This window comes from Colias eurytheme, chromosome 14 (assembly GCF_061535395.1).
Source record: "Colias eurytheme isolate Ceu_HAF_F1 chromosome 14, ilColEury1 Martin Lab GWU primary, whole genome shotgun sequence".
NCBI classification, from domain to species: domain Eukaryota; kingdom Metazoa; phylum Arthropoda; class Insecta; order Lepidoptera; family Pieridae; genus Colias; species Colias eurytheme.
Window position 1 is genome coordinate 2,547,263 of NC_142993.1, and position 110,465 is coordinate 2,657,727.

The 110,465-nt window shown below is 35.2% G+C and overlaps 5 protein-coding genes across 5 annotated transcripts; 3 read left to right on the forward strand and 2 right to left on the reverse strand.

The window, feature by feature from the left end:
• Positions 1-6,322: 6,322 nt before the first annotated feature.
• On the forward strand, positions 6,323-12,114 carry LOC149902728 (uncharacterized). The gene is made up of 3 exons (XM_090109383.1): positions 6,323-7,282; positions 7,525-7,817; positions 11,892-12,114. The coding sequence occupies exons 1-3, from the start codon at positions 6,487-6,489 to the stop codon at positions 12,030-12,032; spliced, it is 1,230 nt and encodes a 409-aa protein (XP_089965509.1). The 5' UTR covers positions 6,323-6,486; the 3' UTR covers positions 12,033-12,114.
• Positions 12,115-12,822: 708 nt separating this feature from the next.
• On the reverse strand, positions 12,823-17,530 carry LOC149902729 (zip homologous protein 3-like). The gene is made up of 8 exons (XM_090109166.1): positions 17,294-17,530; positions 17,142-17,206; positions 16,947-17,066; positions 15,912-16,041; positions 15,345-15,454; positions 14,445-14,522; positions 14,026-14,120; positions 12,823-13,007 (listed from the first exon to the last, which is right to left on the reverse strand). The coding sequence occupies exons 1-7, from the start codon at positions 17,397-17,399 to the stop codon at positions 14,028-14,030; spliced, it is 702 nt and encodes a 233-aa protein (XP_089965292.1). The 5' UTR covers positions 17,400-17,530; the 3' UTR covers positions 12,823-13,007; positions 14,026-14,027.
• A 709-nt stretch (positions 17,531-18,239) lies between these two features.
• On the forward strand, positions 18,240-101,603 carry Tsf1 (Transferrin 1). The gene is made up of 15 exons (XM_090109190.1): positions 18,240-18,395; positions 18,714-18,816; positions 23,334-23,473; positions 36,134-36,252; positions 36,909-37,068; positions 38,013-38,170; positions 41,186-41,390; positions 42,139-42,301; positions 42,798-42,924; positions 43,248-43,432; positions 96,316-96,403; positions 96,481-96,556; positions 99,853-99,948; positions 100,233-100,492; positions 101,401-101,603. Exons 1-15 carry the CDS (start codon positions 18,305-18,307, stop codon positions 101,491-101,493), a joined length of 2,064 nt encoding a protein of 687 aa, XP_089965316.1. The 5' UTR covers positions 18,240-18,304; the 3' UTR covers positions 101,494-101,603.
• Positions 101,545-102,792, reverse strand: LOC149902731 (succinate dehydrogenase cytochrome b560 subunit, mitochondrial-like). The gene is made up of 3 exons (XM_090109192.1): positions 102,626-102,792; positions 102,317-102,549; positions 101,545-101,906 (listed from the first exon to the last, which is right to left on the reverse strand). Exons 1-3 carry the CDS (start codon positions 102,646-102,648, stop codon positions 101,620-101,622), a joined length of 543 nt encoding a protein of 180 aa, XP_089965318.1. The 5' UTR covers positions 102,649-102,792; the 3' UTR covers positions 101,545-101,619.
• Positions 102,793-105,469: 2,677 nt separating this feature from the next.
• Positions 105,470-109,533, forward strand: LOC149902732 (acylphosphatase-1-like). The gene is made up of 3 exons (XM_090109336.1): positions 105,470-105,707; positions 105,841-105,950; positions 109,270-109,533. Exons 1-3 carry the CDS (start codon positions 105,573-105,575, stop codon positions 109,388-109,390), a joined length of 366 nt encoding a protein of 121 aa, XP_089965462.1. The 5' UTR covers positions 105,470-105,572; the 3' UTR covers positions 109,391-109,533.
• The last annotated feature ends 932 nt before the right edge of the window (positions 109,534-110,465 follow it).

Below are 110,465 nucleotides of genomic sequence, written 5' to 3' on the forward strand. Positions count from 1 at the left end.
ATCTCTGTAAGTATTAGCAAACCAATTAAAACTACAGCTTTAATTATGGGTAGATACTTGCGAGTTTCGAAGTATTATAACTTTCAACAAATATAGTGAAGAATCGAACAAACATTAAAATTGCCTTTATTACGTATTTTAATTTTTAATCTTAAGAAGAAATCTATTCTAATGTTATTTACGACTGCACTACCTGTAAATCATTTTTTAGGTCAAAGTCATAGCTTTACTCTTTATTTTAACTTTTAAGATAGCAATGAAAGTCATAGTAAGATGATTAATTCTCTGAGGAAAGTGAAAGGTTACAAGGGCTTTATTATTGATGAAGATGTGAGCTATTTATAAGATATGGTGGGAAATTTTGTGAAACATACTACATTCTGGTAAATTTAAGTTAGGTAGGTATACCAAACACAGACACAAAATTCGACAGAGGCAGAAAATTTTTGGACACACAAGGTAAGTCTTTTTTAGAGCAACTTTTGGTATTCCTTGAGCAAAATATGATCGCTTACATTGTATAATATTATGAATATTTTAAATGTTGGTACATTAAAGCCACCCAGTTTTTATGTTCACAGCATTCTACCTACTATTCCTAGTTATTAAAAGAAATTTAAAACACGCAAATATAAAATGTACCTCGTAAGCTGTTACGATTCAACGCTTAACTACATTGCATAATCCATAGTGAAATATTTCAAAAATTTTATTCACTTTTATAACTTTAATATGCAAATCTCATTACTTCAGAAGGCGCCGTCGCAAGCTTTCATTACTGGTCTCTTAGGAAATCTAACCTTTAAGAAGTCTAGCATTAAACATTTTAAATTAATGTATCGCATAAAAGATTAACATATCCTTACAGCTAATTTCCTCGTCATATAAAACACTCTCCCACGAGTATAAGAACAGATAAGAATACGAGAAAGAGCATCGATTTTTCTTATCAAAACGTTAAGATCACATGAATTCATTGAATAATTTAATTAAGCAATACAAAAACTAACAAATAACGTTGTTTAGCAGGTTTTCAAGACTTCAAATAAATTTGGAATTAACTGAATACGTTAGTACAGTACTTTAAATTTTAAGAACCGACTTTACTCCAATATTGCTCTTAGAAAACTGATCACGTAGTAGCTTCTCATATCGTATTCTATTATGCCCCATATAATAATTCCTGGAGGGAAGTAATATCTGTAGTTCCTGTGAGAGCACATCTTCATAAATTACAAATACAGTTAGAACTGTATGCAATGTGAAATCTCTCAAAATAAGCATTTCACAATACCTTCTTTAACTATCCTAAAAATATCAGTCATACTTATGAAGAGTATAGCAAATATAGGCTGGAAAAAAACCTTTATTCTTTCTTATTATATTTCCTGCTATGGTTCAATCATATTGTTAACAGATTGGAGGCTGTCAGCAATACTACACATCATAAAACCGTTGAATCTACCTACAGAGAGAAGTTTCAGTCATTCTACGACGGCTTAACAATGGTTTTGCGTCTATCAATAAACGTACATAATATATTAAATCCCTGAAACCTCGCTTAATTAATGTCGATAGTTATGATTATGTTAATATGCCAACACCACTACATACCTGATCGCTATAAAGTTAAATGGATAATTTTGTGTAAATTTATGATAATCGTGTTCGCCCGACGTGGGAATTCAGGCTGGCGCTCGGCGTTCCTCTAATACCTCAACATTTTACCTAAGCATAGCTGCCTTTATAATATGTATGATGTAATAATATATTCGTAGATCTTGAATTGCTTTAGCTCTGAAAGGATATCATTTTGGAATTTAGAGTATCTACGTATGTACAGCTTTTGATTTTAGTTGATTCGCAATTCAAAAAGTCGACACGACATTACCACACATTACAATATCAGCCCTAGAGAACAATTTTTCAATTTTTTTTCTTATCAATAATTTTATTAGACTATGAAAACCGCGGTAGAAGTCATAATATTATATCTACATACCTATAAGTAGACTGAAATAATTGTATCCCTTGACTTGTAACTTCTTTACTTGTAACAATAATTATTATAAGTATCGATAGATCGACCTTCAAAACCAATTAATATATATATATAAGTACTTTCTGTTGTTAAATCAAACAATCATCTTCCATTTTGCTAAATAGCAAAAAGTATACTACTTCGACTTTCTGAAAAAACGTCGTGATTTCTATCTAGTCATAACTAATCTAACTATTGACCAACAATAAGAATGGCTTCAAAACCCACTTTTATGCAAAACGCCGAGGCATTTGAAACAAAACAAGAGAATGCATTGAAAAACTTTTGTGTATCTTGTAAGGGCTTTTGTATACGTACGATTCGTGTTCATAATGTTTATCTTGGTATATTAATTCACAAGGAAACGATGGCTACTTATAACATTTTTATTTGATAGAGCAGTATAAAGCAGATTTCATTTAGACTAATGTATGTAGGATAGGTCACGTAGGTATAGTTCAATTGTTATATTATATTCTACATAATATTTATATTTATCTAATATAATAAAGAACTAAAATTATAATTAATTTACTGGCCGGGCGGCTATAGTAAAGTTATATAAAGAAAATAAATAAAATTTAAATATATTTCACACGCACACATCTAAACTCAAATTCTGCAACTAATAAAGCTTTTATAAAATTGTTTAGAAATTAAAATACTGTGTGGCTAAAAAAAACTTTCATTTCAGTATTGATTTTATTTCAATCGATGAATGAAATATTTACCGCTAGTGCATTGTCTGCCTAACAATTGTTAATAAAACAGAGAAAGTGGTTTATCATTACTATTTTTTGGCAACTTCTAATACAATACGAATGGATAGAAAGTGATAATTTTATGATGAATGCACCAAAAAGTTTATTTTACATTTCTTACTATTTGCCTTGAATCTTTGTTGAATTTTATTTAATTTTAATTAATAGATAATTATTTCAGACGGCTTATTGATTCATCAATTTTTTTTTCCCTCTGTGTTTGATAATAAAATATTAAAATGATATTTAGTGTAAGTACCTACTTATAAAGTAAGTAGGAAGGTATTTTTTCTTTCTTATTTTATTCGTTGCACATTTTTATTCACGTCTTAGATAAAAATAGGTTTCATTCTACGAAATACTTAGGGATTATCCCACAAGAAATATATATCAGTTGGAAGAGTTGAACTCTTTTCAGACCCTCACATTTCTAAGAAGACGACTTGAGACAGACTTTAATCCAGGTTAAAATAAAAACGAATGGTAGTAAAAGCTACTCACCAAATTGGAAAACGTGCACTCTGAATACTTATCAAAGAAATGTAAAAATGTACATATTTACTATTTCAGATAGGTATTTATCTCTAGGTATCTATACCTACCTAGAGATAAATACCTATCTGAAATAGTACATATATAAAAAAATCCCTATTTCCCTTATTATCCCGATTTCGATAATTATTTTTTTAGAATATTCTTTAAAAGACGAGGATGGTTCTTATGGAGAAAAAACGTAAACATGTACCACGGGTGAAGGACCGTCAGTAACGATATATGTATGTATCTATGTATAATAATATTTTAAAGAAAATTAATGTTATTTTGTACCATTGACTAGAAATGACATTGACTACAAATCTTGATTATAGACTTTTTACATATAGAAATTTATTTACTCTGTTTATTCATAAAAAGGAGAGAAAGGAACGATTTCCGCAATTAACAGGGGCACATAAAATATAATTGCTTAATAAGCAGCGCCTGTTGGAATAAATTACTTATTGTGTAAGTAACTCTTTGCCGTGTATTTTGCAGCAGGCGCGAGCTAATAAAGTATTCAGAACTCTGTTGCTCCGTATTCTCGTTATTGTTGTTTAATATTTTACTATCCAATTATACTGAGAAACCTCTGGGTATATTTTTAGATTTACTTATAAATCCCCGCGGGCTATAAGCGGGTAATTAATTTAATATATTATGCCTTACAAAGTTAATGAAATACATTGTATTCTCATTTGGTTTATGTTTGCGTCAAATATTAAATTGATAAAGCTCTACAAACATCGAGTGAAAATTATAATAAAATTAATAGTTTTTTTGTTCCTATACTTATAATTTTACACAAACATGGAATCGAAATATAACTTCGCCTCATACTTTATTCCATAACTATGCCTTGCTATTTTATCAATGTAGCTCTATTTAATGCTCTACGACTAACTGATTCTGATTTCTAGAGTCTAGGTAATTATCGCATGATTAAATATCTGTTTGTTGACTAATTACTCAGTGACATAGACAGTGCTATAACCTTAACTTGAGCCCTCGACATATATTCAACCGTAAAAATTCACGTGAAATCGGTTTTTGAAGAAGGTCGCAATTTGAGACAACTTTAACAAGAATATAACAATAAAGCAGTCATAAGGTCTTCTTAATAAAAAGTTTATTCAATCATTCCGAAAAAAATACGTTCAATAGCATCACTATGTAATAAAAATAAATTTATTGCTTGATGGTATTTAATCTCTACTTATCTAGGTTTCATCTGGTTCTACTGCATTAAATTTAAAATAAAAACCTTTATAAATTACCATATTTATCTCTAAATAATTAATATCATAACACTCAAAATATTTATAGACTGGGGTAGAAGCCTTTGAAAATAATGAAAAGATAAAAAAAATCGCAGTCGGATGAAACCCATTAGAAGAGGAGGGGAATATGATAAAAATGTAAGGAAAAATAAATTACGGTCAATCCGAGTTCGGGAAGCGGGAGGGGGGAGCTTTTAAGAGAAAAAAATGGTTTCTCTCGATTTCCGACAAAACTACAAGTCCTATAGAAAAAAGTTCAATGACAAAGTTGTAGGTAATTAAAAGTTCTACAACTTTTGTATTCACAATTTTTTCACATAACCTAAAAATTTAGGTGAAAAATTCAAAAAACCAAGTTTTTGGTCTTTTATTTCTATCTACTTCAAAATTTATTTTTTTTCTACGAAATTTGGTGGAAACTTACTTTATTATGTCCCAAATACACTGTAATTTATTTGATTGAAAATATTTATTTTTTCGCCTTATTTTGAATTAATACCAAAAAAACAACCTAATTTTCAATCGAAAAGTCACCCGTCAAAATATCAGCTTTTTTCAAAAACTTGGGGTGCCTTTTATTCATTGAAATCTCTACTTTCATATGGTGTAAAAAAAATAAACACCACCATAGTAAATGTTCTCAGGAAATGCATACAAACAGTCTGAAAATTAGCTTTTACTAAATCAGGCACACTTCTCGAACTACCTGAAATGTTTTTATCGACATCATTTTGCTTTTGAATATGCTGTAAAATATTAAACTTAGAACAGATAATTATTTTTCTTTTGAAATATTACCGAAAAGCCGATACAAGAGAAGATATAGAGTTCAAGAAGTGTGCCTGATTTAGTAAAAACTCATTATCACACTGTTTGTATGCATTTCCTGAGAACATTTACTATAGTGGTGTTTATTTTTTTTACACCATATGAAAGTAGAGATTTCAATGAATAAAAGGGACCCCAAGTTTTTGAAAAAAGATGATATTTTGACGGGTGACTTTTCGATTGAAAATTAGGTTGTTTTTTTGGTATTAATTCAAAATAAGGCGAAAAAATAAATATTTTCAATCAAATAAATTACAGTGTATTTGGGACATAATAAAGTAAGTTTCCACCAAATTTCGTAGAAAAAAAATAAATTTTGAAGTAGATAGAAATAAAAGACCAAAAACTTGGTTTTTTGAATTTTTCACCTAAATTTTTAGGTTATGTGAAAAAATTGTGAATACAAAAGTTGTAGAACTTTTAATTACCTACAACTTTGCCATTGAACTTTTTTCTATAGGACTTGTAGTTTTGTCGGAAATCGAGAGAAACCATTTTTTTCTCTTAAAAGCTCCCCCCTCCCGCTTCCCGAACTCGGATTGACCGTAATTTATTTTCCCTTACATTTTTATCATATTCCCCTCCTTTTCTAATGGGTTTCATCCGACTGCGATTTTTTTTTGTTTCAAAAATTATCTACTCTAGTCTATTATTAATATTTCTAAAAGAACATGAATATAGACAAATTTCACATATTAGAAGTTAGAACTGATACGATAATAGGAACGGTAAAATTTCATACAGACATTCGAGAAAACGTAAAACTTTACGTTGCGTAAATCGGCCCACTGCCACCTCCAATGAACTGGAAAGCAAGGTCGAAGCTAAGTCATTGTATTTTTAACAGTAACGTTCTCATTAAGATTAGTTAAGACAATAACACAGGAAGGAAACCACCAAGACCCGAACGATCGCGTGAAAACTATCACGCCAACAATAAAACGGCTTCGTTCCACCAAATTTAACATCACTATAAATAAACACAGCATTTACGAAATGACATCAGTAGTGGCACGTTGATAACGACGCAATCAATAAGATGTCGTCAGCATTTTTTATTATACCTCTTCTTTCCATAATCGGGACGCAGGCGGTGAAAGTGGAACTAGCAGAAGAAAAAACGCCATATGATTATGTAAAGGAAAAACTAGATTCAATGTTGGTGGACGCGAGGAGTGGAATGCCCATATCAAGTTCATACGAAGTTGAAGAAAGTGAAGACTATCCTGAAAATTTAAACGGAGCGGCATCCACAATACACAACGCTGTATCTGGTATTGGTTATGGTCAAGGAATTGGTCTTGGAGGTTTAGGTGGACTAGGACTTGGTCAAGGATTAGGAATCGGTTTGGGAGGATTCGGGGGCGTTGGTGGTTTGGGAATCGGTGGGATCGGTAACGGGATCGGATTAGGAGGTGCTGGTGCTGTTGGTCTTGGTGGGGTAAACGGAGCCGCAATTGGAAACGGAATTGGAAATGGAATTGGAGTCGCGAATGGATTGATTCACCCTGGTCTAGGAGGCATCGGTGTTGGCGGAATCGGCTATGGAAATGGGTTGCTTTACCACCCGGTGTTAGGCGGACAAGTTCAAGGTGGATATGTCGACAAGAATGCCTATGACGCTGCTCAGAAGAAGGGTGCCGATCATAACGTAGAAAAGCTGGAAAAGAAAGCTGAAGAAGAAGTAAAGCATGGACAAGAAGGATTCCAACAAGGTGCCGCAGCAGCTAAAGCTGAAAAGGGAGAATCGAGCTTCTTTAAAGATGAAGAAGCAAAAAAGAAAGCTGCCGGAGATGAAAAGTTCTATGAAGGTGGACAGAAGGTTAATAAACAAGGTACATGATCATTTTCATTTGATATTTATTATTTTAGTTATTGTTATGATGAATGACGTTTAAAATAAAAATAACAGTATTTAAATTAGTAACATTAAATTTTAAAAATTTGAATAAATAATTCATGGGTAGCTGAGCGGTCTGGTATCGCAATGATACGACGAAAAGATGCAGGTTAAAAACCCACATAATGAGCAATATTTATTTTATTTTCAATAAACTAACTAAATATATTATAACAGGAGCAAACGAAGAGCAAGTGAAAAAGGCAAAAAGCCACAAAAAGGGTCACGTGAGCAAAGGATTTAAGTCATCAAGCAGCAAGAATGAAGAGGAAAAGTCTGAGAGCTTCTACGACGAGGCCCACGACGAGGCTGACCACAAGCTGGCCGGACAGAACGCTGGTTCTTTCGGCGAGAACTCCCAGCAAGGCTTCAAAGGCGCTCACGAAGAAAAGATCCTCGACGCCAATGCCCAAGGCAAGGAAGGACATCACTTCACAGAACAAAAGATTGACGACGCCAAGGCAAATAAGGTAATAAAAGTTTTCTTTCAATATCCAGTTTTACCTGAACTTATATTTTTTTTCCATATTAGTTTTCCCAACGTTTTAACGCGTGTTGTGAGAGTAAATATTTGAACTCTGCTAATATTTTATGAAGCTTTCTTACTTTACTGATATAATATGTACATACATTTTGTGTATTAATGTTGAATAATTGATATTGTACATTTGCTTGTCACTTGTTTATTGAAAATATTATTGATGTAGTGGAAATATTGTGTATTTAAGGCTGCAGTCTAGCAAAATTGCGTTTTCAACAAGTTATTTGACAATTTTTTCCCGGCTAATGAAATGATAAACTGAATTTTTTTTTCTTGTTTATCAATTAGTGTTATATACGCAATGCGCGTGAATTTTTTCACATTTATAAAGTTACTTTATGTTACCTTAATCAGGCCTTCAAGATAAGTCTCTTTCTCCCAAAGACATTTCGAGCTAAGTTTGTGCACTCACTACGTTGCAACCGATTACAATTTACACAATCTGATCAGCACATTATTATCCTTATATAGTCGTTATTAAAAACTGCTGAATACAATTGCCGAAAAACTTATGATTTTCTTAATTAGAACGTTATAAATTCATTAAATTTCCCATTTTTTGCCTTACAAAATCTATTGATAAATACTGCTAAAAGTTATTTTTTCCATTAATTTATTCGAGTTGGTTGAAGACCAATGAGTATTAATCCTTTAAAAATTTTTTTTTTTGAATTTTGATAATTCTTTAAATATTAAAATATATTTAAAATAATTAGGAAAAATCCTAGCGAATTTCTTTAGTCGCGCTCCTTGGGCCGGAGCGTTCTGACGTGTGCTCTACGCTCGATTTTCCTTCATACCGAAGTGAAAGTTGCTCTACTTCATTAAATTTAATATTTTTGTTAATTGATTATTATTATCTTAGTTTTGTGCAAATATTCGTATTTTTAAACATTTGATTTCGATATGGAAAATAAACGAAAAAAATACGCGTGTAACTACTAGAAAAAAAATTATCTTCGAACATAAAGTTAATGAAACCAAATATGTAGATTGCAAAGGTGATTGGCAACAATTTCTTTATTTTACGGGGTGTCAGTAAAGGGATGTATATTTCTTTAAAAGTAAAGTAAGCTCATAAATTTTCTTATAATATAATTTTTTTGAAGTTCCAAAAATGTTTATTTTTCGTTTGAGAAATACGAAATATAATATAAACTTGTATTGAGAACTTGAACTTCCCAAGTTCATCCGGGGAAATCTCCATACGGGGAAAATGATTTGTTTACTCCAAAATTGATCCGAGGTGTTTTAATTTTTTCTTCTAGTCATTTTCAACGTAGCGGCATGTTGTTTGATTATTAATTTTGTAACTTAAATACAGGATGTTGGTTTTATATTCTGATCTTACAGACGCGCTGACAAATTTAGTCCGCCATTTCTAGTTTAGTCTACCAACTCTAAGTACCAATATTAAAACGAATGGATTATCATCACATCATCAAAACTCAGATGTAATGGAAGATCACAATAACATAGAAAATTCAGTGGGTGTTGAGAACTAAACAAACAGAAGTAACAGAGACGCGAAGAATAAAAAAAGAGGACGAAAACGATAATTCGTTGATGCTTTCCCTTTTCGACGTATTGTTAGGGTACATCACCAATCTGCAAAAAACAAAACTGATGATTCCCAATTGCTGATTAAAAATGAAAAACAAATAATCGACAACAGTGGTGAAAATTTGCTGATCACAATGAAACATCCTTCAGTGGTAGCAGATTTACTCATTTAAAATGTATCGGTGAACAGCGTAAAGGAGAGGAGGACAGGAAAACATTATGAATGTGGATGGTGGATTGTATACAGGGTGTAATCGATAAGTATGTGCAGGCGATTATGACGTTATTATTGCAGGTATCAAAAAACTTAAAACTGATATCGAAATTACTTTACCTAATGAGCAAAATGACAATAATAACTTTTTAAAAGTATAACGAGAAATATCTAAAAAATTTACTTTATACACTCCCATATCAAAAAGGGAAAATGGGACTATTAGAAGTTAAATGTCTAATTCCGGTAAAAGACATGAATGCGGAAGATGCGGTTAAAAAAAAATTTAATATTTGAAATACAATGCAAAAAATAACACTTTTGTCATAGATAAGAATCATGACTATTTTTTCCAAATTCAGAGACAACTAAACGTTGCAGAAGCAGAAGTCTGCTTATTTGCTGTTTGGACTGGAGTGAATCATTCGTTAAAAATAGAATATATAAAAAGTATGTAACGTTTAGGCAAAATAAAATGATGGACCATTATCAAGATTTTAAAAAAATTGCCTACTGTCAGAATTGATTGATTCGAGACTTCAGCATTCGATGCCATCAAGGACCCATCCTATATCATTCAAGCGATTGAAAAAAAAGAGATAAATCCAGTGCAACCGATAAAGCATCAGAATGCTAGCAAAAGATTTATTAGGTTTATAAATATAAATCTATATATTATACATAATATAATAAATCTGTAGAAGACGCGAAGACTGACATCCGCGCGGACGGAGTCGCGGGCGGAAGCTAGTCAGAAATAAATATCTTTTGTTTTCATTTGCGTATTTTTCTATTTTATAATTTTTTAACACAAACATTACATTTTTTTTTATTATATACAAAATTTGTTTATCCGTTTTATTAGTTAAACTGAAAAACTTTCACTAAGAAACTTAGGTCGAAAAAAATGTATAGAGTTATGCATTTTGTATGGAAAGCTTATTTTTTTTTATATTTCGTCCAAATTTCTTTGTAAAAGTTGATCAGTTATATAAACATGAAGTTGAAGATATCAATAGAAAGTATTCGCAAATCTTGTGTACTGATAAAAAAAATCACCCGGTGTAATTTTCACGAAAATTGTTTCAAATTGTCATTTTTGGTACTTATTACGAATATTAAATTGTACGAATGATTTAATTTTTAAAAATTAAGTGGAGCAACTTTCCCTTAGTACATTTGTATTATTTACATATAGGATGACAGGATGCATTTGTTTGCACTACTAGACCAAGCCCTTAACGACATACAGAACTTCTTATTTTAATTAACTACATGTATAATGATAATACGGGTCGTTCGCGATATATTAATTGTTATTGTTTTAAATAGAAGTCTAAAATTTACTAACCTCACTCACTTTTTATATTTTGGCAAATTCCCGGACATCATTAATTCTTATTTATACAACCATCTCCAAATTCGTTATAGAAATAAAGGCGCAGGCAACAGCTCTCACAATCCAATTATAAAATACCTGTTAAAATAATTAAATAAACCTACTAGCAATCATACCAGACATACTATTAGTTTTTATTTTAAAATGTCCTTAACCTCATCTCAGGGTATTCTATTACGAAGGACGTCCGCATAAAAGTGTTACGTTTGTGGTTTTTGTTTATACCGTGAAACTGTACTTAAATTGCGAACCGAAGTATATAATAGGAAATAGAAAAAGCACTTTGTATACGCTATTGAAAATTCTTTGTAGAACACAATGCTCCGCTGCATCTTTAGACTTTCTTTTGCATTTCAAGTTAACTGAAAAGTGACACGGGAATTGCAGCTTAGATTTTTTTATTCATAATCTCTTTGCGGGAATCTGAGTAATGTAAACCACTTTACTTTATTAAAGTGGGATGTATTTTTTCATAGAATAGGGTCTTAGCAATCTCTTCTAATCCGAGCGGATTGTATGATACTAAACGATTCATTGTTTCATGGATTTGCAGTTTGTTATCTGTATACCTACTCGTGTTATATTAACATTGGGTTCATTAAAAAATAATTCGCTTTCTCAACATCAAAACGTTATTAAAAATAAAAAGTGGAATCTTAGAACCATATTAAGATTTAGAGAGACAACTTTACTAAAAATATTATATAACATTGAGTTTAATAGGTCGGTGAAAACACTATTCCACTCTCCCATTTAATCCCAAAATTATAACAGTTAAAAGTGTGCCATATAAACCTACTTAATATACTTTTTTTATTACATTACAGGGTGAATTTCTACAAAAGGGTTACAAGGGAGGTGCAGAATTACTGGAGAAATTCAATAACCTCGGTGCGCAAGCCGTGCACGGTCACCAAGAAGCAAGCGGTGGTTATCAACAGAACAAAGGAATATTGCCTATACACTGAGAAATGTATGAACTGCACGATACACGAAGAAATTATTGCTTTTCATGTTTGAAATGGATTTGAAATATACGAATATGTTTTTTATGTGTGTTTTTATCGTGAAAGATGAATTTTAGAATTTATCACTTACTAGCTTTCTGCCCGCGGCTTCACCCACTTTGTCTAAAACTTAACAAATTACATATTAAAACTTAGGTACCTCTCGAGTCACTCTATCTATTTAAAAAACTCATCAAAATCTGTTACAAATTTTTGAAGATAGAAACTCAGAGACGGCAGAAAGCGACTTAGTTTTAAAATAGGTAGTGATAAGTCTGCCATGAAGTTAAATATGATCCATCGTCACAGACTAGTTTTATACCCTAAAAGTAAAGAACACAATAATTTCATACTTTCGACATTATCAATTCAATATGTAAGCATCTTAACATCAAACAGATCTGTATCTTAAATTTATATACAGAAACGAAGCTATGTCAATAAAGATTTGGAAGTGATTACCAGTTACCTAATTTATTTATAAGATGATTTACATTAAATCTCTTATCTTGATACCTATTTTAAAGAATTAACAAAATTCCATTAAACAAATCTAAGAAGACATGGTAATTATTGTTAGCATATTCATAAAGTCGCATTCTTATTTCGTAATAAACAAAGTTGCGAATACATTTCCAATCTATATTTTAATGCAAATAGTATCAACTTTCAGTATATAGACAGACGTCTGTTATTACTACTTTAAAGAACAACACGGGAAAATAAAACAACAATATCAATCAATTAATATTTATTCAGACAACATGCACATTGAACAAAAATTTTATTTTAAAATGTAATTACAAACAAAACAAAATGAGAAAACTTCTTGTTAAACGCAAATTTGCATCGCAATTGCTTCACAAAATACTCGGCGATTTCGTCCAAGGACTGTTGGATGAATAACCGGACTCGCTGCCTTGAGTCAAAATGCACCTTAAAATAACATATTTAAATATTAATGCATGGTATTCGTAGCCCGTATGATTAATTGCAGTATTTCACTAGTATTTGAAAACAGTTTTTTAGGGTTAGTTAAGCCAATGACCTATCAAAAACTATGGGGATGAACCTTAGATCATTAAGTAATCTAAGGGATGAACAGATTGTTTTAGAACATAGAAACGTGTATCTAAGAAACCATGTGTTTTTAGTAAAAAATTATAAGCATGTTAAAAGATAAAACGAAATGTATCTTATTGAACTGGTATGCAAGGTAAACCTATATATTATAGCCTATAGGTAGGTACATACAATATGCCTATATGCTATATGCTATATTATATACACACTGTTTTCATGTTTTACATTCACATATTAGCAAGAAAATATACTTTGGAAATAATTCAAACATTTTAAAGAAATATCATGTTGTTCCATATGGAATTAAGAATATTTCACTGGCTATTTCTGTAGGAATTTTTACTGAATGAATGATAAAAGCAAAAACAATATTACAAAAAATTATAGCTCAAAAATTCAAACAACTCGAGATCCAGTCAAATATGGATAAATAATGCGGCGCCAAGTAAATTTTATATCCATATTTGAGGTAATAAATATTGATAGCAATTTTAATAGCTTCACAGTAAGTAAAAAGCGATCCAACGAAATATGGAAGCAGTTGAAAGGTGTCCGGAGTTAATTATTAAAATGAAAGTCAATAATTTAAGAGCCAGCAAGCTTTTTGCTGTAAAAATATTGTTTATTTTGTAAGCTTTCTTTATTAAAGATAGCGTTTAAGGTTTTTTTAATAATTCAATAATAGGCGAGTATTTGGTACAGTTTCCTGTAAAAAAATCACATATTACATAACCTAGCTATTTCCGAACTCTATCATTTTATGAAGTAGGTCAAACTAGTGAAATAATGTAAAAATAAATCTAATACAAAACAAATTTTGCTAATACATATTTTCATTCGCATTGCGATTCTTCCCACATACAAATAATACCGTTAAAGATTCTTTAAAAAGTGGTTGTACCCGACCGACTCGGGGGTTGGCGGCGTGAACACGGTCGACGATATCTTATTAAATGTGTTTGACCTCTGTAAAGGAAAATGTATAAAATTGTATAGAATATATATATAATATAATATTTTATATCGATGCATGTAGATAAACTACGTGGTTTAAAAAAAATATGAAATGGACTGAATGGAATTACTATTTGATTTGGAGCTAACTGAAAAATAATGAATTAATGACCATCGCACTACTACAATAGTGTACATTAAATTTTAAGAGAATATGTAAATTAAGAGATTCAATTGCACTTCATAAAATGCAATATAACAGTTAAATAATAAATATCTAAAAAGTTCACATAAACATTAATTTTATCAAATACCATACAAGTAAAACAAACTTACCTGACTCTGGGAGCTAAAATTACTCGATCGTTGTTTGCTTATCCGCGTTGGGGTCACGAGGTTCGACTGATACGGTTGCTATCAAATAAACTACTATTAAATATAATTTAATATAATATATAAATATTATTGTATGTCAGGGAATACCCTAATACATATAGATAGTGATATTATTATATTTCTTGATATTAATAGATAAATTGATGCAATTGTAGTGTATTTCCCTGTTTATTTTTCCTCATAGCAATTATGAAAAAAATATAAGAATGATCGTATTCTTTTCAATTTAAAACAACAATAGATGATAAGCTTTGTAACCTCTTTATGTAGTGTTGACGTTAATTCTATCTATATTCTCTACAGATTACAGTAGTCGAAGTATAAAATAAATATTCTAGGCAATAACGATAGTTTTATATTGGGTTTTATCCTAAAGATGCCTGTGAGACCTAAACTTAGTGTCTGTAGTGAGGTAACAATCTAGATTTTAGGATAAAGTAAATTTTCGCTGACTTCGGTCGCGATCATTTCACGTTATCATGCATATACCATTTTCTTTTAAATTCTTATCACTTCTGTCATGTGGTGAAAAACATAGCAAAAAATGGTACATTAAAATGCATGAAAATTAATATCTAGAGTTGTGAAATGAAAAAGGATGAAAGGAACCTTCAGTGATTAACATAAATATGCTAGGTAGGTAATATTAGTAGAGATATACAACACAGAGCCACAAACCATAAAATAATATTTGGTACTTAGGTATATTATTGCAAATAAAGAATGGTTTTACATTCCTTATAATATGACAAAATCGTAACAAAATATAACATCAAACAAATAGAAAAATACCCAACATTCGTCTTAATATAATAAAGAGATTTTTCAAAGAATACTTACACTATACGGAGTGCTTTTTGCAGGCCGCTTATATGTGGGCGTTGCTTGTATGAAGCCGGGAGATATATTATTGCCTGGCGATATGGGCACACTGAAGGGTGATGTTTGTTCTAATAGAAACAAATTAGTTTTCAAATGAATAAAAAATAAAATACTTGAAAATGGAAGATTATTAAAGTGAGTTGATTAGGAGGACTCTACATCAGATGTGTCTTTTGCAACTCCCAAAAATATATAGATACAAAAATACGTAAGAAACACATAAATTAAAGAGGAATCACTTTATCTTTAACGAACCATTCATATTTAAGAAATTAATTGAAGAGAATGCAACAAAATTTAGAAGCTCCTTTAGGAGTATAACAATTTTTCGTATTTATATACTTTTCAATGAAGAAAACAGTGTTACTTGAAATTAAAGCATTAAAATACAAAAGTTTTCTATTACTGTAAATATCAAAAACGCCTCCATCCTTTCTCTTTACCAAAACACCAAAATAACAAACAATAATCATGACCTATTTTCATCAAAATGCCTATTGTAATTAATATCAAAGCGAAATTTACTAGACTGGCTCTCGAGTTGGCTCTGTAGCTTTTTTATAATCCTCTGGTATTCCTTCATTTGTTTATGTTGTTTCTGGCAAAGTTCTGTCACACGCTTGAGTTCGTTTCGTGCTGCGTAAAACTTCTTCGTCTGTGAAACGCTTTTGGTATTACCACAAAACAATTTAAACACAGTCTAACTTTAAACCAGGAATCTGTCAGTTTTTAACACAGCTAAACTCTCACTTTAAACCAGGGATCTATCACTTTTATAGTTGTCTATGTGAAATACGACACAACCAGATTAAAGAGAACCCGCGCTTAAAGTTAAACCCTGTCTAAAGTTTTTTGTGGTAAGACACATCTTTCTTTTACATCATGTTCAGGATTAAGGATAGATGATGTCGCAACTACTAAGAGGCAACAATCCAAAATATATTATGCAGATACAATGCGTTATTTTTTATCAAACAAAGATACGCGATTCCTTTCCTCTATTAATCGTTTTCATACATGTCATACAAAAACTTAAAAAATATTTAAATGAAAAGTTACTCTGTGCGTGTCTTTGATGTTCCAAAAATATCGCTTGTACCGATTTTCCTTTAAAGCTCAAATTAGAGCGGCGTTAGAAATTTCGCTTACAAAAAGGGTCTGTTAATTAGGTAAAGTTAATTAAGTTCTGAGTACGGGTTCTAAAAGCTTGCGGTAAGTGTCGTTTTGTTACCGTGAAAGATAAATAACCTTTGATACTAATAACTATTTGTGTACCTTTGACCCTAAAAGGAATTAATTTTGGGTGTCTCGAATGTGAGAGATATTTTACTAACTACAGGAAAAGGTTTGTGATATGGCTATAAATTCGTATTTAAATAATGTCTAAAAAGTGTATTGACAAATCATTTGGTTCGAGTAAAACAACCTATACATGTAAAGAAAAACAACCTAAAGTAGCTCTATTGAAATATCTTATTCATAATATTCAAACATCTACTACATAAACTATTTTGTATTTAAATTATTTATATTCTATACTTAATCCACTGGTTTGCTTACCGACTGTAATAAATACGATAAAAGTCTACGTCTGTGCTGTCGTTGAAATTGTATTACTTCACAACTCTTTTTTATTATTTCCTCTGGGTCGGTAAAATAGTCTTGAATGTCTGAGTTCATCTATAAATAGAGTTGAGGATTTACTTTGAATTATTTAACCGACATTAAATATTTAAATTATGTTGTTTTACTCACGTCAGGTACCAATTTCATCATTGAGCATGGTGCCCTGCATACTAAACATGTATTTTCTTTTGCGCCTATAATAATAAAATATGTTAACAATTATATTATCCACAAACACAACACACAATTTGCACCTGTATTTGAAAATAAACGATATTCACCATTGTTCAAGCAATTGTTGCAAAACATGTGACCACATGATGTTAGGTGTAAAGTTATTCCGGGTTCCAATTGAATAAAACAATTGTTACAATGTATCCAATCCATTCCTCGCGTAAAAAAATGACAGTTTATTCGATTTTCGATTTAAAACTATTAACAGCATTGTTTACTTTTGCTCATTGTATTTCGATTCGCGGTAATACGCGCCATTCTAAAATTCAAAATGGCGGACTATTTTTTTTTCTTAATCTTGACAACATAAAGTTTTAATCTAAATTAAAAATAAAAATAATTTTATTTTTAAGTATTTATATATAATTTCTACAATACGATTTTAATAACAATACAATTAGTATATAAATATCTGTTTGAGTGAAAAATAATGTCAGCAAGCTTCAGTACAAACCTGTAAAGAATGAAATTTTTAATAAAATACACGAGTGAAGAACGGCGTTCGTATATTGTTATTTAATCGCATGTACATTGTACATAATGAGCAATGAATAAAAAATTAATTCATCCTTAATATGAATTCCTGCAAGGTAGGTACTTATATAAACAAAATACTGGGTGAAACTAGTTTGACATACTTGGGTACAATAAAAGTACATATTACTAACCAGACTAGACGTTATTCTACGACGCGCCGACTATTGTCGAATAATTGACTATAGTCTAAGAACATAATAAATAATAATTAATAATAACAATATAAACCAAATCTCGCAAATAATCTGGAAAGGCAACATTGTCTCGATTAATTTCGAATAAATCATACCAGACGCGTTTGTAGAGCAAACTATGAACTAAATAGAGTACCTACTTGTAAGTTTAAGTTTCTGATAATTTATGAAGTTAATCAAATTATTAAAATATTTTTTTCTCATAAAACAATGTTAATTATTGTTTATCTACAACAAGATTGCAAAAAGAAGAATAATAATGTTGATAGCACATGAATATATAAAAGAACACAACGAAGCATCGTCCAGTCGTGTTTACATCCGCGCATGGTCAACTGCTTGACCATGACTTTGAAATATACGAGTATATTATTTTTGTTAGCCTTGACCTCGCTAAATGTCAACTGTAAATCCGCATGTATGTTTATTTACTTAAATATTTTTAAGAACTGGCTGCAAATTGCATCTAGCTGTATTAAATGGTGGCAACATTATTAAAAAAAATACGTTTTTGAATTTAGAACTTTTTGAAAAAAAAATTGCATTTGTTTTTTGAACTTTGGTTACGAAAGATTTATAAAATGTTTTTACTAAATAATAAAATTAGTAATTCAGTTTAATTTATATAGTTCCTAATATTTCTTAGTTATTTTGTTTATTTTCTTTCGGAAATAGTATACAGTGAAATAAAATTGTGTCATTGTGTTAATGTGTTTTTCACTGGCATGGGTTTTAGATAAAATATGTGTGCCTACGCAGCATTTGAAATCTTGTGAGGAGATGCTGGAAATCCCTACGAAGAGCAAAGCTTTATTAGAATGTGTTCCGGCAAGAGACAGGTAAGACAATAATCATATTACTATTCATTCAATTTATTCAATGTGCATAATTTTTAAACTTCATTTGTACTTCTCGTAACTTTTTTGGTCACGCAATATAATTAAGCGTGGTGACTCGTATTTTATATATTAAAGTTTGTCTGTGTTATTTAATTCAACTCATAGAATACACCCACACTTTAGTCCTACGCGTTGAGGTCGAGAAACGTCCCCAAGGAGTTATCCCGGCTTTAATAAGTTACGCTATTATAGCGTCGAATATAATATTATAGCTATAGGTATTGCAACTACTTATGATATGAAATAAAATAAAAACTGTTTAGGAATTATCAATACATTATGTGCTATAGTTTAATTCTGGTAATGTTTCCAATTAGCAAAATACTGAACAAAATGGTAGATATCATTTAGTACAAGCTAATAAAATGTATCAAATTCAACTGAAATAACACGAACAATTTAATTTTTTTTTAATTTTTATTTAAAATCGGTCCAGCCATTTAGGAAGAGTTCGGTGACAAACACACGCACAAAAATGGTAACACATGTAAAGATTTATTTAAAAATCTGCACGGCAACCTCATAAATGTATTTCTTGAATGGCAAATCGAAGTTTTGATTGTTTATAGTCTATCCGGTACCAACGTTGGACCGAACAGGAAAATACAAAGAATTCATTATTTTATTTTTATCCACAACGTGTACTGATTGCAAATTCTTATTATTCTTTTGAGACTTGTAAGAAGTTGGATATTTTAATCTCAAGCCAGCTTTATGTCTAGGGATATAGGTAATGTAAATAAATAAAAACGTTTTTATGAGCGAAGTAATAACGTTATGTATCCTACTGTTATAGTATAGCTCCTTCTTTGTAAGTAAATAGTCTAACAAAACATAATAAAGAATGCCAAGCCTTTATATAGCCAATATTATATTATTATGTACAATAATAATATCGTAAATTGTCATGTTTACAAAATACAAAACATATAATACAATATATATTACATGTTCATAAGTATATTATATATTTTTATTTGTAAACATTTAACGAAGAAGCACTCTAATTTAGGAATATAAGATATTTAATAACATAAAATGTTATAAATATACATTTTATAGTTGTACATAAATTAGTATAAAAATAACATTCCCTTTGTTTATAACTCAAAAATATTATCGCTGTGCTAAGACAATTATTTCATACCAATGCCATGACAAAATTTACCCACAAGACCTTTTCCTCGAATGGGATTCAATTGTCTTGAAGCAATTTTATCAAATTATATGACATTACTTGGTGATGTGGCTTGTTATCTAAAGTGATCAATTGAAACAACCAACCAAAAATAGGTACCTACGCTTATTCGTGGCCAATTTTCAGATTATATTGTTAAATACATAGGACGACGTTCACCGAGTTTAGCTTTGAATCGTGTTGTTTGAAAATTTGAAACATTGTCTATTTAAGATTGCTTAATAATTTAGGGACTGGATATTTCAATAACCATTGGGTTATTGAAACATCCAGTCCCTAAATTATTTTGATCAGCCCTATTGAGGATGTTTATATTTAATTATTATTCGTTTACAAATGAATGGATAAATATCAAAGACATCCCAAAATAATGTCAGCATCGCACACATCGCCTTTATTAAACAATAATTTAATCAATGCTACCATTGTTCATAACAAAAACTATTAACGATATAACACTGTATATTTATTTAATCTCAAAAGAATTATAGCGTTATGGTAACACAATTTTCCGAAGCTTTGTGGAACAACATCAAATGCAGTTTTCTTGAATTTTACGACTTCTGTTCTGTATCACTATGAAGATTTATTTTATGATTCCTCTGAGAATGCCACGTTATTTAAACTAAATAAGAATAATGATTTTTTATTTCAATACGTTTTCCTGTTCAATGAAGATTTGTATGATATTTACTCTTTTAGTGGTTAAATCAATATACACTTTGTCGGATGTGTTTGTTTACATTATTGTAGTTTAAATATGTAATGAAATGTTATTTTCACGGTCAAAAAATATACCTATGCAATACATTGGTATATAAGCGATATGTTTGATTAAGTGCAAACAGTCGGATCCACTTACTTCAGAAACAATATCAAACCCAATCAGAGTGATGATAAAACAAAAATATCAATTCCTAACATGAATAAATCAAAGAAAATCGCACATTACTATTTATTTAACAACAAAAAAATACGAGGACGTGATCTGTATCCACACGTTAAATGAACACCAATATCAGAATAATAATAACTATTTTAATTTACGATTCAACAGCCATACAAAATCCCAGATGTATTTAAGCACCAACCTGAACGTGTCTAGACTCCAATAAACAGTCGTACACATCTTGAATTACATATAAATCTCACTCTATCTATAAATTTATAAAGAATAGAAAAAATTCGATCACGAGGCGGGACTCGAACCCGCATCCTTCGCGCCATTCCGGGGCGGATGCCTGACCAACTCAGCCACTCGTGACCCGCCCGAGCAATCGAATTTATTCTATTCTTTCAGTTTTATGTGTCTGAAGGGACACACCGCGCGCCATCTATTGAGATGATTAACAACCATTTCAACCAATATGAAGCACTTTTCAGTGAATACAATATTGTAACGATGGAACACGACCTTTTTTGTTTAATTTATATTTTTGGTTTTATGGCATTCAAATGCTTTATAAATATAAATTTATAAAGAATAGAAAAAATTCGATCACGAGGCGGGACTCGAACCCGCATCCTTCGCGCCATTCCGGGGCGGATGCCTGACCAACTCAGCCACTCGTGACCCGCCCGAGCAATCGAATTTATTCTATTCTTTCAGTTTTATGTGTCTGAAGGGACACACCGCGTGCCATCTATTGAGATGATTAACAACCATTTCAACCAATATGAAGCACTTTTCAGTGAATACAATATTGTAACGATGGAACACGACCTTTTTTGTTTAATTTATATTTTTGGTTTTATGGCATTCAAATGCTTTATAAATATAAATTTATAAAGAATAGAAAAAATTCGATCACGAGGCGGGACTCGAACCCGCATCCTTCGCGCCATTCCGGGGCGGATGCCTGACCAACTCAGCCACTCGTGACCCGCCGTCACGGTCAAGGTCGTGTTCCATCGTTACAATATTGTATTCACTGAAAAGTGCTTCATATTGGTTGAAATGGTTGTTAATCATCTCAATAGATGGCGCGCGGTGTGTCCCTTCAGACACATAAAACTGAAAGAATAGAATAAATTCGATTGCTCGGGCGGGTCACGAGTGGCTGAGTTGGTCAGGCATCCGCCCCGGAATGGCGCGAAGGATGCGGGTTCGAGTCCCGCCTCGTGATCGAATTTTTTCTATTCTTTATAAATTTATATTTATAAAGCATTTGAATGCCATAAAACCAAAAATATAAATTAAACAAAAAAGGTCGTGTTCCATCGTTACAATATTGTATTCACTGAAAAGTGCTTCATATTGGTTGAAATGGTTGTTAATCATCTCAATAGATGGCGCGCGGTGTGTCCCTTCAGACACATAAAACTGAAAGAATAGAATAAATTCGATTGCTCGGGCGGGTCACGAGTGGCTGAGTTGGTCAGGCATCCGCCCCGGAATGGCGCGAAGGATGCGGGTTCGAGTCCCGCCTCGTGATCGAATTTTTTCTATTCTTTATAAATTTATATTTATAAAGCATTTGAATGCCATAAAACCAAAAATATAAATTAAACAAAAAAGGTCGTGTTCCATCGTTACAATATTGTATTCACTGAAAATTGCTTCATATTGGTTGAAATGGTTGTTAATCATCTCAATAGATGGCGCGCGGTGTGTCCCTTCAGACACATAAAACTGAAAGAATAGAATAAATTCGATTGCTCGGGCGGGTCACGAGTGGCTGAGTTGGTCAGGCATCCGCCCCGGAATGGCGCGAAGGATGCGGGTTCGAGTCCCGCCTCGTGATCGAATTTTTTCTATTCTTTATAAATTTATATTTATAAAGCATTTGAATGCCATAAAACCAAAAATATAAATCTCACTCTATCTTCCAATCTGTCCTCAGGGCTTTACTGGGACTAGATCATTAATCCACGTGAATTAGATCTTTTCTGAAGATTTGTAGCGGACCAACATTACAGGAGAAAATGTTTTATTTCCTTTTTCTAGTATTTATTGGCCAAATACGTTGTTTGATGTTTCATTAGGGTTTTCTAAAGCATGTAATGCTGAACTCAAACGTGGACGGTATGGAGTACTGGAAAGATACAATTGTTTTAAGAATGTCATTTTTTCATCTGCTTTTTTATCCAGCTAGTAGGTAAACGTATGGGTTCGTACAACAACGTTTACGTTATTTAAAAAAAAAACATACTTAGGAAAGAGCTCTTACAAATCCTAGAAATTACATATTTCCATTTCAAAAGCTATAAAAATGTACAAATGTAATTTAAACCATAAAATATAATATAATTGTTACAGAGTGGAATGCCTCACTCAGGTGCAGCAAAGACAGGCTGATTTAGTGCCCGTGGATCCAGAGGATATGTACGTCGCCTCTAAAATCCCGAATCAAGATTTCGTTGTATTCCAGGAATATAGAACTGACGAAGAACCGGATGGTAAGGAAATTGAATTATAGTGTATAAACGAAGAATGGAAAAAGTAGATATGCTTTATTTGTTGTTTCTACATATTTTATTTTCTCATTTAAATGTCCGTTCGTTGGTACCTACTGCTTGCAAACTATTGTAATGTAGCCTAAGAAGTAGATAAAACACAATATTGTTCGTGATATGAAATATCTGTAAGCTCGTAATACAACACTTATAATATTATCTATTAATCTTATAATAATGTTAAATACTATAAAAGTACGTATAGGGAAGATACAAGAAGATCCTTGACTTCCTTGAGGTAGTTTATTTACGACGATTAAAGTACGATACCACTGTATTACAATCCCTAAATATTGTAATACTGTGACGATACTTTGCTGCAAACTTAAACTTAAAAGCTGACCTTTTGACTTTAATTTGAAAACCGCAGGATGTGCGTGTACTCCGTCTTGCAATTTATCTTAGAATCTACCTCCATATACATATAAACATATTCCCTTATTACTTAATTACTCTAATGGATAGGTATTTTTATTGACAATTAAATTTATTTAGGAGAAATATTCCAAAATCGACACCAGTTAAGATCTGGTGTCGTATGTGACTAGACATTCTGATTGTTATTTGAAGTGTTTAAAATTTTTAAAATTAAAGTTTTTGCTCACCGCGCCCGTGTGGATTAGAACTCGGATTTCTAATTCGATAGTCCGACCCTACGACAGCGCAGCTATTTATGCTAAGAGACTCCGCGCGAAATACGTGAACGCTTATCTACGTACGTCGTATAAGATTTGTGTGGTGTCCCCAACCTTCGGTATGAATAATTGTAAGCGCTGCAATGAAAAAGTATCTGATGGTGCTCTTTGTTCGAGCTGCCGTCAGACTTACCACTTCCACTGTGCGAGTTTATTTGAAATTGGCTGGCGGAGACTTGGCACTGAACGACAAAACTCTTGGTGCTGCCCTGATTGTAGAAACTCTGCCTCATCCGGTGAGGCCGTTAAACCTAGCACTGAGCCTAATTCCTATCAGTCATCGTTGAATAGGATTGAGGAAATGCTATCGCCGCTCTCTACTTTGCCGGAAAAGGTTGAAAAGTTAAGGAGTGATTTGAACGAATTAACGAGCAAAATAAATGCAAATGTGATTGAAGATTTATACAAAAGACTGGAAGATATAGACTGCAAGTTATCCATAGTTGACAGACTAAACGAAGATATGAAGAAGTTAAAGTCTGATATGAAGGGATTTGGAGAACGTTTTCAAAGGTCTGAAGTTGAAGCAGCTAAGAGTCGTAACACTATAAATACTCTTCTAGCGAAAATATCTGCCCTGGAACTTGAACAAGGTCGCACAGAACAAAAGAATAGATTTTTAAATGTGGAAATTATCGGTGTGCCTGAAGAATCAAATGAAAATTTACAAAAAGTATTCCTTCGTCTAGCCTCTGCTATTAGCTGTAACCTCAACCAGGAAGATGTTGAATTCATTACAAGGGTTCAATCATTCAGAGACAAGAAGGACAGCCCACGTAAGATAATAGTCAAACTGAAAGACAAAGCCACAAAGGATACTTTGATCAATAACTTTAAAAAGTCTAACAAAGTAAAAGGCATAACATCACATGACCTTGGTTTCACGGGTAACTCCCTGAAGATATTTATTAATGAACATCTTACAATCGCTAATAAATTATTACTTAACAACTGCAAGCAACGTGCCAAAGAAAGAAACATTAAGTTCGTTTGGATCAGAAATTGCACCATATATTTACGCGCTAATGAGAAAGCGCCGGCGAAGGTCATAGCTTCGGATGAAGACCTGAAGAATTTTTTAGAAACCTGCCCTTAACCATTTATTTCAATAGCAATTTACTTCTTTTAGATATGTTATTAATTTTAAGTTTTGATCATGCCCTACATAATATTACATACGCTTTTATATCTTCAGTATCTACCACTTACAATTTTTTAACACACTTATACACTACACAATATAAATACCTTTTAATTTACATTATACGTGAGCTCTCAATAAATTATTTTACGTCAACTTCATATATAAATAATTATTATTACGACTTCATTATAAAAGGTTCCGCTCCCCTGTACTGCATTACTTTTTTCAGAACTGCCCGCAATGTTTTTAACAATTTTTGTCATGTTCCGATAGTTTTATTCTATAATTATCTTTATAATATTCATGTGAATAGTGTAATATTACTAAAAAAACTTAAGATAGGTATATGTATTGCCGCGATAATCTTATACAGGGTGTCCCAAAAAGTAGTGATGAACGGAAGCTGGGAGGTAGAGGACCTAGAGGGCTATCCGAATCACCCCCATATATGTTATGCGATTTTTCGTATTTTCGGAGTTATGACGTTTTTTTCAATTTTTCACCTATCGCCGAGTACGATGATATTTTCACTCATGGTGACGTCAATTATTGCAGAAGATGCGTGATTTTTTTTTGTGTGCTAAGCTGAAAGATAGGCCAGTTCAGTATGGCAACATTTACTATCGTTAGATCTTTGAATGGAATAAAAAAAAGAATTAAATGTCAAGGAAGATAAAATTACCCAGTATATTCACCACTTCAAGGGCCCGTAAAAAAATAAAATCACATAAAAAAGTTTTCCGTTTGGCTTTTAAAAACTTGCTCTATCTATCAGGTAGCTACCCTGAAAATTTGATTTTATTATTCAGAAGGCTTCAATCGAAAAATTGAAATCTAAATGTGGTAAGTGCAAAAATTTTATTAACATGATGATCATTAAAACGAAATTAAAACCAATAAATAGGTGTTTAATTATCAGATTTTTTTAAATTACCCCGCTGTTGCTCAATGCAAGTGCGACATCACCTTAAAAAGTTGTCTTTTAAATATCAGAATGCCCTTTTATCATTTTTAATGGTTTCTTCTGCTACTATGAATTTCCGGGTTATTTCGTCCAAATTGTGGCATTCTCTCAAGTAGCCGAGGTCTTTTTAGTATCCCCATTGAAACAAATTAATGGGGTTTAGGTCGAAGGACCGTGGAGGCCAGGCTTTAAGGCAGGCGTCACCGGCGCATGCGCAGGCTGCAACGACCAATCCATCTTTCAGGGTATCTTTGCCCTTTAGCCTGGCCTCCACGGTCCCCGGACATAAACCCTATTGATTTTTTTCCGTGGGGATACTACAAAGACGAGAGACTAACACAATTTGGACGAAATAACCCGGAAATTCATAGTAGCAGAAGAAACCATTAAAAATGATAAAAGGGCATTCTACTATTTAAAAGACAACTTTTAAGGTGATGTCGCACTTGCATTGAGCAACAGCGGGGTTATTTAAAAAAAAATCTGATAATTAAACACCTATTTATTGGTTTTAATTTCGTTTTAATGATCATCATGTTAATAAAATTTTTGCACTTACCACATTTAGATTTCAATTTTTCGATTGAAGCCTTCTGAATAATAAAATGAAATTTTTAGGGTAGCTACCTGATAGATAGAGCAAGTTTTTTAAAGACAAATGGAAAACTTTTTTATGTGATTTTATTTTTTTACGGGCCCTTGAAGTGGTGAACATACTGGGTAATTTTATCTTCCTTGACATTTAATTCTTTTTTTTATTCCATTCAAAGATCTAACGATAGTAAATGTTACTATACTGAATTGGCCTATCTTTCAGCTTAGCACACAAAAAAAATCAAGCATCTAGCGCAATAATTCACGTCACCATCAATAAAAATCTCATCGTACTCAGCGATAGATGAAGAATTGAAAAAAATGTCCATAACTCCGAAAATACGAAAAATCACATAACATACATGGGGGTGATTCGGATAGCCCTTTAGGTCCTCTACCTCCCAGCTTCCGTTCATCACTACTTTTTGGGACACCCTGTATAATATACACTACTACTATGAATTTCCGGGTTATTTCGTCCAAATTGTGGCAGTCTCTCGTCTTTGTAGTATCCCCAAGGAAAAAAATCAATAGGGTTTATGTCCGGGGACCGTGCAGGCCATGCTAAAGGGCAAAGATACCCTGAAAGATGGATTGGTCGTTGCAGCCTGCGCATGCGCCGGTGATGCCTGCCTTAAAGCCTGGCCTCCACGGTCCCTCGACCTAAACCCCATTGATTTGTTTCAATGGGAATACTAAAAAGACCTCGGCTACTTGAGAAAATGCCACAATTTGGACGAAATAACCCGGAAATTCATAGTAGCAGAAGAAACCATTAAAAATGATAAAAGGGCATTCAGACATTTAAAAGACAACTTTTTACGGTGATGTCGCACTTGCATTGAGCAACAGCGGGGTTATTTTAAAAAATTCTGGTAATTAAACACCTATTTATTGGTTTTAATGATCATCAAGTTAATTCAATTTTTGCACTTACCACATTTAGATTTAAATTTTTCGATTGAAGCCTTCTGAATAATTAAATGAAATTTTCAGGGTAGCTATCTGATAGATAGAGCAAGTTTTTAAAAGTCAAACGGAAAACTTTTTTTATGTGATTTTATTTTTTTACGGGCCCTTAAAGTGGTGAACATATTGGGTAATTTTATCTTTCTTGCCATTTAATTCTTTTTTTTATTCCATTCAAAGATCTAACGATAGTAAATGTTACCATACTGAATTGGCCTATCTTTCAGCTTAGCACACAAAAAAAATCAAGCATCTTCCGCAATCATTGACGTCAGCATGAGTGAAAATATCATCGTACTCGGCGATAGGTGAAAAATTGAAAAAAACGTCATAACTCCGAAAATACGAAAAATCGCATAACATACATGGGGGTGATTCGGATAGCCCTCTAGGTCCTCTACCTCTCAGCTTCCGTTCATCACTACTTTTTGGTACACCCTGTATATAAAAATGAATCGCAAAATGTGTTGGTAAGCGCATAACTCGAGAACGGCTGAACCGATTTCGATAATTCTTTTTTTATTATATTCCTTGAAGTACGAGGATGGTTTTTACGTAGAGAAAACGTAAATATGTACCACGGGCGAAGCCGGGGCGGACCGCTAGTACTTTATATAACTTGTAAGTTGATATTATTTCGATTTAATCGATTACTTCGCTATTGTACTTTACTTAATATTTAAATTGTTTTATACTTGTTCTCAATGACTTCCAAACGTAATTTTATTAACATTTATTACCAAAACACTCGCGGCTTGCGAACTAAATTACCGGAACTGCATAAAAATATCGTATTAAGCAATTATGATATTATTATCTTAACGGAAAGTTGGTTGTGTGATGGAATTCTTGACTCAGAGATTTGTGATTCTCGCTATGACGTTTTCAGATTTGATAGGAAACATAAAATGAAAGGCGGAGGCGTTGTTATATGCGTTAAAAAAGCGTTTTGTGGTTACTTAACTCAAAATATTGTGTGCGGTAACGTGGAAAGTGTCTGGCTAACTATACCTGGTAAGTCTTTTAATTGTCAATTTGGTAAAAGTCAAGGTGACCTTCACATTGTTGCTGTGTACTTGCCTCCTAATTCTGATTTGCCTGGTAATATAAGATCTTTAAACGCAGCGTTACTGTCCTTGTATGAATGTTACCCTAATAACAAATATTTGATAGTGGGCGATTTTAATTTGCCGTTTATTACTTGGTTGAAGGATCACTCTTTTATTATTACAGATCCCTGTACCAATGATCTTTTAGATGCCTCTCTGGACCTAATGAATTTAACAACCTTAATGGGGGCTAATCAATACAACCTTTCACCTAACTGTTGTGGTAATATTTTAGATCTCGTGTTCTCTAATTTATCTATTGATTGTAATGATATTATTTCCTCCGATTCCCTAGTCAATATTGATCGATACCATCAACCATTTGTAATTACAATAAAAGATGTTTATATACAACCGTTACGTTTCCATTTTTCAAAAATAAAAAAATTCTATAAGGCTGATTATACTGCAATAAATCGTGAAATTAGTAAAATAAATTGGACTGACGTTTTAAATTCCGCATCTATTAATATTTCCATCGATAAATTTTATAATGTTTTAAATTCTTTAATAGAGAAATACGTACCGTCTGTTAGGATTTCATCTCGTCGTCAATATCCGAAATGGTATACGCCTGCATTAATTAATTTAATAAAAGAAAAATATAAGTTTCACTTTCGTTGGAAGAAATACAAAAATCCAAACGATTACGCATCTTTTTCACTGCTTAGAACTAGAGTAAAAAAACTTCAGGACGAAGCGTACTTAAAATACATTTTACGTTGTCAAAAATCTATTAAAACCACGCCTAAAGAGTTCTGGACGTATATTAAAGACAAACGAAATAACTCTAGTTACCCATGCAGTATGATTTTCCGTGAACGCAACCTTACTGATGGTAACGACATTTGTTCAGCGTTTAGTGAATTTTTTTTATCCGTTTTTCAATCCGATGATAATACTGACCCAATTACTACTGTAGACGATTTTGAGCTTGCTGATAGCCTTTGCTCAATCACAATTAAAGATCAGGAGATTATTAAGCTATTTCGGGATTTGGACTATAGAAAGGGAGCCGGGGCCGATGGCATACCGGCTGTCTTCATTAAAAACTGTGGAACTAGTCTTAGAACACCTTTACGCATACTCTTCCAACGTTCCATAACCGAAGGTATTTTTCCAGACTTAAGGAAAAAGGCTTTAATTGTGCCCATACATAAAAAAGACTCGAAGAAAGATATAACTAACTATAGGGGCATATCACTACTTAATATATTTGCTAAAATGCTGGAAAAACTAGTATACCAAAAAATCTACACTCATACACTTAAGGCTTTGTCAGACAGGACGCGTACTTAGCGCGCGTCAGAGCGTTAAGTTGACGCCGCGATATGACGCTAAGATGTGTTCTACTACCATCGTAGAATACCGTCAAACAGAGCGCCGGCGCTAGCAGTACGCAACGCTCTGTCGCGGCGTTAGGACGCTTTAACGTCGGGTGTTGTATTTTTTTACAAATTTTATTTTAGCGTCGGAGTTAATAGGCGTAAAATAATAATAAAATACTGCATAATGACCGAAAAATTGATAGAATTGGTTAGAAAATATCCATGCTTATATAATACGAAGGATAGTTCATATAAACTATAAAGATATATCAATGAAGGCAAAATTGTGGGCACAAATCGGAGAAGAAATTAATGAAACTGGTAAGTAAAAAATTCTTCCGACTCCGGAGTTAATATCGCTGTACCTTGTTTTGTTCGTAAGTAATAATTATGTAAACAACATGCAGCTTTAATAATATCAATTGCTGTGTCCTAACGCGCCCTAAAGCGTTCTGTTTGACGAAGCCTCGCGCGACGTTAAAACAGGACGCTGCAGCGCTACTACGCAGCGCTAAAATACGCGTCCTATCTGACAAAGCCTTTAAATGTATTCCAACTAAACAACACGGTTTTATTAAATCACGGAACGTTACTACTAACTTATTAGACTTAACACATTACATAAATAACAACATGAGTGAAGGAGCACAGGTCGATGTAATTTACACAGATTTCGAGAAGGCATTTGATAGAGTAAGTCATAATGTTCTTATCCGTAAGCTTTATGCGGTGGGTATCAGGGGTGATCTTCTCAGATGGATAGAGTCTTATATCAGGAACCGCAGTCAATCGGTGATTCTAGGGGGGTTTAAATCAGATTTTGTTGATATTACTTCGGGCGTCCCGCAGGGATCGCATCTCGGTCCCTTATTGTATAACATTTACTTATTCGACATTGGTAACTGCTTTGTAAAGTCTAATTTCTTACTTTATGCTGATGATAAAAAAATATTCAGAAAAGTCACTTCCTCTTACGATTGTCAATGTCTTCAAGACGATCTTAATAGATTAAGTGACTATTATAAATTAAATAAAATATCAATTAATATAAAAAAATGCCAAAAAATAAGTTTTACCCGTAATAGAAATAATAATATTATTTGTTTTGATTATAAAATTAATAGTGAATCTATACCTGCTGTTACTTCAGTAAGGGACCTAGGTGTGATTCTGGACGTCAAACTTGCATATCGTACGCACGTGGATTTTATTGTTCATAAAGCCTACAAAAATCTAGGTTTCATCTTGCGACAAGCTGATCCATTTAACGACATTACTTGCTTGAAAGTTCTTTATTTTGCCTACGTACGTAGTGTTCTCGAATTTGCAAGTGTGATCTGGCGACCGCAATATAAATGTCACATTAAAAGATTGGAAGCGATACAAAAAATATTTGTGAACAAAATGAATTATAAAACAAAAAATTATTCGTTGAATTATGAACAGGCTTGCTCACATTATGGGTTAAATACTTTGGAGGATAGGAGAGATATAATAGACATTATGTTGTTATACGATATCGTGAACAACAAGTTTGACTATTCCACAGCGTTGGAAAATATAAAGTATCTTGTACCCACACAGCGTACTCGCCACACACGCCTATTTCACGTGCCGGCTACATCAACTAATTATCTAAAAATGTCACCGTTCCACAGGCTCCCGGACATTTATAATAAAAAATTTTCTTCTGTGGATCCCTTCTATTTATCACGTATTAGTTTCAAAAAGCAAATTTTACAATTAATTAATACTGAAGCTCAGCTCACATAATAATATAATACATTAGCTTTTTACACTCACACATTCTCATACACGCACTTTCACACACACACACACACACACACACACACACACAATCACATCCTACTTACCAGGTCTTACTTAATTTTACATTAAATTGGTTTTAATTTATTTGAATTCGAAGATATTTAAAACATTTCCTTACTTTATAAATACTTATTGGGCTTGATCAATGCTTACTTATACCTACAAAAAATTAAATCTTTTCTCTTATCATTTGTAAAATTCTTATACTAGTATTTGTTCACATACGTATATTATTTTTACTACCTATTGGTGTACCTTTTAATTGGCGTAGCTTAGTATTTATTCATCTCAAAAATTGTATCACTAGCTGTAAGGTACCTTATAATAAATAAATAAATAAATAAATAAATAAATAGCTCTACATTACTGACATCATTGTCGGACACATGCCTTTTCATCCACTCTAATTTAATTATTGTGCCCTATTGTGCCAATATTGCGCAACATAAAAGCTCTTTTAATTAGTACCGTGATGCATTCAATCAAACAAAATATTTTCAGAGAAACCTGTCAAAAAAAATATTACAGAAATAATATACAGGTAAATTTTTACTTATGAAGTCTAGTAAATTATTGTATGTTTGTTTCTTTATAACAAGACAAGTATTTTCCATGGCTATTTTCCATAGCCATAAATTTTTTGTTATTTTTTTCATAGCTATATATTTTACATAATTCTTTGCTCGTCATTAACAACTGCAACAAGTTGAATTCATAAATAACTTTCATAAAGAGTAAACGTATATGTCCCTTGGCTAACTCTGGTTATATTACAGAAAGTTCATTTCCCATGCAAACAAGATCTCGTAATATCCAAAGAGTTTCATAACATCCTAAACAAACATTCTCTAACTTAATGACCGCATGCAGGAACGCATTAGATAGGGAATTGATATTGTGCGGTATTATATGAGAGAACTTCGGAAGTTCGGAACCCGTTTGACTAATAGAATGGAATTAATTAAATGTGACGGCTAACCGAACCTATATTGAGGTACATTATCACTGTATTAGGTAATGCATTCCAACCATGTTTTAATAGATATATTCACAGTATTAATCTTAATAAATCATTCTTAAGAAATAATATTCAACGTTTTACTTTTTATAAAATTACTAGTTTAAGATTTCTTTATAATTTTGAAATCTTTATTTAAATTCATAACAAAATTAGATTTTGTTAAATCGAAAATGTTATCTGAAGCAAAACGTAACTTCTATTGCGGGTTTAAGATTAAAATTTTATTGCTGGAACAACGGGCCATAAACTTGAACATAAAGTAAAATTTGAAAACCTAAAGCCTGTGACATAAATTTAACCTGCGGCATTAACTTACACGAAAATTTAGATATTGTTTTATGGTTAAGAACGTAACCTTCCTTTATAATACAGTATTCCTCATTTTCTTTTATATGAAATATAAATCCATTTTCATTATTTTGTAGAGTATTTTAATCAAATTATTTCTGCAACCTTTTAATAATAAACGTCAACAATCTTACGCCTACTACCGAATATTTCGTAAATCGACAATTCCCTGTTTGTGCGCCATTTACAATTCCTATTTATTTAGATAGCTCTCAAATTCTCATCGGGGTCGTTTCCAATTCAAATATTCTGATCGCTCGATCCAATAATACTGATGGAAATATTTCGCTATTTCACTCAACACTTAGCTACATATAATATACCCACAATATACATTCTGAAATTTCGAATATTCTTGATTAAATTGAATACATTTACAGATCGAAGCTCTGAATGTTTCAATGCTGTGCATTTGTGGGCACTTCATTAATCAGGTATTTGCAGTTCCAATGAAATTGGGAAAGCGATATGCAAACGATCTACTGAAGCTCTATATAGTCAGTTATCCATTATAACTAGCATTTTCACAATAAAATACTTTAACTTTTTACGTCATCAATATTTAAAATGAGATAAAGTAAAATGTCCAATTAAGACAAATTTAACCCCGAAATAGTAGGGGAGCCCAGGATGCTAAATGTGGATTTACTCGAGCGTCACGGGAACCTATTAGAATTGGTAGATTAGACCATAGCGAGAAAAAAATGTTTTCACTTTTAGCGGTGGGGAAGGGTTTTTTGATTTTTTTTATTATATTGATATTTTGCATGCTCCAGGACGTCACTGAAAAAAAGTATACGTTAATCTGACGATTTAAGTGGCGATTTAATGAAGAAAGGGTAAAAAATTAAAGTAATATTATTCGAGCGCGTCAGATTAATATATGGGGGGGTTAATTACAATATAAGAAGTCCCCATTTCGCTAATCTGACGATTCGAGCTCAACCTTAGGGAATTATGGATTATTCAAATTTTCCAGCGGGGCCCCTGAGCGCACCCACCAACCATAACTGCTCATATTGACTAGAGGTACTAATGAATAGCTAAGGTACCGTCCCTTATAGTAATCTGACGCGCTCGAGTAAATCCCAAAATCCCCTCTTGGGCTCCCCTACTAAAATGTGAATGCGACACTTTTCACAGAGTTCTCCGAAATGAAATGAATGAGGAATGCTTCAGCCTTCAATTGCGAATAAAAAGTGCCTATGAAATCAGAGCACTGTTGGCTCACAAAGAGGAAAATTTCAATTCAACGCTGTGTAAACATACTTGACACTCGCTGAATGTTGATATCGACTGAATAGAGCAGACACAAAGCGTTGTTGCATTTCAGCAATACGTAAACTTGGATTTGTCTAAACGCACCAATCAGGTTTAAATTTTGTCGTATGGACAATTCCATGAGCAGAACATAACACAACCCATGATATCTCTATGTAACATTATACCTACACAAATGCAATTTTCTTTTCGTTCATACATTTATTATTGAGTATTGACATTGGATACACATCAATGTAATAAATAACCCACCGTCTGATAGATGTATAAAAAGTCTGTCAAATAACAGAATTTACGATCAGCTACTAAATCAATGAATGTGTAAAGCTAAAAAATTCAGGGAATTGTACGCAGCCTCGGGAGGCTAACCCAAATACCCTTAGACCAGCTATAAATCAGAACGATTCAGAAAAGATAGCCGTCTTTAATAAGGGTTCAAAAGACGTGAGCCTTATTCCTGAAATTTAGGTACAATTTACAAGGATAAATTCTTTTCCATGTCAAAGATTCTTTCATAAAAATTTTTCATACAATATTGAATCATTTCAATGAACGTTTTATCCCACGTAAAGTTTATTTTTTATTAAACGCAAATAGCAAATCAGAAGTTTATTTTCTATTTATTACAATATTATACGAAATAAGATTTTTACAGCTTTTGTATACCAATTTTAGATCATTGGTGACGTGTAGACATTATTTAATAATTTACTTTTCAATGATAAATCTAAAATATGCAAGACTAAAACCATTAGCGTTTTCTTTAATAATAATGAACGTAATACTGGCATACCGAATAATCCAAGCAGCAAAATTGCTAAGACGGACACGACCGGCAAACGCTGCATAATACTCGCAAATCTGCAGCTCTACATCGGATTACATCTAAGCTTTCCCAAAACAGACGGACTGCGCGTCCTAATGGAATTTCCGCAATTACAATTAATTTATTAAATAAACACGGAACTGGCGTTTAATTAAACGAAAGACCATTATGGTATCCCTCGAGGACAAAAGGCTATATTTGGTTGTTTTGCACAATACGAGATGATAATTAACGAATCACAAGTCCCGTGCGGTGTAAGCTTTAGAAAATTCTCTTTCATTCAGCCAGACTCGATTACGGAAGTTCTTTATCTCGTGCTTTCACTGAACTTAATTATATCTTTAATTCTCGAATAATTGGAAACCATAACTTTGTCGTGCTTACTTTTCATTGTCTGGAGTAACATTTATTTTATACTTGTAGGCTATAAATTCTTGACGATAAAGTGGGTGCCGAGAACGTTATACATAATTAAGCTTATAATTTATTTTTAGCGGAATTCCGTTATGAAGCAGTTATCGTGGTACATAAAGATCTAAACATAAATAGTTTGGATCAATTGAAAGGCCTGAAGTCCTGCCATACGGGTGTTAACAGGAATGTTGGTTACAAGGTAAGTTTACTTCCAGTCTATTTTAAAAGAATATGTAAATTTTCAAATAATAGATACACCTGCATTAAAGTAATACATGGTCAATACTTTCTATAATAAAAATATAGACTTATTTTAAAACGAACTACGAACTATGAAGATTATTGATGATTTTTATTTGAAACAAAAAAGTTAATCAAAGCTGGAATGCATATCATTGAAAGTCATGCAAAGGTTTTCAGGTATTGAAATATAAATCCAAGAAAAAATAATCAAATTTCTTTCTTTATATTGCTCAATTTAATCAGAGCAAAATTGCTTGGGAAGTCACATAAAAGAAGCGCCCTAGATATTGCGAAATTGATTTTGGTTAAAATAAATGTATATTGAAGTCTGATCTTTGAGTGTGCAGGTTAATATAAAAAGTTCTTTATATTGCGTGTAGGAAATTTATTTATATAATGAAAAGGGTACACGATAGATTCACGTATATTTTGTTTGGATGGAATTTCTGCCCTTGGGACAAGTTATTATGAATTCTTATAAGCTACGCACCGCAATTTAACTTATTTGTATATTGTAGAGATCGTTATTCCAACCATAGTCAATAATAAAATAACTTTTTAGCAACTTACATTGGCTCTCCATGTTGTTCCTATATTTATAATTTTTTTTAGATTCCTCTTACGATGCTAATGAAAAGAGAAATCTTCCCCAAAATGACGGATAGAAGTATTTCACCAAAAGAAAATGAACTGCGTGCATTATCGACATTCTTCAAGAAGTCTTGTATTGTTGGCACATGGTCGCCAGATCCAAAAACTAATTCTGCTTGGAGTAAGTTTTTTGATAATTACTTTATTTTTACCGTAATTGATGTCCCAAATTAAACAGTAGACCGTATAATTTATCATTTGTCTAAACAAAACAGAGTCGTAGGCTTTCTACGTGAAAATTAAACAATAGCCACCAACGTCAAAGAGAAGGTTTAATTTTGTTTACTTGCTAATAGCCATAATATTATTTCATTTGATTAAAATTGTTAATGGCACGACCTAAATAAACACATACATCGTCATACTATTTGTACATGTACTATAAGATTACATTTGTCTCTATAAGCGTTCTGATCCATTGTTTATATCTAATATTTTATGTACATAAGTAAAATTGGACACGAAAGTAATAGCAAACAAGGTTACAGCAACAAGTTGCTCTCCGGAAAAATAAAAGAAATTTTGATGTTGTTTGAGATCACTTGGAACTAAGAGGTTTCACACATCAAAGCGATGGAGGAGGCTCGAAACAGAACCTCTATATTTACACAAATAAGATGACAGACTGATTGATCAGTGTAACGATATTAACTTTCTCGACTTTCTTTTATCACGAACCTGTTTATTTAACCCATTTTTATAGCGTCTCGCATTTACGACTGTAAACATTCAATATAAATATTTTCGTAGACGCATTTGATGTTTCAGTATTCAAAGTTCAATCAGTGATTATTAAGAAATTAGATTTTTTAACATGAATTATTTCTATACGTCCAGTGAAACTATATTATTACAACTATGAATTTTCACTAAATCATTATATTTTTCTAACTACCTCTTTTTCTGTGTTTTTCTCAGTCTTATGTACTAACCTAATAAAATTTTACGATTTATAGGTATATATTTATTAAACGATTTTTTATGAATAATGCCGTATTTAAACCCTGCCGTAATTACTGGAATATTGTTTAACCCAGATTGCACATAGTTGAAATCCACTTTCAGAATCGCAATACAGCCAACTATGTGCAATGTGCGAACACCCGGACAAATGCGATTACCCGGACAACTTCAGTGGGTATGAGGGCGCTTTGAGATGCCTTGCACATAATGGGGGGGAGGTTGCATTTACCAAGGTTATATACGTGCGGAAGTTCTTTGGGGTACGTATTCTATTAGGGATTAATGATTGTATTATATTCGTTATATTATTTTGCATGGCTTCCAGGTGATCTAAGGGTCAGCTCACACCGAGACGCGACGCGGCGCGACGCTGCGCGCACATTTTTCATAGAGCGACTCAGAATATACTTTATTCACTACACGAAAAGATACACATTGCTACGCCGCGAGGCACCTCGAGGCGCAGCGCTGCGTGGTGCAACGTAATCTGAATTCTCACAATGTAATGTGCTTAGATTATAGATTGGTCTCCGCGCGCGCGCTACGACTAGATACCGCCGGCGTACTTGAAAAATGCGGCAACTTATAGTACGCCGAATTCGGCGTACCCAACTTAACCCAAGCCAGTCGTGTCACAAGCATTGTGTGGAGAGGGTGAACCGATAATTTATAAAGATTTTGAACAAAATCTGAAGTAAAATGCCTATTTGTGTCATAAAACTATTTAAAAATAATACATCAAAAAATAAGAAAGACACTGGGATCACGTACCATCACTAAGTATCGTATTATTCGAAATTTCTCCTTTACTTCGAAAAATTTTTCTACGAAAATACGACGCCATTCAGTGTTGCCGTATTGCATATCCAAAAAAATACACGTGGTTGAGGAAATATTTTAGCAATAATTTGAACTTTTTTTTTCAATACTATTACTAACACATGTATAAAAAAGTATAATACAATAATTTATTTCTGTTTAACCATGTTTAACTGACTCATATAATATGTATGTTTTTTTTTTATTTCCGCTTTTTTACTTTTAAACAACCTTTGTGACTATAGTATAGTAGCGTCGCAAGTGGATTTGAGTCACATGTTCATGGATTCGATTCCCGGCCAGGTCAGGATGAAAAAAATATTTTTCAAACTTCTTTTCAAGATGCCAGATTTCCCATTTATGAGGTAAAATTTATGTAGCTGGCAGCCCAATTCTTCACACACACTAGCGTCTTTACAAATTGCCTAACACACACTACAGAAAAGAGTTGCCGCACTCACAGAGCTATTGTTTTTAGGTGGGGCGGTATCTAGTCGTAGCGCGCGCGCGGAGACCAATCCTTAATCTAAGGTAATGTGTATCTTTTCGTGTAGTGAATAAAGTTTATTCTGAGTCGCTCTATGAAAAAAGTGCGCGCAGCGTCGCGCCGCGTCGCGTCTCGGTGTGAGCTGACCCTAAGTCCGGAAATTCTTTGGGATACGCATTTTATTAGGGTGTAATCATTTCATCATTTTCAATTGCGATATTTGTAATTTTATCATTTTCTTTGCTTGGCTTCGAATTTCGGAAATTAAATTTGTGTATAAATTGAATTTTGATTGGTGCGCCGGATGAAATTAATTGCAATTTCGCTGAAATGGTTTATTGATTGAGCCGTTTTTTGCTTATAAACCTATAGGTATATGTATAGTAGCAAACTTTAGCAGCTCCACTCAAAACACTTTATTTCGTGTTTGTACTCAGAATAATGGATATAGTAAGTAGTTTCAATTAAAAAAATCTCATCTATACGATGGCGAACGCGGACCGGCCCTACTAGCGGTTCAACTAAACTATTTGTACGTACTAACTACTATCACAAGTCACTAAGAGACCATCACAGGTAATGTTTCCTCTTAGCGCGTCGTAATTCTATTGAGATGGGTCGAAGTGATGGGATTTTCGATATCCGGATGAATGTCAGATCAATATCAGTCAGTGTCAATGCAATGTAAAACTCTGTGGTAAAACTATTGTGAAATACGAGTCTCGTACCGTGAAATCGGTAATCTAATGAATTAACGTTACATTGAAATCCTCTCTCCATTACCCGTTAAAATCTTTGATAAAAGTCTGCTTCCATATATGTACCTACAATCAGATTCTTTGAAAATATATTGTATGTAGTGAATTCAAGTCTACACTTTAACTTTGATATCATGTTTAAACAAATGTATAAAATGTGAATTAATTTTTCTAGAAGCATTGGTACAGTATCTAATTGTAGAGATAATCAGGGTAGATTTCAGAAAATTATAATTGATTATAAGTTCTATTATTCTAGAATCTAGTACCTATCGAATTTATAAAGTAGAAATCGTAGTACTTGTCTGATGTTGAACATAAGCCTAACAAAGATATATAATAAACAGAGGGATTTCTTTACTGCTGCTCTAATTACCATCTCGCTTCTTTATAAATTGCTTTGCTCATAACATGAACATTCGCGATATACGCAATCCTATTCACACAAAGAATATGTAGTTATCTAATAGTTATTCCTGGTATAGCTCCCAGTAGGCACGACTCCCGCCAGCCAATCATCAGAGAACCCCGATGACTTCGCGTATCTTTGTTCTGACGGCTCCAAAGTACCGGTTAGGGAGAAACCTTGCTCTTGGGCGGCCCGACCATTACAAATTAGAACTTTAATTTAGTTGCCTGATATATTATCCTATCATAATAATCCTAGCAAAGATATATAATATACCTAGAGTGGGTTTACTTGACTGCTGCCGCTCTTTCTAATTGATCTCGCTTCATTCCACAAATTGCTTTACTCATAAAAATAATTAACATTGGCTGATACGCGAGCCTAGTCTCGCAAAAATTAGAGCACATTATGTAGTTACCAAATAGTAATTTCTGGTATAGCTCCCAGTAGGCACGACCCCCGCCAGCCAATCATCAGAGAAGCCCGATGACTTCGCGTATCTTTGTTCTGACGGCTCCAAAGTACCGGTTAGGGAGAAACCTTGCTCTTGGGCGGCCCGACCATTGCAAATAAGAACTTTAATTTAGTTGTCTGATATATCCTATCATAATAATCCTAGCAAAGATATATAATATACCTACAGTGGGTTTACTTGACTGCTGCCGCTCTTTCTAATTGATCTCGCTTCATTCCACAAATTGCTTTAACTCATAAAAATAATTAACATTGGCTGATACGCGAGCCTAGTCTCGCAAAAATTAGAGCACATTATGTAGTTACCAAATAGTAATTTCTGGTATAGCTCCCAGTAGGAACAACCCCCGCCAGCCAATCTTCAGAGAACCCCGATGACTTCGCGTATCTTTGTTCTGACGGCTCCAAAGTACCGATTAGGGAGAAACCTTGCTCTTGGGCGGCCCGACCGTGGCAAGGATTGCTCGGCCATCACGATGTGCTCGCTAAATTGTCGCCGTTAAGAGAAAAGATTAAGCAATTAGCTGATGCTGGTAAGTACTGGTTTAATTTTATTGTAAATTGTTGTAATTTGCTCTGAGTTAGGTAGTGTAGTTATTGTAGATTGCTTTCGGGTAATTTGTTTTGATTGTTATGTTTAAATTTCCCTTTTATTAGTATCTATAGTTTCAGTTTTCGTTGTCTCAACTTAGTAGATAGTAGATAATTATAAGTAGAAAAAAATATAAATAAAACTAACTTCATGTCCCCATAATAAAATATTGTAAAACCATGGAGATAGCATAGAAGACTAAAGATTACCCTACTTACTAAAAATTACCGGCTATAAGAAACATAAAAGAAGTAATAAATAGTTCAAAAATATGTGGAAATAAATAAAAAAATGTTGCATTGAACATTGTTTTTAGAAATTAAAGGCTTCTTAAAGCCTTTCTGTTACTTTTTGACGTGACAACGTCTTATAATTCGATACATGTACTACGTAGTACATGTAGTACATATGTATCTCAATGCTGCACGCACGAAAAAACTTAAACATGACTCATGCGGCGTTACCTCGCTCTGAGGCGTTCCATGTAAGGCTTGAAGGGCAAGCGAGAGCGCGGAACGAGCGTCAAAGAAGCACAATCGGACGTTGTCACGTTCAACTATCGCCAGTAAATCGACTTTACAGACAACCAATTTTTTTTTAGTATATGTATTTATTGCCGCGTAAATCTTGAACGTTCCAAAAAAATCACAGCTCAGCTTTGTATTACTAATGTTTTTGTACTATCTTAGGTGCTAGTACCAAACCAGATTGGTTCACGAACGTATTAGGTCTCTCCGAAAAGATTCACCACGTAGCTGATAATATTCCGATCAGACCAGTCGATTACTTACAAAAGGCCAACTACACTGAAGTTATTGAGCGAGGCCATGGACCCCCAGAGCCTGTTGTTAGGTAAGATTGTGGAATTAATGTTTAAAAGCGTCGCTTAAATCTTAAAACATTATTCATGGATGTTTCTAGAAACGGGTTTGATTAATGGCAAGGATCATTTATTTGTACGTAGATTCTAGATGATTAATTAATTTATAATTAAAACAATACAGTACACAAACTATGGTTTGTAATATTCATATCACGAATCAAAAATGTTGATATTGATATTTTACTAGTAAAGTAGTAAAACCCATTCAAAAGAATTTTGAGGCTATTATCAAAAAAATGTACATTGCAAACTTCTCTATGTGATTGATAAATATATCATATTCCCACGAGAAAATCTCGATTTTTAAACTACCCACCTTCGCCAATCGCCAACACCCAAACCCAAATTTTTAATAATTTTTTACATTGTTCTCATAGAGATAATATGTAGTACGTAGTACATATTATCTCTATGATTGTTCTCATTCTTTATTTTTTTTTTTTAACTATTCACTCCAAAACCCAGGATGTGTGTAACATCAAACGTGGCGTTAGCGAAATGCCGCTCGATGTCCGTGTTCGCGTTCAGCAGAGACATTCGTCCCAAACTCGACTGCGTGCAAGAAGCTTCTGATGAAGATTGCTTGAAGAGCGTAAGTATAAAAATTAATAAAAAAAAGTAATTTTATATAGCATTAAAAATTTTATTCTTGTGTAAAAAATGGTAGGTATTAGGGAATAGAATTTTTGGGTTATTCTTAATTTATATAAGTAGGTTAGTCATAGAGAAAGGGTTGTTATAGATGTTATGAGGGATAGGTTGTATTTTTAAATTTGAATAATTTATCGGATTAAGAATCAAGTTTAGAATAATATTCTCTTTCTGATATTTGAGAGCAATCCATCGTGATTAAGATATATAAGATGAAGATTTTAAGTTGTAAAGCAATATTTTTTCTTTATTAAAAAACATCAGGTTCAAGACAATGGCTCAGATTTAGCATCCGTAGACGGTATGAAGGTAGCGTCAGCATCCAAAAAGTACAATCTGCATCCAGTTTTCCACGAAGTGTATGGAGCCTCTAAAATACCTAATTACGCTGTTGCTGTCGTCAAGAAGAGCACACCACACTCGAAAATTGAAGATCTTAGAGGAAAACGGTGAGTTAAATATAATATGGTTACAATTCTTATTTAAAAATTGTAGAAGAAATTAGAAATCGCAAAAATGTATTGACAATTTCAAGTTAGGTAGATAACGTAGACAGTAGTCCGACAAAAATACCTAATTAGGTAGGTATGCAAAATTTTAAAGTAAGGTTATTTTTAACTTCACTATCATTCATCATTTCATCATTATAATATGATATATTTAGTAGATAGTAATTGAGAATAATAAATATCTGCTTTCAAATATTTAAAATCAAACAAAGCTTGCACTTTTAACTACAAACTACACATTACAAAAGAAACAGCAAAAGCTTAGAAGGATTAATTGCAAAGCTACCATTGCGAAAGAGACAGACATTGATGACTTCATTCAACTCGCGTTCGAGATCCATCCATCTTAACATCAATTACATTGCCTCTACTTGCTTTGAGAGCAGTGGCGTAGCTATCATAGGGCCAGGTGGTGCAGTGCACCAGGGCCCCGGAGAACAGGGGGCCCTCAAACCTCAGCTTTGAAAAAAAAATTATTTTTTTTTTATTAAAAAAAAATCTTTTTATTTTATTTTTTTTTTTATTTTTTTTTCAAATCAACAATTATAGAACTCCTTATTCAACATTTCCAACACATGCGCCAAGCGTCCTCGATAGGCATGTGCTGTTTGTTATCGTTAGTTCGGTTATTTGGTAGTTTTGATGAGTACGCCCGTAGCACATTGGATCAGCGATAAGCCCACGTGCTTGACGGTAGTGAGACCAATTCGCCAATTCCACCCATCAACTTTTTAATGAAACTTTCATTCGCTCTTGCCTTGCATGAGTTCTCATTTATGATATTTGTGGCGATGTTTTCAACTTTCTGGGGTCTGGGACGTACTACAATAGTTGACGCTAGGTGCGTCGCTGACTGTTGTAATTCGTAATTCCCTACTACCAGCCTTATTTCATCAAGTATCACCACTAATGCTATGATTTTTATTCCGCACATCCATCCATCTGGCACCAAATTCTGCTAGAACTCATTTTCGCTAAAAAAATTTTCCGATGACAAAATATGTATGATACCGGTTGCAGCACAACGGTAACCGTATAATCTATGATAGCTCTCAACATGATCGACATGTGTATTTCTTTGTGAATTCATGCACAGCGTATTGAACAACATCAATTAAGTTTCCAAAGTTTTGCAAAAACGTGATATCGTTTTGGATGAAGCGAGTAAGGCTTTGGACGAAACAACGGATAAATTGAAAAAGTATAGAAATGACTTCGAGTCCTTCAAAGCCAATCCAAGGCCACCGAAACCGCGAGAAAATACGATATCGATCCTACCTTTCCAGAAAAGCGACGAAGAAAAACTAAAAAGCATTTCGATGAATTGGCTTCTGATCACCGATTCGAAAACCAGGAAGAAGTCTTTAGAGTAACTATTTTCAACAATGTACGGTCTACTCGACATAATAATCAATCAGTTAGATGCGCGTTTTATTGGTATGAGTGCAGTTTGTAAATCGTTCGACTTCCTGATGCCAAAAAACTTGCTTAGCTGGAATGAAACGATTTTACTCGAGAAATGTTCGCTGTTCGCTGTTCGCTGTTCGCTGTTCGCTGTTCGCTGTTCGTGTTCGTGTTCGTGTTCGTGTTCGTGTTCGTGTTCGTGTTCGTGTTCGTGTTCTTGGAATTAGAATTAGAATTTGAATTTGAATTTGAATTTGAATATGAATTTGAATTTGAATTTGATTTTGAATTTGAATTTGAATTTGAATTTGAATTTGAATTTGAATTTGAATATGAATTTGAATTTGAATTTGAATTTGAATTTGAATTTGAATTTGAATTTGAATATGAATATGAATTTGAATTTGAATTTGAATTTGAATTTGAATTTGAATTTGAATTTGAATTTGAATTTGAATTTGAATTTGAATTTGAATTTGAATATGAATTTGAAGTTGAATAAAAAATTGAATTTGAATTTGAATTTGAATTTGAATTTGAATTCGAATTCGAATTTGAATTTGAATATGAATTTGAATTTGAATTTGAATAAGGTACGTAAAGCTGGCGATGAAAAATTAGCGAAATTAAAAAAAAACAACACCAGAATTTGTTGCTTATTTGTTGCTAATTAGTTGCTATAATGACGATTTTGTTGCTCAACCCGTTCGCTGAAAATCAGCAACAATTCTAGCTTAACGTTAAGGTAGCGTGAAGAAATCGGAAAAAGGGATGGATCGTTGCAAAAATGCAGGTGAATTTGTTGCTAATTTGTTGCTGCATAAAAACAGTGAAAATTTTGAATTTTTTTCATTGGCGCCAAAAATAACACTGGCCACGTCAACTTAATTGTCGTTTATCGGTAGTGAAACATAAAAAAAAAATTGTTGTTCCTCACATCGTTCACTGACACAGTGTACAGAGCCAGCAACAAAATAGAAACCGGAAGTAGTTAATTTTGAAACCGGTTTGCTAGAAATTCGTCCACGCCAGCTTAACTGTCAATTTTCGGTAGTTACACATAAAAAAAAAATTTGTTGCTCCTCACATCGTTCACTGGCACAGTGTACAGAGCCAGCAACAAAATAGAAACCGGAAGTAGAGTTAATTTTGAAACCGGTTTGCTAGAAAATCGTCCACGCCAGCTTAACTGTCGATTTTCGGTAGTGAAACATAAAAAAAAATTTGTTGCTCCTCACATCGTTCACTGGCACAGTGTACAGAGCCAGCAACAAAATAGAAACCGGAAGTAGAGTTAATTTTGAAACCGGTTTGCTAGAAATTCGTCCACGCCAGCTTAACTGTCAATTTTCGGTAGTTAAACATAAAAAAAAATTGTTGCTCCTCACATCGTTCACTGGCACAGTGTACAGAGCCAGCAACAAAATAGAAACCGGAAGTAGAGTTAATTTTGAAACCGGTTGGCTAGAAATTCGTCCACGCCAGCTTAACTGTCAATTTTCGGTAGTTAAACATAAAAAAAAATTTGTTGCTCCTCACATCGTTCACTGGCACAGTGTACAGAGCCAGCAACAAAATAGAAACCGGAAGTAGAGTTAATTTTGAAACCGGTTTGCTAGAAATTCGTCAATTTATTAACTCTACTTCCGGTTTTTATTTTGTTGCTGGCTCTGTACACTGTGCCAGTGAACGATGTGAGGAGCAACAAATTTTTTTTTAAGTTTAACTACTGAAAATTGACAGTTAAGCTGGCGTGGACGAATTTCTAGCAAACCGGTTTCAAAATTAACTCTAATTCCGGTTTCTATTTTGTTGCTGGCTCTGTACACTGTGCCAGTGAACGATGTGAGGAGCAACAAATTTTTTTTTATGTTTAACTATCGAAAATTGACAGTTAAGCTGGCGTGGACGAATTTCTAGCAAACCGGTTTCAAATTTAACTCTACTTCCGGTTTCTATTTTGTTCCTGGCTCTGTACACTGTGCCAGTGAACGATGTGAGGAGCAACAAATTTTTTTTTATGTTTAACTACCGAAAATTGACAGTTAAGCTGGCGTGGACGAATTTCTATCAAACCGGTTTCAAAATTAACTCTACTTCCGGTTTCTATTTTGTTGCTGGCTCTGTACACTGTGCCAGTGAACGATGTGAGGAGCAACAATTTTTTTTTTATGTTTCACTACCGAAAATCGACAGTTAAGCTGGCGTGGACGATTTTCTAGCAAACCGGTTTCAAAATTAACTCTACTTCCGGTTTCTATTTTGTTGCTGGCTCTGTACACTGTGCCAGTGAACGATGTGAGGAGCAACAAATTTTTTTTTTAATGTTTAAATACCGAAAATTGACAGTTAAGCTGGCGTGGACGAATTTCTAGTAAACCGGTTTCAAAATTAACTCTACTTCCGGTTTCTATTTTGTTGCTGGCTCTGTACACTGTGCCAGTGAATGATGTGAGGAGCAACAAATTTTTTTTTATGTTTCACTACCGAAAATCGACAGTTAAGCTGGCGTGGACGATTTTCTAGCAAACCGGTTTCAAGATTAACTCTACTTCCGGTTTCTATTTTGTTGCTGGCTCTGTACACTGTGCCAGTGAACGATGTGAGGAGTAACAAATTTTTTTTTTATGTTTCACTACCGAAAATCGACAGTTAAGCTGGCGTGGACGATTTTCTAGCAAACCGGTTTCAAAATTAACTCTACTTCCGGTTTCTATTTTGTTGCTGGCTCTGCACACTGTGCCAGTGAACGATGTGAGGAGCAACAAATTTTTTTTATGTTTCACTACCGAAAATCGACAGTTAAGCTGACGTGGACGATTTTCTAGCAAACCGGTTTCAAAATTAACTCTACTTCCGGTTTCTATTTTGTTGCTGGCTCTGTACACTGTGCCAGTGAACGATGTGAGGAGCAACAAATTTTTTTTTATGTTTCACTACCGAAAATCGACAGTTAAGCTGGCGTGGACGATTTTCTAGCCAACCGGTTTCAAAATTAACTCTACTTCCGGTTTCTATTTTGTTGCTGGCTCTGTACACTGTGCCAGTGAATGATGTGAGGAGCAACAAATTTTTTTTTATGTTTCACTACCGAAAATCGACAGTTAAGCTGGCGTGGACGATTTTCTAGCCAACCGGTTTCAAAATTAACTCTACTTCCGGTTTCTATTTTGTTGCTGGCTCTGTACACTGTGCCAGTGAACGATGTGAGGAGCAACAATTTTTTTTTTATGTTTAACTACCGAAAATTGACAGTTAAGCTGGCGTGGACGAATTTCTAGCAAACCGGTTTCAAAATTAACTCTACTTCCGGTTTCTATTTTGTTGCTGGCTCTGTACACTGTGTCAGTGAACGATGTGAGGAGCAACAAATTTTTTTTTATGTTTCACTACCGAAAATCGACAGTTAAGCTGGCGTGGACGATTTTCTAGCAAACCGGTTTCAAGATTAACTCTACTTCCGGTTTCTATTTTGTTGCTGGCTCTGTACACTGTGCCAGTGAACGATGTGAGGAGTAACAAATTTTTTTTTTATGTTTCACTACCGAAAATCGACAGTTAAGCTGGCGTGGACGATTTTCTAGCAAACCGGTTTCAAAATTAACTCTACTTCCGGTTTCTATTTTGTTGCTGGCTCTGCACACTGTGCCAGTGAACGATGTGAGGAGCAACAAATTTTTTTTATGTTTCACTACCGAAAATCGACAGTTAAGCTGACGTGGACGATTTTCTAGCAAACCGGTTTCAAAATTAACTCTACTTCCGGTTTCTATTTTGTTGCTGGCTCTGTACACTGTGCCAGTGAACGATGTGAGGAGCAACAAATTTTTTTTTATGTTTCACTACCGAAAATCGACAGTTAAGCTGGCGTGGACGATTTTCTAGCCAACCGGTTTCAAAATTAACTCTACTTCCGGTTTCTATTTTGTTGCTGGCTCTGTACACTGTGCCAGTGAATGATGTGAGGAGCAACAAATTTTTTTTTATGTTTCACTACCGAAAATCGACAGTTAAGCTGGCGTGGACGATTTTCTAGCCAACCGGTTTCAAAATTAACTCTACTTCCGGTTTCTATTTTGTTGCTGGCTCTGTACACTGTGCCAGTGAACGATGTGAGGAGCAACAATTTTTTTTTTATGTTTAACTACCGAAAATTGACAGTTAAGCTGGCGTGGACGAATTTCTAGCAAACCGGTTTCAAAATTAACTCTACTTCCGGTTTCTATTTTGTTGCTGGCTCTGTACACTGTGTCAGTGAACGATGTGAGGAGCAACAAATTTTTTTTTATGTTTCACTACCGAAAATCGACAGTTAAGCTGGCGTGGACGATTTTCTAGCAAACCGGTTTCAAAATTAACTCTACTTCCGGTTTCTATTTTGTTGCTGGCTCTGTACACTGTGCCAGTGAACGATGTGAGGAGCAACAATTTTTTTTTTATGTTTCACTACCGAAAATCGACAGTTAAGCTGGCGTGGACGATTTTCTAGCCAACCGGTTTCAAAATTAACTCTACTTCCGGTTTCTATTTTGTTGCTGGCTCTGTACACTGTGCCAGTGAACGATGTGAGGAGCAACAATTTTTTTTTTATGTTTAACTACCGAAAATTGACAGTTAAGCTGGCGTGGACGAATTTCTAGCAAACCGGTTTCAAAATTAACTCTACTTCCGGTTTCTTTTTTGTTGCTGGCTCTGTACACTGTGTCAGTGAACGATGTGAGGAGCAACAAATTTTTTTTTATGTTTCACTACCGAAAATCGACAGTTAAGCTGGCGTGGACGATTTTCTAGCAAACCGGTTTCAAAATTAACTCTACTTCCGGTTTCTATTTTGTTGCTGGCTCTGTACACTGTGCCAGTGAATGATGTGAGGAGCAACAAATTTTTTTTTATGTTTCACTACCGAAAATCGACAGTTAAGCTGGCGTGGACGATTTTCTAGCCAACCGGTTTCAAAATTAACTCTACTTCCGGTTTCTATTTTGTTGCTGGCTCTGTACACTGTGCCAGTGAACGATGTGAGGAGTAACAATTTTTTTTTTATGTTTAACTACCGAAAATTGACAGTTAAGCTGGCGTGGACGAATTTCTAGCAAACCGGTTTCAAAATTAACTCTACTTCCGGTTTCTATTTTGTTGCTGGCTCTGTACACTGTGTCAGTGAACGATGTGAGGAGCAACAAATTTTTTTTATGTTTCACTACCGAAAATCGACAGTTAAGCTGGCGTGGACGATTTTCTAGCAAACCGGTTTCAAAATTAACTCTACTTCCGGTTTCTATTTTGTTGCTGGCTCTGTACACTGTGCCAGTGAACGATGTGAGGAGCAACAATTTTTTTTTTATGTTTCACTACCGAAAATCGACAGTTAAGCTGGCGTGGACGATTTTCTAGCCAACCGGTTTCAAAATTAACTCTACTTCCGGTTTCTATTTTTCTTGCTGGCTCTGTACACTGTGCCAGTGAACGATGTGAGGAGCAACAATTTTTTTTTTATGTTTAACTACCGAAAATTGACAGTTAAGCTGGCGTGGACGAATTTCTAGCAAACCGGTTTCAAAATTAACTCTACTTCCGGTTTCTTTTTTGTTGCTGGCTCTGTACACTGTGTCAGTGAACGATGTGAGGAGCAACAAATTTTTTTTTATGTTTCACTACCGAAAATCGACAGTTAAGCTGGCGTGGACGATTTTCTAGCAAACCGGTTTCAAAATTAACTCTACTTCCGGTTTCTATTTTGTTGCTGGCTCTGTACACTGTGCCAGTGAATGATGTGAGGAGCAACAAATTTTTTTTTATGTTTCACTACCGAAAATCGACAGTTAAGCTGGCGTGGACGATTTTCTAGCCAACCGGTTTCAAAATTAACTCTACTTCCGGTTTCTATTTTGTTGCTGGCTCTGTACACTGTGCCAGTGAACGATGTGAGGAGTAACAATTTTTTTTTTATGTTTAACTACCGAAAATTGACAGTTAAGCTGGCGTGGACGAATTTCTAGCAAACCGGTTTCAAAATTAACTCTACTTCCGGTTTCTATTTTGTTGCTGGCTCTGTACACTGTGTCAGTGAACGATGTGAGGAGCAACAAATTTTTTTTTATGTTTCACTACCGAAAATCGACAGTTAAGCTGGCGTGGACGATTTTCTAGCAAACCGGTTTCAAAATTAACTCTACTTCCGGTTTCTATTTTGTTGCTGGCTCTGTACACTGTGCCAGTGAATGATGTGAGGAGCAACAAATTTTTTTTTATGTTTCACTACCGAAAATCGACAGTTAAGCTGGCGTGGACGATTTTCTAGCAAACCGGTTTCAAGATTAACTCTACTTCCGGTTTCTATTTTGTTGCTGGCTCTGTACACTGTGTCAGTGAACGATGTGAGGAGCAACAAATTTTTTTTATGTTTCACTACCGAAAATCGACAGTTAAGCTGGCGTGGACGATTTTCTAGCAAACCGGTTTCAAAATTAACTCTACTTCCGGTTTCTATTTTGTTGCTGGCTCTGTACACTGTGCCAGTGAACGATGTGAGGAGCAACAAATTTTTTTTTATGTTTCACTACCGAAAATCGACAGTTAAGCTGGCGTGGACGATTTTCTAGCAAACCGGTTTCAAAATTAACTCTACTTCCGGTTTCTATTTTGTTGCTGGCTCTGTACACTATGCCAGTGAACGATGTGAGGAGCAACAAATTTTTTTTTATGTTTCACTACCGAAAATCGACAGTTAAGCTGGCGTGGACGATTTTCTAGCAAACCGGTTTCAAAATTAACTCTACTTCCGGTTTCTAGTTTGTTGCTGGCTCTGTACACTGTGCCAGTGAACGATGTGAGGAGCAACAAATTTTTTTTTATGTTTCACTACCGAAAATCGACAGTTAAGCTGGCGTGGACGATTTTCTAGCAAACCGGTTTCAAAATTAACTCTACTTCCGGTTTCTATTTTGTTGCTGGCTCTGTACACTGTGCCAGTGAACGATGTGAGGAGCAACAAATTTTTTTTTTATGTTTAAATACCGAAAATTGACAGTTAAGCTGGCGTGGACGAATTTCTAGTAAACCGGTTTCAAAATTAACTCTACTTCCGGTTTCTATTTTGTTGCTGGCTCTGTACACTGTGCCAGTGAACGATGTGAGGAGCAACAAATTTTTTTTTATGTTTCACTACCGAAAATCGACAATTAAGTTGACGTGGCCAGTGCTATTTTTGGCGCCAATGAAAAAAATTCAAAATTTTCACTGTTTTTATGCAGCAACAAATTAGCAACAAATTCACCTGCATTTTTGCAACGATCCATCCCTTTTTCCGATTTCTTCACGCTACCTTAACGTTAAGCTAGAACTGTTGCTGATTTTCAGTGAACGGGTTGAGCAACAAAATCGTCATTATAGCAACTAATTAGCAACAAATAAGCAACAAATTCTGGTGTTGTTTTTTTTTAATTTCGCTAATTTTTCATCGCCAGCTTTACGTACCTATTTGAATATGAATATGAATATGAATTTGAATTTGAATTTGAATTTGATTTTGAATTTGAATTTGAATATGAATTTGAATTTGAATTTGAATTTGAATTTGAATTTGAATTTGAATTTGAATTTGAATTTGAATTTGAATTTGAATTTGAATTTGAATTTGAATTTGAATTTGAATTTGAATTTGAATTTGAATTTGAATTTGAATTTGAATTTGAATTTGAATTTGAATTTGAATTTGAATTTGAATTTGAATTTGAATTTGAATTTGAATATGAATTTGAAGTTGAATAAAAAATTGAATTTGAATTTGAATTTGAATTTGAATTTGAATTCGAATTCGAATTTGAATTTGAATATGAATTTGAATTTGAATTTGAATATGAATATGAATATGAATTTGAATTTGAATTTGAATTTGATTTTGAATTTGAATTTGAATATGAATTTGAATTTGAATTTGAATTTGAATTTGAATTTGAATTTGAATTTGAATTTGAATTTGAATTTGAATTTGAATTTGAATTTGAATTTGAATTTGAATTTGAATTTGAATTTGAATTTGAATTTGAATTTGAATTTGAATTTGAATTTGAATTTGAATTTGAATTTGAATTTGAATTTGAATTTGAATTTGAATTTGAATTTGAATTTGAATTTGAATTTGAATTTGAATTTGAATTTGAATTTGAATTTGAATTTGAATTTGAATTTGAATTTGAATTTGAATTTGAATTTGAATTTGAATTTGAATTTGAATTTGAATTTGAATTTGAATTTGAATTTGAATTTGAATTTGAATTTGAATTTGAATTTGAATTTGAATTTGAATTTGAATTTGAATTTGAATTTGAATTTGAATTTGAATTTGAATTTGAATTTGAATTTGAATTTGAATTTGAATTTGAATTTGAATTTGAATTTGAATTTGAATTTGAATTTGAATTTGAATTTGAATTTGAATTTGAATTTGAATTTGAATTTGAATTTGAATTTGAATTTGAATTTGAATTTGAATTTGAATTTGAATTTGAATTTGAATTTGAATTTGAATTTGAATTTGAATTTGAATTTGAATTTGAATTTGAATTTGAATTTGAATTTGAATTTGAATATGAATTTGAAGTTGAATAAAAAATTGAATTTGAATTTGAATTTGAATTTGAATTTGAATTCGAATTCGAATTTGAATTTGAATTTGAATTTGAATTTGAATTTGAATTTGATTTTGAGAGTTTGTGTTTGTGTTTGTGTTCGGTGTTCGCTGTTCGCTGTTCGCTGTTCGCTGTTCGCTGTTCGCTGTTCGCTGTTCGCTGTTCGCTGTTCGCTGTTCGCTGTTCGCTGTCCGCTGTTCGCTGTTCGCTCTTCGTGTTCGTGTTCGTGTTCGTGTTCGTGTTCGTGTTCGTGTTCGTGTTCGTGTTCGTGTTCGTGTTCGTGTTCGCTGTTCGCTGTTCGTGTTCGCTGTTCGCTGTTCGTGTTCGTGTTCGTGTTCTTGGAATTTGAATTTGAATTTGAATTTGAATTTGAATTTGAATTTGAATTTGAATTTGAATTTGAATTTGAATTTGAATTTGAATTTGAATTTGAATATGAATATGAATATGAATTTGAATTTGAATTTGAATTTGAATTTGAATTTGAATTTGAATTTGAATTTGAATTTGAATTTGAATTTGAATTTGAATTTGAATTTGAATTTGAATTTGAATTACAATTTGAATTTGATTTTGAGAGTTTGTGTTTGTGTTCGGTGTTCGGTGTTCGCTGTTCGGTGTTCGGTGTTCGGTGTTCGCTGTTCGCTGTTCGCTGTTCGCTGTTCGCTGTTCGCTGTTCGCTGTTCGCTGTTCGCTGTTCGCTGTTCGCTGTTCGCTGTTCGCTGTTCGCTGTTCGCTGTTCGCTGTTCGCTGTTCGCTGTTCGCTGTTCGCTGTTCGCTGTTCGCTGTTCGCTGTTCGCTGTTCGCTGTTCGCTGTTCGCTGTTCGCTGTTCGCTGTTCGCTGTTCGCTGTTCGCTGTTCGCTTTTCGCTGTTCGCTGTTCGCTGTTCGCTGTTCGCTGTTCGCTGTTCGCTGTTCGCTGTTCGCTGTTCGCTGTTCGCTGTTCGCTGTTCGCTGTTCGCTGTTCGCTGTTCGCTGTTCGGTGTTCGGTGTTCGGTGTTCGGTGTTCGGTGTTCGGTGTTCGGTGTTAGTTGTTCGGTGTTCGGTGTTCGGTGTTCGGTGTTCGGTGTTCGGTGTTCGGTGTTCGGTGTTCGGTGTTCGCTGTTCGCTGTTCGTGTTCGTGTTCGTGTTCGTGTTCGTGTTCGTGTTCGTGTTCGTGTTCGTGTTCGTGTTCTTGGAATTTGAATTTGAATTTGAATTTGAATTTGAATTTGAATTTGAATATGAATTTGAATTTGAATTTGAATTTGAATTTGAATTTGAATTTGAATATGAATATGAATATGAATATGAATTTGAATTTGAATTTGAATTTGATTTTGAATTTGAATTTGAGAGTTTGAGAGTTTGTGTTTGTGTTTGTGTTTGTGTTCGTGTTCGCTGTTCGCTGTTCGCTGTTCGCTGTTCGCTGTTCGCTGTTCGCTGTTCGCTGTTCGCTGTTCGCTGTTCGCTGTTCGCTGTTCGCTGTTCGCTGTTCGCTGTTCGCTGTTCGCTGTTCGCTGTTTGTTCGCTGTTCGCTGTTCGCTGTTCGCTGTTCGCGGTTCGCTGTTCGCAGATCGCTGTTCGCTGTTCGCTGTTCGCTGTTCGCTGTTCGCTGTTCGCTGTTCGCTGTTCGCTGTTCGCTGTTCGCTGTTCGCTGTTCGCTGTTCGGTGTTCGGTGTTCGGTGTTCGGTGTTCGGTGTTCGGTGTTCGGTGTTCGGTGTTCGGTGTTCGGTGTTCGGTGTTCGGTGTTCGGTGTTCGGTGTTCGGTGTTCGGTGTTCGGTGTTCGGTGTTCGGTGTTCGGTGTTCGGTGTTCGGTGTTCGCTGTTCGCTGTTCGTGTTCGTGTTCGTGTTCGTGTTCGTGTTCGTGTTCGTGTTCGTGTTCGTGTTCTTGGAATTTGAATTTGAATTTGAATTTGAATTTGAATTTGAATTTGAATTTGAATTTGAATTTGAATTTGAATTTGAATTTGAATTTGAATTTGAATTTGAATTTGAATTTGAATTTGAATTTGAATTTGAATTTGAATTTGAATTTGAATTTGAATTTGAATTTGAATTTGAATTTGAATTTGAATTTGAATTTGAATTTGAATTTGAATTTGAATTTGAATTTGAATTTGAATTTGAATTTGAATTTGAATTTGAATTTGAATTTGAATTTGAATTTGAATTTGAATTTGAATTTGAATTTGAATTTGAATTTGAATTACAATTTGAATTTGATTTTGAGAGTTTGTGTTTGTGTTCGGTGTTCGGTGTTCGCTGTTCGCTGTTCGCTGTTCGCTGTTCGGTGTTCGGTGTTCGGTGTTTGGTGTTCGGTGTTAGTTGTTCGGTGTTCGGTGTTCGGTGTTCGGTGTTCGGTGTTCGCTGTTCGCTGTTCGCTGTTCGCTGTTCGCTGTTCGCTGTTCGCTGTTCGCTGTTCGCTGTTTGTTCGCTGTTCGCTGTTCGCTGTACGCTGTTCGCGGTTCGCGGTTCGCAGTTCGCTGTTCGCTGTTCGCTGTTCGCTGTTCGCTGTTCGCTGTTCGCTGTTCGCTGTTCGCTGTTCGCTGTTCGCTGTTCGCTGTTCGCTGTTCGCTGTTCGCTTTTCGCTGTTCGCTGTTCGCTGTTCGTGTTCGTGTTCGTGTTCGTGTTCTTGGAATTTGAATTTGAATTTGAATTTGAATTTGAATTTGAATTTGAATTTGAATTTGAATTTGAATTTGAATTTGAATTTGAATTTGAATTTGAATTTGATTTTGAGAGTTTGTGTTTGTGTTTGTGTTTGTGTTCGTGTTCGCTGTTCGCTGTTCGCTGTTCGCTGTTCGCTGTTCGCTGTTCGCTGTTCGCTGTTCGCTGTTCGCTGTTCGCTGTTCGCTGTTCGCTGTTCGCTGTTCGCTGTTCGCTGTTCGCTGTTCGCTGTTCGCTGTTCGCTGTTCGCTGTTCGCTGTTCGCTGTTCGCTGTTCGCTGTTTGTTCGCTGTTCGCTGTTCGCTGTTCGCTGTTCGCTGTTCGCGGTTCGCTGTTCGCAGTTCGCTGTTCGCTGTTCGCTGTTCGCTGTTCGCTGTTCGCTGTTCGCTGTTCGCTGTTCGCTGTTCGCTGTTCGCTGTTCGCGGTTCGCTGTTCGCGGTTCGCTGTTCGCTGTTCGCTGTTCGCTGTTCGCTGTTCGCTGTTCGCTGTTCGCTGTTCGCTGTTCGCTGTTCGCTGTTCGCTGTTCGCTGTTCGCTGTTCGCTGTTCGCTGTTCGCTGTTCGCTGTTCGCTGTTCGCTGTTCGCTGTTCGCTGTTCGCTGTTCGCTGTTCGCTGTTCGCTGTTCGCTGTTCGCTGTTCGCTGTTCGCTGTTCGCTGTTCGCTGTTCGCTGTTCGCGGTTCGCTGTTCGCGGTTCGCTGTTCGCTGTTCGCTGTTCGCTGTTCGCTGTTCGCTGTTCGCTGTTCGCTGTTCGCTGTTCGCTGTTCGCTGTTCGCTGTTCGCTGTTCGCTGTTCGCTGTTCGCTGTTCGCTGTTCGCTGTTCGCTGTTCGCTGTTCGCTGTTTGTTCGCTGTTCGCTGTTCGCTGTTCGCTGTTCGCTGTTCGCGGTTCGCTGTTCGCGGTTCGCTGTTCGCTGTTCGCTGTTCGCTGTTCGCTGTTCGCTGTTCGCTGTTCGCTGTTCGCTGTTCGCTGTTCGCTGTTCGCTGTTCGCTGTTCGCTGTTCGCTGTTCGCTGTTCGCTGTTCGCTGTTCGCTGTTCGCTGTTCGCTGTTCGCGGTTCGCTGTTCGCGGTTCGCTGTTCGCTGTTCGCTGTTCGCTGTTCGCTGTTCGCTGTTCGCTGTTCGCTGTTCGCTGTTCGCTGTTCGCTGTTCGCTGTTCGCTGTTCGCTGTTCGCTGTTCGCTGTTCGCTGTTCGCTGTTCGCTGTTCGCTGTTCGCTGTTCGCTGTTCGCTGTTCGCTGTTCGCTGTTCGCTGTTCGCTGTTCGCTGTTCGCTGTTCGCTGTTCGCTGTTCGCTGTTCTATATCTACTTGAATTTGATTTTGAATTTGAATTTGAATTTGAATTTGAATTCGAATTTGAATTTGAATTTGAATTTGAATTTGAATTTGAATTTGAATTTGAATTTGATTTTGAGAGTTTGTGTTTGTGTTCGGTGTTCGCTGTTCGCTGTTCGCTGTTCGCTGTTCGCTGTTCGCTGTTCGCTGTTCGCTGTTCGCTGTTCGCTGTTCGCTGTTCGCTGTTCGCTGTTCGCTGTTCGCTGTTCGCTGTTCGCTGTTCGCTGTTCGCTGTTCGCTGTCCGCTGTTCGCTGTTCGCTCTTCGTGTTCGTGTTCGTGTTCGTGTTCGTGTTCGTGTTCGTGTTCGTGTTCGTGTTCGCTGTTCGCTGTTCGTGTTCGCTGTTCGCTGTTCGTGTTCGTGTTCGTGTTCTTGGAATTTGAATTTGAATTTGAATTTGAATTTGAATTTGAATTTGAATTTGAATTTGAATTTGAATTTGAATTTGAATTTGAATTTGAATTTGAATTTGAATTTGAATTTGAATTTGAATTTGAATTTGAATTTGAATTTGAATTTGAATTTGAATTTGAATTTGAATTTGAATTTGAATTTGAATTTGAATTTGAATTTGAATTTGAATTTGAATTTGAATTTGAATTTGAATTTGAATTTGAATTTGAATTTGAATTTGAATTTGAATATGAATATGAATATGAATATGAATATGAATATGAATTTTAATTTGAATTTGAATTTGAATTTGAATTTGAATTTGAATTTGAATTTGAATTTGAATTTGAATTTGAATTTGAATTTGAATTTGAATTTGAATTTGAATTTGAATTTGAATTTGAATTTGAATTTGAATTTGAATTTGAATTTGAATTTGAATTTTAATTTGAATTTGAATTTGAATATGAATAAGTTGAATAAAAATTTGAATTTGAATTTGAATTTGAATTTGAATTACAATTTGAATTTGGGTTTGAATTTGATTTTGAGAGTTTGTGTTTGTGTTTGTGTTTGTGTTCGGTGTTCGGTGTTCGCTGTTCGGTGTTCGGTGTTCGGTGTTCGCTGTTCGCTGTTCGCTGTTCGCTGTTCGCTGTTCGCTGTTCGCTGTTCGCTGTTCGCTGTTCGGTGTTCGGTGTTCGGTGTTCGCTGTTCGCTGTTCGCTGTTCGCTGTTCGCTGTTCGCTGTTCGCTGTTCGCTGTTCGCTGTTCGCTGTTCGCTGTTCGCTGTTCGCTGTTCGCTGTTCGCTGTTTGTTCGCTGTTCGCTGTTCGCTGTTCGCTGTTCGCTGTTCGCTGTTCGCTGTTCGCTGTTCGCTGTTCGCTGTTCGCTGTTCGCTGTTCGCTGTTCGCTGTTCGCTGTTTGTTCGCTGTTCGCTGTTCGCTGTTCGCTGTTCGCTGTTCGCGGTTCGCTGTTCGCAGTTCGCTGTTCGCTGTTCGCTGTTCGCTGTTCGCTGTTCGCTGTTCGTTGTTCGCTGTTCGCTGTTCGCTGTTCGCTGTTCGCTGTTCGCTGTTCGCTGTTCGCTGTTCGCTGTTCGCTGTTCGCTGTTCGCTGTTCGCTGTTCGCTGTTCGCTGTTCTATATCTACTTGAATTTGATTTTGAATTTGAATTTGAATTTGAATTTGAATTTGAATTCGAATTTGAATTTGAATTTGAATTTGAATTTGAATTCGAATTCGAATTCGAATTCGAATTTCGAATTTGAATTTGAATTTGAATTCGAATTCGAATTTGAATTTGAATTTGAATTTGAATTTGAATTTGAATTTGAATTTGAATTTGATTTTGAGAGTTTGTGTTTGTGTTTGTGTTCGGTGTTCGCTGTTCGCTGTTCGCTGTTCGCTGTTCGCTGTTCGCTGTTCGCTGTTCGCTGTTCGCTGTTCGCTGTTCGCTGTTCGCTGTTCGCTGTTCGCTGTTCGCTGTCCGCTGTTCGCTGTTCGCTCTTCGTGTTCGTGTTCGTGTTCGTGTTCGTGTTCGTGTTCGTGTTCGTGTTCGTGTTCGCTGTTCGCTGTTCGTGTTCGCTGTTCGCTGTTCGTGTTCGTGTTCGTGTTCTTGGAATTTGAATTTGAATTTGAATTTGAATTTGAATTTGAATTTGAATTTGAATTTGAATTTGAATTTGAATTTGAATTTGAATTTGAATTTGAATTTGAATTTGAATTTGAATTTGAATTTGAATTTGAATTTGAATTTGAATTTGAATTTGAATTTGAATTTGAATATGAATATGAATATGAATATGAATTTGAATTTGAATTTGAATTTGAATTTGAATTTGAATTTGAATTTGAATTTGAATTTGAATTTGAATTTGAATTTGAATTTGAATTTGAATTTGAATTTGAATTTGAATTTGAATTTGAATTTGAATTTGAATTTGAATTTGAATTTGAATTTGAATTTGAATTTGAATTTGAATTTGAATTTGAATTTGAATTTGAATTTGAATTTGAATTTGAATTTGAATTTGAATTTGAATTTGAATTTGAATTTTAATTTGAATTTGAATTTGAATATGAATAAGTTGAATAAAAATTTGAATTTGAATTTGAATTTGAATTTGAATTACAATTTGAATTTGGGTTTGAATTTGATTTTGAGAGTTTGTGTTTGTGTTTGTGTTTGTGTTCGGTGTTCGGTGTTCGCTGTTCGGTGTTCGGTGTTCGGTGTTCGCTGTTCGCTGTTCGCTGTTCGCTGTTCGCTGTTCGCTGTTCGCTGTTCGCTGTTCGCTGTTCGCTGTTCGCTGTTCGCTGTTCGCTGTTCGCTGTTCGCTGTTCGCTGTTCGCTGTTCGCTGTTCGCTGTTCGCTGTTCGCTGTTCGCTGTTCGCTGTTCGCTGTTCGCTGTTCGCTGTTCGCTGTTCGCTGTTCGCTGTTCGCTGTTCGCTGTTCGCTGTTCGCTGTTCGCTGTTCGCTGTTCGCTGTTCGCTGTTCGCTGTTCTATATCTACTTGAATTTGATTTTGAATTTGAATTTGAATTTGAATTTGAATTTGAATTCGAATTCGAATTTGAATTTGAATTTGAATTTGAATTTGAATTTGAATTTGAATTTGAATTTGAATTTGATTTTGAGAGATTGTGTTTGTGTTTGTGTTCGGTGTTCGCTGTTCGCTGTTCGCTGTTCGCTGTTCGCTGTTCGCTGTTCGCTGTTCGCTGTTCGCTGTTCGCTGTTCGCTGTTCGCTGTTCGCTGTTCGCTGTTCGCTGTTCGCTGTTCGCTGTTCGCTGTCCGCTGTTCGCTGTTCGCTCTTCGTGTTCGTGTTCGTGTTCGTGTTCGTGTTCGTGTTCGTGTTCGTGTTCGCTGTTCGCTGTTCGTGTTCGCTGTTCGCTGTTCGTGTTCGTGTTCGTGTTCTTGGAATTTGAATTTGAATTTGAATTTGAATTTGAATTCGAATTTGAATTTGAATTTGAATTTGAATTTGAATTTGAATTTGAATTTGAATTTGAATTTGAATTTGAATTTGAATTTGAATTTGAATTTGAATTTGAATTTGAATATGAATATGAATATGAATATGAATATGAATTTGAATTTGAATTTGAATTTGAATTTGAATTTGAATTTGAATTTGAATTTGAATTTGAATTTGAATTTGAATTTGAATTTGAATTTGAATTTGAATTTGAATTTGAATTTGAATTTGAATTTGAATTTGAATTTGAATTTGAATTTGAATTTGAATTTGAATTTGAATTTGAATTTGAATTTGAATTTGAATTTGAATTTGAATTTGAATTTGAATTTGAATTTGAATTTGAATTTGAATTTGAATTTGAATTTGAATTTGAATTTGAATTTGAATTTGAATATGAATAAGTTGAATAAAAATTTGAATTTGAATTTGAATTTGAATTTGAATTACAATTTGAATTTGGGTTTGAATTTGATTTTGAGAGTTTGTGTTTGTGTTTGTGTTTGTGTTCGGTGTTCGGTGTTCGCTGTTCGGTGTTCGGTGTTCGCTGTTCGCTGTTCGCTGTTCGCTGTTCGCTGTTCGCTGTTCGCTGTTCGCTGTTCGCTGTTCGCTGTTCGCTGTTCGCTGTTCGCTGTTCGCTGTTCGCTGTTCGCTGTTCGCTGTTCACTGTTCGCTGTTCGCTGTTCGCTGTTCGCTGTTCGCTGTTCGCTGTTCGCTGTTCGCTGTTCGCTCTTCGTGTTCGTGTTCGTGTTCGTGTTCGTGTTCGTGTTCGCTGTTCGCTGTTCGCTGTTCGCTTTTCACTGTTCGCTGTTCGCTGTTCGTGTTCGTGTTCGTGTTCGTGTTCGTGTTCTTGGAATTTGAATTTGAATTTGAATTTGAATTTGAATTTGAATTTGAATTTGAATTTGATTTTGAGAGTTTGTGTTTGTGTTTGTGTTTGTGTTCGTGTTCGCTGTTCGCTGTTCGCTGTTCGCTGTTCGCTGTTCGCTGTTCGCTGTTCGCTGTTCGCTGTTCGCTGTTCGCTGTTCGCTGTTTGTTCGCTGTTCGCTGTTCGCTGTTCGCTGTTCGCTGTTCGCTGTTCGCTGTTCGCGGTTCGCTGTTCGCGGTTCGCTGTTCGCTGTTCGCTGTTCGCTGTTCGCTGTTCGCTGTTCGTTGTTCGCTGTTCGCTGTTCGCTGTTCGCTGTTCGCTGTTCGCTGTTCGCTGTTCGCTGTTCGCTGTTCGCTGTTCGCTGTTCGCTGTTCGCTGTTCGCTGTTCGCTGTTCGCTGTTCGCTGTTCGCTGTTCGCTGTTCGCTGTTCGCTGTTCTATATCTACTTGAATTTGATTTTGAATTTGAATTTGAATTTGAATTTGAATTTGAATTCGAATTTGAATTTGAATTTGAATTTGAATTTGAATTCGAATTCGAATTCGAATTCGAATTCGAATTCGAATTCGAATTTGAATTTGAATTTGAATTTGAATTTGAATTTGAATTTGATTTTGAGAGTTTGTGTTTGTGTTTGTGTTCGGTGTTCGCTGTTCGCTGTTCGCTGTTCGCTGTTCGCTGTTCGCTGTTCGCTGTTCGCTGTTCGCTGTTCGCTGTTCGCTGTTCGCTGTTCGCTGTCCGCTGTTCGCTGTTCGCTCTTCGTGTTCGTGTTCGTGTTCGTGTTCGTGTTCGTGTTCGTGTTCGTGTTCGTGTTCGCTGTTCGCTGTTCGTGTTCGCTGTTCGCTGTTCGTGTTCGTGTTCGTGTTCTTGGAATTTGAATTTGAATTTGAATTTGAATTTGAATTTTAATTCGAATTTGAATTTGAATTTGAATTTGAATTTGAATTTGAATTTGAATTTGAATTTGAATTTGAATTTGAATTTGAATTTGAATTTGAATTTGAATTTGAATTTGAATTTGAATATGAATATGAATATGAATTTGAATTTGAATTTGAATTTGAATTTGAATTTGAATTTGAATTTGAATTTGAATTTGAATTTGAATTTGAATTTGAATTTGAATTTGAATTTGAATTTGAATTTGAATTTGAATTTGAATTTGAATTTGAATTTGAATTTGAATTTGAATATGAATAAGTTGAATAAAAATTTGAATTTGAATTTGAATTTGAATTTGAATTACAATTTGAATTTGGGTTTGAATTTGATTTTGAGAGTTTGTGTTTGTGTTTGTGTTTGTGTTCGGTGTTCGGTGTTCGCTGTTCGGTGTTCGGTGTTCGCTGTTCGCTGTTCGCTGTTCGCTGTTCGCTGTTCGCTGTTCGCTGTTCGCTGTTCGCTGTTCGCTGTTCGCTGTTCGCTGTTCGCTGTTCGCTGTTCGCTGTTCGCTGTTCGCTGTTCACTGTTCGCTGTTCGCTGTTCGCTGTTCGCTGTTCGCTGTTCGCTGTTCGCTGTTCGCTGTTCGCTCTTCGTGTTCGTGTTCGTGTTCGTGTTCGTGTTCGTGTTCGCTGTTCGCTGTTCGCTGTTCGCTTTTCACTGTTCGCTGTTCGCTGTTCGTGTTCGTGTTCGTGTTCGTGTTCGTGTTCTTGGAATTTGAATTTGAATTTGAATTTGAATTTGAATTTGAATTTGAATTTGAATTTGATTTTGAGAGTTTGTGTTTGTGTTTGTGTTTGTGTTCGTGTTCGCTGTTCGCTGTTCGCTGTTCGCTGTTCGCTGTTCGCTGTTCGCTGTTCGCTGTTCGCTGTTCGCTGTTCGCTGTTCGCTGTTTGTTCGCTGTTCGCTGTTCGCTGTTCGCTGTTCGCTGTTCGCTGTTCGCTGTTCGCGGTTCGCTGTTCGCAGTTCGCTGTTCGCTGTTCGCTGTTCGCTGTTCGCTGTTCGCTGTTCGTTGTTCGCTGTTCGCTGTTCGCTGTTCGCTGTTCGCTGTTCGCTGTTCGCTGTTCGCTGTTCGCTGTTCGCTGTTCGCTGTTCGCTGTTCGCTGTTCGCTGTTCGCTGTTCGCTGTTCGCTGTTCGCTGTTCTATATCTACTTGAATTTGATTTTGAATTTGAATTTGAATTTGAATTTGAATTTGAATTCGAATTTGAATTTGAATTTGAATTTGAATTCGAATTCGAATTTGAATTTGAATTTGAATTTGAATTTGAATTTGAATTTGATTTTGAGAGTTTGTGTTTGTGTTTGTGTTCGGTGTTCGCTGTTCGCTGTTCGCTGTTCGCTGTTCGCTGTTCGCTGTTCGCTGTTCGCTGTTCGCTGTTCGCTGTTCGCTGTTCGCTGTTCGCTGTCCGCTGTTCGCTGTTCGCTCTTCGTGTTCGTGTTCGTGTTCGTGTTCGTGTTCGTGTTCGTGTTCGTGTTCGTGTTCGCTGTTCGCTGTTCGTGTTCGCTGTTCGCTGTTCGTGTTCGTGTTCGTGTTCTTGGAATTTGAATTTGAATTTGAATTTGAATTTGAATTTTAATTCGAATTTGAATTTGAATTTGAATTTGAATTTGAATTTGAATTTGAATTTGAATTTGAATTTGAATTTGAATTTGAATTTGAATTTGAATTTGAATTTGAATTTGAATTTGAATATGAATATGAATATGAATTTGAATTTGAATTTGAATTTGAATTTGAATTTGAATTTGAATTTGAATTTGAATTTGAATTTGAATTTGAATTTGAATTTGAATTTGAATTTGAATTTGAATTTGAATTTGAATTTGAATTTGAATTTGAATTTGAATTTGAATTTGAATTTGAATTTGAATTTGAATTTGAATTTGAATTTGAATTTGAATTTGAATTTGAATTTGAATTTGAATTTGAATTTGAATTTGAATTTGAATTTGAATTTGAATTTGAATTTGAATTTGAATTTGAATTTGAATTTGAATTTGAATTTGAATTTGAATTTGAATTTGAATTTGAATTTGAATTTGAATTTGAATTTGAATTTGAATTTGAATTTGAATTTGAATTTGAATTTGAATTTGAATTTGAATTTGAATTTGAATTTGAATTTGAATTTGAATTTGAATTTGAATTTGAATTTGAATTTGAATTTGAATTTGAATTTGAATTTGAATTTGAATTTGAATTTGAATTTTAATTTTAATTTTAATTTTAATTTTAATTTTAATTTGAATTTGAATTTGAATATGAATAAGTTGAATAAAAATTTGAATTTGAATTTGAATTTGAATTTGAATTACAATTTGAATTTGGGTTTGAATTTGATTTTGAGAGTTTGTGTTTGTGTTTGTGTTTGTGTTCGGTGTTCGGTGTTCGCTGTTCGGTGTTCGGTGTTCGGTGTTCGCTGTTCGCTGTTCGCTGTTCGCTGTTCGCTGTTCGCTGTTCGCTGTTCGCTGTTCGCTGTTCGCTGTTCGCTGTTCGCTGTTCGCTGTTCGCTGTTCGCTGTTCGCTGTTCGCTGTTCGCTGTTCGCTGTTCGCTGTTCGCTGTTCGCTGTTCGCTGTTCGCTGTTCGCTGTTCGCTGTTCGCTGTTCGCTGTTCGCTGTTCGCTGTTCGCTGTTCGCTGTTCGCTGTTCGCTGTTCGCTGTTCGCTGTTCTTGGAATTTGAATTTGAATTTGAATTTGAATTTGAATTTTAATTCGAATTTGAATTTGAATTTGAATTTGAATTTGAATTTGAATTTGAATTTGAATTTGAATTTGAATTTGAATTTGAATTTGAATTTGAATTTGAATTTGAATTTGAATTTGAATTTGAATATGAATATGAATATGAATTTGAATTTGAATTTGAATTTGAATTTGAATTTGAATTTGAATTTGAATTTGAATTTGAATTTGAATTTGAATTTGAATTTGAATTTGAATTTGAATTTGAATTTGAATTTGAATTTGAATTTGAATTTGAATTTGAATTTGAATTTGAATTTGAATTTGAATTTGAATTTGAATTTGAATTTGAATTTGAATTTGAATTTGAATTTGAATTTGAATTTGAATTTGAATTTGAATTTGAATTTGAATTTGAATTTGAATTTGAATTTGAATTTGAATTTGAATTTGAATTTGAATTTGAATTTGAATTCGATTCGAAATTCGAATTCGAATTTGAATTTGAATTTGAATTTGAATTTGAATTTTAATTTTAATTTGAATTTGAATTTGAATTTGAATTTGAATTTTAATTTGAATTTGAATTTGAATTTGAATATGAATAAGTTGAATAAAAATTTGAATTTGAATTTGAATTTGAATTTGAATTACAATTTGAATTTGGGTTTGAATTTGATTTTGAGAGTTTGTGTTTGTGTTTGTGTTTGTGTTCGGTGTTCGGTGTTCGCTGTTCGGTGTTCGGTGTTCGGTGTTCGCTGTTCGCTGTTCGCTGTTCGCTGTTCGCTGTTCGCTGTTCGCTGTTCGCTGTTCGCTGTTCGCTGTTCGCTGTTCGCTGTTCGCTGTTCGCTGTTCGCTGTTCGCTGTTCGCTGTTCGCTGTTCGCTGTTCGCTGTTCGCTGTTCGCTGTTCGCTGTTCGCTGTTCACTGTTCGCTGTTCGCTGTTCGCTGTTCGCTGTTCGCTGTTCGCTGTTCGCTCTTCGTGTTCGTGTTCGTGTTCGTGTTCGTGTTCGTGTTCGCTGTTCGCTGTTCGCTGTTCGCTTTTCGCTGTTCGCTGTTCGCTGTTCGTGTTCGTGTTCGTGTTCGTGTTCGTGTTCTTGGAATTTGAATTTGAATTTGAATTTGAATTTGAATTTGAATTTGAATTTGAATTTGAATTTGATTTTGAGAGTTTGTGTTTGTGTTTGTGTTTGTGTTCGTGTTCGCTGTTCGCTGTTCGCTGTTCGCTGTTCGCTGTTCGCTGTTCGCTGTTCGCTGTTCGCTGTTCGCTGTTCGCTGTTCGCTGTTTGTTCGCTGTTCGCTGTTCGCTGTTCGCTGTTCGCTGTTCGCTGTTCGCGGTTCGCTGTTCGCAGTTCGCTGTTCGCTGTTCGCTGTTCGCTGTTCGCTGTTCGCTGTTCGTTGTTCGCTGTTCGCTGTTCGCTGTTCGCTGTTCGCTGTTCGCTGTCCGCTGTTCGCTGTTCGCTCTTCGTGTTCGTGTTCGTGTTCGTGTTCGTGTTCGTGTTCGTGTTCGTGTTCGTGTTCGCTGTTCGCTGTTCGTGTTCGCTGTTCGCTGTTCGTGTTCGTGTTCGTGTTCTTGGAATTTGAATTTGAATTTGAATTTGAATTTGAATTTTAATTCGAATTTGAATTTGAATTTGAATTTGAATTTGAATTTGAATTTGAATTTGAATTTGAATTTGAATTTGAATTTGAATTTGAATTTGAATTTGAATTTGAATTTGAATTTGAATTTGAATTTGAATTTGAATTTGAATTTGAATATGAATATGAATTTGAATTTGAATTTGAATTTGAATTTGAATTTGAATTTGAATTTGAATTTGAATTTGAATTTGAATTTGAATTTGAATTTGAATTTGAATTTGAATTTGAATTTGAATTTGAATTTGAATTTGAATTTGAATTTGAATTTGAATTTGAATTTGAATTTGAATTTGAATTTGAATTTGAATTTGAATTTGAATTTGAATTTGAATTTGAATTTGAATTTGAATTTGAATTTGAATTTGAATTTGAATTTGAATTTGAATTTGAATTTGAATTTGAATTTGAATTTGAATTTGAATTTGAATTTGAATTTGAATTTGAATTTGAATTTGAATTTGAATTTGAATTTGAATTTGAATTTGAATTTGAATTTGAATTTGAATTTGAATTTGAATTTGAATTTGAATTTGAATTTGAATTTGAATTTGAATTTGAATTTGAATTTGAATTTGAATTTGAATTTGAATTTGAATTTGAATTTGAATTTGAATTTGAATTTGAATTTGAATTTGAATTTGAATTTGAATTTGAATTTGAATTTGAATTTGAATTTGAATTTGAATTTGAATTTGAATTTGAATTTGAATATGAATAAGTTGAATAAAAATTTGAATTTGAATTTGAATTTGAATTTGAATTACAATTTGAATTTGGGTTTGAATTTGATTTTGAGAGTTTGTGTTTGTGTTTGTGTTTGTGTTCGGTGTTCGGTGTTCGCTGTTCGGTGTTCGGTGTTCGGTGTTCGCTGTTCGCTGTTCGCTGTTCGCTGTTCGCTGTTCGCTGTTCGCTGTTCGCTGTTCGCTGTTCGCTGTTCGCTGTTCGCTGTTCGCTGTTCGCTGTTCGCTGTTCGCTGTTCGCTGTTCGCTGTTCGCTGTTCGCTGTTCGCTGTTCGCTGTTCGCTGTTCGCTGTTCGCTGTTCGCTGTTCGCTGTTCGCTGTTCGCTGTTCGCTGTTCGCTGTTCGCTTTTCGCTGTTCGCTGTTCGCTGTTCGCTGTTCGCTGTTCGCTGTTCGCTGTTCGCTGTTCGCTGTTCGCTGTTCGCTGTTCGCTGTTCGCTGTTCGCTGTTCGCTGTTCGCTGTTCACTGTTCGCTGTTCGCTGTTCGCTGTTCGCTGTTCGCTGTTCGCTGTTCGCTCTTCGTGTTCGTGTTCGTGTTCGTGTTCGTGTTCGTGTTCGCTGTTCGCTGTTCGCTGTTCGCTTTTCGCTGTTCGCTGTTCGCTGTTCGTGTTCGTGTTCGTGTTCGTGTTCGTGTTCTTGGAATTTGAATTTGAATTTGAATTTGAATTTGAATTTGAATTTGAATTTGAATTTGATTTTGAGAGTTTGTGTTTGTGTTTGTGTTTGTGTTCGTGTTCGCTGTTCGCTGTTCGCTGTTCGCTGTTCGCTGTTCGCTGTTCGCTGTTCGCTGTTCGCTGTTCGCTGTTCGCTGTTCGCTGTTTGTTCGCTGTTCGCTGTTCGCTGTTCGCTGTTCGCTGTTCGCTGTTCGCGGTTCGCTGTTCGCAGTTCGCTGTTCGCTGTTCGCTGTTCGCTGTTCGCTGTTCGCTGTTCGTTGTTCGCTGTTCGCTGTTCGCTGTTCGCTGTTCGCTGTTCGCTGTTCGCTGTTCGCTGTTCGCTGTTCGCTGTTCGCTGTTCGCTGTTCGCTGTTCGCTGTTCGCTGTTCGCTGTTCGCTGTTCGCTGTTCGCTGTTCTATATCTACTTGAATTTGATTTTGAATTTGAATTTGAATTTGAATTTGAATTTGAATTCGAATTTGAATTTGAATTTGAATTTGAATTTGAATTCGAATTCGAATTCGAATTCGAATTCGAATTCGAATTCGAATTTGAATTTGAATTTGAATTTGAATTTGAATTTGAATTTGATTTTGAGAGTTTGTGTTTGTGTTTGTGTTCGGTGTTCGCTGTTCGCTGTTCGCTGTTCGCTGTTCGCTGTTCGCTGTTCGCTGTTCGCTGTTCGCTGTTCGCTGTTCGCTGTTCGCTGTTCGCTGTTCGCTGTTCGCTGTTCGCTGTTCGCTGTTCGCTGTTCGCTGTTCGCTGTTCGCTGTTCGCTGTTCGCTGTTCGCTGTTCGCTCTTCGTGTTCGTGTTCGTGTTCGTGTTCGTGTTCGTGTTCGCTGTTCGCTGTTCGCTGTTCGCTTTTCGCTGTTCGCTGTTCGCTGTTCGCTGTTCGTGTTCGTGTTCGTGTTCGTGTTCGTGTTCGTGTTCTTGGAATTTGAATTTGAATTTGAATTTGAATTTGAATTTGAATTTGAATTTGATTTTGAGAGTTTGTGTTTGTGTTTGTGTTTGTGTTCGTGTTCGCTGTTCGCTGTTCGCTGTTCGCTGTTCGCTGTTCGCTGTTCGCTGTTCGCTGTTCGCTGTTCGCTGTTCGCTGTTCGCTGTTCGCTGTTTGTTCGCTGTTCGCTGTTCGCTGTTCGCTGTTCGCTGTTCGCGGTTCGCTGTTCGCAGTTCGCTGTTCGCTGTTCGCTGTTCGCTGTTCGCTGTTCGCTGTTCGTTGTTCGCTGTTCGCTGTTCGCTGTTCGCTGTTCGCTGTTCGCTGTTCGCTGTTCGCTGTTCGCTGTTCGCTGTTCGCTGTTCGCTGTTCGCTGTTCGCTGTTCGCTGTTCGCTGTTCGCTGTTCGCTGTTCGCTGTTCGCTGTTCTATATCTACTTGAATTTGATTTTGAATTTGAATTTGAATTTGAATTTGAATTTGAATTCGAATTTGAATTTGAATTTGAATTTGAATTTGAATTTGAATTCGAATTCGAATTTGAATTTGAATTTGAATTTGAATTTGATTTTCGCTGTTCGCTGTTCGCTGTTCGCTGTTCGCTGTTCGCTGTTCGCTGTTCGCTGTTCGCTGTTCGCTGTTCGCTGTTCGCTGTTCGCTGTTCGCTGTTCGCTGTTCGCTGTTCGCTGTTCGCTGTTCACTGTTCGCTGTTCGCTGTTCGCTGTTCGCTGTTCGCTGTTCGCTGTTCGCTCTTCGTGTTCGTGTTCGTGTTCGTGTTCGTGTTCGTGTTCGCTGTTCGCTGTTCGCTGTTCGCTTTTCGCTGTTCGCTGTTCGCTGTTCGTGTTCGTGTTCGTGTTCGTGTTCGTGTTCTTGGAATTTGAATTTGAATTTGAATTTGAATTTGAATTTGAATTTGAATTTGAATTTGATTTTGAGAGTTTGTGTTTGTGTTTGTGTTTGTGTTCGTGTTCGCTGTTCGCTGTTCGCTGTTCGCTGTTCGCTGTTCGCTGTTCGCTGTTCGCTGTTCGCTGTTCGCTGTTCGCTGTTTGTTCGCTGTTCGCTGTTCGCTGTTCGCTGTTCGCTGTTCGCTGTTCGCGGTTCGCTGTTCGCAGTTCGCTGTTCGCTGTTCGCTGTTCGCTGTTCGCTGTTCGCTGTTCGTTGTTCGCTGTTCGCTGTTCGCTGTTCGCTGTTCGCTGTTCGCTGTTCGCTGTTCGCTGTTCGCTGTTCGCTGTTCGCTGTTCGCTGTTCGCTGTTCGCTGTTCGCTGTTCGCTGTTCGCTGTTCGCTGTTCTATATCTACTTGAATTTGATTTTGAATTTGAATTTGAATTTGAATTTGAATTTGAATTCGAATTTGAATTTGAATTTGAATTTGAATTTGAATTCGAATTCGAATTCGAATTCGAATTCGAATTCGAATTCGAATTTGAATTTGAATTTGAATTTGAATTTGAATTTGATTTTGAGAGTTTGTGTTTGTGTTTGTGTTCGGTGTTCGCTGTTCGCTGTTCGCTGTTCGCTGTTCGCTGTTCGCTGTTCGCTGTTCGCTGTTCGCTGTTCGCTGTTCGCTGTTCGCTGTTCGCTGTCCGCTGTTCGCTGTTCGCTCTTCGTGTTCGTGTTCGTGTTCGTGTTCGTGTTCGTGTTCGTGTTCGTGTTCGCTGTTCGCTGTTCATGTTCGCTGTTCGCTGTTCGTGTTCGTGTTCGTGTTCTTGGAATTTGAATTTGAATTTGAATTTGAATTTGAATTTTAATTCGAATTTGAATTTGAATTTGAATTTGAATTTGAATTTGAATTTGAATTTGAATTTGAATTTGAATTTGAATTTGAATTTGAATTTGAATTTGAATTTGAATTTGAATTTGAATTTGAATTTGAATTTGAATTTGAATTTGAATATGAATTTGAATTTGAATTTGAATTTGAATTTGAATTTGAATTTGAATTTGAATTTGAATTTGAATTTGAATTTGAATTTGAATTTGAATTTGAATTTGAATTTGAATTTGAATTTGAATTTGAATTTGAATTTGAATTTGAATTTGAATTTGAATTTGAATTTGAATTTGAATTTGAATTTGAATTTGAATTTGAATTTGAATTACAATTTGAATTTGGGTTTGAATTTGATTTTGAGAGTTTGTGTTTGTGTTTGTGTTTGTGTTCGGTGTTCGGTGTTCGCTGTTCGGTGTTCGGTGTTCGGTGTTCGCTGTTCGCTGTTCGCTGTTCGCTGTTCGCTGTTCGCTGTTCGCTGTTCGCTGTTCGCTGTTCGCTGTTCGCTGTTCGCTGTTCGCTGTTCGCTGTTCGCTGTTCGCTGTTCGCTGTTCGCTGTTCGCTGTTCGCTGTTCGCTGTTCGCTGTTCGCTGTTCGCTGTTCGCTGTTCGCTGTTCGCTGTTCGCTGTTCGCTGTTCGCTGTTCGCTGTTCGCTGTTCGCTGTTCGCTGTTCGCTGTTCGCTGTTCGCTGTTCGCTGTTCGCTGTTCGCTGTTCGCTGTTCTTGGAATTTGAATTTGAATTTGAATTTGAATTTGAATTTTAATTCGAATTTGAATTTGAATTCGAATTCGAATTCGAATTTGAATTTGAATTTGAATTCGAATTCGAATTTGAATTTGAATTTGAATTTGAATTTGATTTTCGCTGTTCGCTGTTCGCTGTTCGCTGTTCGCTGTTCGCTGTTCGCTGTTCGCTGTTCGCTGTTCGCTGTTCGCTGTTCGCTGTTCGCTGTTCGCTGTTCTATATCTACTTGAATTTGATTTTGAATTTGAATTTGAATTTGAATTTGAATTTGAATTCGAATTTGAATTTGAATTTGAATTTGAATTTGAATTCGAATTCGAATTCGAATTCGAATTCGAATTCGAATTCGAATTCGAATTTGAATTTGAATTTGAATTTGAATTTGAATTTGAATTTGATTTTGAGAGTTTGTGTTTGTGTTTGTGTTCGGTGTTCGCTGTTCGCTGTTCGCTGTTCGCTGTTCGCTGTTCGCTGTTCGCTGTTCGCTGTTCGCTGTTCGCTGTTCGCTGTTCGCTGTCCGCTGTTCGCTGTTCGCTCTTCGTGTTCGTGTTCGTGTTCGTGTTCGTGTTCGTGTTCGTGTTCGTGTTCGCTGTTCGCTGTTCGTGTTCGCTGTTCGCTGTTCGTGTTCGTGTTCGTGTTCTTGGAATTTGAATTTGAATTTGAATTTGAATTTGAATTTTAATTCGAATTTGAATTTGAATTTGAATTTGAATTTGAATTTGAATTTGAATTTGAATTTGAATTTGAATTTGAATTTGAATTTGAATTTGAATTTGAATTTGAATTTGAATTTGAATTTGAATTTGAATTTGAATTTGAATTTGAATTTGAATATGAATTTGAATTTGAATTTGAATTTGAATTTGAATTTGAATTTGAATTTGAATTTGAATTTGAATTTGAATTTGAATTTGAATTTGAATTTGAATTTGAATTTGAATTTGAATTTGAATTTGAATTTGAATTTGAATTTGAATTTGAATTTGAATTTGAATTTGAATTTGAATTTGAATTTGAATTTGAATTTGAATTTGAATTTGAATTACAATTTGAATTTGGGTTTGAATTTGATTTTGAGAGTTTGTGTTTGTGTTTGTGTTTGTGTTCGGTGTTCGGTGTTCGCTGTTCGGTGTTCGGTGTTCGGTGTTCGCTGTTCGCTGTTCGCTGTTCGCTGTTCGCTGTTCGCTGTTCGCTGTTCGCTGTTCGCTGTTCGCTGTTCGCTGTTCGCTGTTCGCTGTTCGCTGTTCGCTGTTCGCTGTTCGCTGTTCGCTGTTCGCTGTTCGCTGTTCGCTGTTCGCTGTTCGCTGTTCGCTGTTCGCTGTTCGCTGTTCGCTGTTCGCTGTTCGCTGTTCGCTGTTCGCTGTTCGCTGTTCGCTGTTCGCTGTTCGCTGTTCGCTGTTCGCTGTTCGCTGTTCTATATCTACTTGAATTTGATTTTGAATTTGAATTTGAATTTGAATTTGAATTTGAATTCGAATTCGAATTTGAATTTGAATTTGAATTTGAATTTGAATTTGAATTTGAATTTGAATTTGAATTTGAATTTGATTTTGAGAGATTGTGTTTGTGTTTGTGTTCGGTGTTCGCTGTTCGCTGTTCGCTGTTCGCTGTTCGCTGTTCGCTGTTCGCTGTTCGCTGTTCGCTGTTCGCTGTTCGCTGTTCGCTGTTCGCTGTTCGCTGTTCGCTGTTCGCTGTTCGCTGTTCGCTGTCCGCTGTTCGCTGTTCGCTCTTCGTGTTCGTGTTCGTGTTCGTGTTCGTGTTCGTGTTCGTGTTCGTGTTCGCTGTTCGCTGTTCGTGTTCGCTGTTCGCTGTTCGTGTTCGTGTTCGTGTTCTTGGAATTTGAATTTGAATTTGAATTTGAATTTGAATTTGAATTTGAATTTGAATTTGAATTTGAATTTGAATTTGAATTTGAATTTGAATTTGAATTTGAATTTGAATTTGAATTTGAATTTGAATTTGAATTTGAATTTGAATATGAATATGAATATGAATATGAATATGAATTTGAATTTGAATTTGAATTTGAATTTGAATTTGAATTTGAATTTGAATTTGAATTTGAATTTGAATTTGAATTTGAATTTGAATTTGAATTTGAATTTGAATTTGAATTTGAATTTGAATTTGAATTTGAATTTGAATTTGAATTTGAATTTGAATTTGAATTTGAATTTGAATTTGAATTTGAATTTGAATTTGAATTTGAATTTGAATTTGAATTTGAATTTGAATTTGAATTTGAATTTGAATTTGAATTTGAATTTGAATTTGAATTTGAATTTGAATATGAATAAGTTGAATAAAAATTTGAATTTGAATTTGAATTTGAATTTGAATTACAATTTGAATTTGGGTTTGAATTTGATTTTGAGAGTTTGTGTTTGTGTTTGTGTTTGTGTTCGGTGTTCGGTGTTCGCTGTTCGGTGTTCGGTGTTCGCTGTTCGCTGTTCGCTGTTCGCTGTTCGCTGTTCGCTGTTCGCTGTTCGCTGTTCGCTGTTCGCTGTTCGCTGTTCGCTGTTCGCTGTTCGCTGTTCGCTGTTCGCTGTTCGCTGTTCACTGTTCGCTGTTCGCTGTTCGCTGTTCGCTGTTCGCTGTTCGCTGTTCGCTGTTCGCTGTTCGCTCTTCGTGTTCGTGTTCGTGTTCGTGTTCGTGTTCGTGTTCGCTGTTCGCTGTTCGCTGTTCGCTTTTCACTGTTCGCTGTTCGCTGTTCGTGTTCGTGTTCGTGTTCGTGTTCGTGTTCTTGGAATTTGAATTTGAATTTGAATTTGAATTTGAATTTGAATTTGAATTTGAATTTGATTTTGAGAGTTTGTGTTTGTGTTTGTGTTTGTGTTCGTGTTCGCTGTTCGCTGTTCGCTGTTCGCTGTTCGCTGTTCGCTGTTCGCTGTTCGCTGTTCGCTGTTCGCTGTTCGCTGTTCGCTGTTTGTTCGCTGTTCGCTGTTCGCTGTTCGCTGTTCGCTGTTCGCTGTTCGCTGTTCGCGGTTCGCTGTTCGCGGTTCGCTGTTCGCTGTTCGCTGTTCGCTGTTCGCTGTTCGCTGTTCGCTGTTCGCTGTTCGCTGTTCGCTGTTCGCTGTTCGCTGTTCGCTGTTCGCTGTTCGCTGTTCGCTGTTCGCTGTTCGCTGTTCGCTGTTCGCTGTTCGCTGTTCGCTGTTCGCTGTTCGCTGTTCGCTGTTCGCTGTTCGCTGTTCTATATCTACTTGAATTTGATTTTGAATTTGAATTTGAATTTGAATTTGAATTTGAATTCGAATTTGAATTTGAATTTGAATTTGAATTTGAATTCGAATTCGAATTCGAATTCGAATTCGAATTCGAATTTGAATTTGAATTTGAATTTGAATTTGAATTTGAATTTGATTTTGAGAGTTTGTGTTTGTGTTTGTGTTCGGTGTTCGCTGTTCGCTGTTCGCTGTTCGCTGTTCGCTGTTCGCTGTTCGCTGTTCGCTGTTCGCTGTTCGCTGTTCGCTGTTCGCTGTTCGCTGTCCGCTGTTCGCTGTTCGCTCTTCGTGTTCGTGTTCGTGTTCGTGTTCGTGTTCGTGTTCGTGTTCGTGTTCGTGTTCGCTGTTCGCTGTTCGTGTTCGCTGTTCGCTGTTCGTGTTCGTGTTCGTGTTCTTGGAATTTGAATTTGAATTTGAATTTGAATTTGAATTTTAATTCGAATTTGAATTTGAATTTGAATTTGAATTTGAATTTGAATTTGAATTTGAATTTGAATTTGAATTTGAATTTGAATTTGAATTTGAATTTGAATTTGAATTTGAATTTGAATATGAATATGAATATGAATTTGAATTTGAATTTGAATTTGAATTTGAATTTGAATTTGAATTTGAATTTGAATTTGAATTTGAATTTGAATTTGAATTTGAATTTGAATTTGAATTTGAATTTGAATTTGAATTTGAATTTGAATTTGAATTTGAATTTGAATTTGAATTTGAATATGAATAAGTTGAATAAAAATTTGAATTTGAATTTGAATTTGAATTTGAATTACAATTTGAATTTGGGTTTGAATTTGATTTTGAGAGTTTGTGTTTGTGTTTGTGTTTGTGTTCGGTGTTCGGTGTTCGCTGTTCGGTGTTCGGTGTTCGCTGTTCGCTGTTCGCTGTTCGCTGTTCGCTGTTCGCTGTTCGCTGTTCGCTGTTCGCTGTTCGCTGTTCGCTGTTCGCTGTTCGCTGTTCGCTGTTCGCTGTTCGCTGTTCGCTGTTCACTGTTCGCTGTTCGCTGTTCGCTGTTCGCTGTTCGCTGTTCGCTGTTCGCTGTTCGCTGTTCGCTCTTCGTGTTCGTGTTCGTGTTCGTGTTCGTGTTCGTGTTCGCTGTTCGCTGTTCGCTGTTCGCTTTTCACTGTTCGCTGTTCGCTGTTCGTGTTCGTGTTCGTGTTCGTGTTCGTGTTCTTGGAATTTGAATTTGAATTTGAATTTGAATTTGAATTTGAATTTGAATTTGAATTTGATTTTGAGAGTTTGTGTTTGTGTTTGTGTTTGTGTTCGTGTTCGCTGTTCGCTGTTCGCTGTTCGCTGTTCGCTGTTCGCTGTTCGCTGTTCGCTGTTCGCTGTTCGCTGTTCGCTGTTCGCTGTTTGTTCGCTGTTCGCTGTTCGCTGTTCGCTGTTCGCTGTTCGCTGTTCGCTGTTCGCGGTTCGCTGTTCGCAGTTCGCTGTTCGCTGTTCGCTGTTCGCTGTTCGCTGTTCGCTGTTCGTTGTTCGCTGTTCGCTGTTCGCTGTTCGCTGTTCGCTGTTCGCTGTTCGCTGTTCGCTGTTCGCTGTTCGCTGTTCGCTGTTCGCTGTTCGCTGTTCGCTGTTCGCTGTTCGCTGTTCGCTGTTCTATATCTACTTGAATTTGATTTTGAATTTGAATTTGAATTTGAATTTGAATTTGAATTCGAATTTGAATTTGAATTTGAATTTGAATTCGAATTCGAATTTGAATTTGAATTTGAATTTGAATTTGAATTTGAATTTGATTTTGAGAGTTTGTGTTTGTGTTTGTGTTCGGTGTTCGCTGTTCGCTGTTCGCTGTTCGCTGTTCGCTGTTCGCTGTTCGCTGTTCGCTGTTCGCTGTTCGCTGTTCGCTGTTCGCTGTTCGCTGTCCGCTGTTCGCTGTTCGCTCTTCGTGTTCGTGTTCGTGTTCGTGTTCGTGTTCGTGTTCGTGTTCGTGTTCGTGTTCGCTGTTCGCTGTTCGTGTTCGCTGTTCGCTGTTCGTGTTCGTGTTCGTGTTCTTGGAATTTGAATTTGAATTTGAATTTGAATTTGAATTTTAATTCGAATTTGAATTTGAATTTGAATTTGAATTTGAATTTGAATTTGAATTTGAATTTGAATTTGAATTTGAATTTGAATTTGAATTTGAATTTGAATTTGAATTTGAATTTGAATATGAATATGAATATGAATTTGAATTTGAATTTGAATTTGAATTTGAATTTGAATTTGAATTTGAATTTGAATTTGAATTTGAATTTGAATTTGAATTTGAATTTGAATTTGAATTTGAATTTGAATTTGAATTTGAATTTGAATTTGAATTTGAATTTGAATTTGAATTTGAATTTGAATTTGAATTTGAATTTGAATTTGAATTTGAATTTGAATTTGAATTTGAATTTGAATTTGAATTTGAATTTGAATTTGAATTTGAATTTGAATTTGAATTTGAATTTGAATTTGAATTTGAATTTGAATTTGAATTTGAATTTGAATTTGAATTTGAATTTGAATTTGAATTTGAATTTGAATTTGAATTTGAATTTGAATTTGAATTTGAATTTGAATTTGAATTTGAATTTGAATTTGAATTTGAATTTGAATTTGAATTTGAATTTGAATTTGAATTTGAATTTGAATTTGAATTTGAATTTGAATTTGAATTTGAATTTTAATTTTAATTTTAATTTTAATTTTAATTTTAATTTTAATTTTAATTTTAATTTTAATTTGAATTTGAATTTGAATTTGAATATGAATAAGTTGAATAAAAATTTGAATTTGAATTTGAATTTGAATTTGAATTACAATTTGAATTTGGGTTTGAATTTGATTTTGAGAGTTTGTGTTTGTGTTTGTGTTTGTGTTCGGTGTTCGGTGTTCGCTGTTCGGTGTTCGGTGTTCGGTGTTCGCTGTTCGCTGTTCGCTGTTCGCTGTTCGCTGTTCGCTGTTCGCTGTTCGCTGTTCGCTGTTCGCTGTTCGCTGTTCGCTGTTCGCTGTTCGCTGTTCGCTGTTCGCTGTTCGCTGTTCGCTGTTCGCTGTTCGCTGTTCGCTGTTCGCTGTTCGCTGTTCGCTGTTCGCTGTTCGCTGTTCGCTGTTCGCTGTTCGCTGTTCGCTGTTCGCTGTTCGCTGTTCGCTGTTCGCTGTTCGCTGTTCGCTGTTCTTGGAATTTGAATTTGAATTTGAATTTGAATTTGAATTTTAATTCGAATTTGAATTTGAATTTGAATTTGAATTTGAATTTGAATTTGAATTTGAATTTGAATTTGAATTTGAATTTGAATTTGAATTTGAATTTGAATTTGAATTTGAATTTGAATTTGAATATGAATATGAATATGAATTTGAATTTGAATTTGAATTTGAATTTGAATTTGAATTTGAATTTGAATTTGAATTTGAATTTGAATTTGAATTTGAATTTGAATTTGAATTTGAATTTGAATTTGAATTTGAATTTGAATTTGAATTTGAATTTGAATTTGAATTTGAATTTGAATTTGAATTTGAATTTGAATTTGAATTTGAATTTGAATTTGAATTTGAATTTGAATTTGAATTTGAATTTGAATTTGAATTTGAATTTGAATTTGAATTTGAATTTGAATTTGAATTTGAATTTGAATTTGAATTTGAATTTGAATTTGAATTTGAATTTGAATTTGAATTCGATTCGAAATTCGAATTCGAATTTGAATTTGAATTTGAATTTGAATTTGAATTTTAATTTTAATTTGAATTTGAATTTGAATTTGAATTTGAATTTTAATTTGAATTTGAATTTGAATTTGAATATGAATAAGTTGAATAAAAATTTGAATTTGAATTTGAATTTGAATTTGAATTACAATTTGAATTTGGGTTTGAATTTGATTTTGAGAGTTTGTGTTTGTGTTTGTGTTTGTGTTCGGTGTTCGGTGTTCGCTGTTCGGTGTTCGGTGTTCGGTGTTCGCTGTTCGCTGTTCGCTGTTCGCTGTTCGCTGTTCGCTGTTCGCTGTTCGCTGTTCGCTGTTCGCTGTTCGCTGTTCGCTGTTCGCTGTTCGCTGTTCGCTGTTCGCTGTTCGCTGTTCGCTGTTCGCTGTTCGCTGTTCGCTGTTCGCTGTTCGCTGTTCGCTGTTCACTGTTCGCTGTTCGCTGTTCGCTGTTCGCTGTTCGCTGTTCGCTGTTCGCTCTTCGTGTTCGTGTTCGTGTTCGTGTTCGTGTTCGTGTTCGCTGTTCGCTGTTCGCTGTTCGCTTTTCGCTGTTCGCTGTTCGCTGTTCGCTGTTCGCTGTTCGCAGTTCGCTGTTCGCTGTTCGCTGTTCGCTGTTCGCTGTTCGCTGTTCGTTGTTCGCTGTTCGCTGTTCGCTGTTCGCTGTTCGCTGTTCGCTGTCCGCTGTTCGCTGTTCGCTCTTCGTGTTCGTGTTCGTGTTCGTGTTCGTGTTCGTGTTCGTGTTCGTGTTCGTGTTCGCTGTTCGCTGTTCGTGTTCGCTGTTCGCTGTTCGTGTTCGTGTTCGTGTTCTTGGAATTTGAATTTGAATTTGAATTTGAATTTGAATTTTAATTCGAATTTGAATTTGAATTTGAATTTGAATTTGAATTTGAATTTGAATTTGAATTTGAATTTGAATTTGAATTTGAATTTGAATTTGAATTTGAATTTGAATTTGAATTTGAATTTGAATTTGAATTTGAATTTGAATTTGAATATGAATATGAATTTGAATTTGAATTTGAATTTGAATTTGAATTTGAATTTGAATTTGAATTTGAATTTGAATTTGAATTTGAATTTGAATTTGAATTTGAATTTGAATTTGAATTTGAATTTGAATTTGAATTTGAATTTGAATTTGAATTTGAATTTGAATTTGAATTTGAATTTGAATTTGAATTTGAATTTGAATTTGAATTTGAATTTGAATTTGAATTTGAATTTGAATTTGAATTTGAATTTGAATTTGAATTTGAATTTGAATTTGAATTTGAATTTGAATTTGAATTTGAATTTGAATTTGAATTTGAATTTGAATTTGAATTTGAATTTGAATTTGAATTTGAATTTGAATTTGAATTTGAATTTGAATTTGAATTTGAATTTGAATTTGAATTTGAATTTGAATTTGAATTTGAATTTGAATTTGAATTTGAATTTGAATTTGAATTTGAATTTGAATTTGAATTTGAATTTGAATTTGAATTTGAATTTGAATTTGAATTTGAATTTGAATTTGAATTTGAATTTGAATTTGAATTTGAATTTGAATTTGAATTTGAATTTGAATATGAATAAGTTGAATAAAAATTTGAATTTGAATTTGAATTTGAATTTGAATTACAATTTGAATTTGGGTTTGAATTTGATTTTGAGAGTTTGTGTTTGTGTTTGTGTTTGTGTTCGGTGTTCGGTGTTCGCTGTTCGGTGTTCGGTGTTCGGTGTTCGCTGTTCGCTGTTCGCTGTTCGCTGTTCGCTGTTCGCTGTTCGCTGTTCGCTGTTCGCTGTTCGCTGTTCGCTGTTCGCTGTTCGCTGTTCGCTGTTCGCTGTTCGCTGTTCGCTGTTCGCTGTTCGCTGTTCGCTGTTCGCTGTTCGCTGTTCGCTGTTCGCTGTTCGCTGTTCGCTGTTCGCTGTTCGCTGTTCGCTGTTCGCTGTTCGCTTTTCGCTGTTCGCTGTTCGCTGTTCGCTGTTCGCTGTTCGCTGTTCGCTGTTCGCTGTTCGCTGTTCGCTGTTCGCTGTTCGCTGTTCGCTGTTCGCTGTTCGCTGTTCGCTGTTCACTGTTCGCTGTTCGCTGTTCGCTGTTCGCTGTTCGCTGTTCGCTGTTCGCTCTTCGTGTTCGTGTTCGTGTTCGTGTTCGTGTTCGTGTTCGCTGTTCGCTGTTCGCTGTTCGCTTTTCGCTGTTCGCTGTTCGCTGTTCGTGTTCGTGTTCGTGTTCGTGTTCGTGTTCTTGGAATTTGAATTTGAATTTGAATTTGAATTTGAATTTGAATTTGAATTTGAATTTGATTTTGAGAGTTTGTGTTTGTGTTTGTGTTTGTGTTCGTGTTCGCTGTTCGCTGTTCGCTGTTCGCTGTTCGCTGTTCGCTGTTCGCTGTTCGCTGTTCGCTGTTCGCTGTTCGCTGTTCGCTGTTTGTTCGCTGTTCGCTGTTCGCTGTTCGCTGTTCGCTGTTCGCTGTTCGCGGTTCGCTGTTCGCAGTTCGCTGTTCGCTGTTCGCTGTTCGCTGTTCGCTGTTCGCTGTTCGTTGTTCGCTGTTCGCTGTTCGCTGTTCGCTGTTCGCTGTTCGCTGTTCGCTGTTCGCTGTTCGCTGTTCGCTGTTCGCTGTTCGCTGTTCGCTGTTCGCTGTTCGCTGTTCGCTGTTCGCTGTTCGCTGTTCGCTGTTCTATATCTACTTGAATTTGATTTTGAATTTGAATTTGAATTTGAATTTGAATTTGAATTCGAATTTGAATTTGAATTTGAATTTGAATTTGAATTCGAATTCGAATTCGAATTCGAATTCGAATTCGAATTCGAATTTGAATTTGAATTTGAATTTGAATTTGAATTTGAATTTGATTTTGAGAGTTTGTGTTTGTGTTTGTGTTCGGTGTTCGCTGTTCGCTGTTCGCTGTTCGCTGTTCGCTGTTCGCTGTTCGCTGTTCGCTGTTCGCTGTTCGCTGTTCGCTGTTCGCTGTTCGCTGTTCGCTGTTCGCTGTTCGCTGTTCGCTGTTCGCTGTTCGCTGTTCGCTGTTCGCTGTTCGCTGTTCGCTGTTCGCTCTTCGTGTTCGTGTTCGTGTTCGTGTTCGTGTTCGTGTTCGCTGTTCGCTGTTCGCTGTTCGCTTTTCGCTGTTCGCTGTTCGCTGTTCGCTGTTCGTGTTCGTGTTCGTGTTCGTGTTCGTGTTCGTGTTCTTGGAATTTGAATTTGAATTTGAATTTGAATTTGAATTTGAATTTGAATTTGATTTTGAGAGTTTGTGTTTGTGTTTGTGTTTGTGTTCGTGTTCGCTGTTCGCTGTTCGCTGTTCGCTGTTCGCTGTTCGCTGTTCGCTGTTCGCTGTTCGCTGTTCGCTGTTCGCTGTTCGCTGTTCGCTGTTTGTTCGCTGTTCGCTGTTCGCTGTTCGCTGTTCGCTGTTCGCGGTTCGCTGTTCGCAGTTCGCTGTTCGCTGTTCGCTGTTCGCTGTTCGCTGTTCGCTGTTCGTTGTTCGCTGTTCGCTGTTCGCTGTTCGCTGTTCGCTGTTCGCTGTTCGCTGTTCGCTGTTCGCTGTTCGCTGTTCGCTGTTCGCTGTTCGCTGTTCGCTGTTCGCTGTTCGCTGTTCGCTGTTCGCTGTTCGCTGTTCTATATCTACTTGAATTTGATTTTGAATTTGAATTTGAATTTGAATTTGAATTTGAATTCGAATTTGAATTTGAATTTGAATTTGAATTTGAATTTGAATTCGAATTCGAATTTGAATTTGAATTTGAATTTGAATTTGATTTTCGCTGTTCGCTGTTCGCTGTTCGCTGTTCGCTGTTCGCTGTTCGCTGTTCGCTGTTCGCTGTTCGCTGTTCGCTGTTCGCTGTTCGCTGTTCGCTGTTCGCTGTTCGCTGTTCACTGTTCGCTGTTCGCTGTTCGCTGTTCGCTGTTCGCTGTTCGCTGTTCGCTCTTCGTGTTCGTGTTCGTGTTCGTGTTCGTGTTCGTGTTCGCTGTTCGCTGTTCGCTGTTCGCTTTTCGCTGTTCGCTGTTCGCTGTTCGTGTTCGTGTTCGTGTTCGTGTTCGTGTTCTTGGAATTTGAATTTGAATTTGAATTTGAATTTGAATTTGAATTTGAATTTGAATTTGATTTTGAGAGTTTGTGTTTGTGTTTGTGTTTGTGTTCGTGTTCGCTGTTCGCTGTTCGCTGTTCGCTGTTCGCTGTTCGCTGTTCGCTGTTCGCTGTTCGCTGTTCGCTGTTCGCTGTTTGTTCGCTGTTCGCTGTTCGCTGTTCGCTGTTCGCTGTTCGCTGTTCGCGGTTCGCTGTTCGCAGTTCGCTGTTCGCTGTTCGCTGTTCGCTGTTCGCTGTTCGCTGTTCGCTGTTCGCTGTTCGCTGTTCGCTGTTCGCTGTTCGCTGTTCGCTGTTCGCTGTTCGCTGTTCGCTGTTCGCTGTTCGCTGTTCGCTGTTCGCTGTTCGCTGTTCGCTGTTCGCTGTTCGCTGTTCGCTGTTCTATATCTACTTGAATTTGATTTTGAATTTGAATTTGAATTTGAATTTGAATTTGAATTCGAATTTGAATTTGAATTTGAATTTGAATTTGAATTCGAATTCGAATTCGAATTCGAATTCGAATTCGAATTCGAATTTGAATTTGAATTTGAATTTGAATTTGAATTTGATTTTGAGAGTTTGTGTTTGTGTTTGTGTTCGGTGTTCGCTGTTCGCTGTTCGCTGTTCGCTGTTCGCTGTTCGCTGTTCGCTGTTCGCTGTTCGCTGTTCGCTGTTCGCTGTTCGCTGTTCGCTGTCCGCTGTTCGCTGTTCGCTCTTCGTGTTCGTGTTCGTGTTCGTGTTCGTGTTCGTGTTCGTGTTCGTGTTCGCTGTTCGCTGTTCGTGTTCGCTGTTCGCTGTTCGTGTTCGTGTTCGTGTTCTTGGAATTTGAATTTGAATTTGAATTTGAATTTGAATTTTAATTCGAATTTGAATTTGAATTTGAATTTGAATTTGAATTTGAATTTGAATTTGAATTTGAATTTGAATTTGAATTTGAATTTGAATTTGAATTTGAATTTGAATTTGAATTTGAATTTGAATTTGAATTTGAATTTGAATTTGAATATGAATTTGAATTTGAATTTGAATTTGAATTTGAATTTGAATTTGAATTTGAATTTGAATTTGAATTTGAATTTGAATTTGAATTTGAATTTGAATTTGAATTTGAATTTGAATTTGAATTTGAATTTGAATTTGAATTTGAATTTGAATTACAATTTGAATTTGGGTTTGAATTTGATTTTGAGAGTTTGTGTTTGTGTTTGTGTTTGTGTTCGGTGTTCGGTGTTCGCTGTTCGGTGTTCGGTGTTCGGTGTTCGCTGTTCGCTGTTCGCTGTTCGCTGTTCGCTGTTCGCTGTTCGCTGTTCGCTGTTCGCTGTTCGCTGTTCGCTGTTCGCTGTTCGCTGTTCGCTGTTCGCTGTTCGCTGTTCGCTGTTCGCTGTTCGCTGTTCGCTGTTCGCTGTTCGCTGTTCGCTGTTCGCTGTTCGCTGTTCGCTGTTCGCTGTTCGCTGTTCGCTGTTCGCTGTTCGCTGTTCGCTGTTCGCTGTTCGCTGTTCGCTGTTCGCTGTTCGCTGTTCGCTGTTCGCTGTTCTTGGAATTTGAATTTGAATTTGAATTTGAATTTGAATTTTAATTCGAATTTGAATTTGAATTCGAATTCGAATTCGAATTTGAATTTGAATTTGAATTCGAATTCGAATTTGAATTTGAATTTGAATTTGAATTTGATTTTCGCTGTTCGCTGTTCGCTGTTCGCTGTTCGCTGTTCGCTGTTCGCTGTTCGCTGTTCGCTGTTCGCTGTTCGCTGTTCGCTGTTCGCTGTTCGCTGTTCTATATCTACTTGAATTTGATTTTGAATTTGAATTTGAATTTGAATTTGAATTTGAATTCGAATTTGAATTTGAATTTGAATTTGAATTTGAATTCGAATTCGAATTCGAATTCGAATTCGAATTCGAATTCGAATTCGAATTTGAATTTGAATTTGAATTTGAATTTGAATTTGAATTTGATTTTGAGAGTTTGTGTTTGTGTTTGTGTTCGGTGTTCGCTGTTCGCTGTTCGCTGTTCGCTGTTCGCTGTTCGCTGTTCGCTGTTCGCTGTTCGCTGTTCGCTGTTCGCTGTTCGCTGTTCGCTGTTCGCTGTCCGCTGTTCGCTGTTCGCTCTTCGTGTTCGTGTTCGTGTTCGTGTTCGTGTTCGTGTTCGTGTTCGTGTTCGCTGTTCGCTGTTCGTGTTCGCTGTTCGCTGTTCGTGTTCGTGTTCGTGTTCTTGGAATTTGAATTTGAATTTGAATTTGAATTTGAATTTTAATTCGAATTTGAATTTGAATTTGAATTTGAATTTGAATTTGAATTTGAATTTGAATTTGAATTTGAATTTGAATTTGAATTTGAATTTGAATTTGAATTTGAATTTGAATTTGAATTTGAATTTGAATTTGAATTTGAATTTGAATTTGAATATGAATTTGAATTTGAATTTGAATTTGAATTTGAATTTGAATTTGAATTTGAATTTGAATTTGAATTTGAATTTGAATTTGAATTTGAATTTGAATTTGAATTTGAATTTGAATTTGAATTTGAATTTGAATTTGAATTTGAATTTGAATTTGAATTTGAATTTGAATTTGAATTTGAATTTGAATTTGAATTTGAATTACAATTTGAATTTGGGTTTGAATTTGATTTTGAGAGTTTGTGTTTGTGTTTGTGTTTGTGTTCGGTGTTCGGTGTTCGCTGTTCGGTGTTCGGTGTTCGGTGTTCGCTGTTCGCTGTTCGCTGTTCGCTGTTCGCTGTTCGCTGTTCGCTGTTCGCTGTTCGCTGTTCGCTGTTCGCTGTTCGCTGTTCGCTGTTCGCTGTTCGCTGTTCGCTGTTCGCTGTTCGCTGTTCGCTGTTCGCTGTTCGCTGTTCGCTGTTCGCTGTTCGCTGTTCGCTGTTCGCTGTTCGCTGTTCGCTGTTCGCTGTTCGCTGTTCGCTGTTCGCTGTTCTTGGAATTTGAATTTGAATTTGAATTTGAATTTGAATTTTAATTCGAATTTGAATTTGAATTTGAATTTGAATTTGAATTTGAATTTGAATTTGAATTTGAATTTGAATTTGAATTTGAATTTGAATTTGAATTTGAATTTGAATTTGAATTTGAATTTGAATTTGAATTTGAATTTGAATTTGAATTTGAATATGAATATGAATTTGAATTTGAATTTGAATTTGAATTTGAATTTGAATTTGAATTTGAATTTGAATTTGAATTTGAATTTGAATTTGAATTTGAATTTGAATTTGAATTTGAATTTGAATTTGAATTTGAATTTGAATTTGAATTTGAATTTGAATTTGAATTTGAATTTGAATTTGAATTTGAATTTGAATTTGAATTTGAATTTGAATTTGAATTTGAATTTGAATTTGAATTTGAATTTGAATTTGAATTTGAATTTGAATTTGAATTTGAATTTGAATTTGAATTTGAATTTGAATTTGAATTTGAATTTGAATTTGAATTTGAATTTGAATTTGAATTTGAATTTGAATTTGAATTTGAATTTGAATTTGAATTTGAATTTGAATTTGAATTTGAATTTGAATTTGAATTTGAATTTGAATTTGAATTTGAATTTGAATATGAATAAGTTGAATAAAAATTTGAATTTGAATTTGAATTTGAATTTGAATTACAATTTGAATTTGGGTTTGAATTTGATTTTGAGAGTTTGTGTTTGTGTTTGTGTTTGTGTTCGGTGTTTGGTGTTCGCTGTTCGGTGTTCGGTGTTCGGTGTTCGCTGTTCGCTGTTCGCTGTTCGCTGTTCGCTGTTCGCTGTTCGCTGTTCGCTGTTCGCTGTTCGCTGTTCGCTGTTCGCTGTTCGCTGTTCGCTGTTCGCTGTTCGCTGTTCGCTGTTCGCTGTTCGCTGTTCGCTGTTCGCTGTTCGCTGTTCGCTGTTCGCTGTTCGCTGTTCGCTGTTCGCTGTTCGCTGTTCGCTGTTCGCTGTTCGCTGTTCGCTGTTCGCTGTTCGCTGTTCGCTGTTCGCTTTTCGCTGTTCGCTGTTCGCTGTTCGCTGTTCGCTGTTCGCTGTTCGCTGTTCGCTGTTCGCTGTTCGCTGTTCGCTGTTCGCTGTTCGCTGTTCGCTGTTCGCTGTTCGCTGTTCGCTGTTCGCTGTTCGCTGTTCGCTCTTCGTGTTCGTGTTCGTGTTCGTGTTCGTGTTCGTGTTCGCTGTTCGCTGTTCGCTGTTCGCTTTTCGCTGTTCGCTGTTCGCTGTTCGTGTTCGTGTTCGTGTTCGTGTTCGTGTTCTTGGAATTTGAATTTGAATTTGAATTTGAATTTGAATTTGAATTTGAATTTGAATTTGATTTTGAGAGTTTGTGTTTGTGTTTGTGTTTGTGTTCGTGTTCGCTGTTCGCTGTTCGCTGTTCGCTGTTCGCTGTTCGCTGTTCGCTGTTCGCTGTTCGCTGTTCGCTGTTCGCTGTTCGCTGTTTGTTCGCTGTTCGCTGTTCGCTGTTCGCTGTTCGCTGTTCGCTGTTCGCTGTTCGCGGTTCGCTGTTCGCAGTTCGCTGTTCGCTGTTCGCTGTTCGCTGTTCGCTGTTCGCTGTTCGCTGTTCGCTGTTCGCTGTTCGCTGTTCGCTGTTCGCTGTTCGCTGTTCGCTGTTCGCTGTTCGCTGTTCGCTGTTCGCTGTTCGCTGTTCGCTGTTCGCTGTTCGCTGTTCGCTGTTCGCTGTTCGCTGTTCGCTGTTCTATATCTACTTGAATTTGATTTTGAATTTGAATTTGAATTTGAATTTGAATTTGAATTCGAATTTGAATTTGAATTTGAATTTGAATTTGAATTTGAATTCGAATTCGAATTCGAATTCGAATTCGAATTCGAATTTGAATTTGAATTTGAATTTGAATTTGATTTTGAGAGTTTGTGTTTGTGTTTGTGTTCGGTGTTCGCTGTTCGCTGTTCGCTGTTCGCTGTTCGCTGTTCGCTGTTCGCTGTTCGCTGTTCGCTGTTCGCTGTTCGCTGTTCGCTGTTCGCTGTCCGCTGTTCGCTGTTCGCTCTTCGTGTTCGTGTTCGTGTTCGTGTTCGTGTTCGTGTTCGTGTTCGTGTTCGTGTTCGTGTTCGTGTTCGCTGTTCGCTGTTCGTGTTCGCTGTTCGCTGTTCGTGTTCGTGTTCGTGTTCTTGGAATTTGAATTTGAATTTGAATTTGAATTTTAATTTTAATTCGAATTTGAATTTGAATTTGAATTTGAATTTGAATTTGAATTTGAATTTGAATTTGAATTTGAATTTGAATTTGAATTTGAATTTGAATTTGAATTTGAATTTGAATTTGAATTTGAATTTGAATTTGAATATGAATATGAATATGAATTTGAATTTGAATTTGAATTTGAATTTGAATTTGAATTTGAATTTGAATTTGAATTTGAATTTGAATTTGAATTTGAATTTGAATTTGAATTTGAATTTGAATTTGAATTTGAATTTGAATTTGAATTTGAATTTGAATTTGAATTTGAATTTGAATTTGAATTTGAATTTGAATTTGAATTTGAATTTGAATTTGAATTTGAATTTGAATTTGAATTTGAATTTGAATTTGAATTTGAATTTGAATTTGAATTTGAATTTGAATTTGAATTTGAATTTGAATTTGAATTTGAATTTGAATTTGAATTTGAATTTGAATTTGAATTTGAATATGAATAAGTTGAATAAAAATTTGAATTTGAATTTGAATTTGAATTTGAATTACAATTTGAATTTGGGTTTGAATTTGATTTTGAGAGTTTGTGTTTGTGTTTGTGTTTGTGTTCGGTGTTCGGTGTTCGCTGTTCGGTGTTCGGTGTTCGGTGTTCGCTGTTCGCTGTTCGCTGTTCGCTGTTCGCTGTTCGCTGTTCGCTGTTCGCTGTTCGCTGTTCGCTGTTCGCTGTTCGCTGTTCGCTGTTCGCTGTTCGCTGTTCGCTGTTCGCTGTTCGCTGTTCGCTGTTCGCTGTTAGCTGTTCGCTGTTCGCTGTTCGCTGTTCGCTGTTCGCTGTTCGCTGTTCGCTGTTCGCTGTTCGCTGTTCGCTGTTCGCTGTTCGCTGTTCGCTGTTCGCTGTTCGCTGTTCGCTGTTCGCTGTTCGCTGTTCGCTGTTCGCTGTTCGCTGTTCGCTGTTCGCTGTTCGCTGTTCGCTGTTCGCTGTTCGCTGTTCGCTGTTCGCTGTTCGCTGTTCGCTGTTCGCTGTTCGCTGTTCGCTGTTCGCTGTTCGCTGTTCGCTGTTCGCTGTTCGCTGTTCGCTGTTCGCTGTTCGCTGTTCGCTGTTCGCTGTTCGCTGTTCGCTGTTCGCTGTTCGCTGTTCGCTGTTCGCTGTTCGCTGTTCGCTGTTCGCTGTTCGCTGTTCGTGTTCGTGTTCGTGTTCGTGTTCGTGTTCGTGTTCGTGTTCGTGTTCGTGTTCGTGTTCGTGTTCGTGTTCGAATTGGAATAAAAATTTGAATTTGAATTACAATTTGAATTTGAATTTGAATTTGATTTTGAGAGTTTGTGTTTGTGTTTGATTTTGAGAGTTTGTGTTTGTGTTTGTGTTTGTGTTTGTGTTCGTATTCGCTGTTCGCTGTTCGCTGTTCGCCGTTCGCCGTTCGCCGTTCGCCGTTCGCCGTTCGCCGTTCGCCGTTCGGTGTTCGGTGTTCGGTGTTCGCTGTTCGCTGTTCGCTGTTCGCTGTTCGCTGTTCGCTGTTCGCTGTTCGCTGTCCGCTGTTCGCTGTTCGCTGTTCGCTGTTCGCTGTTCGCTGTTCGCTGTTCGCTGTTCGCGGTTCGCTGTTCTATATCTACTTGAATTTGAATTTGAATTTGAATTTGAATTTGAATTTGAATTTGAATTTGAATTTGAATTTGAATTTGAATTTGAATTTGAATTTGAATTTGAATTTGAATTTGAATTTGAATTTGAATTTGAATATGAATTTGAAGTTGAATAAAAATTTGAATTTGAATTTGAATTACAATTTGAATTTGAATTTGAATTTGATGTTGAGAGTTTGTGTTTGTGTTTGTGTTTCTGTTCGGTATTCGGTGTTCGCTGTTCGCTGTTCGCTGTTCGCTGTTCGCTGTTCGCTGTTCGCTGTTCGCTGTTCGCTGTTCGCTGTTCGCTGTTCGCTGTTCGCTGTTCGCTGTTCTCGTTTCGCTGTTCGCTGTTCGCGGTTCGCTGTTCTATATCTACTTGAATTTGAATTTGAATTTGAATTTGAATTTGAATTTGAATTTGAATTTGAATTTGAATTTGAATTTGAATTTGAATTTGAATTTGAATTTGAATTTGAATTTGAATTTGAATTTGAATTTGAATTTGAATTTGAATTTGAATTTGAATTTGAATTTGAATTTGAATTTGAATTTGAATTTGAATTTGAATTTGAATTTGAATTTGAATTTGAATTTGAATTTGAATTTGAATTTGAATTTGAATTTGAATTTGAATTTGAATTTGAATTTGAATTTGAATTTGAATTTGAATTTGAATTTGAATTTGAATATGAATTTGAAGTTGAATAAAAATTTGAATTTGAATTTGAATTTGAATTACAATTTGAATTTGAATTTGAATTTGATTTTGAGAGTTTGTGTTTGTGTTTGTGTTTGTGTTCGGTATTCGGTGTTCGGTGTTCGCTGTTCGCTGTTCGCTGTTCGCTGTTCGCTGTTCGCTGTTCGCTGTTCGCTGTTCGCTGTTCGCTGTTCGCTGTTCGCTGTTCGCTGTTCGCTGTTCGCTGTTCGCTGTTCGCTGTTCGCTGTTCGCTGTTCGCTGTTCGCTGTTCGCTGTTCGCTGTTCGCTGTTCGCTGTTCGCTGTTCGCTGTTCGCTGTTCGCTGTTCGGTGTTCGGTGTTCGTGTTCGTGTTCGTGTTCGTGTTCGTGTTCGTGTTCGTGTTCGTGTTCGTGTTCGTGTTCGTGTTCGTGTTCGTGTTCGTGTTCGTGTTCGTGTTCGTGTTCGTGTTCGTGTACAACACAAACACAAACACAAACACAATTCGAACACGAATTCAAATTCAAATTCAAATTCAAATTCAAATTCAAATTCAAATTCAAATTCAAATTCAAATTCAAATTCAAATTCAAATTCAAATTTTAATTTAAATTCAAATTCAAATTCAAATTCAAATTCACATTCACATTCACATTCACATTCACATTCACATTCAATTTCACATTCAACATTCACATTCAACATTCACATTCACATTCACTTTCACATTCACGCTTGGCGAACGTTCATAATGCTACATCCACACGCTGGCTGTTTGTCACAAACACCGCAAACAGCAAACGAAGTCCCAAACACCAACCACAATCACCCAACACAAACAGCCATCCACATGCTTGGCGAACGTTCATAATTTTTATGCTCATGTACGAAATTAAACTTATTGACGTGTTCCTTAACTGCTACACCATTTTAAAGATTTTTTTAAATCACTAGCTGTGAAGCAGAACGCTCCTTCTCCAAGATGTCATATGTAGAAAATAAATATAGGACAACAATCGATGATCGGCTAAATAATTTATCACTTCTTTCCATAAATTGTGATCAAACTAAAGACTTGCAATGTGATGACCAAATAAAAGAATTTGCAGCACAAAAATGCAGAAAGGTTGATTTCTAAATTACTTAGCTAAATTATTATTTAAATAACATAACTGTCTCATACATAATCTGTCAGATTCTTTTACTAATTTATTATCAATTAAGGGCTGATTTTTCAATCCTTGGTTAAAATTTATTCGTCGAATAATGTATAAAACTACCATTTTAAAAATGTATTCTAATTACAGTTTACGTGACATTTTTATATTATCGTATATATATTTTTATATATTGGACGGATAAGTTTTATCCAAGCATTGAAAAATCAGCCCTAAATAACATTATTTTATTATATTTTTATTATCTCTATATTATGTATAAAAAAAATACGTGTCACTTTGTTTGTCCGCGATAGACTCCTGAACTAATGAAACGATTTAAAATAAAATTTGATTGTGTTAAAATAACAAAATTGCGAAAGTAAGTATGAAACTAATATGAACATTTCCAAAAAAAAAGGCCCCTGGGTAGTTACAGCCCAGGGCCCCAAGAGTTCACGGTCCGGCCCTGTATGACTTTCTTCATATTTTAATTAAACGAACGAGCAAACGAATTATGAAGTTGTTAACTGCGAATAATAAAATTTTCGCCAGCGGCCGCCATCTCCACACATTAACACAGCGCTTGCAGCGCCTCTACCAATGATTAATGTGATGATGTTACGATATGATCAAATAATTTTGATCAATTCGTGAAAAAACCGCGCGTTTAGTTGCCCATATCGAGAAACGATTTCTTATCATTGATCTGCTCAAACCACATCATGTTGTGGCCAATAGACAATTAACCATTTCATGAAATGCGACCATTTCGTGTAATGATTAATCATTTCATGAAATGAGCAAATCTACGATATGGCCACGGCATATAATATATTAAATAACCAAATAGTTTCAATAAATAAGATTTATTTTCTACATATAAGCATCGAGATAGTATGTACTACGTACTGGAGAGGCGATCGCTACTACACTCTCTTTAACACGAGCTAGAGGCAAGAATCACAAGTCTCTTTAGTCTGTGCCGGACTGTGCCCCCTGCTTGCCGCGTCAACACGTGTTATTGCTCTGTTCAAAATGCCTTCGTGTGTGCTAAGATATTGTTTTAACAGTTCCCATAATACAAACAAAGCCCGAGGAGTGACTTTTCACCAGTAAGTTTCCTTATTATGAGTAAGTCATGCATTTTACTAATATTGTTATCATTTTGCGAAAAATCACCACGCGTTCTGCGTTTCGTGCCATTTTTCATAGACTAACAGCACAGACGTGACACTATCGATGAGTCTGTTAAAAAAATGTAACTGGATTTTTTAACTATGAATATACAATATATGTATACTAGGAAAGATTACCGTGGTGTAGTACCTAAATATTTATACTTTTACCCGACTACGCAAAGTAAAACGGTAGGTTATATTAAGTAATATTTATTTATTTACCTATTTTTATTTATTAAAAAAAGGTTCATCAACAGTTGTTCCAATAGGATTTATAAATTATTATGCACAACAATTACAAATAAACACAACATTCACAGAAACTAATACAGTAAAAGTTCCTTAATCGCGCTTCCTTTATTCGCGTTTTCACTATTCGCGGATTAAAAAAATGCGACCCAATTTCTATATTCGCGACTAAAAATTTTTTTTATTCGCGGATTTAATAAGTACATACATAATAATAAAATTATTCCAATAGGTATCTTACCCAATATCCTTGTCAAATGGACTAATAAGAAAGTAAAATACATCTTATTACAAGTTTGCCTAAAGTACATAATATTATGTTCTTAAATGATATCGCCGAGGCCTTTGACACAAGCCGCCTTTGTCGCAAGCCGCCTCTGCGGCGATTGATGTTTTTGAGAATGTTAATAAACAGAATGGAAGCAACCTTATAACTCAATAAATAAAGTATATTTTTAAATGTAGTTCCGTTTATAGTAAAAGCCGCTTTGCGTATTTATTGTTTCGTCTTTCACATTAGTTACAAAAATTGTGATCAAGTAAGGGGGCGTCCATAAATTACGTGAGGTGTTTTTTTAAATTTTCTGCCCCTCCCTCCCGCCCTGGTGAGATGTCGTGAGATTTTATTCAACCCCCTCCCCCAGCCTCGAATCTCACGTGAGATTTTTCAAAATGTGAGTTTCTTATACGTAAACGCCATCAACATTGAATCATCGTATCCATTTAATTAGGGCTATATATAAACCAATACTCCAAAATTCGATTACATCATGAAGCAAAAACTGATAAAACTATTGATTACTACACAAAACGACAAAAGCTTACTAAATTGATATTATTTAAAGGAAATTAAAATACATAGTTGAATATAAAATCCTCTTTTTATTAATTCCCTAGTATCAGTACCACCAGATAGTACCGAGTAAACAGATTGCACAATGTGTCGCATCTGCACGCATTGCTTAATCTTTGAACTTGAAGCCACGCCTCGCTCGTTCCACACGTACAGTGCGACACAAAAGAGATGAAAATAAATGAGGGCGCCACCGTCGCTCATATAGCAACACTGATACTGCGACGCAAGCGATCTTGATACTATAGAATAAAAATCCAAAAATCTATATAATATAATCTAAAATAAATACCGCGATAAACCGTTATAATTGTTTCATTGTAGCAATAGTGTAAAATATTTAAGACAAAAATACATTAGTATTTTAATTGACCTACCTAGGTCAAATTTTACTTAAATGTATTTGGAATTAGTTATTTTATAGAAATCGGTCAAGTGTTTAGACTGCAGAGGCGCACATAGAATCAAACATACAAACAAACAAGCATACATGCAGCTCAAACACATTACCCTCTTTCTGGGTCCGTCGGGTAGAAAAAAACAAGGCGATTTGAAAACCACATATTTTTATTTTTTTTGTAGATAAATTTTGTACATTAATATAATTCATCAAAATTTAAATATCCTACTCCTTCAAAGGACTGATCATCAATCTGTTTCGAAGTACTGGCAAGAGGGTACGCGGCATCTTCAGTATCTGTAAATATGATACAGTAAATATGATTTTTTTTCTTATGGTTTGATTGATTAATAGATAGATAGCTGTATGAAAACAGTTATCACTATACTATGTAGTAAAATCTAAACTAGGTACTTTATTTGAGGCTGGTTGGATTGGATATAACTTCTTGACTCAAATTGTGCTGGTCGCACTATAAAAACTAGTTTTTGTTTACATACAAATAACCTCAAATTAAATTGCGAAAGCGTAATAATCGCCATACATACATACATTAAACACTCGTCACTAATGGAATATTCTATTTTACGTAGTACTGAGCAAAAATAAATGGAATCTCACCGGTATATTCTGATGTACGTTTGTAAACGTTTTCCAAATCAGTCAATAAATTTCCAGCTTGAAATTCGGACAAACACCGAATAAAAACTTTATACACCACATCACGGACACCGCTACGTTTAACCTTTTTCATGATGACTCCTTTTTTATTTAAATTTCTTGTTCTAAATAACAATTTTATCTCAATAATTCTCCACTTCACGAAAAAAACAAAAAATTTTTATTCAACTTGACAGCTACATTGCCAATTCAGGGTTGCCAGGTAATGAAAAACGAATTAGTTCCAAAATAATTAATTTCATCTCTTTTATGTCGTACTATACCCCACCACATCGGCCGCGTGCAATGTTTTTGTTTGGAATAACCTCTCTAGTAGTACATATATCTCGATGCATATAAGTTGAAAATCAGCATGCAAACATCCTTTTACATGTTAGCAAAAGTTATTGAAGTAGGTATGCGATTTTTCATCAATTTGTTTTTCGAAAACTACAGATTTTTTTTTTCAAATTATCGCCTATTTTTTTTATCGGGGTTTGGGGGCCCTTTTAACCTCGGGGCCCTGGGCTGCAGCTCATAAAGCCCATGGGTAGATCCGGCCCTGTCAATCATTCACTTTGTGACAACGCTATTTTTATTTCATCAAAAACTGACAACACAGTAAACGTCAGTTTACTTTGTCTAATTAAAAATCCGAGTATAACATCCCTGGTATCGCCTGGTATGTACACAGGGTACACTGTCAACATCAGTTTTAAGTGTTTCGTTTAAATAAAATAATATTGTTTTAAATTAAACTAAATGAATGAAAATAAATCGATGATTGGTTTTATTTGAAACACCTTCAAATGAAAATGCTTCTCTTCTTAACTTTCTTACTTCTGAAGTACCTACTTAGTGTAATTATGTACTTATGCTTAAAAACTTCATTTTATCAAGATCCATTTAAGTCGCGACTGCATAACTAACTTAGTCAAATTAAAACCATTCTAATTAAATAGACATTTACTCCAAGAAACTTGATAAGTTACTTATACCCAGCTACTTATTACCATTTAGGTATTTCGAATCTAGCTTTCCTCCCACTACTTAACTCGAAAGCATAATATTATAACAATGTAGGTATGTGAATGTAAGTAGGTACGTTATAAAATGTAGGTAGCGATAATTATTATAGTCCCCCTAATAAATAACCTTTCCCTTTATCACCTACTTCAAATTTTATCATAGAATTTTATTTTCGTTACAAAGAATAGCCTACGTCATTCTCGACGATTCTGTCTATCTATGCCTATAATCTACATATACAAGATCAAATCAAAGTTATACCGATATCTGTTTAGGAGTTAGTTTGAACGCGCTTTTCTCAGGAACCACCTATTGGTCTGAATTCAATATTCTTTCATCATTGTACCTATATATTTATGTGATAGGTAGTTATGTACCACGAGCGAAGCCTGGTCGGACCGTCGGAACACTAGTATTGAATAAGGTCAAACAAATAAAAATGTTTCACTTCATAATAATCTATCTATCTCTAAATAAAAACAAGTCGTTTTGAAATAAAAATCCTAAATAACGATATAGCAGATTTAACAATATATTCTGTTTATTTAGCAGCGTGAATGTAAAATGAATTGTTTTCGCAGCTCCTGCCACAATTCATACGGCACATTCAGCGGTTTGCAAGCCCCGCTTTATTACTTAATCAACAAAAAGGTCATCAAATCCGATCAGGTTTGTGAATTTTGCATGAACATGAAAGTTATATTCATTTTGTGAACTGGAAATTCTAGTTTGTATTTCAATTTCAGTGTATCAAAAATTTGGGTGATTTCTTCGCGGGTTCTTGTATTCCCGGCGTGGACAAAGCAGAGAATAATCCTAGAGGTAAGTATTTTTTTTCCTTCGTATTTTACACTGACAATTATGAAAATTAATTTAATCGTACCTGTTAATATTTTTAATGCTCTTTCAAAGATAACGATTTTTTTTTTCAAATTACAAAAAGAATAATATGTTGACTAGTAACACCATTAGTCCGTTTTCTTATGGGCATGCTTGTATGGAAAGGTATACATTTTTGAGTAAAGCAATGCCATTTGGTACGAATGTTGTACTCGTCCACCTAAGCCCAAATCGCCTGGTAGCCAGTGTCTACTCCCCGGCAGAAGGGAGGGAGGGGGGGTTTATAGAACAGAGCGCCCGGCGCTCGGAAAAAAAATTCTGGCGGATTCATTTGGCCCTTTCAGTCGAGTTTGGTGTCGTTATCAGGTAACTAGATGATGCCCAATTTATTCCCCATACCAGTTATTTAGGGTTCCATAGCAAAATATGTCACAATCTTTAAAATAATAAACTTTTGACAGTGGCAAAATCCAAACAAACCAGTATATTTTTATATTTTTGTATCAAACTTGGTTTATAAAAAAATACTGTCTGAAAGGCCATTTCATGTTGATTATAAAAACATTAACATGTAACATATATCTTACCATTTTCAATGTGAAATAAATTATAGAAAGTACAGGAACGTTCGTCAGCGCACCGTAGGGGACGGCTAATAGACCCGAAAAATAAGCAATAACATAAAACAAAAACCAGTCAAGTGCGAGTCTGACTCGCCCATCGAGTGTTTCGTACTTATTTGTCCTATACCATGCTATCTTGTCTGGTAGGACCTGGTTAACTGATACACACACACTTTCGTCTTTATAATATTAGTGTGATTTTTAATCATCTTTAAATTATAAACGAAGTCAGGTAACATTGTTAAAAATAAAGATATATAATAATAGAACGTTTTTGTATTAATAATAATGACAACCACCTCCACAATTACATAATCCGGTACATTTGAGCTGGCGTATAAAACACTTCAATCTGGAATTGCAAGATTTCACGCACCGACATCTTATCAATTCAAAGCTTCTCTTTTCTTTGTATTTCAGATGGGCAAGGAATATTTTGATTTTTTTTTAGGTCCCAAAATATATACAGCCTGTAAAACTGCCCTTAAGGTGTGTTGTTTAAGGGCAGCTTCTGTGGGAGGCAAAATTTTGATTTGCCTGTCCGTTTTTGTTAAAAATTTGTTTGCGACCCTCATTTACTGTCACAGCGGGGTACAATGTAAAAAACAAACATGTACTTATTAAATAATTATAAAAAAAATATAAGTTCTGGATAAGAATATCCTTAAAATATCGTGACCGTCCTTACCTATATCATGCATTGTAATCACAAACTTTTCAATTTCACTGTCTGCATATTTGCCACTGTAAAGTGCTTCAAATCCTCGTATGACATTCGGATATGCCTTCTATACCTTAAATGCAGGTGTACCTATGGTTCTTTTAGACCTTCTAGCTTTGGAACACACGATATAGTAGTAGTAGCCAAAATAATGTTAAGAACAGTCGACAGATATGGCTAGTACAGAATATCATGTATTCCAAGGTAGAAGGTCTAAAAGAACTATAGGTATACCTGCATTTTAGGTATGGAAGGCATATCCGAATGTCACACGAGGATTTGAAGCACTTTACAGTGGCAAATATGCAGACAGTGAAATTGAAAAGTTTGTGATTACAATGCATGATAGGTAAGGACGGTCACGGTATTTTAAGGATACTCTTATCCAGAACTTATATTTTTTTATAATTATTATAAGAACATGTTTGTTTTTCACATTGTACCCCGCTGTGACAGTAAATGAGGGTCGCAAACAAATTTTCAACAAAAACGGACAGGCAAATCGAAAATTTGCCTCCCACAGAAGCTGCCCTTAAACAACACACCTTAAGGGCAGTTTTACAGGCTGTATATATTTAGGGACCTAAAATAATCAAAATGTTCCTTGCCCATCTGAAATACAAAGAAAAGAGAAGCTTTGAATTATTGATAAGATGTCGGTGCGTGAAATCTTGCAATACCAGATTGAACTGTTTTATACGCCAGCTCAAATGTACCGAATTATGTAATTGTGGAGGTGGTTGTCATTATTATTAATACAAAAACGTTCTATATATTATATATCTTTATTTTTAACAATGTTACCTGACTTCGTTTATAATTTAAAGATGATTAAAAATCACACTAATATTATAAAGACGAAAGTGTGTGTGTATCAGTTAACCAGGTCCTACCAGACAAGATAACATGGTGTAGGACAAATAAGTACGAAACACTCGATGGGCGAGTCAGACTCGCACTTGACTGGTTTTTGTTTTATGTTATTGCTTATTTTTCGGGTCTATTAGCCGTCCCCTACGGTGCGCTGACGAACGTTCCTGTACTTTCTATAATTTATTTCACATTGAAAATGGTAAGATATATGTTACATGTTAATGTTTTTATAATCTGCATGAAATGGCCTTTCAGACAGTATTTTTTATAAACCAAGTTTGATACAAAAATATAAAAATATACTGGTTTGTTTGGATTTTGCGACTGCCAAAAGTTTATTATTTTAAAGATTGTGACATATTTTGCTACGGAACCCTAAAAAACTGGTATGGGGAATGAATCGGGCATTATCTAGTTACCTGATAACGACACCAAACTTGACTCAAAGGGCCAAATGAATCCGCTAGAATTTTTTTTCCGAGCGCCGGGCGCTCTGTTCTATAACCCCCCCTCCCTCCCTTCTGCCGGGGAGTAGACACTGGCTACCAGGCGATTTGGGCTTAGGTGGACGAGTACAACATTCGTACCAAATGGCATTGCTTTACTCAAAAATGTATACCTTTTCCCATAAGAAAACGGACTACATTAACCATAAAAATACATATAAAATTATAAACTTATTGTGAGCAGTGAGTGCCAAGATATCAAATTAAATGTTGGCTTATATGCATATACTTTTGGCACACTATCATTAACAACATTGTATAACAAATTAATAATACTATTTAAATCAATATGCAATTATAATATTATAATATTATGCAGGTTATCAGTATTACTTAATTACTTATATCATTAAGTAGGATTTAGATAGAAAGACTCATCCGTCTTACATTGATTTATTAAAATATTTTTCACTAATAAGAATTTATTTTATCATTTAAAATTAAACAAACTAAATCATAAAAACAGTAAAGTTATAAACTTTTTTCTATTAAATACAAATAGCACACAATTTCATAGTTTTTAAGAACATAATCATCAAAGAAAATAAATTTCAGGTGATGATGTATCCAAATTGAAGAAACAATGCTCTGGAGACAACAATGCAGCAAAGTGCTTGCAAGAAGACAGAGGCGATGTTGCCTTTGTGTCAAGTAAGTTTATATTACCCATTTCTTACAGTAAAAATCCCTAATATTATGTTTTATAATATCTATACTAATATTATATAGCTAAAGAGTTTGTTTGTTTGAACGCGCTAATCTCAGGAACTACTGGTCCGATTTGAAAAATTCTTTCGGTGCTAGATAGCCCATTATTCAAGGAAGGTTATAGGCTATATATCATCACGCTAAGACCAACAGGAGCGGAGCAATGCGGGTGAAACCGCGGGGAACAGCTAGTTAATGAATATGTCTAATGAACTTCTTTTTTCCAGGTGCTGATCTATCAAGCTTTGATTCATCTCAATATGAACTAATATGTCTGAACCGAGATGCTGGTAGAGATTCATTGAGCAACTTCGCTACATGCAACTTAGCGATGGAACCTTCCAGAACATGGCTGTCAGCTAAAGATTTCCTCTCTGATGTGTCAATTGCACACACACCACTAAGTCTGGCACAATTACTTGACACAAGAACAGATTTGTTTAACATTTACGGAGAATTCCTTAAGAATAACAATGTTATTTTCAATGTGAGTGTTTTCAATATGATGATAATCCATACATATATCACAGACTAATAATAATATACTACGTATACAACTAATATTATACAGTGGAATCCGTTTATAATGACATCGAAGGGAATCGACAAACACGTCATAATAAGCGGACGTCATACAAAGCGTTATGTGAAATGAAAAATCTTTATTATGTAAATATGTATGTAAGTATTTTAATACAGAAACATAGTATATTTGCATATGTATAGGTAGATATTAAATCAAAATCAAAATTGCACGTAATCAGCCGATTATTAGAATAACACATACAAGTGTATTTTTACTGTAAGTACACTGTAATTTTTGTCTGCTTTTGTTTTTTCATTTTATTGTAAAAACAGTCTCTAATACTATTGTGTATAGATAGATATGGTCAAATTATCATTTTCAATATTGTTGTTAACAAATCGTGATAATGAATTCACTTCGGTCATTATAACCAGACATAATTTATTAAAAATGGGTCATAATAAGCGGCATGTCACTGTAAGGGAAGTCAATATATCCGACTTTTTATAAAGAATTTTATATGAAAACCAAACTTCGTAGTGCAATTACGTCATAATAACCGGTTGGTCAAAATAGGCGGAGTCATAATAAACGGATTCTACTGTAAATGTGAAAGTAACTCTGTCTGTCTGTCTGTTACTGAATCACGCCTTAACTACTGAACCAATTTGCATGAAATTTGGTGTAGAGATATTTTGATACCCGAGAAAGGACATAGGATAGATTTTATCCCGGAAATCCCACGGGAATGGGAACTATGTGGGTTTTTCTTTGACTGCACGGGCGATGCCGCGGGTGGAAAGCTAGTATCAACATAAATATTGATACTATGAGGCAAACATGTATGTTAATATATTTTTTCATTCCAGAATGCTGCAAAGGGTCTCGCTACTACGGAGAAACTGGACTTTGAAAAATTCAAAACTATTCATGATGTATTAAACACATGTGGTGTTGCCTAATTTTTTTATACTGTTTGTAGCCATTAAGAACTTTAGAAATAAAAACAAATGTCTGTTAAAGAAAATTTATTACATCACTTATAAGAACAATAAATAATACTCAGAACATTCATCTAATTATTTTACTTACAATGCTGCTAAAAATAGTGTAACAGCTACTGCTCCAACCAACATTGCATATCCTGTCGAGTAAACTTCCTTAATGGTCAAACCTTTAGCTGTGTCCCAATATAAATGCCTGATTCCATTAGCAAAATGATATCCAAATGGAGCTGCCAAGATTGCTTTTGCAAGGAATATAGATGCCGGAGATAAATTTAATCCTTCAATCATTGTTACATAGTGGGCAACGTCATGAGGCAAGACTAGTGCACCAACGCCCAGTGCAGTAATGTACCCTGATAGCATAATACCTAAAACAAACAGATAAAATAAATAAATATTATAGGACATTATTACACAAATCGACCTAGTCCCACAGTAAGCTTAATTAACGCTTGTGTTGTGGGTACTAGGCGACGATAAATATAATATTTAATAAATACATATATAATAACACCCAGACCCAAGAACAAATAATTGAGTTCATCACACAAATATTTGCCCTGACCGGGGATCGAACCCGGGACCATCGGCTCAGTAGGCAGTTACTTTACCACTGCGCCAACCGCGTCGTCAGATAATTGTGTATTATAAATAACAAAGATTGCTTTGTTATCTAAATTAAGACGTATAATGAACCCATTTAGGCTAATTGTATGATAGATTAATATTAATAAATAACAGAGATGCATTAACGCTGAAAAATAACATAAAAAAATACCTGCAGCTCTGTGGGTAACAGATAAAATACTAGTTAATTGGGGTTTGTAGATGGTAAGGTGAGGAGACATTGGGCGTTGGAGACGAGCATTTCTTATATCGTAGTGTTCCTCTTTGGGTGGTTCATATTTCTTAATACTGACTTTAGGTACAGCTGCCGATTGCGCATATTGAGCCGTGCCCAATGCAGTGCGGAACTTGGCCAAGTTACCCAATAGCGAGTTAGAGCCCAATCTGTAACAAAACAACGTATTATCAATCTTAAAACGAAACATGCAGATTACATAATATTTTAGAGAGGTAAACATACCTGCCACAACAGTAAAAAGCCATAGTTTTGCTTATGGTTAGGTTTTACTTTCAAATGTATGTCCTAATACAAATTCGTCTATTCGTGTCCCTATAATTCGATTGTTGTTTTTAAATTAATTTTTTCTCGTGCGAACTTGCAAGGAATGGAATATGTCAATTGATTGACATAATATCTCAGACATTTCAGTTTTCACAAGGTCTAAGCATGACGTTGCCTTTTTATTGCCAAGTGCAAAAATTGTTAAAGTAAGTTTTAAGGTTTTATATGTTAAGTTATAAAATAAGTAGAAAATCGAACATGCGTAAAAATATATAGAAAATGAGTTACTTTTAAATAATTAGGTACTTGAATGCACTTTAAAAGTTCTATCTATATCCAGAACTTAAACCAGCTGATTCTTCACCCAACAGGCATCAGACCATTCGAAACTTATTCGAAAGGATTCAGAGCAGCGAGCGAGCGATTAAATTAAACATTAATTTTCACATGCGCAAGTCGCACCGCGCACGTGTAATGGTTGGTGCCAACCATCCGACCACGACCAAATCGGAAAGTGTAGAGAGCGGTCGGTCCGACATAATTATTATTAATATTGGTTTGACGTGGTCGGATGCGCCAGCAATACCGACCAAACCAACTTCCTATCCGATCCAACCAAATTGGAACGTCTGGAAGCTTTGTTCCGACCAAATCGGCTCATTCCATAGAGAAAAATTATAAACAGACGTTCGAACTGGTGCGACCGGACCACCGTACTCGTGCGGTGCGATCGACTCGCCACACGACCGCACCAAGGGTTACCAGTATTTAATTTAAGGGTTAACAGCGTCAAAAATGCGAGTTTTAGTTATTTTTTACGGGAGACAATTAAAACAGCAATGTTAAATAGAGAATATTTATTTTTGGCATTTATATTTGCTGTTGGAAGAAACAGCTTTTAATAGCTCTTCATTTTCTAAAGCGAATGTATAAAAATCTTTGCACGATAATTTAAAATTACATTTAATTAATTTGCAGCTTCGCGTTTACAGTTTCAATATGAATATTCAATCGGTTTCGGCTATCCGTCCAGGCATTGGCCGCACAAAGAAAATATTCTTTGTTTAAAAATTACGATTAAATTTACGATTTTTAAAAAAACATTTAAAATATTGGAATTTTCGCGGCCGACTGAGCTAAATAAATTCGTATATTCGTAAAAATAGATACACTAGTGACTAGATAGTTTATTACGTTGCTAATATATGAAGTGATTAAAGGCGCAAATTATCCCTTTTTGAAATTTTCGATATTGTCGATAGAGGCGAAAGTATTGTAATTTTTACTGATTTTCGTTTTTATTTTTTTATATTATATGCAGGCGTTAGTAGAAGCTCTGTTTAGTACCAAAAGAAACCTTGAACTGAGTTCTACATGTGACAAAAATACCACATTCTAGCCACGAAGTTATTACGAGATATAGATTTTCAAAGAATGTCAGGGTTGTCCCTAGTAAACAAAATTATATATTATATCATCTATCTATTACCAAGTTTTTGTTTATGTTTTAGTCGTTAGTTATAGTCGATATTTCAATATATTATTATATGTAGGTACATAATCTTTGTATGTAATAAATTAACTGAACAAAAAAAATATCTTAGATTTATAAGACAATCAAGAATATCAAATTAATACAAATTAATCTCCTTTTTTTGTGAATATTTCGAGCATTGATCATAGTAATCTCATTAAATGTCAAACCGAATTCCTTGAAAATCTATTTCTCGTAATAAATTCGTGGTTAGAATGTTGTATTTTTTTCACATGTAGACCTCAGTTCAAGGCTTCTTTTGGTACAAGTACAAGTACAAGTTACAACCATTGAAAAGAAGAAAACGAAGAGAAAAGAATGGGCAAAATTATATTTAAAAGACAGGGATTCATTCAGACATATGCAGTCATATCATAAATCTTTGTAGAGTTCTAAAATTTATATTATTAATCTTTTTTCAGTATAAGCCACGTCATCCGACGCCATCGCCATTGATAACGATCGACAGACGTCCGTTTTGTTTGGCGGTAGAACTATGACTAAAGCTGTAATAAGTATATAGTCTATGACTAATGCGCTGTCCGGTGCGATCGCCCGTCCACACGCGCGAATTTGGTACGGTCCGCACCAAGTTCGGATGAAAAAACCATCGAACCAACCGTACCGTCAATAATAATAATTATGTCCGGCGGACCACTGTACACATGATCGAATATGGTCCGGAGCGCACCAAGGTCACGGTGCGGTCCGTACCAAATTCGAACGTCTGTTTATAACTTAATATAGGTAATTGGCTCATTCACATTCGCAACGCCGCCGGTGTAGGACGTCAACATGAACGCCGAGGGAGTTACGGTCACCGAACGTGACATATTAATAAAATTGCTGGAACTATATAAAGACTTTCCTTGTTCGTGGGACTTAAGTAACAAAGATTACGCAAATAGAGATGCCAGAAATCAAGCGTATTTTATTATGTTAGAAGTATTAAAAAAAATTGACAGTGCGGCTACATTAAAAACCTTAAAAAATAAGTTGTAAGAGCCGCATATGACTGTAATTTTCTCTATTTCTATAGTAGAATTTAGCCCATTCTCTTCGTACTATGGTCAACTGACATATTACTCTATGGTCAACTGACAGCTGGAAGGCCAACCGTCGGACAATCTGTAGCAATGTTGGAATGGTTGCCTTGTCGGTTCCGTTAAGGTTGGCACCAACCAAATCGGAGCGTCTGTAGATACATTAATAATTGACTGTCAGTAACTGACATTGACAATTATTGACATTAGTCAGAGAAATGTCAATTTTATGCACCGAAAAATCAATCTGAAAAGAGCGGAAATATTCGTATTAATTGATATTTAGGACTAAATATTCAGGTTCCTGAATCCTGTTAAATATCAATAAATGCTACGTTTATTATTATTAACAACTGTAACAAGTTGTATTAAAGCCAATCATTGCACAGCAGCTATCTCAATGGCATTAAAAAGCGTTGATTTTGAAGTGTTTGGTAGAGTACAAGGTGTATTCTTCAGAAAGGTAAGGGCACACTCTAACATTTTCATGAACATAGCTTGCCAGAAAAAAATACAGCAGAAAATAAAACGTATTCAAAAAGTTACATAAAATAACTATCAATACCCAGATATTTATAGTAACTGTTTTGTAACAGTACACGAAAGAACAAGCAGTAAAGTTGGGATTGAAAGGATGGTGTATGAATACTTCTCATGGCACTGTGCAGGGACAAATGCAAGGGCCGGCTGATAAGGTGGAATCCATGTAAGCTTCTTTCTTAAAAGAACTATACATATTGTAAGAGCATTGTAACAATGTTAAGTATTTGGGATGCTTTTTAGTGACAGATAAAATTCAATAAACTGAATGCTTAAAATGCAATAACAATAAGTATATACAAATCATTAAATTGTCCTAAATAAATACAAACTCTTAAAACATAATATTACATTTACAGTGTATTAGCATACATAACATGAATGACTAGCTTACATTTTGGCATAGGTAGGGCCAAAATGTAAAAAAGTATTAAACTATTTTTATTCCAAATTTCAACGGAATTGGTGGTGGAGTTAAAGAAAAATATTATTGTGATATAGAATTGACATCCAAATATTATTCTCATAAAGAATGCTGATATAGACATGAGACAATGAGTTGTAAATTACCTATTGAATTCATAAAATTTTATTTTTCTGGGCCATTAAAATTAATTTTAGATCAAATGCAAAAGTACCTAGTTTTAGTGAATTCCGAAAAGCTGTATTATGTATTCATGTTTTATTTATCATTATTATTACTAGATTACTTGACATAAACTTCATTCGGTTCATTTTTTTTAACTTGAGGAATATTAGAAATTAGTCTTTTATTTCAATAAATGGGTAAGTATAGTGGTTTTTTTGTGATTAACAATGACAATTTCATTACTTATAAATCCTATTTTGTGAATTTTGTTTTATTATTGCATTAACAGTCATACAGGTCCAATATAAATAACAAGCTGTGCTCCGCGGTTTCACCTGCATTGCTCCACTCCTGTTGGTCTTAGCATGATGATAATATATAGCCTTCCTCTATAAATGGGCTATTTAACACTGAAAGAATTTTAAAAATCAAACAAGTAGTGCCTCTGATTAGCGCGTTCAAACAAACAAACAAACTCTTCAGCTACTAAAAGTACTAAAAGTTCAAGTAACACTGGTATCTGTCCTTTCTAATTTTATTTATTTTTGTCCTTTACCTGTTTCTACCAAAAATGCACCTATTACGTTACGTCCTTATTTATTTTATTTTATTATTTATTGCACACACAAAAGAAATAGAGACACATAAAGTACAGATAATAGGAAAATAATGTGTACAAATGGTGGCCTTATCGCTATCCTTACTTACTTTATAGTATATTTAAAACATCAGTATCTATTTAAAAAAAGATACTCTTACAGACAATTCAACAGTACATATTATATATTATCTGTGGCCATAACACTGAACTGTCAATGTGTCATAAGTTTGAAGCTGTTTGAAGCATAGAGGCCAGTGGATGCGGATCGGAATTTACTCTTAAGGGCGGCCATACACGGACCGCTTCAAGCAGTTGAGACTGACAGCTTGAAGCCGCGACCGCGCGGTGAACTATAGACATTCATTCACTGCCGTACACGGACGGCTCGAGCCATCGCGACCGCCTAAAGCCATCAACTGCGCGGTTTGTAGCGACAGCTCGAGGCCTCGAGCAGTCAACGACCGACTGCTCAATCTGCCCGTGTACAGCCGCTCTTTTTTGATGTTATATGACAGTTACTAGATTTCCGCCCGCGGCTTCGCCCGCGTTTTCAAAGAAAAACCCGCATAGTTCCCGTTCCCGTGGGATTTCCGGGATAAAACCTATCCTATGTGTTAATCCAAGTTACCCTCTACATGTGTGCTAAATTTTATTGTAATCGGTTCAGTAGTTTTTACGTGAAAGAGTAACAAACATCCATACATCCATATCCATACATCCTTTTTTCTTAGAATAAAAATGTGATTTAGGTACATATAAATTATTTTAGATGAGAATATAATGTAAAGAGACAGATTAACCATTTCATATTATGATATAGGGTTAGAAATTATCGAATCTGCCTTCTATTCATTGAGTTTCCTCACAAAACGTTCGTTTAAAATGCCGTTTCCGCTCCCCTGCGATCCAATTTCTAAAATGAATAAGTACATATTGAAAAGGTCAAAGCAAGATGTTCAATTTGTCAGCAATCCCACGTTGTAACGTTATACGGCACACCCTCGGCGGCACTTTCATTATGAAAAAGGTCTTAATGTGGAACATTACTTGACCGTCAAGGTCTCCGGAGTGCCACTCACAACGCTCGCCTGAATATGTGTCATTTGAGCGAGGTAACATCAAAAAGATAATGAGATGTTTCATGAAATTCTGCCTGAAAATACAGGCTGTCTATGAAATATCATAATTGGCATGTCATGGATTATGCGAATATATTCTTGATAATAGCGTATTTCATAATAGGGTGGATAGAATACCTTCGCGTCTCAACGTCAAATAGGCGGTAAATTTTCTTTGGTAGGTAGTACATTTTCTGTGACATGTTTTCGATGAATGTTGTTCAAAATACTTCAGCAGTGTCTTTTCAATTGCTGGAAAATATTCATTTTGACGCAATCAGGGAACTAATTGCATAAAATAATATGCAGTCTATCCGTTCACCGAACCCCTGAATAAACAATATCCCGTATTATCCGTTTCCATTATTCTAACAAACTCATTCCTAACCATTTACCACTGAAAACCGAATTAATTCCACCTTTTAGCTGTTAATATTCGAAGTGGAAGTCATTTGACAAACGACCTGCCTTCTATTAAATAACATGTGCCAATATTCATATATGGACAGAACTAACACACCCTTGGCGTTTATGACCATTAAACTACGTAGATTCAATGATATGGGGATACTATAAGTTTGCTGATAAATTAAAGTATTAGAAATTATAAAAAATATAAAGAAAAAATAAGATGTTATAATAATATACCCACCTAACAGAATGATCTTGATGATCAATTTTTTTTAATTCTCAATACGTGTGAGATTCCGTGTAGGTACTTCTAATATAAAAACGTGTCAGTTTGTGATGATGGATGACTGGATACGGACAGATGTTTGTTAATATGTATTTCACTCAAAAACCGAAAATGATCGAAGTTATAGAAATTTGGCAGAGATACATAGGCTACTTTTATCCCGGTACCATGCTGATCATTATTACATATACTTAGCTGGTTTACATGATTACCATTTGATATGCTTAGCTGTTTCATGGCGTTTTACCCGCAGACGAACCCGTGGGCAAAAGCAAGTATTTCTATAGCTTATGTGTTATTCTGATACATAAGCCACATCACTGCCAACACTATCCCAACTACGTCCAGGAGCTTTTTTGTGATATAGGGATTAACATAAATAATACATATATGTACCTACATGTATGTATTATTTATTGTATTTAATGCTATTAAATATAGCATTAAATACATTATTATTTATTATTATTATGTTTTCAGGATGCACTGGCTGAAAACCACGGGAAGTCCAAGCAGCAAGATTGACAAAGCGGAGTTCAGAAATGAAAAGGAACTATCCGAATATACTTTCAAAAGCTTCGATATACGGCGAGATGACTAATGTACACCAGCATTATTTATTTAATCTCATTAGCCCGTATTAGTTCGCGAAATCCCGAGTGATATTAATTTAACATGCGTAGAACGTTACAAAATGTATTCAACAGTATTCTTGTTTTAATAAATGATTGTTCGACAAATGGATGTAGTTTTATTTACATTGAACAATAATAATTGGTTACCGGAGTTTGTTTTAAAATTGATCACATATTTTGTAATTTTTTACGGAATCATCACGAATTTTTTAGGCTCTAATAAGTTCCTTATAATATTTTAGTAGTAGTTTGTAGTAGGAGATGTTCAATGGATGTTAGAAATAGCTTGCAAACATTTTTTTGATCATTCAAGTGTACTGTAACTATGTCAAGTAAGATCTGTAACATTTTATAAATTAGCACTAGTGTATCTTCTGTATGTTGGTGGCAAAAGTATATATCTAAGTACCTCATATACTTACGTAGTAACTTAATCTGTGCTAATACCATTCAGGAATCACGTAGTTGCATAACCAAGTTCCAAACGTGAAATAATTTTTGATATCAGTCTAATAGATGTTGAGATTAGCCCGTTCAAACATACTTTTTAGTAACTAGTAGTAACATAACCAAGCGCACTGAAAAGGTTAATCAAAAGAGAGAAATATAAAAATCTGTCTGTGGAAATCGTGTCGAATTTACATAAAATATCTCATCTTCGGAGAAAATCACATTTGATAAGATCGTCGTAAAATCTTCACGGTTTTTGTGACGAACCAGTAATAACGTTGGCTCTATTTGGAAGAGCTATTTATTTGAGTTCACAAAATATCTGATTTCTTATTTACGTAGAGATTACGTTATATTATTATACTAGTTGTGCCCCACGGTTTTACTCGCGGATAAAACAAATACTTTCATACTGAATTTCAACCATTTTGGACTTGGATTACTTAAAAAAGTACCTACTGCATGTTTATGTGAACTTGACTATTTTCATTTAATTGATGCTGTGATTTACCTTAAAAGCATAACAACCAGGTGTACACAAAAATAGTAACAATAATTAGTTAGGTAGGTACTTAATTTTTAGGGCACCCT

Coding starts and splice junctions, on each gene's coding strand:
- Tsf1 (XM_090109190.1), top strand. CDS start 18,305: ATGGTCAACTGCTTGACCATGACTTTGAAATATACGAGTATATTATTT. Junction 18,396..18,713: donor TGTCAACTGTAAATCCGCAT/GTATGTTTATTT, acceptor CATGGGTTTTAG/ATAAAATATGTGTGCCTACG. Junction 37,069..38,012: donor AAAAACTAATTCTGCTTGGA/GTAAGTTTTTTG, acceptor ATCCACTTTCAG/AATCGCAATACAGCCAACTA.
- LOC149902731 (XM_090109192.1), bottom strand. CDS start 102,648: ATGGCTTTTTACTGTTGTGGCAG. Junction 102,550..102,625: donor GCTTTTTACTGTTGTGGCAG/GTATGTTTACCT, acceptor GTTTTGTTACAG/ATTGGGCTCTAACTCGCTAT. Junction 101,907..102,316: donor TGTTACCCACAGAGCTGCAG/GTATTTTTTTAT, acceptor TGTTTGTTTTAG/GTATTATGCTATCAGGGTAC.
- LOC149902732 (XM_090109336.1), top strand. CDS start 105,573: ATGCTACGTTTATTATTATTAACAACTGTAACAAGTTGTATTAAAGCC. Junction 105,708..105,840: donor AAGGTGTATTCTTCAGAAAG/GTAAGGGCACAC, acceptor GTTTTGTAACAG/TACACGAAAGAACAAGCAGT. Junction 105,951..109,269: donor GCTGATAAGGTGGAATCCAT/GTAAGCTTCTTT, acceptor TTATGTTTTCAG/GATGCACTGGCTGAAAACCA.
- LOC149902729 (XM_090109166.1), bottom strand. CDS start 17,399: ATGGATTGGATACATTGTAACAATTGTTTTATTCAATTGGAACCCGGA. Junction 17,207..17,293: donor CAACAATTGCTTGAACAATG/GTGAATATCGTT, acceptor TTATTATTATAG/GCGCAAAAGAAAATACATGT. Junction 15,455..15,911: donor CCAACTCGAGAGCCAGTCTA/GTAAATTTCGCT, acceptor TGTTTCTATTAG/AACAAACATCACCCTTCAGT.
- LOC149902728 (XM_090109383.1), top strand. CDS start 6,487: ATGTCGTCAGCATTTTTTATTATACCTCTTCTTTCCATAATCGGGACG. Junction 7,283..7,524: donor ACAGAAGGTTAATAAACAAG/GTACATGATCAT, acceptor ATATTATAACAG/GAGCAAACGAAGAGCAAGTG. Junction 7,818..11,891: donor ACGACGCCAAGGCAAATAAG/GTAATAAAAGTT, acceptor ATTACATTACAG/GGTGAATTTCTACAAAAGGG.